Genomic DNA, 111,187 nt, shown 5'->3' with positions numbered 1-111,187 from the left:
TGTATATCTCTAGGAGCGTTAAGTATTTCGTGTGATATGGATCGGGGGAAAAGGTATGCGGCCACACAGAATGAAGTGTCAACAGCAGCCGATTCGAGCATCTCATTTCTGTCGTCAATTATTCAATCCACTTTCTTTCATGCTCGTGAAGATTTCAGTATATCTGTAGCGACGAGTGTGTGATATATCGATTTATCAGCCCGATAGCTACGTAGCCTGTTCCGTTGAGATTCACAATGACGCGGGGGGCTGACGACTGGCGCCGAGTGTTGCACATGGGGACTGCGGTCACGTGGTAAACCGTGCGCGATAGCGATGACATATGCACGTGGGAGCGATTTCTCGTGTCGCGTCATCAACCACGCCGCGTAGTCTTAACGGTGACGTCGAAAACGCCGACGCTCGCTCGGGCGCTTCCGGGGGCCTAAATATTTGCGTAAACTCGCGCGGATCGCGCGACTAGACCGAGCGAGATTTGCTTTTCTGTAACTCATGAGGCATGCGCCGCTTCGAGGAACTGTGTCGCGACGTTATTGTTACGGCATGGGCTTATCGCCATAAATGGCAAAGCCCGTGACATCGCGGGATTCGCGTCGCAACGCGCGGTGACATAATGCGCTTGCGAACATTCGCGTCACTTCCGACTCCCGGGAATTCCGTAGGTCGGTCTTCGCAGCACTTCTCTTTCGCTTCTCGCTGCCCATCGAAAATCCACCGAACGGGGGACCGCGGCTTCAGGCTCCTCCGCTTCACGCCAGGACCCCTTCGCATTCCCGAATACAGTCACAATCGTTTAGCAGTTTACACACACCAACTTACTCGAAATACACGCGGATGTGTGCCTTGTTTACGTGGGCCGACACAACTGTTGATCGCGATACTCGAGATCCCGAGGGTGGGCTGCGTACATTACTAAGGATAAGATAACGCCTCGCTGAGGGAGCACGCAAACGTTATTGCCATTGGGAAGAAAGAAATAACGTTAGATAAAACGTTTAGCAATATCGCCGGTAGAGTTTTTCGATAATGGGATGTGAAGTAGAATATATGAACTGGAAAATGAAGCGTGTCATGATGCACGATTTTAGGACAATGCTTTTTGCGATAAAATAATTATTCACGGTGTACGTTAAGCTTAATTTCACAGATAAAATATCTTGGTGCATCATTTACTGTGAAAATATACAACTTGGAGGACGAATTTATTTTTTTATATTGTTATTTACCCAAGAAATATTCACTAAACAATGGAATGTGTTCAACCTCCTGAATATCTCCTTCAAATATCACAAAAAAAAGTGTCTTTAAGGTAATTTATGCACGAAACGATTTTCTTAAGAAAAAAGACTGACACGCGTATCGAATTTTAAAGAGGGTTCGTCTTATTGGTTATTTAGATAAACGTGTTTAAGTATGGAGGAAAATACACAGGGGACTACGTAACGAATGAACGCTTCTTACGAAGTTTATGAAAAAGTACACAAAAACAATGAAGTACATAACGAAGGTCTGGAAAAAAATCGAGAGAAATGTCTTACTAGTAATAAAAATACGTTCACGATTGAACGCAATTGGTAAAATGAGCACTCGTAATCTCACACTTGCTTATTTCGGCATTTGTTTCTTCTTGGCTTGGCCCATTCCTGTTATAGCCTTCTGTCTTTTTATTAACACTTTTTTCTCGATCCATTTCCGTTTGCGTTTTCCTTTGCGCTCTCCAATGTGATTTTTTACATAAAAGACTATTGTATTTTAGCCAGGGACGAATGAAATTTTGGGTTCGGTGAGTGTGTTGGATCTCCGTTCAATGAATGGCTCGTAATTTCATTCGCCAAAAGATAAGTTAAAAAGGTGTATTTACAATTTTGAATTAATGACTCTGACATGAATTTAAAGTGATTATATCTTTATTTAGGGAGTAATAATCGATCCAATTTAGACACCCATAAAACACGATCCTTCGGGCATAATCTACCTTAAAAAAGTATTCGTCTAATGAAAAATGATTTTACTCCCATCCGAGTTAATAGTTCAGGTTTTTTGCCTTAGAGATGTTGCATGAGCTCTCGATATTCCATAATTTTCTAGAAATTATTCAAATACAATCCGTCCATTGACCGATACCGGGTACTTTGATGACTCATTTACAGGCAACCGAATATCAATGCTACGAAAGATTCGCATCGACTGAATCGACGCGAGTGTAGAATTCTGTCGCGACATTCATCGTGAAACCTGAGTCTATATATGAAGAAGGTGTCGTGATGCACACGAAGCGACTAAGTGCAAATGCAAGATTTGCGAACGGGAGAGATCAAGATTTTAACGATGGTATTTAGATGAGAGTTAATCGTAAAGCCATCTCGAGAAACTCCGGTCATCGAACACACATGCCCACGTGAAAACGAATTCAACTATAAAGTCTTTATAAAAGCGACTCATCAAAGTTTTACGACATCAATAAACCTTCAGTGAGTGCACGAGTTCGCGTTATACAAATTAATTTCGAGCTATGAGTTTATTTTCACTACTAAAGCAAGGTTCTTCGCCACGAGAGCGAAGTAGGTAGTATGTGCTGAACATAACTGCGGCTTATCACGAAAATGGCGAAATTTTCGTATCCCATTCTCGACTTAAAGTGTTGAGTATCTCTCGAATTTCGAGTGGTTCCCCGTTATGTAGTGTATTCAGAAATATTCGTGCGTGTGGCGCGAAGCACGGAAACCAGATACACTCACAGCTTCATATCCAACCGTAAATTCTTTCCACGGAGCGATCCTCTTTTATTTTCATCGTATTTTCTTAACCTCTGTGCAAACTGCAAGGAAGGTGCTGGTTTGCTTTTGTACACACTGCTTTCGAGCGGAATATTGTGATCGACTGTCGAAGATCACGGCTCAGTCGATATTATAACGCGCGTATATAATATGCCAAAGGTTCAAGAATACAACTACATTGCCTCTTTCCCAAATGCATTATGATAATTGTGATATAATGAATTTATAATTTGAGCAAATGACGTATGATCGACGTCGGGCCGAACTGCAAATTACACGGTACGGCAAAACAATTTGTGTGTCTTTCTTTCTTTCTTACTACACCGACGTAAATGTGCTACATCCAGTGGAGCTGCTCACAAGATCACGCGTGCATGCTCTCGTATAGAATGAAGGTGGAATCGACGAAACCAGAAAACTCTTTTATCCTATTTGTTGAAATTATTCTCACGGGAACATCCAGATGCATGTGCATTCGGTCTTACTCGTATCGTATGTGCGCGCGGTCTTCTATCGATTGTTTCTCTGCTCCATAGCCGCGTATGGGAGTGTCGAAACGTTGTCAAAAAAAAAATGAAGAGAAAACTTTATAAATTCTTCGTTTAATGATGTAATTTTAAAAAGCGTGCCCATAAAGTGAAGTCATCTACGAGGCTGACACTGATTTTCTTATCGTTATCAATATTGTCATTCGATTATTTTGACGTTTCAATCACGATTACAGCTTCGCCCAAAAGTTTTGGAGCCTCTCGAAGATCTCAATTCAGAAATTTCGCTATTTTGAGAGGTTCGATAATCCGATTTCGTTGTTTCTTGAACACGCGGAAACCTCAATTTAAAAATAACACGATTCCCATTCAAATGAGGTTGGCTTCCGGCGAAACGGCCTCAGAAAAACGTTTTATTGGACGGTCAAAACAGGCCAGAGATCAATGCGGTGTTTATTCAGGGTCAAGTAGAAGTTTAGGCCCGCAATCCTAACGCCAAGTGTCAAAAAGGTTCCGCGTCGTTTCTTCGCTTCAAGCGCAAACACGAGCATGTTGAATGTTTTCGTATATTTGGGAGTATTCGGTTACGCGTCGAGTGATGTCGTCCCTCATGTTTATTCCACACACTCTTCCACACTCGTTCATACATACTCGCGGTACTCGCTCCTCCGTGTGACGATGGCCGCGCGCGGACCTTCTCTCTTCCTCTCTTTTCGAGGCTCCATACCAAGTAACTACACCACCATACTCGATATACGTATGTTGAGTGTGGGCTGTACTCGAGAGCTCGCAGTAATTATATAGGGCTCGCGGGTTGGCGAGCAACTCCCACTTAAACACTCTTGCCCGGCAGTACTAAATATTAATGCGAATTTAAATAAAATGCCGACCGAACAAAGACGCTCTCGCCTTTTCTTCTTACTCCTCCTAATGCCCGACGTACGTGCGTGTACCTCGTTTCTTCTGTGTGTGCAGGTAAGCACGTATGTTTATTTGTACACAGGCATAGAATTTGAAGCGCCTCTGAGCTAAAGTTCCAACATCAGTTGGCAAAAGCTACTCCGCGAAAGCGCTAACGAGGTCTCCCCAGTCTCGAGGAACCGCGCGCTTCGTGTCGCCGTTTTCCAAGCCAGAGGCTCACTCAACAGAAAAACTTTTGTCCGTTCGCATAAGCGAGATTGAATATGATTGAGAATATGTACAAAATCCATAAACGACGAGTATCTGTTAATAAACGATTTATAAAATTGTAATGAGCGTTAGAGCAATTACCCTCCGGGCGCAAATGTGAGCACAGATCGCGGAGCAAGTGATCGGAACGGACATCAGCGAAATTACTGCGGCACGAGCTCCACGCACAGTATTGAGAGTGACATGGTACCTACGATCGACAACGATATTACGCCTACTCATAGGCCGGAAGCGCCAGAATCTAGTCCTTCAAAAAGGAACGCGGTGTGGTTTTATTCCCTCGTTAGTAATGCTAAACCAATTCGCGTTCGTATCGGGAAAATTCAACGGCGTTACGGTTCGGTGGACGGAGATTTGTTAATAAAATGGGTAAACAAATTAGCTTTATTTATCTCTCCAGGTTCATCTGTTGTTTACAATTATTCTTGATGGGAAAAACAAAAGCTGGAGCCACTCAACTTCGCCTGATACTAAGTTGAATTGAAAAAAATTCATTTGAATTTGTGTTACTTGAAAGTTACTTTTTTCTACCTGTGCTGCCTCCCAAAAATGATGAATATATTCTGATTTTTTCGAGTAAAATCTGTTATGATTGAAGGCTGTGTCAGAGTCGTTAAAAATGATTTTAGTTCCTATGTCGAAATTCTTTGAGAAAATTTTAAATTGTTCATAAAACGGTTACATAATTCTTTTGCAATTCCAAACTTATTCGACACGGAGTAAAAATGTCGCTATCGCCAGGAGCACATCGGAGTAACTGCGGCAATATTACGCTTGAAACATGTCAAATGGTTGAGAATATCACAGCGAAAAGATCATTTTTTTTTTTTTTTAATTGCTTTATAGTTGTGCTGAGGATTCGATAAAGAGAGTTTTCCACTGGGAATCCTGTCACTGGCATTAATGGCTCCGTAAGATTTTTAATACCCCGTGAATAAAAATGGAACGATACGGTTTAAATGTAATTACAAAAAGCCCGTTTACAACGCACAAATGAGAGAAAATGATGGAGCAAAGAAACGATCGTAAAATCGCTCACGTTTCGATCAGATACTCGCTCAAATGTAAATATAATTCGCCATTGAATTTTTCGTATCATTTACTCTCACATAAATATACCTTCATGAGGACAACTCGCGATAATGATCTTACAAACGTGTGACGAAGAAGTCAAAGTATGAAGGAGTAGTGTGCGCGTTGGAACGACGATGATGACGAGTACGACAACAGCAACTCGAGAGAGGCATTAACAAGCTGGCGTGTGCGCGTCGGTGCCGATTAGATCGATCGTACAAGCCGATAAATGTTTATCGAGCAATTAACGCTAATGCATTCGTACCGATAGCCGCTCGACGCGTTATCTCCGGTACATGAGGCAGCTCGAGCCGAGACTCTCTCGGTTTAGCTCACGCAGATGGGGTAAACATCATAAACTCTCATCGTACCTCCAGGCGCATTCGTTCGGAGGAGACTGAGGTGAAAAATGAAAACCGAAAGAGCAAAAAAGTAACGTGGCCAACCTTAGCTCGCAGTGGGAAAAACATTTTTCATTTGTCATTTCACCCTGGATACGCGATACAGAATGAATCTCCGTAGAGAAGAATTAATTGAAAACTACGAGAATTTTTAATTAATTGGAAACTGCGAATCGATCTTAATGAATTTATTATTTCAGGTAAGGCGAAGACATTGTTCGTGGTTGAAAAAAATATCTTTCGAGCCAAGTTGCCATTTCCCGAAGTCGGAAAGCACAGTAGGCTTAAAACTCACCCCTTTCTAAATACGATCAAACCTTGTATCAGGAAAAAAGCAAATAAAAGTTGCTTCAATCCATTTCTTTATAACGCCAAAAATTTGAAAAGAAGTCTCACTTATTGTGAGCATTTCTGGCGTCCAGACAACCGCACTCGTAACAAAACTCCCAAAAATGTATTTAATAATATTAATTGTATTATCAATAGCATTATTCAAGCAGTTTAAAAACTCAAATAATATAGTTGCAGCCACCATTGATCCTGGTGAGCAATGAAAACAAATTGTTCAGAGAAAAACTTCGCCGTATACGTATATCCGTATCTAAATCGACGACACGGATATGATTGAAAGAGTTAATTGGAGCTGTCACGAAACTCCGTAAATAATGATTCAGAGAAAAAAACGATGGGCAAGAAGAGAGAAAGTCAAACGCGTACAAGCGGTAATTAGTGCGGTACACACGATGGAGTAATGGGAGAAAAAAAATTGAGAAATCCATTCCATGTTGGACTGCGATCAGTAAAGAAAATTTTCTGATAATAATCAGTGTATGAGTGCATGTTTCATAAACGTATTTAGCGAACCACCCAGACGGTAATCATAAATAATGTATAATACGAATACTAACCGCCCGATTTGTCCGTAGGTGTTGGCTCAACAATAACGCCTGTATTACAGTATGAAATTTAATACCCAATGCATACGCATATGTCCTGTGCAATTCATTATTAGTTAAAACGTCTCCGCGCGGCGCACTCTAATTTTTTCGTATTGTCTTAATGCTACTTTACGGTGGAGCTTAGCGGAGACATTTCACAAACACATCGCTCCGTCGTTATACGAATATACACAGGATTGTGCGTTTGACACTCCAGCTATGGGCATCGGTAAGGATTAAAGTAGAGACAGTACATCTTTTGCAAAAATTGTGAACGAAATCGAAGGAAAATCATTTGGAACGGGGAGGACATTATTTACCGCGTTGTACAGACAAAGTACCGATCAGATTCCTGGGATGAGCGAAAAGTAATAATCCGCTAAGCTCGCAAAATCGAAATTTCGATAACGCATTGAGTGACAGCCATGAACGTATTTTGTTCTGTGACAAATGCACCTCGGCTTCGGTGCAATGGTGCATGATCATATGGAATCTTCATGAACTTTGACTTTTATCGTTCGCTTCACGTGTGGAGGAACGGGAGAGATGTTTCTGAAGGAAAGAACGTTGTGTCAGTGCTACACGAAAAGACTGGAGAGGGAAAAATTAATGACAGTTGCGAGTACTCATGAATCTACGCTGTGATTGACTTACACGGTGCAATGAATCAAACAATGAGTTCAGCAGCAATAATTTATCGTCAACGATTCGATTGACAATCCAATGTTTCATTCTCGAAGGGTGATTCTATTGATTTGTATAATTGAGTAAAAAATGGTTTGCAGGGATTGACCGACTGATGTTTTAATGTCGGGAGCATTGGTAAAAGTTGATTATTATTTCACGACTGTTAACAATATGAGGACTTACGTCCAATCTCTAAATCTCGATCTCAAGCCGATTGTTTATTCCATCGTATTATTTATCGTCGACGACAGTTACGCGTCCGGTTTGTCCCCGAGGACAAGTTGTCCCAAAGGAGCCAATAAACATTATTTATCTCTCTATCGAAGCTCGGGGCAAGCCGCGCAGCACGCGGTGTATGTGTGTGTGTGTGTGTGTGTGTGTGTGTGTGTGTGTGTGTGTGTCTATATATCGATCGATCTGAGCGCAACTCTCCGCAACATCACATAATAGCGGTCCACGAGTGTGACATATATATCGTGTGAGGAACGAGATTCTTGAACCCGGGCGAGAGCCCACAAGTCTTGCATGTACCACACTCGAGACTAATTGGCTATATCTGCGCGCGTACAACTATTCGCCCTTTTTGATATTCTCACGGGGCTCCTAAGTATGTTCACTCCTCGAGCACCGACTGCTCGCGAGCAACAAACTTGTGAAACTTTCTGTGCACACACGTTAATCCTATTTACATAGAAATTCTATTTATATACTGTGTGCATATATTGGAAAAGACTTTCTGCGATCACCGCTAGCGGCCAATGGAAAATTATTTTACAAAATCCCAAGTCCCATAGTTTATGGTAACTTAGCTTGTCGTCTATTGTTGAACACGCTCGATCCTCATCCCTGCATGCGTTGAAATAATGGCTCTTGCCTGCAGAATCGAATGGCTTTACTTCGTGAATTTTCTTTTCCGTTTTAAATCTACATGGGATTCTTGCCTCTCATGGAATCCCATTTGTATGTATACAAATGGATTCGTTGGGTTACACAATCATCCAAGATCGATGGATCTGATTGAACTTTGTGTTTTCACTTTCCTATTTTTCTCGTATTTAAAATTGATCAGTTACAGCTTCTGTGACGGCAATCAAAAAGCGCGACAACCATGAATATTCATCAGGAAAACGCGATTACAATGGACCGTAGCTGATGGAAAACGGTCGTGCGCTACCCTTCAGGCTTTCCTGCCCCATTTGATTCTCTCACGTCTCCAAGTTGGACGCGAGCGGTGCACACGCTTGTTGCACATCTTCAAACTACGCTCTCGCATAGGAGGCATTCCAAATGCGCATATCTTGCGAAGGAGGTCGTTTAAGAACTGCACACAGGTCGCCGAAGGCAAAGATTCTCGTCTATGCCGAGCCGCAACCAATCGTTGCGCTTTTTTTCTTCTTTCTCGGCAACGCGATATCCGAGAGAGAAAAACTCTCCCGATTACACGCAAACTGTAAACACGACGCTGATTTATTATCTCTGGCCCCTTGTCAACGCGTTTCGATATTTTATTTATATAACGCGCGTGTCTTATATTCGCGTGTATATAGACATATACATGCGTTATTTATCGCGACTTAATTGCATTTAATTCAAGCGGCTCAACTGTAAATCACAGAGGATCGAGCAGGAAAGCTGTTTTGTCTCTCGTAAGAAGTTGCGCGGGTCAGCCACGCCCCCTGTCGATACGGTATGTAATTATATCTATCAACGCCGATTCGTATGTACGTCTGATAAAACGAAAGGGAAAGGGAAGAGATAAATAAGCTGAAGACAACAAAGTACCAATGAAAGAAAACTGCAATTTCTACTTTATAAAGCTCTGAGTAATGACTCAACCACCTAAGAGAATCATTAACGAATGATTTATTTGGAAGCTCGTTATCCAAACCTTTCGAAATGCTGTCCTACCGATTCATAAAGTTTGAAGAGATCAGTGAACGCAATTTTTCATCTCCGACATGCGACGAACGATTCTTCTAACACAATGAAGATATTATTGTATCCACCTCAAAATCCTCCTCTCTTGCGGTCGTTGCTCATTCAAACCCGCGGGATGGTCACGAGGAATATGACACGAAGAAATAAAATCCGCGAGAAGATACGCCCGGCGTGGTCTCCGAGTACGTAGACGTACCGTTGGGCGTACACTTATTAAATTAGCATATCACAATTTATGGCATAACGACTCCAGCATGCATACATCTGTCCCCGATTACAGTGGCCCGGAAAATCAAACGGCTTTATTTTGAAGAAATCCCTGAATGTGATTCATTGCCAAAACTAGCGTTGAAAATCATCGCATTTTAGTGAAATTATAAAATCCCCCGAGTGTAGATCGCTGCACGTTTGTCTCCGGCTGTTAGAATTAATTTTTTTTTTCTATATCTCGGCGTCGAGACGTTCGCGCATCTCCTGATCAATGATACACATTTCATCAGCTGGAACGCCACCAGAATTCGGGACCACGCTCGAACATCCTCATCCATTTAACGATTGTTTCGATGACGCGGGAGTCGAAGAGAGACGCGAGCGAAGGGGAAAGTTGCTACACGAATACACGAGTTAGTCAAGTTTAGGTTTGCCAAATTGATCACAAATACCGCTCCATACCGTTATGGAGTCAAAGCCTAGAAATTCCGATGTAAACTCACGATAAATACGCGGACAAAACGAAGGACAAAAATATTACGCTGCGTGCTTGAGCAAAATTCTCTCGCGTGTCTCGTATCGAAATAAAAAATAAATGAAAAATAATTCGCAGTCTCTTGATCCGTGTCGGACCATTGCAATATAGGCCTTCGCCAATATTACCAGCGAATTATTGCCTCTGCGTACCCTGCTGCCGAGCTCCGACTCCCGCGCACTCCATTCCATACAACGTGTTACGTATATATCCATATACCAGTTCAGCCAGCGGGTTCAGAAAGTTTCTTTATTTATTTTTATTATTTTTTTCATTTATTTTTTGTGCACATCGTTGCGAGGGTCCAGGTTATACACCAAGAATCGCGCGCGCGCGCACTAACTGCCCACCGCCCTGGGCACACACCGGTCATTCGATATTTGTTCCAAGAGAGCAAAATCGAAAGAGGTACTCTCCTCGAGACTTAAGCCCGAAGGACCGACCAGCCGCCCGATCATCCTGAAAAGTAGAAAAGCAACAAGATCGAACGCATTCGCTCACCGTTGACTTATTGTTCAGCTTACTTTCCATCGACAGCTAAATTACTGCGTTCGTTACAATGCGAGCGAATGATAGTCGAGACTCTTCCACCATAAATTTGTCGCTGTTCCAGTCGGTGTTTGACACCCTCAGCAAAATCAAAAACGTTGAGGAAGCTCCTTTCCAGCTTTCCTCGACATTTTCATTTTTTGCAGCTAAATTGTCGTCGATTGATTTCAAAATTTTTCAAAATTTCATGACTTTCGACCAATGAGTAACATGCCATACGGAGCTTTAATTCTCATTGGTATCCAATCGCCACGCTACCCACCGAATACCCCGAATTCATTGTTATCTAACCCTGAATAATACGTGCTTCTGTGTACATGCAGAGGAAAACTTGATCGATTATTTATTACGCTGTAATCTCAAATTCTGGTTTGCGCAATGACAATTGTTAATCTTATTGAGTGATATGATTTCCGAATAATTATTGTGAGCTGTATTCATATCGACATTCTCATATGACGAAGTTGACAAAAAAATTGCAGTCTTTCAGCTCGGAGCATGTGTCATTAAAGCTATCTCGTTAGACTGTAACGGTAAATAACGCGGTAGATTTGCGAGTGTATGTCCTGGAGGGTAATGGAGAACCATTTGCAATTTGATCTTTGTTCTTTTTTCTGCTTGAATTTTTCGACTATTTTTCATTTCGGGAACGCTGAATAGTAGTTTATATGCAGTCCGTAGGATGGTGCAACTCTAAACTGCATCAGGATTTGTTATTGGCTCACTCGTGGCAATGATATCGCCAACATTGTTGCGGGCTTTACCGATATTGTGCGTCTCGATTATGCCCCTCGAACTCACTGTTTGCTTTGACACGCAGTACGATAATAAAAAGGAGGGCAAAGAGAACACGCGAAGGGAAGGATCTTGCGCGACGAAGGCGCGGAGGAGCGCAGAGGAGTCAGAGAACTGAGAAAAGCACACGACTTATCCGATCGGCTTTATCACCGGAAGTCGTAGCGAGGCGCCCGTTTGCCTTGTACCTCCGCGCGTAGCCTCTTGTGCGTACATTTCTCTCTGACGTCTCGAGTTGCAAAGACTATTTGCTTCGATGGATTGCTGCTTCTCAGGACATACATTCATGAATACACATTCGCGCTTATGATATGTTTTGTCATTTACACGCCAGGGATTTTTCCTTGGATGACAACACATTTTTGACACGTCAATTTTTGGGGCATTTCAAAAATTTGTGCCTTTCAAAAGCTCGGGTGCACTCGAGTTTGGGGAAATTCATAAAATCTCTGGTATTGTGAAAAGTTTTAAGAAAAACTTGAATTATTGTTGAGGAAAAATTATTATTTGGAATTTTCTGGAAATAATTGAGTTTTGGAGCGTCAAGATTTTTAAATCAAATCATAGGGATCTCACGGTTGCAGCTCTTGTGCTCAATAGTTGCCAAACTTATTAGAATTTGTGAAGAGTGATTGACTCATTATCGAATAATATAATCATTCATTTTTATGATTACAATTTTGGGTAGAGGCAGTAACCTTGAAATTATCGGTACTATTTTGATTTATGACAGATACAAATTTTCCTAAATTCTTCATTAATCGTCGAGTAAAAAAATTCTATTTCGATTCAGGACGAGCTCATTTCAAAAGATTATTGATTTTTAACAGCACGTTTGGCCGATATTTTTTAATTCGAAAATATTTTTAACTAAGACGAAGATGTGCGCACTTCCATTTTACGACTATTTTACGAGGCCCACCTTTTGGAAACAGAAATCACATTTCGGGAACGGAGACTGTAACATAACTTCGGATTACATTAATATTTCAGTGCTCGCTCGAAAACTACGAGGCTAAATTTTCGTCTTGCCGAAATTGCGAGTTCCGTGGAGTATCTGAGAGCAGACGACTGTGGTTACCGCACACTCGATCTCGCGACCAGCGCGATCGGGATCATTGTCATATTGCATAACGTCACCGGAAGAAACGGTAAGTCGCGACAGGGAACGGTCGATGGAGGAACAAGAGAAGGAAAGTCTCGAGACCATTGTTTCGTCCGCTGCATTTACAATCTCCGTACAATCTGAGTGATCGATCGATGAGTATTAAGTTATGCTCGGTCACTGACACTTGGAAAAAAATGTCGAAGCACTGAGCATAATGGAAAAAATGCAACTTGTTGAATAAAAACAGCCTGGACGCAAATGTTGTATTAGCTTATATTTTTTTCAGTAAATCCTCACAGGTCTCCCAGTACGGCCAGCTTTAGGAGGAGTTTTTTTGTGGAGCACCTGCCGTCTTATCGCTCTGGATAAACCGGAAGTAGATCAGACAACAGCGAGAAGGATTGAGGCCCTCGTGAACCGATTAGGACCGCGAGCAAAGCAAAAATAAATAAGACATTGCAAAAGTTCGAAAGAGTTCCGTTCAAACGAGAAAAAAAGTTCTTTTTTTCATTTGCGGCATTCGCTCGCTGTTAACAGGTGCCAGGGGCTCAAATGTACACGTGAGTGGTGCTCGCGCATAAACACGGATAAATTTACAAATTTCATTAAGACATCTAAATTAATTTGTTTTCTTTTTATCGCGTTTCAAAATGCCCGTTATGGGGCTTTTTTGAGCCGCAATCGGCGAGAAATCTCTCTTTTTCCTTGTGCCAGATTGCCGCTCAAGATTCGAACGTGAACACATTGGTGTACGTTTATTTATATGAAAACATACATACGAAAAAGAAGGAAGGAGAAGAAGCAGGCGGTACGGCTTTAATATGTGTGGTTCGAGGACCTCGTCGCTTCTTTTTTTACCACACCTTAATAGACTCTTTTATTGCACACGGTTTCGTCGACAAACCACTTACGCGGGAGACCGCAGGTAGTCGAGAGTGTAGTCCGTGGGTTCTCGATTCTCACATCGGCACCCATCGGGATCGCAGCGGCTTATACACTTCTCTCGTTTCTCTGGTCATTGGACACACCTCAACGACACACTGTGAGACGAAGAAGAACGAGATAGGAGCTCTCTCGGGCGCAAATATTTTACTCATTTATATTTGCGCTCTTGCCAAGCTCAAATATAAATTAGTCGAGGATAATTATAGACGATTAAGATCGACTGTGAACCTGCTCAACATTCGTTTCGTCATGTACTTCAAACCTCTTGGTGGCGGGTCCCGTAATTAAAAATAGTACCTACCATCATTTTCATACTTTTTTCGAAATTTTGAGGATCCGCCTACAAAGAAAACGAGTTATTATCGATTTGTGAATACGACTGTAGACTAAACTTGTAAATCGAAGTTCAATACAAATAAATATCGGACCCTTTAATCTGCGTACAGCGATATACGGCTCGTGGTCCTGCCCGAAAATTAATAGTTGGTGGCAGAAATCCATTGGATTTTTGTCGTCAGCAGTCGCTCAATCGCAGCCGGCGTTATAAGACCATTATTAAATCTTCGTGCCCGTTTCTGCAAAAGCAGCCCTCGACCATTTACAATTATAAAATTCAAATAATTGTTTCCTACGAAAAGATTCTTCGGTTCTATGCCACTGTGGCATTGTCGCATGTGCCAAAAAGCGTGACATTTCCTTTCGTTTGAGACTAAAATGACGCAGAAAAAATGGCATGAGAAAGTTTCTAGTTTCCCTCCCTACTAAACATTTTTTCCGCAACGAGTATTTTGCGTCAATAAAAAGCAGGCCGAAAGACATTCGATAGCGCTTTCCCGTCGAAATTAAATGAGAGAAAGAGTTCAAGAGCTGTTCACACGAAGGCACCCACATTTCTACGGATAGAAGATCTCGCGTGAGCTGCATGTGCATACAGCGTTGATGGTAAAAGGTGTTTGTGTTGCACCTACATATCTGTGTAGAGACGCGTTGAGAAAGCTAAAAGGGTCGATGACGAGAGAGTTCGGAAATGCGCACGTCCCACGTGGGTGAGTTAGCGCAAAGCCATCCTTCCTCGGAGAGACAAGTAATACCGATACCGCGGAGGAAGACGAAGAAGAAGCGAAGGAAGAAGCTGCTGCGCGCAAATCTTGCCGCTGCAACTGCACTCTTGCAAGACCAACGGGCCGAAATCCTTGTGTCGTGTTGCTACAAGAAGATCACGAAGGGGAAGAAGTAAGAAGAAAATAACAAGTAGAGAAGTGGGGAGTAGGAGCAAAAGGTGGTCACAGTCTCAGGTGTTCCGGTTCTCGTCTCGGTGCGCATAAGTGCGCGGGTCCTACAACAGCATCCAACATTTTCGCGTGACGAAGAGCTGATATGAATAACCCGTTGTCTCGGCAACTCCCCCCTTGAGCACTACTTCCCAAGCACCTAAAACTCCCTCCCTCTCGCTTGCGGATTTTTCCTTCGTGCTCCCATAAATTCACAGTATTTAATTCGTGCCCGTACCAGAGATGGAGTAAATTTAATTTTTATCCGAGTCATAACTTGTTCCTGATAAAAAATTCTCTATTTATTCAATACCGAGTTTCTTAGTAAAATTTATAATAGAGATATTTCACGAGTTTAGGTTAAGAAAACCTTGAGTTGTTAACTGTAATATCGATACACATTTTTTCGTCTTTAATGTACGACAATTCATTTCATACCGAACTGCTGCGCACTTTTCTGTGGTACGTGTGCCCTCGCAGGAGACCCAGTCTCAAAGCTGGCAATAAACGACTCTCTACCTCTCTTTCTAAGATCTTCTTCCCCGGCTTATTCGCTTCCTCTTTTTTGCCCCACTGCTGACTGTGCATCGCTGTCGTCTGCACGCCCACACACATACACACACGCCATCAGAACGCCATCCTTAAACGTTTTTGCACGACACGTTTTTCTCTCCTTTTTAATTCTCACTCTTGGTACAGTATTATCCTATGCATGTATACGATACCTGCGTGTTCCGTTTCGCATTTATATCAAATTCTCCAAGGACATAATTGTTTAGACTTACGATTTTCGGACTTTAATGCTCATGGGGAAACAAAAACTGCGTATATCACGAACTTTACTCGCATTTGGCTTTGGAGATTAAAACTCCTGAAAACCCAGCCGGAAATCGATATTTTTTCAATTCATTCGACGATGTCGATTAGCTGGCTAATCGAGGTCGATTGATTTTTCGTATTTTCGTCCATCGGCTTCCCCCCTTGACTAGTGCGACGTACCCAAAGTTCAATTATTTTATGGGAGCGAAGGCACGAAGACATCAATCCATTCTTTTTGCTCATAAGCTTTTGAATTCTTTTCGACCCTGCACAGGACCAAAAGAACTGAGAATACTCGCAAAGATCCTCCGGACTTTGCTTCTAATGGTGAGAGTCGACTCGAGATCGATGCTCCTTAGCACAGGAACCCGTCCCATATCCAAGAAAAAGTAACGCCATTCCTCCCTGCTATCTCACCTTACAGAGGCACAAAAAGAAGTGAGTGAGAAAGATACACAGAGATAGAGGCAGAGGACAAAAACAGAGACGGACGAAGAGAGGGAGAAAAAAGAGCCATGGCAATCTCGAGGGCGGACGTAGATCTATCGTTTCCCTCGGTCGGAAATCGCCTCGAGTCCATCGGCCGCACTTCCCGTGGGTTCTTCGACCGATGTCTTTCGTGCTTCCCCGCAGAGAAATAGCTTTCTTGAAAATGAATAATTATGACGAAGCTACGAATGAATTTAACTCATCGCTTTCCCAAAAAACTATATTTCCAGTTGACACTGAGATTGCCCTAGATTTTTTCTGAACTCGTCACTTTCCACTTCATATTTGTTCATGGGAAAAACAGATTTTCTCGTGTCGAGAAAAAGTATGGGTGTGAGCGCCCTTCTGCTTATGAAAGTTTGTTCGCTGTCAGAAGATCGAAGAAAATTTGGAATAATTACACTTCACTGACTAACTTTCAACTTTATTGCGCTTCTTTCCATCCTCGGTCCCTTCACAATGTTTTTTTTTTAATTTATAACGTGCAACCACCATAAGAAAGGAAGCCAAACAAATTCCTTCGTACTTAAACTTTATACTTCCTCCCCGTCCAATCGTGACCTCAAAGTAAAAAAAGAAGAGAGTAAAAATAATAAATGTAGCAACTCATTCACATGAGTTCGCTCCAAAAAAAGTTTCTTTGCTGATATCGTGACAACGCACAACTATATTAGTTGCACGTACACTCGAACGAATTAAGATTTCGTATTGTTTCTTTTGATGCGAGATGCAACTCGGGCGCGCAATTGTCAGTGAAGCTGGGAGAGTTTCCGGCTGGTTGTTTGGTGCACACAAGCGCGCGAGCCTGAGGCCACTTTCATGGGCGTCAGACCTGGCCCATATCTCGGGCGCCCACTCGTCTACCGCCCGGCGAACGCATTGTCCTCAGCGAACTTTTGCGCCGGGCCATTAACGCTTCGTACCGCAAATACAGATATACGTCTTCAAAGTCTAATGGAGACTGTCTCTCTTGTGCTTCTTCTGTCACACAGGCGCGTTCCCGTTCTCCGATCTTTCACGAGTTCCCCTATTTTGTCTGCTTTTCGTTCACGTACCATGCGCTGCATATTTATGGAATGGAGACTCAACTTTAGCGGAGAAAGAACAAATGCTTAGCCTTTAGTTACGCGAGAGACTGGAAAATCGTACGAAATACCGACGACTAAAAGTTGGTGTAGCGGCACTGCAGCAGCCAAAAATCATCGCGAGAAAAGCGCCGGTCAAAAACCCAACGGACGCGGATCACGTCGATGCACTCTTCGCGACCCATGAACAAGGGTTCATCGCTTCGCGTGGGTGATCGGGAGACAACACAGAAGTAAAAAACAGCATCTCGTTCGAAGAATTAGTGAGAGTGAAGCTGCGGGGCAAGCAAATAATTCAGGGGTTATGAGACTGATATACCGTATCGATAAAATTCATAATATCCAAATATGTCTGAGCAATACGTTTTTTTTTATTTATCGGCTACTGTTAATATAACAAGGAGTCTGAACGCACGCTCACCTTTCACAGAATCGAACTCCCAAAAACATTGGCATTCGACTTTGCAGAAATTACCAATACTCTTTTGTGCACTGAAAGAAAAATGTGAATTTTGGCATACTGGAATCGAAAAAAAGAACCGTAACGATTATTGTTCGTTAGGTCAATCGCGTTGAGTCATTCCCTCATTTTGGCAATGCCGAAAATTCAGTAAATATTTTCAACTCTTACGAACGCAATTTTATGAGCATGCAAGCATGTCTAAAGTGAACAAAGAATTTTGGACCCAAGTAGCCAATGATCGTGTGAGTCTACATGAACGACGTCAATTGGAAAAATTTGTACTCGATAGCGATCCCGAAATGTGCAGACATGAATGAATCCAAGTTCTGACCGTTCCAATTGACAACTCTGGAAAAGGAGTCAACAGTCTCTCAAGACATTATGATTGACCGATCAAGATATCAGAATACGACAAACGTTACTAAACTTGTAAAATGTTCGGTCCATTTAGATGCTGATAACAGCTCTGCATCAACATGCATTTTCGATCAGTTTGAATACATAAAATAATTTTAAATGGCACGAGGTGGAGCGGTAATTTGTTCACAGTCTTAACAGTGGCAAGAGTGACGTTGGAGAGCACACTCCAAGCTTTCGATTCCGGATTAACGAGCGAATGAATGGGACCGTGTTTTCTACTCATGAATGATTGATGGAAAAACACTTCTCGCAATTGTTGTGTCCATAATATTATGCAAGGGCATACGTCTGCTTCAATACGAGTCTTCGTCACTCAAAGAGTGAAGGATTGATTTATGTATTGCGGATCATCAATTGTCCCTGGGAGATCGTATCATTCAATGAAATACTTATCACTTATCACGCAGCTGTCATTTTTTAACATTTTTAATAAAGATCAACACACACACGTGCTCTGGCATAAAGACGGTAACACGAGAGGTGAATTAATTTCAACAAAGATTGCGGAATTTATCTGGGGAGCCAACTAACAGACCTCGCTCGAATGCCACCTATAAAATTATAACTATATCGCAACAAACAAGTGACAAGTCAATGTCTAGCTCCTTGGACTCTCGCTTTGCAGTTATTCTACTCGATGCTGTAGAGCAGAGGAACGTTAATAACGAGAACGCGTTGAGAGTTGTGCCGCTTGTACCACGCCCTCGCGATAGTAATACACACAGATCTCTTGCTCATGATCTCTCGCTCTATCTCCGTTTTCTCTCGCTCCCTACCCCTCCTTCGATCTCCCCCAATCTCCCTCTCTTTTTCTATCCAGCGTCGCAGTTGCTGAAGTCACATAGTCAGCACTTCCCCTCTCCCCTTCGTTCTGCTCGCCACTGGCTTTGCGAGAAAGAGGCTCGGTAACCTCGATGACGATTATTGTGCAATGAGATTGTGTCGCGGGAGAGGAAAGAGCTCACGCGACAATATCATTCGTCACTAAAAATCTTCTCTCGAGCATCACGCTGCACGAGTCTTTCATATGCGAAAATTGAAGCAGAAGCAACGTGGATTTAGAATTGTTAGAAAAACGCGATAATTTTCGGGTTTTCATCGACTGACAGGTCTAGAAAATTCAACCACTTACGCGATCGATTGATTTTTGTATCTAGGACTAGACTGTGGAGAAATTTTGAAAATACACCAACCGGAACTGTCTGCTACGGCGTTTCAATAGTAGAAATTTTGATAGTAACATTGTTAGCTCGATCATCACTTGAACTATGTTGCCTGGTTGCATTAAATTGTGCCTCAGTTATCTTTCGATCTTTCGCGTGATAGAAATCTAGAACTCGTTTAACGAACGCACGATGTCATCGGACGCCCACTAGCAGCGTATTTCCTAAAGCTACGTTCGAGGCGTTAATGTTGTTCTACAATTTAGTATAGTAACGGCGAAATTGGTCTTGGGGAAAGTTATTTATCTAAAAGAACATTTTCGCGAGATCCTGTTGAAAAACGAACTCGAGTATTTTCACACTTTGTCATCCGCAGATATGAAAGAGCGTTGACCCCTTTCTGGATCTTGACTAATACTCGAGTGCTATGATCGGTTTTGTTTTTCTCCGCTGTGAGAGTTCTGAACCGAGTCAGGCGTGGATTATAAATATACATTAGATATATAACGAGTGTATCAGCTAACTTGTGGGCATGTATTGGATCTGATCTGACCAGACTGACTGGCGGCGAAAGAAGCCGCGACGTGCCACGCTCCGGCAAATAATGGCGTCACTTACGAGCACTCTCACACTACCTAACAAATGAGTCCTGCTTCCACAAGCTGTAGAATCAAGCATCCAAACAGATAGCATGCATACATTTTTTGAATGATTCCACGACCCTTGTATATACAAATGAGTATGCAATTTTTATAGTATCAAGGACTTTGTTCATTTTAAGCTAGTGCTATTTTTTTTAATGACTTATTACACAAATAATGAAGAATTTTGAAAAAATATTTTGGTTGTTCTGACACTATTTATCATACGATTATTATAATCCTGAAATATTTTCAAAAAGGATACTTATTCTTTCTGCATATTTTCCAACGATTTGTACGTGCGGATCGAAACATTCAACTTCTACGTCGATTGTATATCGAAATATCATTGAGAATCACGGTGTACTCTGTATTATTTCTTAATATAGAATGAATTTAAAAACAGAGATCTAAAATGTTGACATTTAACAGCGATTAAAAACGCACGCAAAAACCCATCGTCTTACATGGGAAGGATATCGAAATAGGAATAAAAATATGCGAGTTAATGTTGGAAAGGTGAAAAGAAAAATCTTCCAGCTGTGAAAGCCTATTTGGCCGTGTATGCGTCAAGGGTCACTAGTGTGTGGCTCGAATGTGCCGCAAAACACGTTACGGGTGAGCGTGAATATGCATCCGGAACTTCTTCGCTTCTCTCTCACTGCAGAGTTTTACATGATGCAAATTTAATTGAGAGGCTCCATGCACTGAGTACACGGCGATCTATTTCGCCGGCAGAGATTGAGACGTAGTAATGGCCCGTAATAAGTAATGGAACGTTACGAGGGGCACGCGTGATCTGGTCCCTGACAAGCGATAAAACCTGAATATCCTGCCGGGGATAGTGTACGTGGTTACACATGATTGAGAGTGTACGTACGTATTCTCGATCTTGGGTACCTTTATTATTAGGTGGAACAGTAAAGCCTCTATGAGAGGACGAAAAGTACAACACATGAACAAGAGTAACGCGATCTCCCATTGCAGCCAGGGGCCATTTCGGAAGATTCTTTAAAATTAGAGCTGATCCGAGCCATGAAGAATCAGTGCTCCGCGAAGCTCGAGGGTTCTGGATGCAATCCCGAGCTTAGGTTTACGTATATGCACCTTTGCGTTTCTCCTTCTCACAACATCGTGAATCTTCCAATGTAATCAGTTTCGTTCCATCGACGTTTTCTCATACCACTAGATGATCAGAGAAACGACTATAAGTTTGTGCATAGCATGTGCTCTCGTAAAAATATCCGGATGGTGATTCACGTTGAATGAAAACTACTAAAATAATGTAGGAACGCTCCCGATGACAATAGTGCCTTAAATAACAATTTTATTGTTCTGGAGTGTGGGCACACAATGGCAAACCGTATAATTTTACTGTTTAACTGCATTTTTAAGATTATTGCTAAGCATTAAGCTCGAGAATTCGTTACAAATGTTTTATTGTAAAATAACATTCATTTCGTCCCCACTGAATGGTGAAGCTGATGAAATCCATTTTCGATTGTACTCATTTCAAATATTCCACATATAGAAAGTATATCTGTCGAGACTTTGGGAAGCTGGTATTAATTAATTGGATGACCGTTTGTGAAATGTGTTGGGGTGACGACCATCCATAATCTCGATAAAAATCGTTCCTCCGCAGCGACACATTCACCGCCTCTTCAATCGTCGACGAGCCAACATGCGAGAAACATCATCAAGTGGCAGACGACGTCGTCATCGGCGCAGGTGGTCGTTCGTGATCGCAAGCATATACGCTTTTGCTTTCTTATTCATCGCGGTCTATCGCACTGTCTCTCTCTTTCACAACACACGTCTCACGATCGCGTCACCGACCAAATAAACCTTTACTGTATTCAAGCTCAGCACAAAGTCATGTCCTGCACTAACGTATACATCAAAAAGGCTATGTGGTACCAGGGCTTAAGGAGCATGCTTCGAAGACTCTCTCTACGCTCTACTAACATTGGCAACTGAATGTGTAAGTACGCCATCATCGCCGTTTCTAGCTTTTTTGCGATATTGTATTTCGATATACAGAACCGCCGTACCCCTCAGCACCTGCAAGCGTTTTTTATCTCCGGCTTGCAGCCAGCTTACCCTGCACCCTCTCGCGCATCACGTTGCTTTCTCAAGAGATCACATTTATCACGTAGCTGGCATCGTTTCACCTTGTTTCATACAATAATCTCTGAAACCATTCGTCTCTTCAGTAACCCTGAACTTGACACTTGAATATCACTCCAACAGATGCGGGAGGATCAAACTTTTCAAACTTGCACCATATCCTATGACATATTTTGCGACATAAACGCTCATTTCGTTTCAGATGTTAAAAAAACTTTGGAAATTATCCTCAACTGGAGAGCAATCGTTACGAAAAATAGTGGCATTGCTGTTTTTTAGCATTTTTTCTTTTTTGAGTCTTTTTTTTAGTTTTGATGAAAAGATTTCGACAAGCTAATCAATGAGTTTCAATGATGTATTTCCGAAAAGTTCGTGAAAGAATTTACAGCAAGACGATACACAGTTGAAAAGGAGTTCCCGATCATAACTCGTTTCCTGTTCATTACAAAATTATAAGTACGGTCAGCCCTGCGACGGTGGTTCGTTCGTAATAACGCATTCTCACGGTGCACCCCAGAAAGTCTTCTATCTCGAACCCAGAAGAAGATGAGAGATGACGATGATGATTGAAGGTTCTGTTGGTCCAAGATTGCGAGTGCGAAGTAGAGAAGAGAGGCGCGTGGATAAGGCCCAATGAAAAGTGAACTCAGCGAGCTTCGTCACCCCTCAACGGTGTTCAATTTTCAGCCGGAATCGGACACGCACTCTTATGCGTCCATCCGTTGACATCAGTTGACAGCGAAATCGCTGCGGAAGTAGAAGGAGCGAGCTTTGAAAATATTCAAAAGAAAATAACTTCGATGCAAAGATATTAATTATATTGTTTCTACCTGCGTCATGCATTCCTTCGTTCTCTTTACCGGAGCACGATCCTCCACGAAGATTCTTCATTGGGCACGTTTACTCTCTGTACTTGAGATGCTATAAGTTTCGTGATCGGCGACGTTGTTGATGAAAAGCCACCTGAGACGATCCGTCAGCGTGAGAAGACAGCAGCAACGAGGAGCCGAAGGAGCAGGCACACTCTCGTTTGCATCTCGGGTGCTGCGCTTGAACTTTGTTATTGCGTTTGAGCACCGATTCACTGGAGCTCCGCTGGTCACTGCTTACTCACCAAACATCTTAATATCACTCGTTTCACCGGACGCCGCATACGGAGCTTGGAAGCATTCTTTCACAGTAGAATGCAAACGCGTCCAAAATTAGCGAGCAACGGACAAACTCGACTGCCATTGCCACCGTGTAATCATTGATCATCGTCATAAGAAAAACGTATTCTTAGAGATATCTTTGCCCATGGAATATTCTAGCGAGTTTGTCACCAAAACTGTCAAACAAATCCCACGCATTTGGTGGGTTTCGGTGATAAGAGGTACACGAATATTTCATCAGCAACATCTGAACGTGAAAAAACATGATTCATTGGATCTCTGTATGGGATTCTTTTTGTGAGTTTCTGCCTTGGTCATCCAATGGAACTTTGTCTTTCCATCCCGCTGGACGACATCGGACGATCGAAATAACTGGAATACCAGACAAATCTTTCGTTCGATCAGTTTGAATGGACGACACCAGTCAGTTTTAGGATCGCTTTGACTGGAATAATAGAGTCATAATAAATTTATACCGGTTGTGAATGTATCAATTCATTAAAAATGTCCATTAAAAATCGATTGATCAACTACAAATTTAAAGCTCAGTGTGTAGGTTGGGACCACGCAGAACTCTTGCAATTAACGGCATGACGATCCCCAGCGACAATATTTCATCGGATTCCTTCATTTTATATCCCATTCACAATTTCCATAGTTCTTGAAGATCTTCGGTCTTCTTCCAATATCGAAATCCTTTCGGTAATGGTCATTTTGAATCTGTTAAAGTTCTCTACGAATTAGCAATTAATATTCGCTTGTTCTCTTTCAACTATGTGTTGTTAAAGTTAAAAAAACTTGCAACTTAGCTGTGACTCAAAAATCAGCTGGCAAAAATCATCGAAAAGTTTGAAACTATTCCTCGATTCGCAGTGATGGGGAATGCATTTTTTCGTCACTTTATCTGACCGGATTTTTATGTTATTTGATCAACAGGGAAGAAAAACTAATAGAAGAGGCGTAGTCCCATGTCAAATGATTAGTCGTCCCAGACGTTTGCTTGTTCCACTAGCCGGTGTGTAAAAACCAAACTCATTGAATAAGCGTGAGAGTCTGTAAAGTAAAAGGAGGTGTAAACACAAAAGATTTTTTTCCCTATCCTAAAACTTAACCGCGACGCTTACATAGAAGGTAACTCAATTAGTCATTGGATAGCTATGGCTAGCGGACTAGTGAGTTGATCGTAAATCTATACTTGTCGCTTAAAACACTTAAAACAGTCAAAGCCCAGGTAGCTGAATTGCATTTCTATTTTCAAACAACCCTAACTTAACTTTAATTCGTATACAACTGTTTCAATTGGCTCTTGTACCATTTATTTATCTTCTCAATATTTCATCGCCATTGGTAGATAAGATTGATGTATCAATATAGATCACTAAATGATCCTCAGTCAAGAAAATACTGAGATTGTATAGTATATGAGATAATAAATATAAATATAATATATGGTATCCATAATACTGAGATAGTAGCCCCTTTTTTCAGGTATCTAAGTGCAAAATTTGATTTTACAATGTTTCATCCGGATTTTGAGGATCCACTTCCGAATTGAAGATCACCCGATATACCCGTGCATGTTGATATGATACGTTCGATACTAAGGCGATATCCGTGAATGATTTTCTATGTATTCGTGTATATAAAGCTGACTTGGAAACTCCACATGGTATCGCTGCCCACTCTAACACCGAGATACTCGCGACTGTATGGTCGAGCATGACGTCACTCTTTCTGACTGCACTCACCCATCCCACATTCCGTTTGCGATCTCCCTCATATACTCGATATCCTTTTCTCTCTCCTTTCATGTATCTTATATTCTCTCAGTCTATTCCTTTCGTTTTCATTCCCTTCACTTTTTTTCGCATTCACCATCGGGGCACACCGGTGTATGATTATCAATATAAAAATGCGGACCGAATTTCGTCCCATAAATCTGAGATGATGAGACGGTCCACGATAGGAATACCAATCAGCCGGTTAGACTAGATGTTTGCTCCCGATCTGCATAAGGATCGAGAGAAGACGCTGATCGACGAAGCTACGCAAAATTATGCCGAAAAATCATCCTGCGATTCGCGCCCTCTCAGGATCCTTATATTACGAGAAGCATGCGGTATATTCCAACTCTGTTAACTGCCTTTCATGCTCTCATCTCTCTCCATTTTATAGCTCCCTGCGGTAGCGTGTGCCCTTCGGAAAATAAGAATAAAACTCGGGTGAGATGCCCCGGTAGATCGATTCTCTCTTCTCGCGTTCAGATAGGAATCATGCCGAAAATATCTCGAGACTAAACTAGTTTTTTTGTGTTTTTTTTGGACCTGTGCGCCGGGATTTGGTCAGATTTATTTTAAAAAATCGGTATCTCGTTGAAATAAACTGCGCGCGAAACTGATGAGAACATTTTTTAGAAAGATTGTAACGGTGATTAGTAATGCGATGCATTGAAGTTACTTCGTTGTAAAGCGTATCCTTCGTTCATTGGAAGCAAAAATATTTTAATCGCTGCACTTTGATTTTCTATTTGCTTCTATAATGTACGTTAGCTTCCAGGACGAATCCGATCGCGAATCCTGCAGAGGTTATTAAAATATGAGAAAATAGAAACTTCACTTCACAGTGTGATTCAGGCATAGAGGCGAACGAGTATGAGCTAACTCCAGAGCGGTGAAGCACGAACTCGAGCAGGTTCCATCGATCGACAATAATTATCTAAACGAGTTCGGTGTGCGTGACGAGAGTCAGAGCACCGGCTTATTTGTCACTAACAGACTCCGTCCAGGGAAGTCATTATTGTCATTAAGGAGTTTCGCGTCGGTGGTATGTTTGCTGATTCCCTTTCTCGGTTGATCACCGCATACTTTTGCTGCATGCTGCTGTGTGCAGTCCCAAGAGTTGGCAGAAGAGAGACGCGCTACGGAGGAAAGAAATGAACGCGAAGGGGCACTCGCGGAGGTGGCCAGGCGGACTCGCACGACTCTTTCCGAGATGAACGCGCTGTGGACAGCATATCTAGAGGGGCGGGAGGGGGAGGAGGGAGAGACTATACGAAGACGACTGGAAAAGAGCTAAGAGAACGCGTCTTCGAGCTCGCAAGAGAAGAACGACAAGCACAAAAACGAAACTCGACTTCCCAGAAACCGCGTAAACTCTTCTCTCTTATACTCGTAGTGTCTTGTGGTCTTGGCGTGCGCAGATCTTAGGATGCCGGTGCCGACAATGTACCCGGGATCTCGGTTACCTTATTCCCCGATTCTTAGCTTCTCTTATTCACTGCCCTTCTTAACTCGCTTCTCTTTGGTCACGAAAGAGAACAAATAGCGCGCGAAGCATCAACGAGGGACAAACAATCCAATGATCTACACAGCGAAGCACAAGGCCCCCGCATGTCCCGCTCATCGCCGTCTCTTCTTCATCTCTTTCTATCACTCTCTCTCTCTCTCTCTCTCTCTTTCTCTCTCTGTCTTTTTCTTCACAGATTGTAATTATCTGTTGTGTGTCTATGTCTCTTCGATCGGTAGAGGTTCGTTCCCTTCACATCCTCGGTAGTTTTTATCTTCCCCTCCCCCCCACCCCTCTCTCACTCTCTCTGTCTCTCTCTATTTCTCTCGCTCCCTCTCACTCTCTGCGGCTCACGCTCTCCATTTCCCTTTTTTTCGCTTCTCTTGATTCTGTGAGCGAGGTCTTCTCATCAGTTTGAAAGAATTTTACGAGTCTCTTTCTACTTTGACGGCCGCATTGAAGAAACGATGCTGCTTTCGTCCCTCGCGTGCTAGGACGCTACTTCGCATCCACAGTCTCTTGTTCCCTTCGCGTTTCCGGCGAAATATCCAGTAATTTCCCAGGACTCGGCGTACAGTGATTTGGTTGAATTCGATAATTATCATGTAACTATATATATGTACCGGGGGCGAATGTAGTGTAAATACGACAAGGCAAGGGATAAAGAGGGACGAAAATAATAAAGAACGAAAGCACGGGACGACGAAGGTGGCAAAAAAGGACAAATGGCATTGAGACACAAGGAATCTAAAGGTCGTGGGGAAGGAGTGCAATGAAATTTTTACCATATTGCAGTTCCAATTGCACCATGAATGCACTATTTATCATGCGATCCATGGCTGCAGAGACGACGGCAGTGTTGGGCGGCGTTCTTCCTATATATACAAATGGTAATTGATCATCATTCAATGGAAGCTGCTTTCATCAACGACACTAAACAGACCGAATATACTCATTCTTAAGTTTCTTACAAAGTGTAAGTGGATCAATGGGAATACTCGAAGAAGAGAGAGCAAAAACCCACAACACAGACGCCGAGCAGGACTAGTAGTTGCGGTTAATAATAATGAACTCCCATCCAAAATGCCAGAATGTTCCCTTTCCTATATCAGGGGGCAGGAGGCATAAGAAAAGTGGAGAGCTCGCAAAGTCCAATTTGTAAGTCGTAAAGTAAGATAGCTGGTGTTGCTGTAGGGTGTAATAGCGCGGAGGTCAAAAATACGGATCAAAAATGAAGGTAAGGCAAAAGGTGGGAAGAAGAAGCACGCGCTCAAGAGATCGCGACGATTCACCAAGGATAATGCTGATCAGAAATGATGCGCGTAATAACTGTTTCAGAGACGACAAACATGAAACCGAAATCGGTTTATTGCCGTGATCGCATCTTTCTTGCTTCATATTTGTACGCGCGTGAGAGAAACGCCTAAATAAGGGACTCAAAGAGAAAGAGAGAAGGGGATCAGCGCCGGATGATCCTTCGGCCGGTTTCTTTCGAGTGTGTGCTGCTGCGACTTTTTCGTTGGGTTACACACCGAAAGAATCATCGTCGATCGTTTCCTTTGACCTTAGGGTGGTGCATTCTCTAATTTTCCCCGGATATGTCTGGGTGCGTTTTTCTTACAATGACTTTTCTCACAGATCGTGCACTAAAATATGTCCGTTACGAAAGCAATAACGTGGCTTAGCATTATGCCTCATTGTTGGGCTTGCGAAATCTACGATCGTAACTTGGCATTTCACACGCAATGTACGAAATATCGCTCGCTAGTTCACTTCACATAATCGCACGTATTCACTGTAATGCTTCGACAGAGTTTAAGCGCTTCGCGAATCAGCGAAAGGACTATTTACACGTACGTGTGACCATCCGGTAAACGTATCTCTATAAAATAGCCTGATGGAATTACTTTCGCGTTTATCGGTGAGCCTCAAAGACTTCGAATCAAATGTTTGCTGTGTTCCATTCACGAAATCTAATGCATCGATGCAGCTGATAACTTTATTTCAAAAAGATGCTGTACCCTCGTTTGATAATAAATTATTGAAACTTTTACGGGAAGGTAATGAACGGGCGAGTGGTCATTCTAGATCGCATAAGAAGATCCGTTCGCGATACGCGAGGTTCGATGGATTTTGAAGACGAAAAGTAGGTAAAAATTGAGAAACGGACGAGTAAAGCGAGCCAACGACGGAGATGAGGTGGATGGAGGTAACCGCAAGACGGGTGCGGGATTTCGTGGGTGATCTTGACCAGGACCAAGGACACGGACAAACATGGCGTAGACGGCCACCCATGCTGGTCAGCCCATGAGTCTCTTGGTCTTGGTAGTGTGTTACCTGGACGCGTGTTCCCACGTACGCTGCCCTAGGCTGTGGCCTAGCAAAACCTCGAGCAAAACTCCTTGAGACCCAAATTAAAGCGGTCGCCTCCTACGATGATCCCCGAGCCCGATGCGCCAAAATGCCCCGTCGCCGTGAGTCTTTGCCGATCCACCGGTGACTGCATAATTAAAGGAACGTCTTGTAATTGGCAGTAAGGACTCCCAGACTTGAAGCATACAACTTTAACCACGATAATAAGCCTTCAACGCTTTCCTTTCTTCAACTTGATCTCTCATTTTGTTCTTCGTGCTCCGTTCAATATTCGATTTCAATTCTGAGAGCTGGAACGTACTTCGAAATAGGGATTTAAGGATTTACCTAAGACAACGTTAATAAAACCTGTTGCTGCATGAATAAAGTTTTTTATATTTATTTCTGACTAAGATTTCGTAAAATTTTCTGCGTGCCCAGAAAAATGTATGAAGCGCATGGTAAATTTTCGTCACCCCGGGCGTTCTCCATGAAACGAATACCGATGAATTTTTTGTCGTCTTGCACCGTAATATTTATGAAACGTTGGGCCGAAATTTCCAAACAGATATTCAAACTTTCACTAAAACTACGAAATATTTTAAGTCAGGTCTTCGCAGACATGAAATGAGGGACCGCACTGCATGATTTTACTTCTATCGTGCAATTTTTGGAGTAAAACTCAAAGGAATTCTCAGTCCATTAAAATCGACGAGTAACTGCGTGGGAAAAATGCTACTTTAATCATACAAATATTTATCGTGCTTGGTAACCAAGCAAAACTTCAAAATTAGTCGACGATAGATAAAGCTGTGCCGTCTCTCACTTTTGATAGAGTTCGTTGACTTACTGATAGGTGTGGAAGGTTTTCGTCCCATCCGACATTCCATTAGCAATAGTCCCATAGGTCAATAAGTCGTAAGACTCAGCAGGCGGGTCCCCAGAGCCTGTGGGCCGCGGTATTAAGAACTCGTGTCACTAAAATTTCCACAGAATATAATCGATTTTCAATGGTCTTTATGATGTTCCCCGGCCATCCGCAATCAAACCTCTGAAGGGGCTCGTTTTCCTCTTTCAGGAGAGTGGCCTGCTTCGACGATGGACCGCACTAATGCGCAGAAGACGTAGATGAAGCCAAGAAAATAATCTCACAAATCATATAAAACGTGAAATATATCGGCGTTAAGCAAAACGCATTTTGAGTGCAACCGAAGGGAGGAGGAGGAGGAGGCAAGCGATGTTGAGAATCGGTAGAAGGTTGAATGTAAACGTGGATGTTGTACGATCTCTCGGGATAGTAGTCAATAGAAAGAGGAATCGCTTGAGAGACGAAGGACTAAAGGACACAAAATCCGAATGTAAAGAGGCGGGCAACGGGAAAAAGCCTAGCTAGAGGCGACGGAGATGCCCACTGGGAGAGAAGGATCTCCTAATAATATTTTTATTGGCCGTAAAGTCGCGCGCGCGGGGACTCTCGCGAGGGAGCGAGGATCCCTCGCGCTGTAAGCTGTGACACGGGGGAAATTCACCACGGGAACCTCATATCTCTTGACTCGGAACCCGAAGCCCTCCTTTCCCAAGTTATTTATATTTTTCAAAGGTCTTCGACTCAACATTCCGCTGAATTCTGTTGAAATAATCGTGATACTCATTTGCAGAGTTGCTTCAATTGAAGAGATGATGATTTTTGCCCATTTTATGCAAACTAACCGAGTGCACGGGTTCGTTTGGTGCTCACAGATTTGAAACGTAGACAACGCAAACATTGGAAAAAGTCTGAAATTTTTTAAGAATCGTTTGAACATTTGAAAAATTTAGTTCATAAATTTCTATCAAACGGACGATTAAAAAAGTGGAATTTACCGGACCCGAGATCCTGTTCTCCGATTTTTCATGTCATTAATATATTCTATTAACCGTATCAGTTTATGGCACTGAAACTTTTTCCTCTAAGAAGAGACCAAAATCAACCGCGAAATGGATGACGTACGAGGTATAACTTTTTGGATTCATCGCGGTGTTCGAAGTCTGACAAAGCGCCCCTCGACAGTGAGAAAGGGGTCATAAAATTCTAACACCATGCCAAAACGTCATGCAGCTTTCTCACGATTTATTCCGGTGCTCATTTCAGAGTAGGATATTCTTCAACTCTTCTATTTTTATTTTCCTTTCGCCGTTCTGTAAAATAACGACCGTTCGAAAATCGTCCCTAGAAAGGAAAAAAAAACAACATATTTATATTCATCCGTGTGACTAAAGCTGCGGTATTCCTGAGATAGACTCAAAAGTTTTGTCCACTACGAAATATTAATTCGTCCGAAAACCCATACCACTTCCTGGATATACCTTTGAGTATAAAAAGCAAATTTTTCTGCCTTCCCCAATCGAATGCAAAGCAATGACAAAAAGGTTCTACGTATATCAATGTAGAAGTATAACGAATCAAATAACACGGTCGTATTGCCTTAATGCTAGTTTCTCGCCTGCCCCCACATATACTTTTGTGTCTACACGATTTGTACCAGCATCTGAAAATATAAGTTTTATAAAAACTTTAAGTTGTGGGTTTGTCCTCGTGAACTGTTATCACACGCAATCACGAGAGTTGCATGCTGCTGTGTATTGGAGTACAAGAGTGTATACGTTTGAACGCGACACACGCATTCGTCAGTGGTAACTGTTAGAGATAATGCGACGCAGGTTCAATTGACTGGGTTGATATTCATATGCATCAAGGTCTGGCGTTTCCTTGATGATTGATGACTTTTATCACTTGCTCATGACACATAACTCTCAAGAATTTATCGTGGAAATATTGCATCGCCGATGCATTAAAAATAGTGTTTTAAAACAGCGCAAGTTTTGTTTATAAAATATAAAACGAGATAGTGATTTCGAGATTAGAGTAAAGTGGTGTTTAATATGCCTCCAACCAGAGACAAAAAGCAACGTTCGTTGATGGAAAAATATAGGTGAGTCAACTCCGTATAAACAGAGTACAGCTTTACCGGTCGAACTTCCAGTCAATAGTTTAGCCAGTGAACACGGTGGAGACTGCTGCCTAGGTTATCGCATCTCAAGCTTTCGGACGCAGTCGGTAACCTCTAAAAAATCGTCCAACCATTTCGGTTCTTTTCAAGATCAATCTCTCTTCTCTATCGGCGAATTTTTCGTACATTCCTGGCCAATAAGTCGTGACACTTCAGAATTGCAAATAAATATTGTTTTGTTACGACGTGTGAGATTCGTTGGCCTCGATATGGCCGATGATGAAGATTCATTAAGTTGAAATGTGATTCGAAAGGGAATTTGAGGGGTCAGTTTGAAATTATTTGGAAATTTGAGGAGCAACGTTTACCTGTCGAGCATTCAGCGCCCACGTAACTTTATGCCGTTTTGCTCTGAAGTTACACTGGAAGAAATAATCCAGGAGCCGCCACTGGCTGAGCGATTGTTGGCGACTCCTGGCCGGGGCTGAGCGATCTCCGACGCATCTTTGACGCGGCACGTAGCAGGTGAGATTTTAATCTCTTCGGGGGTTTCACGTCGAAGGCGGTGATTCGTTACCTCCAACTACAAACCACTCTTATAACGAGGTTGGTTACATATAATTTCCTGCGAAATTCCAACCTTATTTTTGTACTTTGATATCATACTAAGAATACAAGTTATAGTGGTGGAAGAATGACTTTTTATTGTGATATGACAGTGGAACTAGGTTCGAATGATATCGAAAAGCAAAATTATTCCTTCACATTTGACTTTTCCAGGTTTTTTGACCTTCCGTCGAAGTAATTCAAAACCTTTGGTTCGGACAATCTTCCACATTTTTAAAACATGTTTGTCAAGCATAATTGATCCATGCCCAAATCAACAGGTGTGAGTCTTAAGTGGTCCTGAATAAAAATGCTTGAACGCGAATGACTTTTCATTGAACCGTCAATGAAAAACTCGCTGCGAAAGGGCACCTCGTTTCAGAAGAATGTTTCGTATCACTTTTATTCACATCAAGTTTGTGACTCGAATATGTAACATTTTAGAGTTGGACACGGTTCGGTCAACACCCTTCTCTATCAAGGGGGACCATCATCTCTGTCAGCTTCTGAGGTCCTGGGGCGTGCGCCTACTCGAGTAGTCAGCGCGGCTGCTTTGTTTTATGCGCAATTACTTGATGAGTCATTTCAGTAATTGGGACATATTTTTCGGGGATTTATCGGGACAACGGTTTAGCCGACGGTCGGTAAGATTTGCATAACCTGAGGATGACGTACGCCGCATTTCACCGGCTGACGTTTTAACGAGCACGAGCTCGCTTCACTTTATTTATAGTGGCTGTTATCGCACGATGCATATACTAACGCTGGATCCGTCCAGCTTTTGCGCTGCTCCCACACGTCCCTCTGACCCCGACCTCCTTGGGAGCGATCTTAGACCCAATTAGAAAACGACAAAAAAAAGTACAACACACCACCTCGTACACACGTACAGCGCGTGGAAATAGTCTCCCGACAACGTAGACGCGGAGTCATGACGAGGAGTACACGCAGACTGGAACTACTAACCAACCTCAAAAGATTGTAAAAAATTTTACGATATATTTCAGGTTTTTTTCATGGGAATCTTGAAACCTTCTCGAGTGCTGTTACAAAGTGCTGTAAACTTTATAACAACTGACAGATAAACTTTTGCATATAAAAAACTAGTTGATTCGTGTAAAACTCAATGAAGCAATGTCACTACTCTCCGGGACCGGTGATTCCCATCGATGTGAGAATCGTTCGAGGATACTCATTCCGAAGCTGCATCTACGAAGCTGCATGTATAAATTCTTATATTTGTATGAGTATAAATACATATTCATGTTTTCCTTTAACTCTCGCCTTTTTAACATATTCGATTCCAATGCATTAGCAGATAAAGTATCTTGAAACGCTGTGCGGTTGTTTGTTGTCTGCGGTCGGTTGTGTGCACGCAGTTCGAAACGCATGCAAGGTTGCTATCTTAATGCAGGACCGCATAAGCCATTTTGTAGGGAGAAAATTCAGCAGCGAAAAAGGTGAAGAAAGGAGCACTAAATGATGTTAGTCTTGCTATGATGTGAGGGATCTCGTCTCCAGCAACATTTTCGTCTCAAAAGAATCGATCAGAGTTTCCGGTGGCGAGAGAGAAACACAAAAAAGGTGGATGACTGAAAAAGTGAATGAGAAGTGGTGGAATTGAGTCGTCGTAATACGCCGGTGGGACCTGCCGAGGGCTCGTAGTTGGTTAGTTATGTTAACAAGTTAGACGATACAGAGATAAGGATCCTGCGCGATCCTTTGTGAACTCGAGGGAAACGTGACACCAGAGACAATATAACGAAGAGGGAAAAAATGCTGCGTCCAGACCGAAAGAGACCAGCCCTCGGCTCTTCTCTGGGTTTTACCTCTTTTCGTTTTCCTAAACTTGGCCAGCCCACTTTTCTGTCCGTCGTTAACTATTTTTCAGCATTGACTCTTCAGCATGAAAACAGGAAAAATTTTACATTTCACTGCTCTCTTGTAGCACTTGATGAATTTTGAAAGCTCGAACAATCAGAGAGCATTATGCTCCAATGATCATGTGGAGTTTCGTATTCTGCATGAAGCACAGCGACCACGCTCTTCCATTAATCTGACCAAGGCAACTTGGTTCGAAAAATTCGTGGACGATTATCATAGGTAAATTCTTTGAAGGATTAGCTAGAAAATCCGTTTGATTTCGTACGTAGACATGACTATGGTATTGAACGGTATGCTTCCAATGACCTCGACTATGTACAGCTCGGAAGAATGATCTCAGTACATAAGGTTCTTAAATTTTTGGTAAGATGCTAAATGCACTTTGACAAATAGTGCGCAGGCTCGTGCCGTCGTCAATTCTTTACTGGCCGACAGCATTTTTTTCGGTCCAGTCTCCATTCTATTAAGCCGTCTCTGTGACTTCCAATATCAAACCCTTGTTCACCTGGGCTAACCCCAGTTTTTCACGAACGACGATCCATGAATGGTCTCTGAATTTTCCGATCTTGAGCGACCATAATTCATAAGCCTTTTTTTCTTCTATGCCCTGATCCTTATTGTAGATCTGAGTTCTCCATGATTCAGCGGAACAAACTGGACCTTTCGTTACGCTCGTTCAAGAACGTCACACTAGCTTTATGCTCTTTCGTTTCCCCAGGGAATAAAGGACGGGCTAGGAGCCATGAAGTGAGTGCAGCATCAGGTCGAGTGCTCCGTCACACCGACGGCCTCACCAGCACGGTGCCGCGGAGCAGCAGACCTACGCATAAGCCGTGAATTTACGAGTCTTGACAGAGAGAAAACATATTACCTCTCTATCGAGCATCGAAGCTTTGCTATGTCCTGCACAAATAGCGTTACAAATGGCACGTTACCAATGGTGAGAAGGAAGGTATCAGCATCGCGGTGATTTCTCTATTAGCTGGGAGTTGGACTCCCGTGGCGCCGGACCGAGCAGCCCAACTGCCGAGCCCCCCGAGGTCTTGCGGGCCACCTTGAAGCTTTTGTGGGTCGCCGCCTCCAGAGATCCTCACACATATGTATCTACCGGGCGTTTTACTTAACTCTACTTTTTTTCCGCCCTGCCACCCTTTTCTGACGGCATCATGATTTTACTGAATTTTTAAACAAGATCAGATAAAACATCCCAAGCTTATCGTCGCAGACTGTTTTTTCAAAGAGATGCACAGAGAAAAAGGTTTAGGATTTGAAGAGTGGCTCTTGTCCGTTCTCAGGCACCCGTTCATCGTTCTTCACCAACATTAACTTGGTTAGCCGGAGATCTCAATGAAACGCCATCGAAAACCATGGGCTGTTTAAAAGTTTAAAAAATCGATGGGAACGTGATTTTCCTTGATAACAGTGCTGTAGTAGTGTGTGATATCGAATATAGAAATAAAAGTTGATACGCAGCCATGTTGAAAAGTGTGTTCTTTCTCATTCTAGGCTACATTCTATGAACAGGGAATAGGAAGAAAAGGTCTGGCGTTATTTATGTTGAGGAAGTGCTCGCACTCTTAATCCATCGCATAACTTCACGTTCAGCTCATAACCTCAAGATTGGGAACTTCCAGACTGACCAACACCCTACACCTTGAGGTAACAAAGAGATTCGAATCTTTATATCAACAGGTACACTGTGGTATTTCCGTTGGGATATTTTCATTTTTTTCATCTTTCCCTCGCTTTTTACACGGATGCTGAACTTCCCGAATTTGTAGTACAAAGTGTTCCCTACGCGCGTGAATCGCACGTCTATAAAAATGTGAACGAGAAATTGATCAATGAATCTTCGTTCACCAGATCTAAGTAGAACTCTTAATTGGCTAATGAAATGTTTGCCAACTCTTGTTCGAATCTTGTAAAACTGCTATTTAATATTTACAAAAGTGTTTTAAGTGGTATAAATGAGTTTGAACTGGGCGGTTTTATGGAAGAAACAAACACATTGGAAAGAAAATAGAGACGGCGAGAACTTGTTCGACACACCGATCGGGCCCCTTGGGCAAAGAACCGCGCGAGCCTATCTTCGGTTCCCTCCTCATCTTCTCATGTTTGTTGGTGCGTTGGTGTTCATCCATGTCCGATCGTGTTTCACGAGGTTTCGGTATTTGTTGTTCATCCTACTCTACGGTTGTAAGCTTGTTGGATGAGTTCCGCGTGCCGACAACTCAATAGTTCCCGTACACAAGCATGCAGTAGTATCTTAGGTCGTTTGAGTATATCCTGATGCAGGCCGACGAACGACATGAAGATGAGCGAGGGTTCAACCTGCGTCGCCTGAGGAAACGTTGTCTGTTCACCATTCTAGCTTTGCCACAACGACCATCGGGGCCTCCAGGTATGCTCGATATGAGAGAGACTGAAAGCATATGCGAGAAGCCATGAGGAGAAATCGGTCCAGAAGAAATCGATTGCGTCATACAGCGATTCCTTGCCAACATTCTCACGCTAATTGGCTGGCAGTTCCTCTCTTGTGATTTCATTAGGGAGGCTCACGCCTTCAGTTACCGCAACCTACTCCTTTGTGGCGTGTCCCCCAGCTCTCGCTCGCTCTCTCACTGCCTGCTGCATGCACCCGAGGACCGTGAATGCTGCGAAAACTTGAATGAATTGAACGAGATCTTGACGCCTCTGGTAGCCTAAATATTTGTCCGCTTTGATGGCTTCGCCGGCTCCTGTGATCAGGAGATCAAGTGAGACGAGGGAACATTGCATGCGACATTTGGCGAAGGATGTCGTATAAGAACCTTTATTGGAAGTTTCGATTCTTAAATGCCGCTCGATGGACCCTCTTCTCCCTCACTGCTCTCTTACACTCGATACGGATCTTGTTCAAGGTCCTACAAGAATGATGATGATTCATTCGAATTATTCGTTGTACCGTGCCATAGAAACTTCCGTTGAAAAAAAAACGTCGGCCTAGACCGATCATGCATCAGCCCACCTGCCACAATATTATTATTATACTAATATGGGTACAACGAGAAATTCACACCCTTCGTTATAACCGGTTGTAAGAGACTCACTTCTGTCTTCGAATCGTCCAACATATTTTCGTTCTCGAATTATGATATAATTACCGTGTTGAATCGAAGCGCAGCGCGATTTTATGCCAAGGAAGCATGACAAGCATGTCGCCAAGTCATAAATGAATGGTCAAAAGTGAAACCTTGCTCACCCTCTCGCTTTTTTTTGCCCAGCATAGTGACAATGTGAAACAGAACCAGCTTTCGAAAAGAGGATTGTGTCTCGTGCGACGTTACAGTCAATATCTATACACAGTATTAAACCGCCCCGCCTTGGTTTCCTTATGCGGGTAAAAAGCATGTCGTAGAAGAAAAAGAAACTAGGCGTCCTATATATCTACTTGGAAAGAAAAGAATCGATTCACGTCAGAGGTACGGATGCTGGGAATGGGTCGAATCTTCGTTCCTCCGGGATCGCCGTGTGGGGCCTTCCACACTGGCTTGCTGGTAGAATACACGTTGTTGGATGCAGTGGCAACCGAACGCGGGGAGTGAATGGTACACGACAATAGAGCAAAGGTCCAGGAAGTATACTCGAGTGATCTACCGATCGTTCTCCAGCACTTTGGGAATGCGTGTGAAATCTATCTTTCTCTATAGTTTGTAGCAAGCCGTAGAGGAGAGCTCTGGATGAGAGACCCCCCGCCCTCGCGTCCTGTCCTTTTTTCATCTCTCAATGTTCTCCAGCACTTTGGCGGCACTTGACTTTGAGCTGTCAGCAACAATGCAGTCGAGTCTCGACAATGCTCTCCGCAATCCGCCTTCCTCAACTGCCAGATGCGATTTTGATGGAGTGCCTTCTTTACATGGACTAGTGACTCCCTACAACAGGACTAACTCAAAGTCTTTAAGTTTCTTCGCCTCAACTCGCACGACATTTTCTGTCTATTGTCAACGAATTACGAAATCTTTCTTCACTAAGCGATTTTCATGGATACACGTGGAAAATCTCTCAGTCAAACAGTTTCGCTCGAAATCTTCATCAATTAAATTGATAAGAAAACGAATGAGATGCTCGACATACTCTGAGGTGAAAACAGCATTGAATTATCAACGCCAAGTATAATTGCAGTGAAAAAATAACACGCGCGTCGATTGCGCTCATGGCGCATAATGTATCTGCCATGTTGGTACCTTAAACCCAAGAAATTATGACTTCCTATCAGAAGAGTGTCGAGACTATGGCTGTTGTCCTCACTCGGAGAGCCAGAGTTCATGTGACTCCTTCACTTATGCCTCTTGCAAGCAATTGTCTCGAGGCGTGCATACAATTAGCCAGCGCTTTTTCACCGATGTTCTTCCACGGTTATTCTTGCGTTCTATGGGGTCCTGGATCGTTCGCTTACACAGTACGTGTGGCCTGAACGTGCCTGAGCATACGATCTGCTTGCTAGTCGACATATTACGGGGGACCATACCACCTCCAAGTTCCTCGGGTATTATTTGTTGTCGTGCTAAGCTTTTCAACTTAGCCAACCACTTTATTTATCCACTTTGTTTACACCGAACACTACAGAGCCTCGACTAATTGATTCTATACTAATTAAGGATTCATAGCGTGCTGAATTCTTTTATGCATTGATGAAGTATAAGGTCGAGACAGCATCCACTGAATGTACATTTTGTCGAAGATCCAGAAAATAACGCAACATTTTTTGATACTTTAAAGTCTAAGAATTCGGGCGTTGCTTAAAAAATGCTCCGTATCCCTATTTAATACCTTAAGATCGAATGATTCCGTTTCCATAATCCATTTGCATAAGTAACGTGAAATAGCTCTCGATGAACTTACAGTTTAGATACGTGCACGCCATTTTGTCAGATTGAGCCGTGAAATCGCTACTTGACCGGAGATTTTGTTAGGAGATTTGCTAGAAACATATAAGAGGCGTGAAACCAGGAAGGCGTGGCGTTACGCCACTGGTCGTCAGCCACGTCACTAAGTACAACGTTTTGATGATGCTGGGTTATTTCACAGCTACTAGTTATGGTTGTCGTACGCTCATCACCGATCCAGCTAAGCGTGACTTATCAGCCATTTCGAAAACATCAATTAATCACTTGAAAGCTGGAAAATGTTTAATTCGACCGTGTTACATGGGGAACAAATAAACTCCTGCTCGTTAAAATACAGTGTTTGGACATGGAATCACGGAAGTGGAGAATGGCATTGGTGTCTTTTAATAAACTATCATCGTTTCAGTAATTAGCATTCGTTGCGATTTAAAAGAACACGAAAAAGTGACACGCACCTCTGAAACGTAATTTTCTACCCGATTCTGTTTTTAATGATGTTTCTAAAAGTTTTGCTGGTTTATCATAACTACCGTGTTGTGATTGAAACTGAATCGGTCTCGTACAGTGAATAACGTGGTGATAATCGGAGAGAATCTTTCACCGGATGCGGCTGGAACTCGGAAGAAAAAATTTCTTCACTTTCACCGACTCTGAGTATTTTCCGCGCGAGTAGTTGATGTCGCGCGGAGAAAATTTCTGGATCAAGATCCCTCAGGATAAGAAAAGTTCTAGAAGTAGTGAGCGGCGGCTGCTTGTATAGAGAGAGCGGACATTTCACGTTCGAATAGAGAGTGAGAGTGCAAGGAAGAAAAAAGAAAACGATACAAAAGGAATGCTCAGGTTTGCCTTTTCATCCACCTATTCGAAAGATAGATGATAGCGCAGGAGAGGCTCGTATATGAGAAAAGGAGGATTCGTAGTGGTTGGGCTTGCGAGAGTGTACGGTCGGGCGCAACGATCTGATGTGGTCTTGGAAAGCGTCGAGCCGATATCTAAATCACAGTCTAAACAAGGCTATTGTTGCGCATTTAGTGTGTGAAGAATGTTGCCAAATCCGAATGGGATGGTCAGGGCTCATATTGGATACGAGGGGGAACCCAAATACACATCGATTGTTGAACTACAAAATAACGTATTTGAGGGGAGTGAAAAGAGAAGATCGAGAAGGTAGAATACTCTTAAGGACAATGAAAAAATTTTCGAAAGTGGGCGCAGAGAAATATGGTCTTCCTCTCTTTTTCGTGGGCGCACAGACACAAGTCTAGTTATGAAGAGAGACGATGAAGAAAGAGAGTGTCATAAGAGAGGGAAGAACTATATGGTGCAGCAGGTATAGAAAAAAGGATAGAACGATAGCCGGGTGAGTTGGACTCGCAGAGGGCCATAGAAGTGGCGCCAGCTTGTCGTGCCGATCTTAACACGCAGGTATTTTTTTTCAGCATGTTATACGAATGCAGCCGATGTAGGAGTATAATAGATACATATATCCATAGTGGCCTGGTGTGTGAACACATACATCGTCAAGCGTGCGAAGATACTATATTACACGTGCGAAACCACCCTGACTACCGGTGGTCTGAAAAAAGGCCCTCAGTTCGAGCGAGGAAACACAGCTCGAGTGTGTAAGTGAGGGAGAAAAAAGAGGAGCGAGAGAGTGAGAGGAATAGATGTCGACGGGGACCCTCAAACCCCACGACCCAGCAGCAATGCCAGACTTTTCTCCTGGTTAAACGCCGTGGAACCTACCAATGGAGCTCGAGATGAGAGCGGCAAAATCTCTTAGTTAAGGGCATTGTGGTGTATTTGTGAATGGAGCCGGTCGGCGGCACTCTGATCCACCTTCAGAATGGGAGAAAGTAAGAGACGGAAAGATAGGTAGAAGGAGCGAGGTATAGAGCCGGCGTCTCCATTGAGGACCTCCGGCGTGCACGAGCTCGCTCGCCAATGGCGTTAGCACTGTGTAGCCAGCTCTCTTATTGAGCCCACAGTTGATATCGTTGTTTTCAGATCGGAACCTCTTTACAGTTCCTCTCCTCTGATTCGCTGTAGAATACAAGACCTTCTCATCGCTCCTCTTCTTTATTTCTATTACTCGTTTTTTGACGATACGACACACAGCCGAGCGAACCTACACGAGAACTCGGAGGCTAACGAGAAAAGAGATTCTCCCGCCACCCAAACTGCTGCAGATTGAGATCGCTACGGTCTCGACTCGCGTTCTCACCATTGTGGTCAAAGTTCACTAAAACATTCTCACCTCTTGAAATGAGAGTGTTCACCACGTCTATCCTCATTCGTAACGACTTCATCACCTTAACGCATGATTATACTACTTTTATATTAATATATTAGCTATTACTCAGTCGATATTTTACACAAATATTTTTCAGGACCATTAAAAAAATTTCTATATTTTCGTATATCACTTTGATTCATGCAAGCTGCTGCTTATCTCCTCTTTGGTGAATCGAACACTACGGCTAGCGCGTCCTTCGTTTCTTCCCATTCAGTTAATATATTATCGCTCGGATGGTGATATATTTGACGCGGGTGTCGGAAAAATTAAAGCAATCTTTCCATGGCTATCGTCGGTGGTCCCGTGTTGTATTTTGGTATAGTGAAATACCGGGCGAAGCTCTACGATGGTGCGGATAATATATTTATATACTCTGTACGATGGCTCGTTGGCCCTGGACGCGTTCACCTCCATCGGCCGCTGCTCTTTCTGTTCTCCGGCTCGTTTTGGTAATCGGAGACCCTGGGATACAAATACGTACGCATTAATAGCGGGTGGACCGGAGAACCCAACAGACCTGACCCTCCATGGATCGGTAAAGAATTTTTTGGCGTGTCCGCGAGAAATTGGATGTGTCGAGAAGAGAATATATTCTCGGTGTTGCTTGATCTGACTCGACGATCAACGTGGCCATAACAAATCAGGCATACTGTGACGGCTTATCATTTCTCCGCTTATTAGCCACGTCGAATAGTAAAAAGAATCAAGAATGCGGTAGACATCGAAACGACATCGATGGTCAAGCATCGAGCGCAGAGAGAGAGAGAGAGAAAGATTGAAAGGAGACTCGAGAAAATGGTAAGTGAGAGAAATGAAAAATATGAAAATAGCACGGCTTTTTGTGTCGCGGAGGCTAACCGTAAAATCGCGCACGTGCGTTTCCACGTGAATTGGGGGAACGTGACGAACCGAGAGGAGTACGCGCAGTAAGCGAGCTTCGAAAACACAAGAGCTCGAAGATGAGAACAAGAACAAAATTTACGGACAGGAAAGAACAGGATTCGGAGACCCCCCACGGTCGTACCTCGCACTTTCCCACGTACGGGTGATCCCGTTTCATCCCGCCGACAAAAACTTTTCGGTTTTTATATCGTCTCCTCTCGCTCCTAACTATACGTGCATGCTATTCTAAATCCCTCGCGTTCGCGTGAATATTCTCGCAAAATACTTATATCTTGAGGATCGTCGGCTACCCGCTGCGACGAGCATCACCCGTCACCCGCTACATTTTTTCCCAGGCTATAATTTCGTCCCTCGAGGATGAACAGCGACGAAGATGAGGTTCGCGTCGTTAGGTAGTCCGACTAACCGGCATCTCCTCTATTCGCTCCCAATCTCGCTATTATACAGTACGAATTTGGACCATGTTCGAACATACACTTTCGGCAAGTGTGCGTTGCTTCCGTCACTACTTCGCCGCGCATTGACATTCGAACAAAAGCGAATTATTATTTTAACACGATCGCGATCGTAACACGCAGATAGCTTTTTCTTGTTAAACACGAGAACCGGCAAAAAAAGGAGACGGAAACAACGTACAGGGAAGCGATGATCGACAAAAAATAAACTACCGGGCATGTTTGAGAACCGGTGTGAGGGTGGAACAGCGGAGGAAGAGGGGCGCGGAGGGGGGCATCCCCGTTTTAATCGGCATCCCATTGAACACGCGGAGAGAAACCGCGTGTTGAGAAACGAGCGCTACATCTCGCGAGTTAAAGCAAGAGAGAGAGAGAGAGAAACGAGTTGAAAACTCGGTGGGCCCCCAGGTTCTAATACGACATGCTCTTTCGGATTCCTGACGGTCGTTTCGTAGATGTTAACAAGGCATCAGCATGAGTCTCGTGCCCCGGCTGCGGTCGGCACCGCTGGAATCGAGCCTGGTCCTATATATGCCGACCAGAAAGGAGAGACAACCGAGTCGGAATACACCGCGAAAACATGCTCCGTATGGAGGAGAGGATGACGATCCTACAAACGACGCCGAGCGTGAAAGACAGAAACGGAGAACGTGGCAAAATAGGGTTTTCATGCATGCGAGGACAAAGAAGGTGAGAGGAGAACGAGCGACGCGCGCGTTATTCGTTGGATAACATCGAAAGACGCGGAGGAGACTCGGGCGGTCCTCGCCTTCCTCAAATCCGCTCTTTCACCCGCGCGCGAGTCGTCTCTCTCGATTCAACGCGTGTTCTCTTTGTGGTTTTGCTTGCGGCTTCTGCCCTATGCCACGGATCCACTTGTATATCGCACATCTGAGCATTTTCATTGGTCTTTCATAAGTACCAACGTACACGCATGCGTTAACCACATATTTTCATGAATCAGCAAACTTGGACTCACGACGATTGAATTCATGTATGTAAGTTGAAATTAGCACGGGTAATTCCTGAATTTTTCGCCTCTCTTTTCGCTTCCATATTTTTGAGAGTATGTACGAGTGACCCGTGCACGCAATACAAGCCGGTCGTGGTGACCCGGTAAATTCCATGTTTCCTCGTCCCGTATCGACGTGAGAACTCTCGTCTCCTGAGACAAAATACATTTACTACTACCAACATGTGTCTTGTACCTAGAACGTGTTCGCCAAGACTTTTAGGCTCTCTGTATTTCTTGTTTTTTTTTTTTTTTTTTTTTTCGGAGTTTTTTTCTCCTTTTGTAGCTGACGCGTGTTACTTTCGACGCGGGATTATTACAGTATACATAAGAGAGAGGAGCGCGTGCTCTGAAAACCGTAGCTCTCGAAATATTGTTGCGGTGTGAGAGACACGGGTGAACCTCTTGAGACGAACAACTCTCGGTGGGCTCTCGAAAAAAATCGCTTTCTGCATCTCTCCTCCCATCAATCTTTCAACTATGAAAAGCATTTCCGCCGCAACGTTTTCAAAAAGAAAACGAGAGTCTTAAGCCTTTCCACCGCAGGCCCCCCGACCTGTATTTTAATCGGGCACGCCGCAACACTAACTTGGTCATTCGAATGTGAGAATTTATAGATTTCCGGTGGAGGAAGACGTGCCCGCGAAGGTGTATACTACTAATTGAATTGATCATGGAATCGTGGGCTGCTATACGTGTGCGACTGAGATATTTTATAAAATCGCCCAATTTCACAGACAGCTTAAAAGTTTTCTAAAAAGGTATGATCTCTCGGGTGAAATCGCGTTATAGTTAGTCCCGAGAGTTTAAATCAAAGAAGATTTTGAGCGCATAATAGGGAACGTAAGTGGTGTATGTGATGAACGCGCACCAGCAAACTCCGGGGCGGCAAGAGATCGACGTTGGTGGTTCTCGAATGGTCCGAATGACAGAGGACCACGGAGAGCATATACGTGTCGTCTCGTAGGTCTGAATCTTTTCCCTCTCTCTTCGAATGCTATTACGAACGACGTCGAACATTATCTTGTAGCACACACCGAAGCACCAGCAGCGGCAAGAGCAAACTCCGACGATCTTCCTCGGGTCCCGACATTCCAAAACAAAGAGCTATATACGAAAGAGAGAAACGGCGCGCGCTTATGCTCAACGGTGGACAATATGTAAATCAGTGGCTGGCGGTGGTCACGATGTCGCGACCTCGTCGCGTTGTTGGCGCTTCTCTCGGGCTCGGGCTAACAAAACCCCTTTTGCGAACACCAGCAAGCGCGCACCAGCACACTCCTCGCCACTTCGCTCATCGTCTTGCAACTCTTCGAGGTTCTACACACTACAACACCTTACACTGTCCTCGTGTTGTAGTACAGCACTTATGTCCTCTTTCCTCATACACATACGATACACATGCAATCAGAAGTTTCTGAAGGTTTGCTGCTCGCAGGCTAGTCTTATTCGCATGGATCGCGATGGTCAACTTGCCAGAGAGGCTTCGCGTAAGGGCCTCTCTTAACTGCAACATCTATAACGATCGTAATGGCGCACGAGCTGGAGAACCACCAGGAGCTATACAGAGCTGTGTACACAACAGGAGAAATAATATACGCGGGCCTGCAACGGAGCTCAGGCTCCTCGAGGCCAGCCGTCTCTAATATTTTTCTTCGAGGACATGCTGTAGGATTAATGCCTCGGATTTTTATGATAGTGCAATTACATTCGGCGATCTCGTATCAACAGAGAAACGTAGAGCATTGCCTAAAAATGAGAAAATAAAACATACAAAAATATAACTACGAACGTGTGAAATGAGAACTGAATGATCTGAAACAAGATTCGCTCCCCGGGACTGGACTATTAAGATTAGAAGTTGCTAATGGCCTCGCGCCGCACTCAGGTTCCCTCCGAACCTATACTTTGACAAGCACACCATGCGTGTGCTGCAGACGCGACCGTGCAGAGGCGTCGATGTAAACCCAGTCGAGATGCTTGCTCTCTTGACGTCTGCGGCATCATTTACGCAACCCCGAAATTTTTATCGCGAATCCAACTCCTTAAATAATAATGGCGAACTCGATATGTCTTATTGGAAAAATTATGTGGCTGAGACAGTAATTTCAAATCTGTTTCACAACTACCAAGTATAAAGGAAACTGGCAAAAGCCCGCGTGAACGTTTCAACTTTACGATTCGCTTCAACTTTCTTCGCCCCCGTAAATCGTTTCGGGCCCTGCAAATAATATGGAATAAAAAATAATTGAAAAAAAGCGTTTGTTTTAGTGCGTCGTATGAAAAATAAAGGGGAGAAGAATCGGTCATGTGACTTCAGTGGGTTCCCATGCATTTTGCGAGGCAAGCGATACCGAGACGTCCGAAGACACTGGATACCAGTTCCTTTTGGTCCTTTCGCATATATGCATCGTCTCGTATTATCTCCTGCAATTAGCCGTTAAAAGTGTTCGTGTGTTTCTTTGCAATCGCGCGCACCCCTGCTTCCTCCGGTGCAGCTCGTTTATCTCGTGACAAAATGCATCTCATTGGCTGTAAACAGCTGTCCGAAAACTAAATCTGTCGCCTCTACTCCAAATGCGATTTTGCATGCGCGCTAATGTAGAGTTATATAAGACATTCTCATTGCGATTGCTAACCGAAGATCTGCTTGTCGCTGCTGTAGACTTCACACTGGAATACGATCACACTTAAAGCATGGCTATTCGATTGTTCAAGACGCGCAGGAATGCCTGCACTGTGAGTTCGAATCTGCACAACCTGATCAAAGTATACATCGCGAATGGCATATCCCCTGCTCAAGCAAATTTCCATATTGCACTCTCCGGCCAAGCGGAAAGAGCATCTCTCGAGGACTTTCATACGAATTGTTTTTTTTTTTCCACTTGCCAGTCGGCAGGGAGATCGAAAAAAGCGAGAGGACCACTATGCGACGCGATGCCGATAGGAACCATGAATCCAAAAAGAAAATGCAGAGCCGCAGAAGCCAGCACCAGGTCTCCAGCGCGGATACCACTTCTGGGAAGTCGCGCCGCGGTTCCCACGAACAGCTTCGCTTTTCTCTGAAGGACGATCCGGTGGAACGAGATTTCTGGTTCGGCACATACAAACGTGTATACCGAGAGACTCATGTGCCGCTCGAGCACTGCCAACTTCTGCCTCATACCCCACGCACTAAACTCGATTACAAAGAGACAAAAACGGGAGATGAAATCTTCAATGGACTGCCGAAAATATTCAAAGTGCTCGCAGAACTTTCTTCGGTTCCCTTCCTCGCATCGTTTGTCCACATTTTCACGGTCTCTCCTCAAATTTTAAGCTTTTCCTCCCCGATCGTTCGTATCGACTGCGCGCCAGTGACCAAATCTTCATCGCCGTTATTAGCTCCAGAAACAAGAGCAAGACCCCTGCCCGGCTACATCGATCTCAACAATTCTTTTCAAATGGCGGGTCTCCACTTGAGAATTCTCGTACACGATGTTACTGGGCAGATATTTATACGATATAGATAGAGATACGAATCTGCGGTTGTTTGAGCTCGTATCTCACTTTCGGTGAGATGGTTAGCGCGCGGCCCATTATGGCCCGTTAAAAGAGCTCTCGTCGAGCCGAGCGACGGTGTGTATGTGAGCTCTCACCCGAAGAGAATCACGCAGGATCGTGTCCAAAGCTCACTCAAAAGACAAACACAAGCTGGCAGCCTGCTGACGCCGCTGTTATACGTACCTTTAGCCCTCTCTCTCTCTCTCCCTCGAGGACTCCAATCCTGTGTCGGCTAACAAGCCAAAATTAGTCGTGAAATAAATCCACGCTGCTTTGAGGAGGGAAAGGTAGGATGGGGTGCACACTCTCCGCCTTCCGAGCGACCATCCTTCGGATGTATACCGGTGTGGCTTCTACCAAGAGTTTAAACTTTAAGTCAACTCGCCTGTATCTGCTGTGTGTGTGAACGCATTGGTGTGTAGTGTACCTTCGAAGACGGTGGTTCGTTTTCAATGAGTCGCTATGTGAGGATGTGATACGCGCTCTCTCGTCTCTGTAGGAACTGTGAACCCGTCGACGCCCCTTAATCAGCGGCAGTTAAGGGCGTCTCGCTGCTCGTGCCACATCCTTCACTCGTCCCCCTCTTGCCTTTATTTCTCTTTCACTTCCGACGAGCCAGATACGTGATGGACCAAAACTCATCTTAGTGATTGCAATGCGATCTTGAAACTCGAGAAAATAGACTCGCAGATACGGCTCGGAGTACAATCGAAAAATCTATCACTTGATAATCGGTTATCTTTACAAATTCAACATGAAATATCAACGTCAGTTAATGTAAAAATAAAAAATCATAACGGATATTCGTGAATGTCGAAATTTTCAGTTCAGCCATTGCAAGTGGCATTCGTAAGTAGTTGCACATACGTATTAGCTCACAGCAAGTACGTAGCGGAGAATTCAGTCGCAATATCTGTTTCACAAAGAATTTCACTGTGCCGCAAGGGAGCAGATACCGAAGAGGTGCGTCACCGCGAGGGCTCTATTGTTCAAGCGCATGCTTCGGTTCCTATGGGCTTTATTCCCAGTTCGTTTTCTTTTCACAGCGGGGGAGGCAGTTGAACACTTTTCTGTGGAATGTAGTGCGAGGACAATCGAGAAGCCTGCGAGGACGGGGGCAGCTCGCGGCCGAAGGATACGAGCGGGTGGTTCGGATTTTATTTTGAAGTTAGCGCGACGATCGGAGGTATGTGAACCGATAGAAATGGATACGTGCCACCGGAAAAGAGTTTCTGAAGCTCCATCATTCCAGGCTCAATGCCCTCGCATAACTCTCACATGAATGATTATAAAACAAAAGAAAATCTTCAAAGCTGTTCAACGCGTATAGAAACGATGCGCGGATTGTGTCCTTTCGCATGCTTTGGCAGTCGATCTCTCGTGTCTTTGCATATGACGGACATTTAGCTCCACATACATATTATAAGATGACGGATGTGTTGCTCAGTTTTGTCATGTTCACGAGAAGCGCGAATCTCATGCGGGCCCACTGTCCTAATTACAACCAAATTTTTTCAGACCAGATCCTCTGTCCGTTCCTTTCATTAGGAACTAAAGAGAGCCGCACATTCGCTCAGGCCCAGGACCTGAATCAATCCTCGCGAGAATGTGTGCATACGCGAGGAATTTCACGATCTTAGTGTTTCTACGCCAAAAAGAATCGCGCGAAAATTGAAGGGCTAGGTAACAGCGTAAGCAGAAGACCAAGCCAAGTAATGACAGATACGACGCAGAAGTGTCGTGGCGTCCTTGGCAACATTCCCCCTACGAATCCGGAGCGTAGTCCCGAAGATTTTCCCGGCGAGAACCATTCACGGGGTTTGCAGTGCTCAGCCCAATTTCGTTTCGTCTTCTCACATCCTCTCAAGCCCGTTGGCTCGAGAAGGTCCATTTGAGCCTTAACCAAGTCAGTAAACCTTCATTACCTTCCTCACGACTCACTCCCACCCATCAGATCCGATCGTTGACTGCGCGTTACCCCCATTTTTGCTTCGTTATTGCCGAAAGATTTTCAATGGAGAGAAATGAAGGAGGTTTGTGTGAGACAACCACCGATACCGACACGGAACATCTCATACCGACGCTGGATCCCTGACGCTGGTTATCGCTTTTCGTGTTTGACAATTAATCCTCACCACCGGACCTGGACCACTCAAGCCTGAGCTCGATAGATGCGTGTTCTTCTTTTGATACGCCGCGCAGACGATAAAATGAGAATCTTCTTCTAATTGAGGAAGATAAGAACGGAACTAATAATCTTAATGGGTACGTAAAACATTGACACCTTCTGGATGACGTTGAAGTGCTCTAGCCAGCTCAAGTCCCGGAGAATATTTATATGGTGAAAAAGAGAAGAAAAATGAAAAGAGTGAGACAGACAGTGTGAGAACGCGAGGAAGAGAGCAGAGGGGGGCGAGCAAAATTTCTATATCTATACATACATTATATACATATACGGCAAGAATGTCAACAGACTTATAGACGACGCATTCCAAGGCATTTTCAAGGCACTAGAGGATGCGATGGTGTGTGCCGGAGAGAAGATATGAGCGCGAGATGAACATTAACGAGAGTCGTACAAGAAGAGCAAGCGGTCGTGTATAGAGAATCGGAGGGCGATGACAACGAGCTAACAGCGTGAGTAAACATGGCGGCTCGGAGCCCAAAGCATCTCTACCTCATGGTTGTCGTTGATCGTGTCACTTTACCCGTTTCCTCTCAAACACTGAGCGAGACCGAGAGCCCCGTGTGCGGGGCTCTCCCGAGCATGTTTTCTTTTATTTTTCTTTATATTTTTTTCTTTTTTCTACAACTCATCCCATCGCACATGATAAAAGTACGAGGAGATGGGAATAAATCGAATGCAAAAATTATGAAAATGAGAAAGGATGGTGGTGAAGGTTGTGAAAAAAAGTTGCAAGAAATTACTGTTTCGATATTGAACGATCTTTGGTTTAATATTATACAACACAGTGGGAATTCTGTGGGACGGGGCCGTTCGATATACACGCTATATGTCAACATATACATATACAATAATTTTTTTCCAACTTTTCATTTTTCATGTTCCACGTATCATCGCAGATTTCTGCTCCTGCTGGTCTATATTTTCTCTTTATGACACATACACACTCTTCTTATATTTCTCATAGAGTTTTATATATATAGATGTCTTGATCAACGGTGTCAGTAGTACATTCGTTTTATTGTCTGTTTTCTTTCATATCGTTATATTTCAATGTAACTCGTATTCATCGGTGCCTTTAATATTGCGTAATAACAGTCACTATTTATCATTCCAACAACAAAGAGTGAAGATACTTTTTGCTTCACATGTTGAACTTTTCAGAGCTGCAATTTTTTAACTATGGAAAGTCCATTGAAAATAGACGTCTGACATTTTCATTGAATTTCCTGTAATCATCGATGATAAACATGATGATGATAATGATGACGAATTTACGAAATCCATCTACGTACACAAATTGTAACGTGATAATCAGTAATTTTTTTTTTTGCATGTTTTTAATAATGTCACACGTTTGTTTGTTTTTTTTTTTTTTTCTTCATGACAAAAATGATGCAATCTGTAGATTTTACTTTTCGTTCAACATATTACGTATACATTAAAATCTCAATCAGCTACCCGATAGGAACATCGTGGCGATCGAGGGTCAGATAGCCGATGGTGTTGCACAAATGATTGGGATACGAAAGAAATGTGTTGTTATATAGAGCACTGAATGATGGTATTTGATAGATTTGAAAGACTGAAGAATTTGACGATTTTATATTACGCTACGGGGTTTCAATATTTAAGAAAGTGTACAGATTACAGCTTTTTTATGGTATTTTATGTTTCCTTTCTTCAAATGATTCTTTGTATAGATCGATGTTGAGTTTTATGAGAGGACGAATTGAAGAGATTTGAATATTAACATGCATATATCACAGACGCGATGATACGATGAAGGACGCTTTGCACGGACGCGTCTAATTGTTGTTTCTGTTGTAACATTTATTTGTTTGAATTATTTTTTCGTATCTTCATCGTTGTATTATTTTTGAAATTTTCATTCGATGTGCGCTACCATGATCTAATGCATTTTAAATTTTATTTATAGACATTTCATTTTATCGACACGAGTTCAATGAACTTTGTTCACTAGTTTTTAAGTTAATTATCTATACAAATAAGCTCGTGGGCTGCCGCTACAGCATTATTTTAAAATTATCTATTTTAATTAGTAATCCGTCGACCGGTTCGAATGCCTTCGTATCAGAGTGAAATATTGGCGATTACGCGATCACTATAGTCCTGTAGAATCATCAGTAACAAAACAAATTCTATAATAAAAAATAAAAAATAAAAATAAAAAACAGACATCAAAGAGAAAACAATTCGTAAAGTTTCGGGTTTTTTTTCAAACCGGTCTCAGAGGATGTCACGGAAATGCTTCGGATTCATCGACAATCTCAAGGGTGCAACAGAGTTTTAATATGAAGACGACGGAAGAATGACAAAAACTATTGACAATAGTCAGTCGTTTATAAAGATTTGCCTACATCTTAACAAACATTCGCTAAATTCGAGATTCGCGAGTTTCGGAAGTCACTCTGAGGTCCCCAATTTTCAATCATCTTGTTCAACAGTAAAAGGGAATGTCAAAATTTGGTGAAATTATATTTTCGTACGGAACTGGTCGTCAAACCCATAAAATAATCGGTGTATGGAATAAAAAAAAATTTTTTTTTTTAATACAAATCGAAAGTCTCCGTTCGTATATAAAAAAGAAATAAAATGAAATGATGTCGACCTCTTTGAGATAATAAGATTATTCTTGAAAAAATAAATTAAGGGAACAATCTCGTTCAGCCGAATGCTCCGATTGATGCCATTGGGGATCATTGCGGTAGTGCGACTTCCGACTAACGTTCGTGAGAGAATTTTTCACTACTATAACATTGTAAGCTTACAAATATGTTTTCAGCATCGCGCTCTTGCGACGTCTGCTCATTCGACTTTCTTCGATGTTTTTTTCCCCATTTTTTATTGTTTATCTCGAACACGTAGATTCAATATAGTCGAGCGTATAAAGCCTTTATAAAAATAAAATAAATAATCTGAATAAATACGGCAATGGTATTAATATTATTTAATAAATATTAATTAGAATAACTAAATTCGTGTCTTCTACCATTCAATGATTTTTCTTTCTTTTCTTTCCTAAATCATTTTCACATCAACTTATTTGTGTATTGCACTCGGAGAGCGATTTTTTTGTCTGCAAAATTTCTCGCATCGGACCAATTGGTCTCGTCTCGTTATTTCTTTCTCTTAAGTGCAAAATACATTGAATTCAAATAGCTTTATGTGTTCGCCTTGTTCCGGTTCAGTAACACGCGTCATTCTGTACGCGTATTTAATACTCAATAAACTTCGAATATAAAAAAAAAAATAAAACCGGGCTCGACCTTTGAAACCTACAAAAACTGCTCTGCTTCGCACAAGCGCGTAGCTAAGTTTTCCTTTTTTTCCACTTTCTCCCATAAAATTACAATTATTTCATCTCGTTACTAAAATTTCAGCGAATATTCTACTTCACGCGACGTTTTCCAATGCGATTGGAAAATATTTCCAACGCATATTAATTTCATGTTAAAAAATTATGATTAAACGGAATTAAAAAAAAAAAAAAAAAAAAAAAAAATTAAAATAAAAACACTGTACATTCATTTAAATTCTAAGGACGTATAATGTTAAAACCTCGAATGCTTATAGTCCCTCCGGCCAAAACTTTCTTCACTCACTTTTGTCCTTCGTTTAACACTCGAGTATTTTGACCACCAATTGTTTTCCAATGCAGAAGAGAGCGCGTTGTTATTTCCTCATGAAAATGGCGACGGTGTACCATCAATTGCGCGACATCAATTTGCATCGGGTATTTAATATTTTTTTCTCATGCATTTGAAACTCTCTTGAAACTCACGCTGAGGAAGCTTCGTGCGTGCAGGATTATCTTTTTCATGTTGGATCGCTGGATTCGGCGTGTGTGCTTCTATCTCTCAACATGTACCTTTACGTGTGTCCATACGTATGGGTATATATATATATATATTCATATTGTATATAGTTAGACCGGCTGTTATAAAAACTTTCCGGCACAGAGAATGACAAAGGCGGCAAAAGCCGGCGGGGCTCCAATCGAACGACTCGACTCGTCTCGTTCCTCTCACTCTTCTCTTTTCCTCCATTCTCCTAGGCTTCTTTTCCCTTTTTATTCTTCAACCATTTACGTCTTTTCCCTGTCAGTCAGTGACGTATACAAATGTGTATGCAAGCGTATACGAATACATTTACGTGAATGTTTATGTCCGTATAAATACAGCCATGAGTGTACGCGTCCGAAGGTATTCGTGTACACTTCCGGTTCCCAGGTCTCCTCGGTCGAAGGAGTCGCGCGCGACATTGGCAATCCCAGCCGCTGTACGCAAGTCGCGTGATAACTTTTGACACATTCGATTTCACCGGTGTGCTGATATTCGCAAAACAAGAATTCTCACTGAAAATCTTTCGCTGATGATTTTCGAGCTGACCAATAAGTATTACGACGCCAACAGCTTCACTGTGCTCACGAAGATTAACGTGCGCACTCGTTCTGATGGAGGAAGTACTCGAAATCTTTCGATTCCTTTCGTCTTTCCGAATCTCACTCACGCTCCAGTCAAAAACGCTCGAAAACTTAGTCAACACGGGAAAAGTGGATCGGTGGCGTGGAAAAACTGGAATAACCAAGTTGGATGTTACGTCGTTGATTCCGGAGGTCCTTCCCGCCTTTCGACAGCTTCGGGAGCGTGTTTGTATCGATGGCGCTCTCGGTGCTACACCTTCTTCGAACTTCGTCGTAATTTTCTATCGTCATACGTTGCCATGCGTACTCAGAAAATTCACTGATTTTCGTCCGAATATTCGATGCACGCTGCGAACCCGTCGAGGAAAAACTTGCTAATTCAACGTTCCCTTTCCACGTCTCCTTATTTGACAGCACCAGATAAGTTTGCAACGACATGTATATACACTATTATATGCCAATGTCAATCATAAACCTGTATGGGTGAGTGTGTGTGTGTGTGTGTGTGTGTTTTCTATGAATGCCTTTGACAGGAGTGCATATCTACGAAAGGAGGGCCTCCAGACGAGGTATCGGTTTTCTAATGAGATGAGTGAGTCGTCGCCTGGTCGCCCGCCGCCGGCCTCCGCCGAGCCATCCTCAGGACTCCAAACTACGTCGGAGATGGTCGAATACTTGTACGATATATTCGAGACCATTCATGTAGTCACGAAATATCAGCCAATCGCGAAGATTTCGGTAAGTTTCTTGGCCGGACATTTCTCTGTATTCGCTGGACATCGCATCACGTGTTATGTCCGGTCGTGGAGTCACACCGCGCTCGACCAACGCCACTTGCAGCTCGCAGAGAACCTGCAACAAGCGAATTACGAAAATCTGATTAAAGAGAGTTCTCGAATTTTTTTTTTATTTTCAGATTCGGCTAATTTTTTAACGAGACTCGCTGGGAGAAAAGGGGAAGCTCACCGTCCGCAGGTTGAATTCGGTATCCTTGAACTGCTTGCGAAACTCCAATCGATGGTCTTCCTGGTCCCAGACTATTTGCTCGAGACCAACCGCGTACCTCTGCATGTATTCGTATGCGTCCAACAGTGCGGTATCAAGCTGTATCCAAGATTAAAAAAAAACGAATCGTAAGTGAAAACGAATAACGAGTAGTCATGATGTCTGAATAGCTGCTCAACCGCGTGTCAAACTCACCAGACGAATTTCAAGCTTTTGAAGATACTCCGAGTCGAGACTTTCGCCGAGGTGTTTCGGTATCTCGTTTAGGCCTGGTAACCAATCGTAGTGATTGTTTTTCCAATTGGTGTGCATGTCCTGCAAGTCCGTGCTGAAGGTTCGTTTTATCTGTTCAACAAAGAAGAAAAAAAGAAAAATTGAAATACATCGCACGATAGAAAACCCTTTTGTTTCATCGTCACTTCATTAACTTTATTAAAAGATGAGAAAAACATGAAAATTTGATGGTCGGAGAAACCAACGGGCTGCAAGACTGTTACGTAAAGGATACATTGCGACTTATTTCGTCACGAATAATAAAGAACCAAAGAAAGCATAAATTAAAAAGAATGAAAAATACGAGTCATGTGATACGTGGCGTCGTTCAGTGTCGTTATTTATTTCGGAGTCGATTGTCCTAGCAACAATTGATGTCTGGCGATGGCGAGAACTTCTGTCGATTTTTTGTTTCTCACTCTCAGCTGCCTTTTCAGTCTTCACAACTACGTTGTACTACTACCGAAAAGCATTTTCAGACTAGCAACGATCGGATATTCATCATACCAGATCCCTCCAGACTTCTCCCCCTTTCACTGTCACTGTCACACACGCAATCAACTAAAAGTCTCGATCGTACACGTGCGAAATTGCTAGAAGCAAAAAGATTTATCGATGCTTGGCAAATGCAAGTTAAAAATTTAAAAATCGATTTTTTTCAAAACGAAAAATTCCTCAAATATGTCCGAAATTCGTAATGTTAATTTTTTTTTAGAATAAACACAGTCGCACGATATTGGTCTAAAAGTGTGTTATGCAGAGAAAGAGTTGACCACGGGTACGATCGTTGTCGAGGCATTTGGTATCCGGTCTGTCCCATTTTAGTATGCAGTCGGAGTGCAGTCGATGTGTGGTACGGGGGGAAACCCGAGGCGGTGCGAGAGCCATGGAGGGGTCGAGACGAAAGCGTTTCCGATTCTGATTTATCGGAATCCTCTTCCGATATTCGCCGATGCTTTTTATCTCGTTTTTTTGCCTTTCGCTTATTTTTGCATTATCATTTTCCCCTCTCAGTGTTCGATTATTCTTCCATATTTCAGGCCATTCTCGCATACGAAGGCACGAATATTGTGTGCATTAAAAAATGGCAGAAATAAAAGTGCAAGCGACATCGCTTCACGTGGTGAATCGCGTTGGTAACGCCTTTTAGTTTGCCAACTGTCCATACGTACATCATCATTCATGAAAGCAATCTTGCATGAAGTACCGTACAACCCGAAGGGCCTCGACTGAATTCCGGCGCGAAACAGTGGCTGTTTACAACCTTGACGAACGCGTGCCAGAATAACTTTATGTCACCTGTAGGAAGCCACGTATCACCGTGGCAGACGCGTGAAGCTATTCTTTTTTTACATTTTCAAAGACCGGTATAGAGTACAAAATGAGCGTGATGGAGCATTTTTTTCATCGGAGGGACAGATCCTACAGTGTAATGGGATAGAGCAAGCGATGCGCCTACTTTTATGTGTCTCCGCAAAGCTTTGACAATGGAACGAAGGAAGAGCTGAGACTATTCGAGTATCGAAGCAAATGAGACTGAAGTTTTTTAGCGCTACGAATCGTACGTTAATGTTTCAGCAAAAAAACTGAAGACCGGAGAACTGAGATTTGGTTAGGGGAAAATAAAAATTGTCTTTCCGAAGTATGAATCTTTCACCGAGGCACACCCGCTTGCTTATCCCACGCTTCAATTTCCGATTTTTCATCGCGAAAGGGTGTCTACATACGAGCTTTTCTTTCTCTACTTTTTCTCGATCTCACCGAGACCCCTAATACCGTCTTCCCACTCTCACGTGTCATCCTCGTATTTCTTACTCAGATCACTCGCCCATCCAGCAAATATTAACCTCATGTATCATTGCACGTGTCATTTCACTGGCCAGCCATCGGTCCGATGCTACGTTGTACGTTTACAAAATATCGAATTATGCGCTGACTTAAAAAACACATTGGCGAGCGATTCTCTCGTTTGGTTGCAGCGATGATGAAATCCGCCTTCGCGTGGCCAAAACGCGCTCGCGAAAGATACCGTGAGAAATAATACGAATCAATAAAATGACCAATTTTGTGGGATGAGGCTGTTTGTTAATTTATATTTAAGGTAGGAATGATCAGTCGCTATCGGATTTTCTCGAACCGTTCGAAGGGGGATTTCGTTAACGGAAGTAAGAGAGTTTTTAGCGTATGGACCAACGTAGAAGTTCGATCCTGCAAGTTGCTATTTTCGTGCGATGTTTTACTTCGTGATGGAAAAACTTTGACAGTCATTCGATCACGGATCGAAATTTTGAGGAATAACGTCGCGCTGAGACTTTATGTCTGCGGCTGCTTTTCTTTTTTTTAGTCAAGAAAAAAGGAGTTTTCATTAAGGCATTCTCATGGCTGGCATAGCCAGTGGCATATGGAAAATGGTATGTGAGGAACGTTGGCGAGTTAAACCTCATATCGCGGCACGTGTTAAAGCTGAGTATAAATATACATGTATACGTTTGAATGGTCTTGGTAAAAGTACAACGTTCTTTCACGTAGGGCGATTCACATCGCGGAAAGACCCCGGCGGATGTAGCGTAATATTTCACGATTATTTAATTTCATCGATCCCCCACCAACTCCTTAACAGAAAATTAACGAGCTTCCGATCCCACCACATTTTTTTCCTTTTTGAACTGCAAAAATTTGTCAATTTATTTTGTAGGAGTAGATACTACGAAGGTGGTGAAACGAAGAGTTTTTATCAGCACACGAAAAGTCTCATCTGAGATTTTCATCGTCGATCGTCCGTTGAACAGATTCAAGAAGAAGAAACAACGGAGATTTGATAAGTGAAATTTCGTTGAAATATTATTCGTAGTAAAGAGCATGGTATGTTCGCTTCAATTTATAGTGTTTGTCGCGACAGAAGCAACAGTAGCCGCAGGGAGAACAAGCTTGCATCATATTTCATGTATAAATGAGCTCTTCGTCGATTGATGGGGACTTGATCTCTTTATTCGGATCTGAGAAATCGATGCTACACGTGGATATACGATCATCGTCGACCGGAAGTAACCTGCCATAAGCGTCTTCCGTCCGGCAGTTCGTCTCGCCTTACCCTGCACAACGTCCAGGTCGAGAAGGTACTGTTTCTCTTTCTTTTTTCATATACGCGGGCCCGTATAATGACATTTTCATGATATCATCGATCGCACGAGGACTTTCTGATCCAACATTAAAATGAAGCTTCGACACAGTGGGACTGATCGAAAAACCGGTGTGAACTTAAAAGACGTCAGAATCTCGTACGTTTATTTATAATTTCGGATGATAACAGCCACGGATAAGTGATTTTTCGTAATGGGGTCACATTATTCGTAGTATAGTGGAATATTGAAGGGATTCGATGATAATTTTGGCAACCGTAGAAATAATATACTCACGTAATCATCGCGAAAGAGCTGTGCGTGATCGAGAGCAGTTTTCGCCTGGACCACAACCTGTCGAAGGAGCTGCTCGTCCCTAAGTTGTACGACGTCCAGATCCCCGGCAAAATCCTCAGCAGCGAGACCGCAAGGGTTCACCCATTTCGGTGGGGAACTCAATCGTCTACTTTCGAGGCTCATCGTCGTTGGAGCGGCCCGCACCGAGACCACGAGTAATGTCACAACTAGTAGTAGGCTGGCTAGCCCTTGAAGAAAAAAACAAGAAAAAAGTGTGTTAGACGGAATCTATTTCTCAAATCGGCGAGAAGAATCGTCGCTGTTCAAATTTGGAGGAAGTCATTTAAAAAAATGGATTTTTGAAATATACAATTTTCGAAAATATCCTCGATGATTGCTTTCCTCGACTATCGTAATGATGTATTTCACAATCTTTCTCGCCACGAGAACCTTGTGATCATCACTCAGGGGCGCATACGCTTATCTGCCGAGTTTCGTGTGAATAAGGACCCGAGTTTTTTTAAAACGCGTGCGGAATCGCATTATATTCGTCAGTTATGAGCCTTAATGAAAGGGCTCGATGAACTCGCATCGAGGCAGACCCAACACTTTTCACGGCAGTGTGACGAGATGTAAAATTATTCAGTTTTTTTCAGTACCGCCGAATGATTTTCATCGATTTAAGTGCTGACATCTCCGCAGCCAAAAATAAATTGGCTGAGCAAAGAGCTGAGGACGAAGACGAACGAGTGGTGACAATAAATGTACATTTCACAGAGCATCAAAAGCGTTATCACGTTGCTACCACTTTACGAGTATCGACGTCGGATATCGCGCATGATTCGATATGGACCGCCGCGAGTAGGAAAATTAGTAAAAGTCGATTAAAACCAAAAAGTCGTTGAATTTAAAAGGAAAAAGAGGAGAAGGTAGATGGGCGAGCATCGTTGGTGGTGGCCGGGCGACCGTTCGAGGCAGCCGTTCGCGACGTTCCAGTGAAATTCCTTAGAAAACTCGCGGCGATGAACCGTGAGAGGATATAAGGGTAGAAAAAAAGTGATGGAAGAGTAGAAAGGGGAAGGGGGATGCACATCATCCTGGAGGCTTACAAGAAGAAGAAGAAGAAGAAGAGAAGGAAAAATGCGGTAATGGTGCACTGTCCTCGCATTGCTGGCGACAATTATACCCCATTACGTTCGACCGGGTGCGACTCCGCCCCTCCTGCCGCTGTGATCTCTCTTGCCTTTTACCACGGACACACGATACTCGGCGTACACTCTTTCTCACTGTGTGCTTTTGTCATGTTCAGATTGACTTCTGGCAAGCGGAAGGGCTGGCTTTTCGCGATATAACGAGTCGCTCTTGTCGCATACGTCGTTCCGTTTCGTAGCTGGTACGATTGCTAACGCGCTTATATACATTCGAGAAAGTTCATTAACGGTAAGCTGCTACCGATCGCTGTGAATGGTCGTATGAAAAATCAGACAGACCAATTCCAATGCGTTCGTACTTTGGAGTCTCCCAGGACTGAATACATTCCAAAAAAATGGTCCAAGTCACCTTATTCAAGACGAAAGAAATAACGAAGATAATCCTCCTCAGTGCAGAATACGGCATCGATACTCTCGTTTCCTAATATATGAAGAAACCGCAAGAATGTGACAAGCACTCGCATTGCGGTAGGTCGCGTTCTCCGGTAGTGACAGAAAAGCATCTCACCGCGACAGACACGCATACTAACGTTAACCGATTTATTGTAGACAGTTTTGCTCTTGAGACCGGTGAGTTTAACCCAGCCAGAGACACCCGCCGTTCGTAAAATGTTCATATATACCGGCCGCGATGCTGCAGCTCGGAGCAATGCGGAGCATCATCCGCGACGCGTTCTTCTACTACGTGCGATCGCAACTCAACGTTCCGGAAGGAGATATATGTTCATGCCGCAACTTCTATCCTGCTACGATTTCTTATTACACTCCCGCTTCTTCTGCTATTAGACTCCGCTTTGACACAGACCGTGCGAGATTCTCTTTCTTTCTTTCTTTCTACCGCGCGCGAGTCTCTTTCGCTCAACGGGATCCGTACGCAACAGGCACGGCGAGCGCGAGCGTCATTTTCGTTGGCATCTTAATAGCGATAAACTTAACGACTCCGCTAAAGGTTACAGCAATGTTTTAAATATGTATACAAGCTACGAACAACGAGAATTCCAACGTGTCCCAATGCCTCATCTTCAACGACCGTTCGCATTCGTTATCCTATTTTCTCAAGTCCCTGCAATACTCCGAAGCTTCAGCTCACATTTTATTGTGTAATCGGTTCACTCGATTTGTACCCGAACTCCAATTTTCTGCGGTAGAAGATAAACGAGGCTGAAATATCGTCGAATTCAATGCTGAACCGACGTTGCAAAAACTTTTGCAAGAAAAAATAAGTTTTCCTCTTTCCAGGAGCTTTGCGTAAAAATCGACGATTCTGACGCTGCTATTTCGAATTAATGAATTTCATCGCATAATTTTATTACTGAATCACTCGAAGGACCTTCGAAATGTCAGTTCGACCCAAAAATGACTCTGGAATCGTTACCCGCAGGTCGATATGCGGACAAACCGAACGAGAAATAGTAGCAGACTCGTCGTGAAAAGGCGTGGAAATGTAGTTACGAATATATATGCGGAACCACCTGTTGGGCTTTGAATCTACGAGCACACGACTTTCACCCCGCTGCAGTTTCATTGGTCCGACGTCGCATTGCTACATGGGCACAGGAAACTGTGAGATGCTTTCGCGTGCGCGCGCGCGCGTTCAACAGGTAGTGTGTGACCCTCTGACAAGCCAAGGTCGTTTTAGCGAGAGGAATCGAGAGAGAGAGAGAGATGGAGCCGTAGGAAAGAGAAAAACGAGCCATGCTGAGTGGTGGTGGAAAGGAACGCGATAAGAATCCACTGAATAATATCGCAGTGCACAATCGATTTATTTTCATTCCGGGTTATCTCGGAGCTTCTGTTGCGATCTTTCGTCAAACAAACACCACCGCATCTCCCACGAATGATAAGTTCGACGGCGTTACTATACCGGAGGATTTGAAACAATGGAATGATAAACATAAATAATGAGATAGACCGGATAAAGGATCATATTTTTCGCGGTGTCGCGTTACTGGATGCGACGACCCCAAAGGTCGAAGAATTATCAACTGCAAGTTTGACGCACGAATTTCTTACTATGTGATTCAATTTTTTAATACGCAACTTTATTATCATTTTTGACGTTTCACTTTTTATGATCGTCGCACGCGTAACTGTTGAGAGTGATTTCATAAAGTTCGGGAAATGTCAAAATGTGATATAAATTTTCAGCGGGAAACAAGAGCGTTGAATACTGAGGCAGCGCTACAAAAATACGCAAATTAATCCGTCTCATTGCGAAGGTAATTTGTTGAATTTTATGGCTCGCCTGAGGAATAGATCGAATAGGAGTGATCGGATTCACGAAAAAGTACGGAACACGGTCGACATGTGAGGACTTGTATTCAATGGGCGAAGAGAGGAGGATGACTAACGCGTTGATCGGCTCGTTTCGAGAACGTGACGTCGAGTTGGAGCGACAGGGCACACGACAGTGACTGAGGAAGGTTTCACGCCGCGAAAACACAAAAAAAGGGAGGCGATGGAAACGTCTTTGAGGACTTTTATATCGTCCTGTTGACTCCGAATCTCATGAATTCATTAAAATATCATTTTTCTTTTTACGTTACGATCCTTTATAATTAACCTCTCGAAAATTTTCGACGAGTAACGGAAATGAAATTACGAAATAGTCACCAGTCCCTGGAATATGAAAAGGCCCACCGACACTCAATTTTTGGACTGAGGAATCGATCCTAACGAATTAAACCACACTACGACTCGCGTTGCTCAAACGCCGAGTATAAATCTTTTCACTACAACGCACAAATCGGTAATCGTATAAAAGGGAGGGGATTTATGGGACCCCTATATTTTCCTCGGCTTTTACCGCGTAAACTCGTCGATAACCGATCCGATGTCACGGCCACGCGCGTACCGGAGTCGTGATAATCCGCGATCCTCGATTCGCCCAATGCTCAATCACGGGATCTGCCAAGACCCGAAATTCATTCAGTTCGTTCTATATGCAGTCGATTTTGTTTAAATGCAAAAGCAGTTATCAATACGCTGTACGAAAACCGTCAAGTCAAGTGGGATTCGTAAGTGCTGAACTTTCGAAGCCAAAGGAAAGAAACAACGAGGCAGAAGCAAAAACCGGAAATGAATCTCGGGCTTTCCGATCCTAAGAATACTCCGATGAAATAGAAACGAAAAAAAGTAGCGAGCGACACACGGATTACAAGGTGTTCGTTAAACGGGGTATGCCGATTTTTCTGAACGCCCTATAGTCGGTATGCTCCCAGCCGCCGGGAGATAAATTAATCGAGGCACGACTCGTCGCTTTTCCGGCCGTTAAAAAGCGCGCCAATCGATTTCCGCCGCGTGTGCTTGTCTCGTACAATCGAGACTTTGTACGCCTGGTAGACGATATGTAATGAATGAGCTATCATGAATGAGGATTCTTAATTGTAAAGGAACAAAAATAGTGAATCATTTTCGCTAAACCCTCATCAATGAAAGATGTAACGCTGCAAACGCCGCCCGGACGTTATTGCTTCATGAATTTATCATAGTAAATGCTACGACACATAAATATTGTTAGCTCTGTACAAAAAGGATTCGGGCACGCCGCATTGTCTTGTCGTTGAACGAATGCGATGTTTCGGCAAACCAAAGGAAGCACGAATCCTTGAAAATCCGCTTGATTGATTATTAATTCGCAAGGAACGCAATCTCCGAATATTAATCAGCGCATCGTATTAATTAATAAGTGGGTCCTAGCTGGAACCGTGATTTATCGACGCTCACCGCGGTGAATGTGACATTGCGACGAGGAATTTATTACAACGAGCCAATAAATCTCAAAAGTCCTTTGAAATTGTGCCATCGACATTGCAATCGGTTTACGAGTGTTTCGAAGTGAAAATTCCGTCTTCGTCAGAACATTTTTCGTTCAAATTCTATCCAAACAGAAGTTTCAATGTCTCCTTTTGAAGTCTCCGAATTGCTAAGAAATTGACAGAACTTTATCGAACAACTTTCCGATCGATAAATTTATCGTTGGCGTTTGCGTGAATCGCAAACGTTACGCGGCTACAAACATATCTATATTTTGATCGATATATTACATATGCAGGCGGGGACTATGCATTCTCTCTTAACTGACGGCTCGACTTACTCAGCCACGTGGTGGAGTTGTTTCTGTGTTGAATCGACGATGAACTTCTCGTGGCAGTGGTACTATCATTGGCATTGCAACATTTATCCGACAGGATTCTGTCGACTTGTATAATATGATTTTGGCAACGAAATAGACAGGGATGTGTATCGCAACACGGGCATTTATCCGGATCGTCAGTCTTGTGTTTACTTGTACTCGTGAATTGTGAGTTACAGCTGATATTTTGCCGGCACGTTATACTCGTTCTCACTGTTTCCTGATTCATCGGTGACGTTGTTGACGAGGCGTCGGTGGTTTTTCTGTTGGTCTCGATGCTACTATTATTCTGGTACGTAGGCAGGCTCCCATTGCAGTTTGAATGTACACCTCGTTCGAGAACACGGTGAGATGTAGTCCTCTGATCGCGTGTCATAATAGCCTCCATCGTCGTTCTTAGATCACGGATTATTGACACTGTATCCAACTCGGTTCGATCGATCATGATCGAATCACACTTTTTATCACTTTTTCCTAATTTAACGCTTAAACCGCGCACGTTTATCATTTCTTGTGGTTATACATATGTGCATATGCGTGCATAAGTATGCGGGGCTAATCAACGGGAAGTTGTGTATACACGAATCGGTGCATATACGTCTGTGAGTAAACGCACGTGCGTATTACGCAGTGGAGTAATTTTATCGCGAAGCCGAGCCCTACTGATCGGAGATGGTAATAAATAAATAGTTTAAGCCCGTGACTGGAACCAGGCCTTTTTATCGTATCCTGTTATTGGAGTAATGCGAATATTTAAGCACCGAATGAGCGCAGGCTCGTCAAGGAGAATAACACGGGACGTTTCGGACGACGAATAATATGTTGAAAATACCGTCGGTGTACCGGTTATCTAATAGAAGCTTGATCCCGTGATTTCCGAATGGCGTTATCACGTACAATATCCTCATAAAATGAGTTGAAACGTCACTTGATTCTTATCAGAGCCAACCCGCACTCTCGTCGACAAATAGTTATAATGTGAAAAAAGATCTATGTCTGCACAGAATCACAATCCGTTTGGCACTGGTCCCGGCACACGCGATGCACTGATTCTTATACGAGGGGGGTGGGAGGAGAGAGAGCGAGGGGGGCGGCAACGACGACGACAGAAAGAGGTTGAGGGAGGAGGGAGTCCGAGCAAGGGAGAGAGGGAGGGTGCCAGTAAACGGTGAGCTAAGGTAGTGGCGGTTGTGGAGGCGGGGGTACCCAAGAAGAGGGCTCTTCCTCTCTCTCTCTTTCTACACTCCAATGCGGGAACGACTCTATGAGAATAGAAATCAGCTCGAACTTAAGGGTGCCCCTGGATTTGCTACCCTTACTCTCCTGCTCGTTTCCCAGCTATTCTCCTCCCTTTCTCCCTCCTCCTTTATTCTTCCGCCGCGGTGTATTTCGTATCGCTGTCCGTTCCTTACAAATCACGACATTTTGGCGGCGGACTTCGGAGGTACTCGATGGGACAAATATATTGGGTTTTTCCGTCTCTCTCATTTACCAAAAGGTAAATCCAGGTTGGAGAGACGGTAATGTACTCGGGGGTCCCTTGTTCCACCACGGAGGTCTTTGTGGTCCTGGGGGGCCCGGTTGAGGTCGTGTGCCCAAGCCGAGTGTCAGAAGGTGACTGAGTCGCGTCTCTACCAGCTTGAAAACCTGGTGCGCACACATATACGGAGCCACACAACCTCACCGACACTAACGTTGAGGTGCGAGCTAACGCGCGTCCTGACGTATATTAGACTGTGTGCTCAAGCTCCGCTTGTGGCAAAGGTGCGTATATGTATAAATACGTTTCCAGGTAGATGTTGAGGCGAATGGCTGAGTTGGTATTGGTGAAGGTATACACATGCCCAAGACGCTGTCACCGCTCTATGTTTCTCGGACTTCCACTGTACTATGCGACAGTACTAAATTCTGAATGTCTATGTTGCTCGTTTCATGGGTGAACGTGTGTGATGAAGCGCGGAGAAGGAGAAATGAAACGGTTCGTCAGACACTACGAACTTTGCTAGAAAGAGATAGCCGATGATCGTTCGTTAACTCGAATCGCGGAACAAGAGGAGTCGAATAGTAGGAGTCCACCTGCCGAAGGCAACGGAGCCTCGGACCCATTGGATTTACTAGAGATCTCGAATCAGTCGCCCAGTCTTCGTTACTGAAACATTGGGACGAATTCGTTCGATTTCTCATGGCTTCTCCTGACTCAGGATCATTTTTTAATGCTTTTTACTGGTTTCACCACAGCTCTCATTTATCTTCCGTCACTCCAGCGATGGCAGTTTGCAATAAGATTAAATTTGAGAATCGATCCTCAAGCGTGTGTTATTTCCATACATATTTTTCTAATTATTCTATAATATTGAATCCTGAAAAATGATAAGCAGCCGATGATAGCACGTGGCTCACGCGGTGGACACTCTCTTTTCAAACCCACGAGTCCTTCGGTCCCTCTCTCTCTTTCCCTCTTTCGATCCCCCTACTCCATTTCTTGTTTCCTTCTCTCCTCCACCCTCTGGTCATAAAGAAGCGTGGCGCGATGAGCTACTCCGATGAAACTATGTGTTAGTCTCCCACCATCAACTAACACCACCAATTCCTACTACTTAGTCTCTCTCTCTCTCTCTCTACGCCAATAATATTCACAAACATACACGTGCGTGTACTCAGACATGCAGACAGTATTTCTTACTCACGGTCTCTTGCACCTCTTATCCTTCATGCTGCCCCCACCACCGGCGAGCCCACGACGATCCGCCACACGGACGTCTCGTTCGCTCGCTTCCACCTATCCCTCTTCCCTAACCAACTCCCGCACCACGCGCTCACTCACCGTCCCGGTTATCCGCGACTCATTCATAACTCCCCGCGATGAGAGCGCACGAGCTCTATCCACTCCCCACCACATCACAAGCATAAACGATACTCCGAAGCTCCGTCTTGGTAAAGCAAGTGCGAGAGCGAGAAAGAAAGAAAAAAATGAACGACCAAGCTAAAGATCTCTGAACCCCACCAACGACTTTAGCGAACGGCGGTTATACCAGACGCGCGCGAGGACCTGCCACTCGTGCTGATTCACATTATCTATCGGACGAGCGAGTATATTACAATGTTTGATTATATCCTCACATCTCCGTCGACTGACGACGTTACATAGGCAAGGAAAAGCACCGAGAACTCTTTTTCTCAACCTCAATAAGATATGCACCGCTCCTCGAGGTGGAATGGCATTTGAATTCATTTTGCATGCCTCTTGCAGTGAATCTTTGGCCTTCCGTCTGCAAGGATAGATTGAACAAAAATGAGCGAACGCGCGCGTGCAATTGAATATCAAACGAACGCCGATCTCGAAATTCAAAGTTCAAAGATCGAGTCCTAAAAAATCAGCTAAGCGACAATGTGAATTGGAAAAAATAATATTCAAAGGCGGACTGTTTGATCGCAATGATTTTCTTCACCGGCTAACTTTCTAGTGGAAACTGCTTGTGGAAAAAAACTTACGAGCACCCAATAATTATTGTGTAATTTCATTGTACCAGCGACTAAAGGTTTCAATGAGAAAAATGTGCAGGTATATTTGACGACATCGATTGGAGCTATTTTTTCATGTTTTTATCTTTGTAAAAGCTGGATGAGTCGAATGTGTAGTCAAGACGTACGTACAGATGTAGATAAATATGAAGTCGGATTGGATCCGTCGCTTGCTGGAAATTGCTGAGATCGATGAGGTTGTAGACAGTCGGTATCGACGAGCCAACGAGGCAATTATATCACGGGGCGATAATTATCCGACAATAGAGCGATGACAAGGCAAGAGATGGAGGACGAATCGAGCGTCGTTTCGAGCGTTGAGTTATTTCTATTTCAAGATTTTATTTTTCTCGTTATCTGCCATACTAAAAACTATGCAAGTCCTGAAATAGCACTTGCGAGTCCGTCATTTCTTTTCGTGCCATCAGTTTGTTTTAAAAAAATCTCGAGAGTGAAAATGATGAGAATCCAAGAAGAGAATCGAATCACTTAGCCGATGAAATGGAAATAAAAATGCGAAAAATTAATTGATTACTGAAAAAAGTCGTCAATATACAATGAAATCATTTGACAGACGAAACAATCGTTCCGGATTGTCAAAACTCGCCAAAAACAAATTGTGAAATTCCCCCCGTTCTTGCCAACGGTATAATCTGGAGCTGGGGCCTCCGATGACGTTTCCCTTTCACTGTCTCTGAAACTTTTTTCACGTCTCACGCGTGCGTAATCTTCCGATCAACAGGCTCACCCATCTCCGGTGATTTTTGCTGCCGGCGAAAGGGCGAGTGAGATGGACTGCTGTATGGTTAAAATTATTGCGAAACATCGAACGCTCCTGCAAAAGAGAAGGGTGTATCCCCAAACTCCGGACCTCCGACGTATGCGAGACACACTCACTCAAAAAAAGGAAGAGAGAGGGTGAGGCCGATGGTTAAAAATAAAGAATCCACCGCTGGAGAAATAAAAGATGACGAAGATGAGACTCCATTACGTATACATCCGGTTGTCTATTGCCACATGCAACACGTTACTTCTTGTCCAGTCCATGGACCCAGAATTCCCGAATGATCCACGCTCAGCGACGCCGATGTCATATTTCGATCCTTGGTAATGACATTGCGAATTCCGACGCAATGTTTGGTTAGTGGGTCAGGACTTTAAAGAATTTCGTACCGGAATTCGTGACCGATGTTTTGCACAGATTCAAGTGCCCCCAGGAAACATCACCGTCCCATTTGAGGATTGCATAGCTCCGGAATACACTCGCCGAAACTTTTCGCAAAATATATTTTTCGAATTAATTGTTCTGTCGACGTATCGATAGTTTATTCTATTTTATAGCATCTTTAGGCGTCAAGTGTCTGAGGGATTCGGGAGCTGTAATTGGAAAAGAATGAATTTTCCCTGGTTCCGGTCATTTTTTATGGTTATAATGCTCATTTAGTCTGGATAAAAGTTACCACGATGCAGAAGTCAAGTGCGTCACAAAGTGTGAAGCCACTGAGGTCAGAGATCCAATAAACGATGTCGACTTGCTGCAGCCACTTTTTATGGCTCCCCTAATTCCACACGAATCCCTAAACACATCGTCGGAATGGAAAAGACAATGATCGCTTTTGAAAAAAGAAGGAAAAGGAGGGTCTTTGCGAATGAGCTGGATTAATTTCTCATTTGCTTTCACAAATAGTTATATACGCTGTTGGGTATGCATGATGTGAAATGAATCTGAACGACATAAACCACAAGATCCTGGAGAATGACTAGCGTGTCTGGTACGTTGCATCTCGCCGAGAAAACCTGACGTCATCGTGCCAGCACACCGTTCGAAAAGCACGTGATACAACGGCGATTCACGAGCGAGCGTTTGCCAGAGATTCCGTGCGCGTGGGTGGAAGACGAACGGGAAATCCCGCCAAAAATCTCGCACGATGGAAGAGCTCCCCATCGCGTTTCCGAGTTTTTGTGCCATCATCGATTGCACGAGCCAGGGGTCGCCTTCATTTTACTACGATGAATCACGTGTCCCTCTCGCGTAACGAAACTTCGAATGTGATCATTCTATTTTATTTGCTTTTCCGCAATATATATATTTTTTTTTACTTCAATTCTCACGAGCAGCAGATACATAAAGAAAGAAAAATAATGACACACGATATTTTGACGTTATGTTATATTGAGGTAGTACCGAAAATAATAATACGAGACTCTTACTAACGCGCAAATCTAGTGACGGCTCCAACAGAGATTATCCGAGAAGTTTTACGATCTCTTAATCCAACGAACCCCTATTTTTATGCAACGAATGCTGTTGAAAATACAAATTCATAAAAGCTGAATCGACAACTTCGATCCTAATTTTCTCTCAATTGAAAAAATCAGTTTATTTCTTATATTTTTCATGGTACAAACAATCGTTTGGGCTTCCAGGAAAAGTGATGGAAAAAGGTACTCCATTTCTTTTGTTATCACAGTGTACCGCGCGCTTTGGAAGTGTTGAAAATAAACTGACGATTTACAACCAGGGATTAAGCGGCCATTTAAAACGCTGTGAATTTCCACAATGCGCGACTCTCTCGCATCGCCGTCTAACTCCATTATCTACGTCGCGTCAAATCTCGTAACCGACTGATGTATTAACACCAGAACAAATGCAAATATGACCTCTCCCGGTTGCCGACTAAAGGGATTTCGAGTCTGTAACCATTCGCGTATTCAAAGCTGCGACCTGTAGGCCATTAAGTTTTGTAGGTCTTTATGGATTTCAAAGTCGAGTTAATCCCACGCATTGATCATCAGGTAAGGAATTAACTCTATGATTGGAAACCAATTTCCGTAACATTGGGAAGACCCAATGTTAAATATTCAAGGGGTTTTGGGTGTCTTGCTAGCCCTTTAAAATATAAATTATTGTACATTCTCAGCTACGCACGTTTTTTCCCATAAAATCCGAATGTATAATTGGATTTTATGGAAAACTGAGAACAAACAATTCAACACAGCCTTAGTGAGCGTTCTATCTTTCATACGATACTGAAACGTTAGTGAAATCTTAAATCGAAAAATTGTATCGATAATAATTCCAATTGTTTGTGCCAGCATACTAACTTTGAAAAAAAAAAAACATTTGCACTTGAGCTTCGAATGCTTCGTTGTGAAAAATTTCATTTCTAATATCGAAGAATGGCCCTACTGGCCCTACTTTTCTGCGTGTAGCTGAACTTTTCTGTTATGAATCTCGGCCTAAGATCGATTTCAAAATTCACGAGGCAGTTAATTGTACACATAAATTCAAAAGTTTGACTCAATATGGCTGCAGGTTAACTCGCCATCGACAGGTTTAGTGCACCAAATAAACACTTTTTGGTGGGGAAACGGCAAACCTCAAGGAAGTACTGATCTGCGGAACGCACATTATACGCATACACAAATAAAAAATGGGACTGATTCTCGCCATTATGATGCGGTCGAGATGCACTGGATCACTTAATCCGTTTGCCAGCTTAGCATATTGTCCGTTCGGTCATGAGCCCTGACTCCAGGATTATGCGGGTCGAGTCAAAAAGGGATCTGCGTGGGGAAGTACGCCTGCTTGGCTGACTCGGAAATATTTATAACTGTGAATACAATGAGACAATCTACGTGAAATACGGGATAGAAATTTATTTCTCGGCCGAAAATCCAATAGTATTCAAACAATTGCTACACATAATTAGCATCAGCGAAAGAAAGGGCTACAAAGACTAGTTCCCATGTTGAGGGAACCCTCTTTACACCTGTTGATTATAAATATTGATTTATTCATCATACTTCCGTTCATTAGCGAGCGAGCAATAGGTGGATACTTGATCATTTGATTGAAATTAATGTATGACGACCTTAAGGATGTTAAAGCGGGTCGTACTAGTCAATGGACAGTCTTTGACCATATTTTTTAAAAGAAATTACTACAGGCAATTATATGTAGCATAATATTATTAAGAAATGTTATAATGATTTTTGAACGGTAAATAATATTCAAGTTCATTTTATCATGGAAAAGATTTTGTGCAGAGTTGTTAATATGACTCGGTAGTGCATTGTGAAAAGTTTACGTCTGACAACGTCGGGCGTTGAGGTACCCATAACCTCAAGTTATTATGTCAACAAAATGATCCGGCATAACACATTCACGCCACTCACGGTGAAGATAAAGGGAAATTTATTTCCAAACGATCGATCCCATACCTTTTGAGGCCTCTCAATAAAAAATCTTACACATATTACCAAGCATTTGATGAAATGAAATTTATTTTACAAAAATATACCATCCCAAATTTTTTTTCCGTGCATTTTTTCATTTTCCGTTTAGTAATGAAAAAAAGAGCCCATCTCAAAAGAATTTTTGTATACACAATGTGCAAACCGCCTTTCTGAGCCAATTGAAATATTTTCTAAACGCAAATTATATACATTTTTTTGCATTAACGTTTAGTTATTTATGAATGCAATCATTTCTTCATAGTTTTTATATCGCTTGAAATGCTGTGTCAAAATATCGTCAATTTTTTCATTTGGAGTGAGCCTCTGACAGTAAAGTTAGGTTATGTACAGATGTATACATATATAGGTTTTGCGGCGTTGCCACAACTTCTCAGGGTTATAAAATCCTCAGATTCCGTGAGCATTTGTCGTCTTTAACTTTATATTTCTAATTCAGATGTCCGTCGACCCCCTTTTTTTAACTAACCGTTAGAATTCCGAGGGTTCAATTCATATAATTGATTTTTTTTATTATCGACATCTGATATAGAATTGCATCAAATTTTGAGTTATACAAGCTTCGAAGCCATTGCGGCTATAGGCGACACGTAAAATTGGGTTCTTTTTAACTAATAATATTTCGATTATATAGTCGATAAGGGACCTTGAAATTTCACACAGATCAAGTATTAAGCTTGGACTACGACGTACAAAAAAATTAGAGTGCCATCTGAAATCGAGTCTAGTGCTCGTACATCCTTAAAATCGACCAGCCTTAAAAAGAGCGTTTGATCGAGGCGTGTTGTATCAATCGTTCGAATTTCATTTCGAGCCTGGTTTTTCATGTACTTGAAAGTAAAAACATCTCTGCAATTTGCGAATTTTGACTCATCACGGTTTTCAATTGATAACGTATTTTTACTGGATTCTTTTCATTGCATCGATTGGTAGAGGTAAAATAAAAAATATAATTGACATCGAATCGATGTCTATTCTCATGATTCAACGAAAAATATTGTTCGTTCATGTATCGTTTTATGCCCCGTTTTTAAATTCCGTATCGATTTGTAACTAAATGGCTTGCATGATAAATTTTGTACGATTGTTTTGTCAATTAATCCCATTCGAACTTCTGTAATTATAGTATGCGCTGACTGTAATAGATTTATATCAATCGTAGAGATAAGCTTTGTATTTTGTCTGGTTGTAATCCGAATCTCTCGTACTTTCGCTCTCTCTCTTTCTTTTCTCCTTCATTCCATTTGTATCCCTCTTGCTTTCTACACTAAAGCGTTTCTGGAATATATATACCTATATATGAAGGATATTCCATGTAAAATTTCAACTAAAAATCACCATCAACTTTACGCGGGTTCAAGAAAATTTGCTTGCTCTCAATTAAAGGTAAAGAATTATAGAATTTCGCCAGCATTTGAAAAAAGGTGCAGGAAAGATTACTACGAATAACATTTTCCTTGACAATTTCTAATATTTTCTTAGTTTTTCAGTCTGAATCGATCGACGAAGAAGAAAATTGCAAGAAATGAAAATTTTCTAAAATTCGGAATGAACCAAGTGAGACGATAACGAGATGCAAATGCATAAAAAAAAAAATTCATGAGAAACAGAGAATTGGAGATTTCGGTCCGAAAATTGCAAACGAAAGGCCTCGTGCATCCGCCGAACCGAGAGGCGCTTTTTATCTATATCAGTTTGCGCTTGTCGTGAGACTGTTTATTCGTAATAATCACCGCACGTCATTGGAGGTCCCTGACGCCTTCACATCGTGAGAATGTCCGAAAGTATTCGTTCGATTAACACTCAGAGCTGAGTGAGGAGAGCGATCAAATCGTTCTAATCGAGATTAGATAGAAGCTTGTATTATTTTCAGGCCTTAAATAAAAAACAGTGAACTTGGTTATACAAGTGAAAGTCCATCCGATGGATGAGTTGCTAGACCTTGGTCAGTTGAACTGACCTAGCCTACTACCCACACGTTTACGAGCGATTGTAAAGCGTGTATCAGTAGATGCATCGGTGATCCTGAACTTGATCAACCGGTTCTGATCAATCGTTCTCTCCGTGCCATATTAATTTGTCACCGCTTCTTCACGATTATGTGTGAAAAAAAAATATTGTTCGTCCAAACACGTTATGGAAATGCCATTTTCATGCTGTGTATTAACGACTCTTCTTGACAGGTGGATCTGTCACTAACCTTTTGCAGGACAACGAGAGCAAAAAAATTGTAAATAAACTCGAAATGATACAACGGAGCATGCGTACAAAGCTGAAAAATAAATTTCACATTCTCCTCTTTTTCAATAACCGACTATTCCAAAGAATCCTCACTGCTGATCTTGTTCCCTTCCATCCAAAAAAACCCCATGCAGACTCCATGAAATCTTCGCTCACCTTTGCTCGTTACAGAACCAAAAAACTGAGCCAAGCACGGTCTTTGTTATCGGTTATTCCCCACGAAGATTGATCACCTTATATGCGCGAGAATAAATGTTACTATGATATACAATGCTTATTAGGTTTTCTGCTAATACAGAGTGGGAAATGCTTCAACAGGGATATTTGAGTAGCGCACGTCGCTGGCCACAATGAGCTATACCGTGGTCTTTTTAAGTGGTGACTTATGTTCCATACCCGGAACGGGAGCTCCCACGTTAACGCACTACTCCCCATGGAACGTGTGAGTGTGTACGTTTATAAGCTACGGTGCTCTCGTGCCGAGAGGACGTAAAAAGACCAACCGCTCTCCTCGCTCCAGCGTGTGGCATAATTAGTGAGTCAATGTGATAATCATTTAGCGAGAAAATGCCCGAGTTTTCTGGCGAAACCACGCAGATGGCTACCGAGGTCATAATCCGAGAACTATATAAAGCTCTATGTATTTTATCTCGACGCGCATATGAGTGCATCTCCGCGGATAATCGCCCACACATTTTCTCATTACAGCACGATCGTGGTACCAATCTATTGATTCATTGACTTTTATTCATAAATGTAGCCCTCTATCGTAACGGGAATTTTTTTATTGAATCGCTCACTCGCTACTGACCGGAGGCTGATGTTCAGCTGCTCTGAATACGCAAGAATATTGAGGGATCATTTCAGAAATGGGTTCAAACTTCAGAGAATGTTGCGCTACAAAGTTCCAAAAAAAAAAAAAACGTTCTAAGCGTTCAACCGACACGGCGATGAATCTTTTATTTGATGCGATGATGAATCGTTTCCTGATCCAATGATATTAAACTGACCATTATGAGCCAAGAAAATAAAACTTTGAAGCAAATCGTTAATCCATTTATATAAAAATACATCGGATACAAAAACCAACAAGGGTTTCCAATTTTACAACTCGGAACTTGTGACGCACTGGGGAATGTCCCGGAGACTAGAAAATAGATTTTTCTTCATACCTCGGTCGAAAGTACGCACTTTCGGCCCCGATTTCAGGGCCGAAAGTTCAACATTCCTGCATTGGTAAAAAAAAAACACGCTCGCTGTGACAGCGGGAGCAAAAATTTTTCTCTGCACACCTTAGTCGAAAGATAACATTTCTGTGCTGTCAAAACTGCATGCGCTTCATTTGTCTCGGCGGGAGCAAAAACTTTTTTCTGCATTCCGAAAGGTTTGACGTAATTATTTTTTTTACTTTTGACGTTTGACGTTTGAACAGATATTGCTTACGTGTTTTTTGAAAGGTTGTGTCTAGTCATCTGCAAACCGTACGAATAAGATTATGTTATTCATTCGGAAATATGTTATGGAAATGCCATATTATTTCCAAGCACTATTATCAAAACAGTACAAATCCGAACGAATAACATACATTTATCCTTCCAGATAAAATCAATGTGAAAGCCAAAAATAAAGTGACCAGGCTGATAAAATGAATATAGTCGTTCGGAATAATGATTTATTTTCAGCTTCATAGGAATGCAAATATTCATATTAATTATCTTTGCTAATATCTTGTTTTTTTGATGCCTGCCCCCCCGACCAGCAGCACTCGCTTCGCTCGTGCAGCAAATGTCGGGGGCAGGCATCAAAACATCTTCTATCGATAGTTGCGTATTTCGGAAGAAACGTACTTTCGACCGGCTATGAAGAAAAATAGTATACACCATACGGGCAGAAGTTTGATAGCCCTGAACTGCGCGTCAAATGCCCTCGGCTTCGCCTCGGGCATTGTGACGCGCAGTGCAGGAATATCAAACTTTCTGCCCTTGTGGTGTAATATACTATTCCTTCGTCACGGGCAAACGGTGTTTCACGCTATTCCAAGAATTTGTTGCTAACTTCAGGATAAACATTTTTCGCAATTATTTTCCTGCTTCTTCCGTAAATGTCTATTACGTCATAGCAATCAATTAAGTTGTCAAGGCAGCAGGAGGAGAAACGGTACGATTGATAACCACGTACCGAGGAGTATGTAGGTCTCGATTTATTTCAATCGGTATCTGTGACCCAACATATATAAAATCCGATGTGATAATAAAACGTTCACTCTGTACGAAGATGTAAAAGGTCATCCAATCTAAAAGATACAAGAAATTTATAAATAAGCTCAACGTCGCTTATTGATTGTTACTTATCAGCACTCCAATTTCGCGACATTCTTAATCATCCCCATCGTTTTTCGTGCAGGGGTGTCGACCTAAAAAAATCTTTAGAGGTCATATAATCTCGCATTACTTCTGAGCAAAACAGTTACTTTGTTATCATTAAGAAAACAGTGAATTTCTTCATCAAGACTCAAATAGTGGGGCACCGAAAATAGCCAACGTATAAAATTTTCTTCGCGTAGCTTCTTCGCTGTGGACGCTCTGAAGGAAATGGTTCGATGAAATATGCCGAGTTTGATATTTCGAATGATGTTTTATTGAAAAAATGATGTTCTATGATTGCTTGTAAGCGTTAAAATGACCACCGCATGTGTCGAGGGCTGACGAGAAGAACTGAGTTGTCGTAAACACGTGAGCGGTGTTGTAGGATCTCATGTAATAAGACGCGAAGACAGGGAACGACGATCGGTTGTACCTTGTCTCTTATGTAGCAGGATAAAAAAGAGATGAAAAGAAGATGGTCAGAAGAGCCACAGAAGAGGCGACAGAAAAGCATTGACAAAAGCAGATATGGCAACCGGTTGTGGATCTTTGTTGTCGACGTCGCTCGCGGAAGAACAGCAAATTCTCAAGGATCGTCGAGCGTCGTAACTAAGAAGAAAGAGAGAAGGAGAGAAATCGAGAGAGAGTGCTGGTGGACAAGCAGCAGAAATCAGCAGCCTTCGTCGCGAGTATCAACCAGAAAAACAGCGTTTAACCGGCCAAAGTGGAAAAGGCGGGAGCAATTTTCGGTGGTAATTATCGATTCGTGTGGTCCACGAATGAGAGTTTGAACAAGAAGCAGATAGAGACATCGGCAACATTCCATGGATGGGAAGGAAGGCATGCGCCCAGCTCGGAAGATCAGCACGAAACTCGCGCGGCGGTCCTTTCTGCTTAACATTTCGACTACCCAGAGACCACCCAGGTTTATAAATCCATGTGATTTTTGGCTTGGCGTGTATATACTACCTACATCGTCACCCATTGCCCATACTGACTAAATACCATCACCGTGAGACAGAGGGAACCACACATTCAGTGCTCGTTTTATCCAACACAAAAAAGGACATGCGCGATCTGATGAAACGAGCATCAGTGGAGAACGCGGAAAGCGAACGAGCCTGCGCGCGAGCGCGGAGTGTTGTAATCGCTAAGAACTAACATCATCTTGACCATCGCATTTCCGCCTTTTTTAAAGCCTACCGCACAGTTTTTCGCCATGAAACTTCGTTTCACATCGGCGCTCCACCTTCGACGTTTCCTCGAACGGGCTAACCGGAAATCCGACATTAATTTGCTTCCCATCCGTCCAAAGATTCCCAAATAATTCATCCTAGTGTAGAAGAATTTAGTGCACTTCGGTGAGGACACAGCCGAGGAAACTCTTGGTCAAACGACTGATACAACATGGGCGACGCCCTCTGATTTTTGTCACATTCGAATATACGTCAATTCACTGCGAGTCACCTTGACCCAGGAATATTCAAGACTACGACAATTGTGCGCGCCTTGACCACACTCTCGAAACATCGCTTTGCCAAGAGTTGAACGAACCTACGAACAGATTATCCAATCCATGTTTCCCCGATGGTGCAAAGAGACTTTGATTTGCATCGAAAATGTGCACGTTTTAAAGCTGCTTGACAAGTCTTCCACGATGTACTACATTGTGTACGGAGATATGCCAAGAAACGACTCCGAGATATGTTGCAGTAAAAAAATCATTTGGAAACTGCAATTAAAACGTCGGCGTTTTAATCATTAACGATTTTTTTTTGCCAATCCTGTTTCGTGTGTTCACTCGTCGTAAATTTCATGTACCCAGAAATGATTGGAGTTTTTTTCTTCAAATGCGTCGTACAATGTTCGAACTACATCTTTCTTTGGTCGGTCTTGGGACCCGTTCAATAAGTTTCCCTTAAGGATCCCTCGAAATTCTTCGTTCATTAGTGAACATCTCGAACATTGCGATCGAAGTAAAGGAAGTGATGAAAGTTCAGTGGTCAAAATTGCACGTGCAACAGATCGAATACCGGTATGAAGTATGAAGTATTTTAATATCTACGAATCGTACGATTATTATGACGAGATCTCAACGGACCAGCTGATGGATTACTCCGAAATTTTTTTTCAACGAAATTAAAAAAAAGTTCCGTCCGATTTGTTTATCTTCGTGTTCACAGGTTCGATCTCACTTGCGCTATGTCAAAAAAGATTCGCATAAAGTTTTAACCTCCCTTTCTCGCTTCATTATCGGGAAATATTTATTGGTTAGAAAGACATTTTTTTCAAAAACCTAAAAAATTGGATTAGTGAGAGCAGTACGGGGATGATAAATTTCGGCTGGAGAGCCTCGTAATTGTTCAAAAAAATTTCTTTAGCTGTACCGGCTTTATCGGAAATCCGAATTGGAGAAATCCATAAGAGTGAATATGCTCACCGTATGACCAGGACGGCATAGAGACAGCCGTGACTCAGGAACTTTTTACCGCGCCAAGTCTCTCGTCATTTATTCTTACTTCCTGTCAACGTTATGGGATGTATTTCGTTTTTCCGCCCGTGCCCTCGCCACTCACACAAATGCACTCTGCATAAGCAGTTTCATAAAAATTCACAAAACTCTCAAAGCGCGCGATAAGTGTTTCACGTCACTACGCTGTGGATTTTTCGCAGCAATTCGAAAAACTTACAAAATACAATAAATAACAATATTTTTTGGCTTAATTTATGATTTTTTTTGTTTGTTTGTAATTTGAATGTTAGAAAACCTCGAAATGAAACGTCAAGTAGACGTTAAAACAAAATCGAGAAGGAAACGTCCAGTTCTGGAGATTCACCACAGAAAACAAGTGCAGCCTGAGTGATCTTGGAAAAACCTCACGTCACTTCACTCGGACATGAACAATATTTGAGTGATAACCAAAGCATACAATTCTTTAAATAATCCACATTTTTTCATTGCTCTCGTGAGTTATTGATCGTGATAAATTTTATGAATTGACCAAAAATTTGGGTGGCTTCCCTGGAAATGCTGACAGACCCAGCCTCACTGAACCAATCCCGGTAGACCATTTAGCGTTCGAACCAACACTTTTACTCTTGCGCATTTCAATAGGAATTTAAAGTCCACTACTCTTTGCCGTTTTTCGACGTTATCTGTTATTCTGTACAGTATTCTGTCAGTAAAGTTATTTCTATCGAATCATTGACAGAAATAGAAATTTAGTCCTGCCCGTTACTGACGAGATTCGACGATGATCTAACGAAAATTTCATCGATTCTATGTAACAGATAATCAGCTGTATTCTTACTGCTCAACGTAGTCGCTCGGAAATTTTATTAGCTTCTACACTCTCGTGTAAATACAATCAGACACGAATTTTGATAACCTTCCATCGAACAAGCCAGTATAATAAAATTTTATTTCAAAATAAAAACGTATTTTGTCCTGATCTCACTGCGTGACATCACAATAATAATACCACTAATTTCATAAATTAATGGCACCGATGTGTCAAATGTTCATTATTTTTCAAAAATCAGACCTGGTGAAGTCAGGTTTTTCGAAAATAACAGAGAAATTTCCCTTCCGGGCAATAGAATTTCTTCATTAGAATTTCTTTCATTCAAAAAAATTATCATTACGAGAATAAATCTATAGCTTATTTTTTATTTCAAAAATCATCGTAGCAAAAACACTTCTTTTTTCGATTACAACGAAGATAAAAAACAGGCTGAACTAATTAATATTGCGACGGATCATAATACATCTTGTGAATAGAGACCTTCCACATCGAAACGTTTTTACGCGTTCAGCGAGCGCATGAAAGTGTTATTTTTGTTTCAAGTAGCACGATATCGAATGGAGTTCCGAGTGGAGGAGGTTGAGGCTCGCTTTGAAAATATACCAGACCGTCTGCCGCATCCGTATAGGCCACCATAGAAAATTAATTTTCACCATTAATTCCGGTGTTTTTATAATCTCCCGAAAATTTTGGCGAGGCCTCATCACTTCGTGGAACTAACGACCACACTTTCGTAAACAACGAATTAGCGTCTACGAGACTGAAGCGTTGAAATCCTAAATCATCAACTTTCGAAAAGTCTTATGGACTCTGGCCCACTGATCGTCGAACGAAAATCATGCACGGAGAGAAAATTTAACTAAAAACTACTGTGGTGCCATAGAAGTAGGGTTCTATATCGGTAATATTTATTAATTCTTACGAACATACATAGTAATCTTTTGTGAAGCGACTCGATGAAAATTGATAAGTGATGTCAAAATAAATACATCGGTACACATGTATACCGGTATATTATCGTACAATCGCGAATGAAATTCTGTTGTTTACCATAGTAAATTTCTAAACACTTGGGCGTATGATCGATGCTTGTGTTCGAGCTCCTCAAATTTTACTCTGTTCAACTGTAAATTTCAGTTGTGTGAAAACAGTACTAAGTATAGCAAAACGGCATAATAATTCTACTTGCTAGTTCATCATCGAGTCAGCATAAATTTTACAACGTTTACTTGGTGAACTATGTTAGGAAAAATAGCACAGTTTAAACCTTTGTCACAGCAAAAGACGCAATTAAAAAATTTTCATTCAGAATTGACTTGGAAATTACAATATTTTTGGTAAAAACCTTGAAAATGGGCGATATAGAACCCCAATACCATGGCAGCATAGTAATTCTTACGATTTTTTTCTCTCCGTGTGACAGACCCCTGAGAAGTGCACCAAAATCTGTTGAGCTTGGGAACTTGTCTCGATCTTATACAAGAAAAGCAGGTATGAGACAATTTTCCTCGGCGTACGTCGAAGATGAAGAAGACAAATAATTGGTGACTGGACAATATATTAGATCATCGTTGCCGCGCGGGCTTGGCTCACTCGCATAGCAATAATATTCAATGTTCTGTCACTGGCGACGCGTCCTTTTATTGAACTATATGCATACATGTATACTGAAATTGTTTATAAATCTCTTCTGAGTCGTTGGAGACTGAATTATTTGTAGGACCGCACCTTTCAACGCTACTCATCGCCATGGCACGCTGACTCGTACGCGTTACGGTACAAAAGTATCGTCTTTTCCTTTATTTCAACGCGAGTGATCATTGCGGATGAAACATTGAATACAAAAGTGCGAATATTCCTCCAGCGTGCTCTTGGCGCTCAGCAATAATTCCTGCAGCTGCCTCGTGCTCCGAGAACTTCCGCTTCCACTTCGCGAGCTACCGTCCGGTGTTGATCTCGCTGACGCTGTACATCCACCGATAAGAAGGACCGGTGCCGAGAATTCAGTCTCCGCCGTCGTGCGTCTCGAGCATGAGTAACCAGATTGATAAATTCTTTGCATTATTCGAGGGAAAAAGGAAGAAGGCTAGCCAACCAATTGAACAATATCGAGCGCGACGTCGCGCCGCGAATGGTAGACGGAAGAGAGAGAAAGAGAAAGAGTCTAGAAGAGTGAAATGCGACGAGTTTACGCCAACGTAAACAAGCTCCACGTCACGGTCACCGCGTCATCGTTCTCATCACCATATTCTAATTCACTGTGATAGAGTCTCTTGGAACTCGAAGGGTCCAGCAGGAACAAACGAACATCCGAGACTCCCACGAAATGTCTCACCGCGGAAACGCGTGTGTTTGAAAATAACGGTACAAGCCACGACCTTTCCTGCTATTTCACGACCATGCGAGTCATCGAGGAATCACCACCGAACTCAGTCCCACCTGATAGTTGAAGTTTGAGTTTTCTATCTGACTTCAACGACCAAAATAGACGTAGTCTGTGTAAATTAGTCGATACGTCGATTCATTACAGTTTAACAGAATCACGTGATTTCTTATTTTTTTATGGATAGTTATTAATACGATACCAAAATCCCATTTATTTGAGTCAATTTTCTGAATCGGTGGGAAAAATATTCAATTAAGAGCATTTCGATATCTTGTGAAAGCCTCATCAAAAGAAGTGACAACGTAAACTTACTCATAAAAATCAACGTTTTTTAAAGTATTGTTTGATGATTTCAGAAATATTGAATGTACGATGGAAAAATGGTTGATGGCGAAAGACATTTTATTGTGAGGGTACAAATAATAATAGTATTATTTTAGATTTATCGAAAAAAAATGCTTACCTTAGTACACGTTTGAAAAGCGACGTATGCGAGGATTCGACCTGCAACAGAAAATCATTCCGTAAGAATTATTTAGCCGATGGAAAAAAGCAATCGATCAGGGTGCATTTAGTCCATGCTCGAGAGCGTGTACATATATCGTGTGACTTTAATCGTCATCGTTACATAGCGCTCGTTTCAACGACCGAGGAGAGCCGACATACGAGTGGCTCCTCTCACTTGTCGTTTCTCGTTCGGTGAGGAAAAACTGGTCATCCTTCGCGAGGATATATACGCTCGGAGTGTATTGTATATTTCTTAACAACAGAAAGAGAGTTGGAAATGTTGTCGCGAGAGATGCGAGCCTCGCAACTGTCGCGCCGCGTCTCTCCGCGATGACACGGAAAGCTCTCCACGTGGGACTTGCAAGGATCGAAGACCGCTAGCCTCGGAGCGTGTAATTAAATTTAATTACGTTAACGTATCTCAGCGATATACACTGGCAATTACATGCATCATAACACAAAGTTTTTATCCTCTCCCTTTTTTCAGTGGATGCATCTGCAAAAGGGAGCGACCCAAGCTGACAAATCAACGTTATTTCTGTACGAACATTAGACTTTGTTTGTCATTATTTTTTATTTTTAAAAACAAACTAGCCAATGATCGTTGAATCCTCAAAATTCGTTACAATTTGTCCGATGTTCACTGACGATCAACGATCGATGGAAACATTTATGCACCGTGTGAATATAATTTTCTCCTTACCAACGATACGAATCATGCTCATTCAGCTTTTTGTAATCATCTAAGATTTATGGACACGCACATTATCCCCACGAATGGATAACTTATGAAAACATTTGTCGAAGTGTCGTGGAAAATCCAAAAAATCCACTCACTAGAAACTCGCAAGTCATGCTAATACGTCAAGCAGTAACAACCAGATAATAACTACCAATGAATCATTCATATAAATAGAAATTTATGTAAATATTTCATTCACTGGCGTTGTCTATGAATAAAACAATTATTATGAATCCGCGCTGATGATTATCCTGGGTGGAATTTTACGCGATTCCATAAACCACTCGCAACTCTATTAACACTGGGAAACGTAGTCTCGTACTTACATGCATAAACCAACAATGTCAGCCATTCATGAAAAATCTGTGTGCATGCGAATATGAATGTGGGACTGGAATATCAATAATTCAAATGAAAATTATTTTATTCGTGCGAGAACGAACTTTAGCTGGAAGTACGTTTGAGCGTAAACACTGATACGTGAAGGTAATTAATTACTTAAAGTGCATTTTTCGAATGGCATTATCAAGTTAATTTTTTATATCAACTCAAAATAGGATCCAGTTACGATTCAGCAGAATGTCAAATTTTCGTGTGCTCCAGACTGACGAATTATCCAAAAACTGAGTGGAAAATGAGCATTTTTAAAATTCGTTCCAACGTCGATTACATTCTTTCTTCATTTGGCCATCGGTTTCTCTGACACTAGCACAAAGCTGGCAAAATAGAAGTGTGAGAAAAAGACCCCTGCACACCGAGAACAATCACTTGCAACAGTTCTCCTTCCGTTTCGTTATACGCTTGCAGCTGATAACGAAACGATCCTCCCACACTCTATCTGCAATGTTTTGTCCAGTGCGACTGGTGCAGGATCTTTACTGAGAAAAACTGAAGCTGTATCATGAGTAGTCCATGCGGAATCTGCTGATGCGTATGCATAAGTGCGGGAGCAAGATTCACACGGGTCTTCGAATGTCATAATAAAGACTCGGGCGCAACACTGCAACCACCACGTGGAAAACTTTCGGAATCTTTGAAGCAACAGTGACTCATCCCGAGCATTGCACTAAGTTCAAGTGTTCGCTGGGATTTTTTATGCTTGCAGAAAAAATTGAGGCTGGACAATTGTTAAGGAAGATCATGCGTCACTTTTGATTCAAAAAAGCAACTGAACTTTTTTGCTCTTTTCATAATCGAAGAAGCGATTAAAATTTATTCTCGCAATTATTAAAATAATGTGTAACTTATTTGTTGAGATCAAGCGAAATGTGACAACAGCCATTTTCTATTAATATGCGTATGCAAATCTATATTTTAAACCAGCTGGCTCATGGCGTTGTCAAACCTTCCACCGTTTATGTCGTTATTACTCGTTAACCTCAAATAAGTGTTTCTCTGTTTCCATTCCCAAGTTATTTTCTTATTCACGTTTTTGGCTCTCTAATGGTGGGAGGATCCTATTTCGTGAAATCCAAACGGTCGTACAGGAAGTGTGCCTGCCATAAGAGCCTAAGTATAACCCTTCAAAAAATGTGATTTTCGTTAATTGTTTTCTCGACAACTAGACGGTAGATCGTATAATAATTCCGGGAATAAATGTACGGTGTATATTTCTAACATGTTTTCGAATTTCAATTCTTAAAATTGGAATTTTTGATTCCCTAGATTCGCGTGAACGTCCTTAACAGAACCTGAGATCAAATGCGAAAGTCGATTGCATAAATCATGAAATGCGTTTTGTGAGAATCGAATTCTAACCTCAAATGTCATCCAGTCTTTTTCCGACTTCCTCCTTCTCCCCAAATCAATGTTTGCTGGCATTTTACTGCGAAATCTTCCGAAGCAAATGCACGAAGGGCGAAAAAATGATAACTGAAATGTTCACTCGTATTTTTGTTTGTTTTTGTTTCTAATCGAGAAGAAAATGTGTGCGGTTAATTCTCGAAAAAAGTCTGAGACTGCGAAGACGCGGGTTCGAAATGTCACACGGTGGATCGCGTTACCGCGACTTCTGGCAGCGCAGGTGCACCTGGTGGAGCGCTGAGAAGATTCTTTTCGCTGTGTGACATCGCGCCACGCATTCTCGAGCTTCTGCCGGGGAACTGCCACACCATCGCTAACGTGTGCCCCACACAATCTGAACGCAACTTCCGCGCTGAGCGAGTGTGTGTGAGTGTTTGCGCGTATTTGTGTCCACGCTCGCGCCTGTTTTATTTGCCTCACCAGTGATAAGATTGCGAGAGAAATGAGGAGCGAGTTCAATATAGTGCTGCAGTAGCATTCGCGCGGCAGCGAAATCCATCATAATCTACTGATACGACTCCTCACAGCGCGCGAGCCCGTAGGCACCCATCGGTATAGTATTTCTTTCGGCCGCAACTCATTCATTCATGAAATCCTCCCGAGTCCATTCAACGGTATTTATAGACTCTGGACGTAATGCATTCGGTATTCAATTTGTTTCCGGACGATGAATCAGCGTTTCGATTCAAACTTTGTAGCTCAATATTCAGTTTACTCGTCAAATATTTCGTGTAAGCTCGATTTACAAACTTTCGTGGTAGTTGCAATTGATAAATATTCATGAGGGACACTTTTCAGTGATCTTTGTCACAAGTAATCAACTGGATTATTGAGATCCATGAATCTGATGAATAGACAAAGATGAAAAATTTGATAATCATACTCGAATTTTGTAAGAGAAAAAAATGTGTTCGATCAATCATCATTTTCCCAAATTAATGATCTGCAGAGCACTTTTTAGTTTATTTTTATTAAAGTAAGGTAAATGATAGTTTAAGGTCTCCTGATAACGATAAGCACAGTTCCGGGGCCTCTTACGGGGCAAAATTTTGAATCATTTCATTTACAATTTTGAGTTTTTAACACGGTACCATATGGGAAAATTCACAATAATATTTTTATTGTGAAAAAGTTGTACGGTGTTCGAGCTTCGGAAAAGTTTATATCGTGAAGAAAATTTATCACAGATTTCGTTTCTTTAAATAAAACATTACCTTACAGGAGTTTTAAGAAGGAAAACATGAAAAAACTTTAGTTTTTGACGTGTCGAAAGCGGATGTCTTTGAACTGCTGGTAACAGCTAATTGAACTTCGGGCAAATTCGAGAATCGTGGAAATTCATCAAATTTATTTTTGAGACTGACTGACGTGCTTTCATTCGTCTAGTAACTCCGCTTTTTTTTAATGAATTGACCATTCCTTTATCCCGGTGTCATTACACCGACATAAACTTTCTTTCGCACAATAAAAATGTTCCCTAGGTTATGTGTATTTAAAGTGTCACCGGTACCGACTCAATCGTGAACTAGTCAAGTTGAAGTATAAATTTCATCTTTTGTGATATTTTTCAAGCATTCTATTATACTATTATGATAAAAATATTGTCAATGTAAGTGTTTATTAATTGTATTAATAATTTAGACTTGAAATTAATGAACATGAAGTAGTTGTAAACTTCACTAGTCATAGAACTTCCGAACTACTTTAATACAGATTTGAGAAAGAATAGGAGTAGGAAATTATGAATTTTCTTCCGAACCTACGACCCTCGGATAGCGTCAATTTTATAGATTCATTTGTTTGTTTTTTTTGCGCATAGTTTGCCTAACATAGACTGTTTGAAAATCTTGAAGTTGACAGTGCGGTGTCGATTACAATGGTGAAAAGTTTCTCGTCCTCGCAATTGAACTCTTCCTTTGGAGTAATAAATCGATCGTCGCGGAAGGGCTTCCGGCAATTCCTGTGACTAGTTTGTTCGATTATTCGCCCACTCTAACATGGAAGCGACTCATTCGCCGGAGATCAGTCACCGCACATCGTGCATGGGATCTTCTGTACAAACTCAGCCATCGCGAATCCAGGTGATTTTAGATCTTATTTTAGAGCTCTCGAATACTTTTTATCTCATCAAATTTATCGATCGACAAAAATTCATCGACGTCACTTTTCTCATTGAAGCAACTTTCCTTTTATGTATTCAGATTCCCGTTAGCAAGTTAAGAAAAGTACACAAATTTAAAATGTAGAAAGCATTTTTTTTGAGAGCCCCGAAATCAACGGACGCGGCAATGTTTCCCCTGAAATAAAGTTCGAATTTTCATTTCCGAGCGTTATATTACGTGTTTTCCATGAATAACTAGCGCGGAATCAAAAACCATTTGAATTCACGTCGAACGACCCCTACACTGGTTAGTGATTTTCGGGTTTCCAACGCCGAATCACGCGGCGCACGCGAGTTCCACGGTTAATGTAAGCGAACCCGCCGGCTTTCTGCCTTTCGTGGTTGAATCATCGTACGCGTGCGTATGGGGTCCAGGGACTTTTCTTGGAAAAACTCTCCATTCAACCGGCCGCGGAGTCTCTCAGCAAGCAGACTTCTCATCCTCTCGCTTGCTCGCCGACTCCTTAAGTACTATTAATATTATATGCGTGTATATTCGTATGGATATTCTTTCCGGAGTAGCTGAAGATGCTTTATCAAGAAGAAAATTTGATGTGCAATCGAGTCAGTGGGGATAATAAGGAAGGAAGAGTGGCAACGCTATTTTCAGACTATTTCAATACTCGATTTAAAAATAACTGTTATGATTAAAATACAGTGACACTAACGGTCGAGGAAGTAACTGAAATCGTTGACGCTACTTCGAGACAACATTGATGATACTACTGATGATCGATCAGTGAGAAAACACGTGTGCTGGAAGACACGCTATGTGATCGAGGATCTAGTCATCGCGTCCCCCTGTTACAACATTCTTTTCGATATTGTGTGAAAGAGTGAAAGTGGGAGAAGGAAAAAGCGCTGGTCCCGTTAAGGGACTGTTTCCTCACCACAAGAACACGTGTTCTCACTGATGTCCATTGTGCATATAAAATAGCTGTTTCGAAGATTTAAATTCTTTGTAGAAATGATGTCGAAAATACATCAAAAATAACGGTGGATTTACTCGCATGAAAAGAATTGCTTGTGCTGTAACTGAGATGTGACTTGTATTGATCCAAGTGAGGCATGAATGAATCTGATGTCGGTGATTCGCGAAATTGGAAGAAAAGTTTCACGATCAATGAAATCGTGACGCGACGCAAATCCCGTAAGTGAAAGTTCGAGAGGTCTATCCGGATCGGGTCGCGGCTCGATCACGATCTACGTCATCTGGACCAGGCAAAAGTATTTCGTGGAATCGCAAGGTGAATTCGTCGAGTGGCGGAGAAAGGGTCGGATGTACAGACGGAACGAACGACAAAAGATGTGAATTCTTTTGAGTTCATTCGAGAAAAAAAAACGAATTGCTGCGTCATCCCATGAAACGTAATAAATTTGCAAGGATTCTTGAAAATCGTTACACTAAATTTGTAGGATCCTACTGACCTCCTTCACTGCTGGGAACTTTGAGTTCCGTTTCGACTGGACCAATGGCTTTCGCTTTTTCCATTCCAAAATTTATCAACACTGCGGCACAAAGACTCCAAACTTTCCTACATTGCTATACGAATTGATTTCGACGAAAAAAAAAATGATTTTGCATCATCAGAATAAATTCGAGATCATACAACCACGCGATATATTTTCCTTCGTTCAATATTCAGCGAGTCGATTGATCATTTCGCATAAATGAATAATCACGAATATCCATAAATGCGTTGTAACGAGCCATCGTCGAGTAGAATCTACGGTTTTCCATAGCATTTCAGCATCTGCAAGATCGTCAAAAATTCATCTCATGCAAACGTTCATTCTCAGAGCGACCATGGTAGCAAGAATGAAAATTCATTGTGAGTAACGTTGCGACTCAATAAAGTCCATATAAATAGGTGCAAATGGAAGGCAACAAGCCTCTTGGGGAATCCTGCTAACGCAACACATGTAGGATACGATCAAGCTGCAGTGGGCAGCTCATACGTGTTCGCGACTAGACAAACGAGCGCCATATAATCTGGTAAATCCCCGGCCTTGCCGTACTATCTATATTCCCTCTCTTACTCGTGAGGTCGTTTTACGAGCAGCTCGTCTGCGCTGAGAAGCGCGCACACAATAAGATGAGTAGACTCACTAAACCTCCGGTGCGTTTCTTGTATCCACGTGTTGAATAATATCGTAGGTTCGATTGCGAGCTCGAGTGCATTACGACATATCAAACGGATTTTATGACGTCAGTGACCGCGAGCCCACGCATGATATTACTGACCTATTCGACATACCAAAACAGCACAGAATCGAGAAAAATTATCTACCATTTTGATTCAATTGTAAATTGTATTTTCTCTTAAATTCAATTTTAAACTGTAAAAAAGAAAAAGAAGAAAATTTTCATCGAATCCTTTGAACGATCTCTCATCGCAACTTATAGTTTCTTTCAAAAGAAGGTGCGAATTTGAGGCCTCTGCACAATCGACCGCCTGACCCAGTTCTAGCTTAAGTGCCATTACGCAGAAGTCGTCGATCGAAGGGAAATTGTTGAGTTCACACGCGATGGCCTCGTTCTGCATAATCCTTTTTGTGGGTGTGTGTATTTTCCTGTGGTCAGAAGAAATTCTACTGCTACCAAATTAAAAGTGAAGAAAATTAATAGAAGGTATTTGATCCATCCATTTCCTAATTAGTGGTTAATAAGACAGCAGTTTCAAAATTAAATCACAAAAAGTCTGCATTTTAAATAAAATTTTCATTGCCACAATAAATAATATATTTCTTCCCAGACGATCCTGAGCAGAAATATAGTCAGCGTCAAGGTTTTTCCCCAAGAAAATAGTAATCGAAGACGCATCAAGAAGAATCGGTGAATAGCTGCAGACTGGGCATTGCATTCCGGCTATAAAAACTATCGGAAAGTTCAAAGTACGAATAAATGGAGCCATTACGAATCGACTGGACGCAAGTGGTTTCTTCAAACGTGTATGATTGAAAAAATTATAACTTTCGAGAGCTTGTGACATTTTCATTGGATTTTTCCGAAACGCCGCTATAAGGAAAGTATTTTTGTACAGATATTGCAGAATCTGAGTATAAATAATCTCATGATCGACGCGAAGTTACACAAAGCAGCAGTGTCTCTGCGGCACGACGTAAGCCTGCGTATGAATCAGTATCCGAGCCCACAGTGTAACGACCGAAGACTGACGTCAAAAAGTTGCACAACTCGATACGCGTGCCGGTAATTCCAATCGCGGATGTCAGAATTCCTCGTAAGAATTCAACACCTGAAATCCTGATTCGAAAGAAAAATTGTGCCACAAAATATTGTCATTATTTTCAATTAATCTCGAGTAGGCAGCGCTTTAATTATAGTTACTGGGTAAAGTAAATTAAAATAAAATACTGAAAAAAAACGAATTTGAAATTTGATTTTTTCGTAAACTGGAAAATATTTTTGATCGATTGTGAAGAGACGCGTTCAGGACTTTTATTCCCGCTTATATTCTAATGATTTCTTAAATTTCGAATAAATCTCCGCACCAATGCGTATTGGAAGCAAGGCAATAATGCAGCAGACAATGATGTCGTTATTATTATTTTGCCAATGAAAATAAACGGAGATGACAAAGTGAAACAAACTGATCAAGGATCTACATTCGTCACCTCGTCATTTCCCGGATTCTTGAATTATTTTACTCTCGTCATGGGTGAATCTCTTTTTTCCATTACGATTTTCCTTCTGGTAAATGCAATGACGTACTTCCATTTGTCAATACAAAGGAAAAACTCTCTGACGCAATTACAAGCGCAGGAAAGTTTGACTTTGAGACTGCCTTTTAACATTCAGCAGATAAAACTTTATTTTGCCCACGGTAACACAGCGTGTAAAAGAAAATGCGAGTGTGATTTGATCGAGAACGTAAAAACCCACCTCGAATAGCGCAAATTTTTCGTATTCAATAGTTTTCCAAATAATCTGCACTATTTTCCTAGTGGAAAATAAAACATTTATAAACAAACGCGAAGGTTTTGCCGGAAGAAACTTATCGAATGACACTCATTTCCGCAATGTTGATGGAGCTTCCGTATATTTACTAGCCGTGCTCTACACACATAAAATAAACGAGACACAGATAATTCGTTGATAGTTTTTCCTCTCATCCGCTATAATCGAAGCAATTTAAAGTTTCTGTAAGTTTTACGATTTTCATACAACCGGAGCCTTGTACTAACGAAATGCTTGCAATTATGAAACATTCGTCATCCACCTGGAATCATTGAAACTGGTAAATCCTAATCTTTGACGAGTGAGGAAATATTAAACGAAAATAGAATGATTCAATTGTATCGACGATGAGTAGCGATTTTCGTAGCGCTAATTTCTTCTAGAATTCTATGTGCATCGTCACTGCAGCACCTCGATCTATATACAGAGAGAGTGAGTACGGAATACGTGCAGCAACTCCCTTACATCCTTTCCGAGGTGGAAACTTTTCTGACGCAAGTATCTACTTCTCTGGAGGCGTCATCGCATCGATGGTTCTGAGGAATCGAATTCGATCGAGCTCCTAGTTTATTTTATGTGAAATATATTATAACTGGAGGCTCCGACCCGACGAGAACGTGTGACAAAGTCACACGAAACAAGAATTAACACTTTCAGAAGAGTTTGCAAAAATGCTGTGCTCCTTATTCATCGTCCTAACTCACGTTGAATAATGCGTATAAAAATAAAGGCGACAACTTTTCCATTCATCAAGGAAAATCGAGGCTATACTTATATCGAACCTTCCAAGCGTCGCCTTTTAGTACTCGCTCGACCTCGACATCGATGAATCATAATCGACCGGAAATTAGTTGGGCTCCAACTAAGCATTTCTAGTAAAGACGACATTCTCACGTTGGCTCTTCCCATCAGATTTTGCAGATCTTTTACAGTATCTGCGATTTTTTAAATTTCGTTTATCAATCGAAACGAGCCAGTATTAGGAACCACGATTTCCCAGGAATATCATCGAAAGCGTCAAAATATTGTGAAAATGGGAACTCGACAAAATGGAAGAAAACTCAAATTTTTCACTCGTCGAATCTGCTCATGTATGCTCTCCGGAAAAGCTTGAACCATTCGTAGAAATAACGAAGACTCCAAAACGGAAGCTTCCAACACTCGCGAAACTTCGACCAGAGCTTCGAGAGCTCGCTATGTATTCACGTCTATACTCCATTTACTAATGATTATTCAGAAACGACATTCCCGCGCGAGCCACTTATTATAGTATCGTTATTCTCGTGGTACATACAGTTATGCAACTACACGTCATCGTGCCTGCAGTACTCCATATGACTACACATATACACAATGAATGTATAAGAGAAACAGCGGTCACTTAAACTCATTCGTATTTGTCTGTTCTATAAAGATCATAGTGGAATAGAGAGAGGCTTCCGAATAATGAGATTGCATTTTTTTTTTACCCCGATGAAGTTTCTTTTTTCGCAAACTCTGACAACTTCAATCGTTACATTGAACTGTAATATTTTTTTAATACCTTCTATTATAGACATCAGCAGTTATCAAAAGGGAGCAACGAGGCGAGATATGACGAAGAAAATTGAGGCACAGTCAGCCGTTCGCCACACTTGAGATTTAAACGTCAATTTCAGGTTGTAAAACGATTATCATAGGTGAAGGGGCGAATAAATTCTATTTCGTAATCTCCTGTGACATTTTCTATGAATTAAAACAAACGAGGATATTGAAATTAAATAAGATGAGAAAAAACGTGTTGATATTCATTGAATCGTGTTTCGCAAAAGCATGCAATTTTCGGTGAGAGAAACAGTAAAAATAATATATTTTGAAATTTAGACTAACTCCGAGGGATCGAACCACACTGTATCGGAAGTTTATTTTTCGGAAGCAATTAAAGAGGTAATTATGGATACACGTGTTCTGGAACCATCCAATCATCGATAAGGAACAAACACGACGAAAATACGTTGAACGACGTCCGATCGTACAGGCCGACGACTCGTAACATGCCCGCGAAGAGGTCGCGGTGTAGTGCCAATAAAGTGTGGTCGAGTGAGTGACAGATAGAGATAGAAATCTTAGCGGCGTGAGGGGAATATGAGTCAGAGCCGCGGTGTACGCAGGATGAGTCATGAGAAAATCGCCGATGGAATCCGCGAAAGCGTGGAATTTGTCTCGTGGTAAGTAAACTCAATCTCGAATCTTGAATTTTGGCCTTATGGACAATGAGTTGAATGATTTAAAATGACAAGCACGTGCTGAACTTCACGAAATCCAGTCTTCTACACAACATTTATTTTGCTATATGAGGCTTTTATCGCTCAAGAGCAGGTCATTTCATGGGAGATGAAAAGGTGCGGAAAGTAACGAAACTGTTGTTATGATGATGATGATGATGATGATGATGATGATGATGATGATGATGATGATGAAGTCATCATTGGCATTTGGATTAAGCAATGAGAATAACCGACTTCCACATACGCAATTAAGCATTTTTATTGATTTCTTTACCTAGCAATTGAAGCGGATAATTTCCGTTTTGTTCAAGGATTAAGTTTTTCCAAACGTCGATGGAAAAGTTACTTCCCCGACCATTGAAACTTATCGGGCTGCGAGAGAAGTCACTGTTTCATATCGTACCGACCGACTCATTGCATCATCATGATTGTGAGCGCAAAAGTTCGAAATTCGTGTTAAAAATCAAGTTTGTCAGTTAGAAAAATGTGCCGACGAGCAGCTACGCAATTCATCCGGTCTCAGTAGAATTTTTTGAATCACTCATTGAGGTTTCTTTTTCGTGTATTTCTATTCAAAAAAAGGTAAAGTCCTCGAGGGTTACATTGACCCGTTGGACGGTGTATGTATGTGTGGTGGCCCCGGTGAGGGCCGGGGTGATAATGTCGTGTGAACAAAACTCATTCGGCCAGTTGTATACGCGGACTCGGAGAGCGGGTAATTTCGGGAAAGACACTCTTGCTGTTTAGGCGGTCGTAACTACGAAATTTGGCGGGCACGTAAACTTGGCGAAAGAAAAATATCTGCGATAAAAACGGCTGTGCGGAGACATGGAGTTTCGGCTTTGTTTCTCAGCCGGCTGCTTGTTAAATGCTTCACCGCAACATTAGAAATTTTAATCTCATAAATCATTTTGGTTTTGACTGAAAATGTCGCTTGGAGTAGAAGAAAAATTTCAATCTCTTGTTGTCAATTAGAACATTTTTTTAACCTGGAATATCGAAAGTGTTTTGAGTCAGGAAAGCGTTGAATTGCGTTCGAAATTTATCAAACGTTTCCCCGGAACCATTGCCTCTGTCAACATCGCGTTGAGGGATTTGGTACGATAACGAAAAAAAAAAAAAAAAAAACACAAATTTTTCAACCCCAATCTTTGATCAAAATTTCCAGAATAAAATATAGATCAACCGCACCACGAAGTACACAAAGTTTTCTAAACCTTTGAATTTGGAAGGATGAGTGTATGGCTTTTTACACAATACACTAGATACTCCGCATGTGCTTATTTGCAGGCTACAGAAGCGTGCAAGAGCAAGGAAGCTGACACATGTAAGTTGCACACAGAAGCATTCCGGCACGTGCAGCTTGCCTTCCGATCACCTGGTCACTGCTTTAAGGCTCTCTTTCCTTCCATTGTCGTTAACTTATAAGCGAAGCATGCTGAGACTTGCACAAAAATTCAGTTCAGTGTCCAGCAGCGTCGGCACCGGAATAGAGGAAGATACGGCGTAGTACGTACAGCGAGATGCATTTGGTACAGCGGGACGACTTCGTGTTGGGTCTCCTAGGGAAAATCTCTGCGGCGGGAACGACGTTCAAACGAACACGCCCGAACAAGCGGCAAATCCAATAGAAATCGATTGTCGAAAAGGTTTTCTAGTTTCACGCCGATCCTGCGGATACGAGAAATTACAAGATGCCGGCTGAGCGCGCGCGCACGAGGAAAAGAGAGACGTTCGAGTTTTCACCACCATTCAATGTATTCATCCTAAATGTACAAAGATGCCGAACGAATTGTGCTTTGGGAAAATAGATCGTGCGGACAATGATGACGTGTGAGAGAAGAGGGTCGTACACGAGGCCAGATGACACAAACTTCCAAAAAAATCTTCATTATTCTCGCAAACGCTGGGCGAGAGCCTTTCATTGTATACCGGAAATATGTTCGGGGATTGTCGAATCGCTGCGGACTCGCATCCGGTGATTTTTCAATTGTTGAGGGCCAATATGAATTTTCCGGATTCTATACGGCTCTTTAGCTCCTTCAAATAGGTCTTCAGGTCCTCGACCGAACCACACGAAATTCTAACATCTATAACGCAATAAATTGACGTGAATCTGGCCCGCCTCATTTAGCTCCGACTTGGATTTCCTTTTTTCGACGTCCCACGCACATCAATTATGGAATACCGTATCCAATCGAAGCTCGTTTCTATTAACAACTACTGCATTGTTTTCCATTGAGATTCTTGAACCTCATTCTTCTCATATGACCACTTAAATTCAATTATTTATCTCCAAGCGTTACATTCCCTCGGGACTCTATGAAAGGCCGATTTCGAGCTATAAGTTAAATATTTTATTGATCCGCGAACGATTGAGTGAGCGCGAGGATAAAAATCTAGCGTTTGAAACTTCGAAGCCCGAATTGCATTCGAATCCCTTTTGTTTTAATAACGAAATAATCGTTCACTAGAAAATTCTTTCTCACGCAAAAGCATGTCGCTCGTTGATCAAGTCACGTGGATATTTTCAAACATTTTAGACTGCTCAGAATCGATGAAAACTTTTGGGCAATCGAGCAAAAAAGAGCACTCAGTGGTCCGCGTCAATCTTTCAAGAGCGAAAGTCTCCTCGGATCACGCTAAAAAAATCATAGCGTATTCCCACCGCGGAGAGGCTGTTGGAGACATCTGTGGACCAAACGTTTAACTCCCATTCTACGAGCAGCACACTCGAGCGTGTCTGCATATGTGATGACTGTACTCAAGAGGATGGAGTCTGTGTCAGTGACGCCAATAGCCTGCACGTGGCTTGCTCTCTCGCTGCCACATTAACATAAATAGCAAGACTTGACTGTATGCGTGGATTCATCGCTCACAGCGAACCTCCTTACCGATCATCGAGGATCTCCTATCGACCGTTGAATAGCGAACGACGAACAATGTGCGGAATATAACTACGACACGAAACGTCACGCGTGTGAGTTATTATTTGAATGCGGCTCCGGGACACTTTGCTGATCCCCTGAACACGCACGTGGGGGCTAATCAGCGACTCAGATCAACACGCCACTATTATCGATTTTCTACATTTTTTTTATAAACACTGTTACCGAAGCAGTTCCAGCCTTTGGATGCACTTGCATGGATGCTATTGCGACGGCTATTTCGAATTTAATTTTAATAATGATTATTAAAGTTTGGGCACGAATGAAGTGCACGAGAGTGCGGAGATTATTATTATTTGTCTGCTATCGTTTGCTCAAATCTCAATGCACAAATGTGAAAAAAACGAGAGAAAATTTATTCTCAAGACCCCGATCCTCGGACCGCTTCTCTCAGCGCTACTCGCACCGGCTCTAATTCTAGTTTTTTTTCTTTATTAAAGAATTGCATTCCGTGTTAGAAACTTCACAAGGTAATTCATGCTTCAATTCCTTATGATTACACAGCATTGCATCACATAGTTAAGGTTTGACCACAACGCGAGCGCGATGACTTATTAAAATTCGCTTAGCGTCGTTCCTCACATGTGCGTCTTACGGGAGTTATCGATCTGCTTCTCGGCGCGTTCACATCGTCGAAAGCCCAAGCTTCATCGCATTGATACGAACACGTGCCAATTCTCATATTCTGCCCTAGCGGATGAAAATACGGATACGCTAATTCAATTATGCTCAATGGTCGGTCCAACGATATTTTGGGGTTCCGGCACTTGGTCATCTGTTTATTTTTATCGTCATCGTCATCGCCGTTTCTAATGAGATTGCATAACTCTACTAAACTCATTTGGTGCTTATGAAAATAATCTTTTTGTCACTAATTGACGGTGAAATATGTTCGAATCACATGAGAATTGAACTGCTGCCAGATCCGAGAAGTGGCAGCACCCCTCTGGCTTTCGCGAAAGAATTTTTTTTGGATTTTCGTATCCAAAGTTATTGAAATAATGTAAATAAATCAGAATAATTATAAAATCGATTTGATGACGAAATAATCGAAGTCAGAAAACGCGAGAGTCATACACGATTATTCTCTGCCTTGCCCGACACCCGCAACATGAATCGAGGAAAAAAGGACATGGGAGAGCACCTGGAGGCTCAATTAATTGTCGCACATCCACGTGTCACCGAACTCATTCATCGAATCATGTGCTCGTATACTCTAGCCCTCTCGTTATTTCAATTATTGGAGCGGAAAAACGACATTTCTAACGTTCATACAGATCTCGATCGCAATAAAAACACTGTTTCATGATAAGAATTACGGAATTGCTTTGTTATCGGACGTTCAAAAAAAGTAGGAAGAAGCTCTTGATCGTGGAAGGCCGATGACAGTCGCGGATGTTTGCGGAAACGACGTGAGGACCAAGCCATTTTTGTCAATTCATGGATAGAAAAGTATTTGAATTGGTTAAAATCGTTCTCATTCCAATACAATAAAAATGATTTTTCTTCTGTGCCTCTTTTAACCACTGGAACATTCTTTTCGAAGCCCCCAATCTACGGCTTCTTCCGCTCATGTGTGCCTTGCTAATCAGGTCACTTTCATTGAAGAAACGAATTCACTTGACATCGTTTCAGAAAGGGCAAGTCTTTGGAATCCACCGAGTAACGTAGAATGTTTCCAGCAAGAGGAAACCGAGAAATATGAATCTTGACTCGCTCTGCCTAGATGTTTTTTTTCAATACTTATGGCGTCAAGACGCTGCCGCGTCTCTAGATACGTCGCAGGATATTCATATTTCTGGATTTTTTTAATTTAAAGTTTCGAGTCATAGTAATTTGAGATGAAGGTACTCCGTGCTTGAACAAATAATGCAGTCAAGAAGTTACGGGCGCATCAACTTGGTGAAACAATCGAAGTGGGAAATACTTTGACTCGCAACCTGTTATCAACTATAGATGTACGTATATAAGACACACGTACAGATGTTGCTTGGTGTTGAAGCGTTCAAGGTCTCCTCGCGCGTGCTTACGTAATATTATGCTTTCAAGATCTATACGAAGCGTGGTGCTCCAAACCTGCCATACCAAAAAACCATTCATCGGCTCTAGGGAGTGGAATTCTGGTTTCCAAGCAGCCTTCTAATATTCGCCCACATAAAATTTTTCAACGTGACTTCATATTTTCCGAAAAACTCGATCTCTTCCTATCCAGCAAGATTGAGTTGGTTAAAAAAGAAAAAGTGCGACAAATTTCTGAGTCGGTGCGGTGTGCGAGGAAGCGAAGAAGACAAAATTCTGTTGTCCTTACCGACCGATGTCCTCGTCCGTTGGAGAGTCGATTGCCGATGGAATCGTCCTGCCGAACACACCTGGGCTCAGTTTGCAATAAGCGATCGACGCATCAGAGATAAATCCAATCGAAGAGCCGAATTTTCGGTAGTTTCACTGTTTTCCACCTTTCGCTGCAACGGCAAACGCGCCCCGATTACTTCCGCATTGGCACTGATACTTCGATCCCAGAATACTTTTACGCTCTACCGCCAACGGTTCGATCTCGCGGAGCGTGCCCCGATCGATTATTCTACTGTCACTTGGAGCAGACTTTTTGGTTGCTTCGTAACGGAAAAGAGGAGGAAACGCGGTGCCTCGGTTAGCGAAAAATAAAAGAAAATCGTTCGCCGTTATCGCGGCGTTGACGAGAAACTTTTGCTACCGGCTTCGTGTGTAGAGAGTACGCGAGTTCTCCTCCACGTCGCACTATGCGAATAGATTTCACATCGCGGCGCGATACGCCGCGTAGTGGGGGCGCTTGCGCGTCTCGTAGACGACCTTTATTTACACAGAAACGGGGATCTGTGGTATGCCATGCTAATGTGTGCGCCTCTCTATAACCGTACGAGCATTTATGTTAATCCACCTACGTGTGTGTCTCCGCGCGCGAGTGTACGTGTGCCGTAACTCTCCGCTGTTTCTATCGATGTGATATAGAAGCATACATTAGACGCTGAACCTCTCGCGTGGCTCGAGACATGTGCTCTCTCGTGCACGACTCGCGACCACGCGGATTTTGAGAGCGCTACGAAATGTGAAAGGGATTGATCGTAAGTGGGAATCATAACGAGCTTCCCCGCTTCGCTGATCCCTCTGATTGATCCATTTCGGATAACGTTTAACGATCAATAAAAGTTCATGGATGAGCAATGGAATTACGACTCGCAGTTGTACCGGCTTTTCCGAGTTGTTTGGAAAAACCGCGTCACTTTGTTAACCATTTCCTTGAAAAATTCAATGTTCCTGCCTCTTTTATTTGGCCTTGAACTACCGAGAGACCTGCGCCAGTTTCAACAAGGAAACTGAAAACGTATCTGATGCTTTTCTAAGTTTAACATTTGGAAGGAGCTTAAGAATGAACTGCGAACTCTGAAACAGAGAAATTCTGTATGCATTGGAATAATCAATGGAAGCCGACTAATCTGAAACGAATCTAAATCGATCTCGATGAGCCAACTCGATCCGAATGTACACGACAGGCAAACCTGGTAACCGACTCCAATGTATATCAGTTACTGATTTCATCGATTGGGTACTTTCGATAAATAACGATTGATCCACTGAAGCAGAGGTCGGATTCAAACGAACTAAATTATCGTTGGGTCAACTGTAATTTTAAAACACGTACAGTGAAAGAAGTCAACGTATAGTGAAGTATCTTCACAGGCTACGAGTGACATTGTTTTAAAGAGAAAAGCAGCACGCTTGAACCTCGTCCGAGAGGCCAAAGAGAGGGAGTAAAACTAGTGTCCAAGTGTTAAAGAGTGACGAGTATACTACCATGAAAATCTTACATACTGGAAACCAAACTTGGCAACGTGACTTCGTTGAATATCTGGCATAATGAGTCATTTTTATTAATAGCGACAAAGTTCCCACTTATAATTATTTTTAAAAAATCATTCCCATATCTTTTCTCAATTTTCTCTGAAAAATTCCATAACACGCCAGCAAAGAAGAAACGTGTCAACATCGTATCGAGCTTCGTGACAAATCATACAATTCTTATGAAAATGCATTTAGAGAACTATCGCGAAATTCAATTTGCTAGTAGAGCTCCAGTTGTGTAGAAACATTCAATACCTCAAAAAGTAAAAATCTTGAAAAAGGCATTAAATAAACGAAAAAAATGTTTCTAGCCGCTGTATCGTCGTCGACCACCAAAATTTGTATTCGAATATCAACGATTGATAAGGAATCATTGATGATTAACTTTCACGAATAGAGTGAAAAGAATTATCAAAGTTGGAACAAAAATCTTCGGTTTTCAATCAAAGTCAACATGATGAAAATTCGTAAAGGTATTATGAAAGTTTCAATAGACTCCTTAATGAATACCGAAGCGTTGATTGTGCACTGTAATCAACACGAATTCACGGCCTAATTAATTATCATTTTTACCTACTAAAGATGTGGCAGCATCTTGACGCCGAGTATTAAAATAAAAAAATTTCGGCGAAGGGAGACGAGATGCAGCGTATCTTTGTTGGAGATTGGTCGATTTATCAATTACCGATTGCCTGCTACTCTCTGACCCCATCGTGCTTTTTCACACCGATGCTCGATTCTACAAAGCTTAGTGACGTAACCACGCCAAGCAAAAAGGGTCAAAGTGAAAGTCGAAGACGGCTCAGCTTTCGTGGCTCAATGCTTTCAGCTTTATGCATTTGAATTTCAAGCTGTGTCATAGGCCCAAGAACCCATTACAAAAAAAATCTAAGTATTCGACCGCATGGATTTGAGGGGGAAAATTGACCCATTAAATTATATGCTGCGACTTTGCCTACCGAACTCGTTCTATCTTATGCTTCATTTTGAGATGATTACATTCTTCAATTTATCGAATAAAGTCTTCTTACTATCTCGCTAGATTAAACCATTCGGAGTAGAGGCTTTGGTTCAACATTTCCGTCGGAAAGATTCTATCATAGATTTTTACATCTGTAAGGATTCTTCAGGACAAAAAAAACTGCACTCCGCTCTGCCGAAAAACGGATCGAGTAATTCTCCTTGGAAATCGATCCATACGAGAATCATGCTGAGTACAGTTTTTCGTAACAGTATAATTTTTCGAATAGTTTTTATCAACTTTAACAATGCTTCAATGAAAGATAACTCAGTAAAACACAATCATTTTTTTGCCAAAGGTAATTTTTTTTCTCACCAAATATTCTACTTTTTATTATTTTTATTATCGATCGCTGGAACCGGTGTGAGTGATTCCACCGTTGAGTTAACTCGAATAAATGGAATAGTGAAATTTGCAGATATGACGCAGATAGGACCATAGTCCGAGACAAATTTAGTTTTGAAGAATTTTGGTTCATCGATTCTTCTAAACGTCGACAAGTAACAATATGGTTTGGGGACAATGTGAGTTCTTATTATTCGTACTGGCATGTATATCTTTTGTTACGAGTACACCCAATGCGGTGAAGCAATTTTCAGGGCACTCCCATTTTCGTTTTGAAAATAAGTTTTTTTTTGTGGTTCACGACTGAAAGATTGCCCGAGTGTCGGCAGCCGTGAAAGAAACCGATAATGACGGTGGGTTGTTCTTATACGTTTACAATGTACAATTATTCTCGCATCATGAATTCTCATTTGAATTAAAATACAAATAATGATGGTGTCTAAAGAGGCTCGACTTCCCTCGCCTACCATTTTCTCATTACACAGTTTAAAAGTCCCGGCGTTAAACGCCGACGGCATCGCGTTTTCGCGAGTTGCAAAACCTCTTCAACATACAATATGAAACACGTTCGAAGCAACTTTTCTTCCATTCGTATTGATTTCTGCATTTGAGATTTCTGCATTTCTTTCGGTTTAGACGAATTCGAACGTTCCAGTCACTCCGCAATTAGAATGGTCCATTAAGGTACTGTTCTGCTTCGAGAAAGGCTGTGGTCATTGTCTTTTCGACGTCTCCTTTGAAGTGACACTAACCGCGATAAATCCAACTGAAACAAAAGTGTCGAAAGGTATTTACAATGAACCCATTGCATTTCTTGTGTTTAATGAGTCACGCCAAATGCTCTACTATTTCACAATAGACTCAATGGTACAACAGGAATTTTCTGTACTCCAAATCGAAGTTGCAATTCGTATGAATACTTTGTGTAGCCCTGTGAGCAGAGACTTCGCAAATAATCTGCTGTAAATAATCTGCATTTTTAATCTGAAGCATATCAAAAGTTTGCAAATAAAGATTTCTTCCAGTGCTTTCAGAGCTCGAAGTGAAAATTTGTTCAACGCTACGAGTCGAATCATCAAAATATGCGAATAAAAAAGGTCGCCTGAAAGTCCAGATGAGCACCAGGTGTTTGTCGCTCCAGCAGTCACAAGTTTCCGTATCAGCGATTTTCAGTTTAAACTCAAAGTAATATCTCATTGAAAAATATTTTGCAAACAAGCGCAGTAAGCAGCATAACTGTCAACAACCTTGCTGAGGAAATTTCTGTCGAGGTATCCCGTTCTTTGAATACACGTATGTATAGTATATGCCTTGCGTTAAGTCGTGCTCAATGGCGGATCGAAGCTGCTGACGCGTGGGGATTCCATGAACACTGATGCAGTAGCAAAACAGGTCGTCTTTTCAATTTATGTGTCTTTTTTAAATTGTCGTTGTGAAAATAGTTTGCTACTTAAAGGACCTGCTCAGCTTTCGTTTAAAAACTTCCAAAACTCTGATAAGCTACTGGGCTAAAGCGATTCGGACGAGATTATTTAGAAGACTTTTGCCCAACGACAGTCCCAACGTCAAAAGATTAGATTGGGAAATGCACAGAGGCAAGCAAAGCAAGTTCAAAATAAGAAAAAAAAAGCATGAGTTATTAAACGCAACAGGAAAATTGGCGACATTCGCTTATTGTACGCCGGAAACGGTTGGAAACTTATGGAAAAAAGTAAAAGACCAATGGTGCACAAGGAAATTTCGAAGGTTGGTATACATCGTCGTTATGCAAAATTTCATATTTGAATGAGCAAATTCTGATTTATTAACTAGCCAAAAGTTTCCATACCTCTAGGAAATGATTGATGTATCGAATGGATAGTCAATGGAGTGTCTCGATCGCCAGACCTCTACGTCGGTCGACAGGAAGTCATTTATGGAGTTGAGAGCGGGCTAATGAATTTGCGTTATCATCTACAGAAAGCACTCTCCGTATTGCTTTATTAATTAGATGATTCCCATTAGTATCTTAGAGTTACATTCATGGTTGTCGAATCACGACGATGATTAATATGCGCGGCCAAAGTGGCTTCCTGCGGAAGTCTCGATGCGGCGATGAAGATGTCGCGATTTTTGGCATTCTGTTATGTGGCTCGAGAACGAAACGGCGTGGTGTCATCCGGCGCCGTTTTGTTTCTTTTTTTATTTGACATTCGAAGAGCCCCAACCGAGGGTTTATATTCACCGTGTATGGCAAATAATTTCTCGGCACTTTTGATCAGCGTTCGGAGCGTTCGGCACGAATATTCGGCTTTTTCAAGCGTTGATGAAAAATTCAAAATTGATAAATAAACATTTTAGATTTCCGAATCTCAAAAGCCTATTTGCCTATGTCAACGCAATAGCTTTTTTGCAAGACTCATTGCTCAATACATAAGGTTGCAACTAGCTAAACTGCCTGCATGTAAATATACATGGTTAGCTCTCCACGTTTATTCGCTCGAAGGCCCGTACGGCTCGGCAATTCGCCGACAAAGTCTGGTGCCTGGTTACTCGTGGTGCATTTTCGATTAACCGCACTCTCTCCACACCCTTCTTCGCCGCGTGGAGACCGATATTTTATACGCACGCGCATCTTCCGTTCATCATTTTTCTCGCTTAAAAGGACGTGCGTCTTGCGGTCTTGTGAACCTATGCACATCGTCGTTTATACAAGAACACCAAAGACACGAAGAAAAGTTCTTGTTACAGATCAGAGTTGCTAAAAAAAATTTTTTTTTCCATTCATCATTGCAATTGTTTCAACGATTTTCCATATTTTTCATTCGTATTCATTGGGAACGATGATTTCCAAAAACTATTACGAACCATACGAGAGCTCATAAGGCCTTTGAATACGAGCGTTGATGCCAATTATCGCAAATCGGAAAGAAAATCTCTCAAACTCTTTGACGAAATCGTGGTTCATAAATTTGCCTTGGTACGCATCTGCCAGTTCGATAATCAAAGCGGAAGACGAATCGATAGCGAAGTAGCATTGAGAGTAACCTGTGAAGTACAAAAATGCCTGTTCTTCTAAACGGGTTTGCAGGCGCAATATATAGCCCATCTCGAGAATCCTCTTCTCGCGTGTAGAGTGGAACGGAGCAACGCGATTCGCGGGTTTACCGATCCCGAACACACCCTATCCCGTGTGTCGGGCGGCTTCCGCCCTTTGCGCGAACGAGCACAGCAACGGCAACAAATTAGAGTACCCTCCACCTCTTTCCGCCCTTACCGCACCTGTAATTGGCAAGCGATGCACTGGGCGTTTTTCTCGTGCTGGCCTCGATACGTAATTGCACGAAGAGCGACCAAGGAGAGACTGGTATATAGTTTGAAAGCAGAAGAGCAAGGAGAGCTTCGTTCGGAAGATCGAGAGGTTGCTTCGAGTATTTCATATACTCTAAGCTGTACCAGGCTGCATGTGCGCAGCTATCGATTTCCTGCGGGCCTCGGGGCATGGGTCGAGTGGACATTTTTATCATGAAAAAATGCGAATTTAGGGGAATCGATAAAACGTTCTCCTTTTCGTAGTTAAACTATCAATCCTCCGTTAATTATGTTGCTCGTAGCTCTTTTATTCAGTCTGCCGCCGTTGAGACGTTCAGTTAAAACTAATCATTTCTTTCCTATTGTTTTCCAAGCTGTAGTGAAATTGCATCTACTGCGCGCGCACGTCCATGCAACTGAATCTTTTACGGTGATAGAAAAAAAAACGCGAGGAAAAAATGAAATTCGAGATGAAGAAATCGTGAGAGTTGGACGAAGATGGCGCGAGAAACCGGAAGTAGCGGTGCTATAAGGCGCTCTTGAGCGCCCTGTCATCTCGGTCGGCTCGTAAAAATTCACCTCCCCGCCTGGCCCTTCCTCGCTCTCTCAGTCTCTCGTCTCTCCTCGTCTGTCTCCCTCCCCCATCTCTCTCACACACCTATTTTATTCTATTCTCTATCCCGATGGCTACTAGACTTGCCAGAGGTTTTTGCTCGGCTCTGATTCGCCGTTCCCTAGAGACACAGGTAGACTTTCGTGGGAGAGATTTGTCGGCGACGCGCCGCTTCATCGGGAGCACCGAGCGCGGTCATTCAGCCAGGTAATTGTCCTTTGCTCCTGATTAACTCCAGTCCGAAAGTATATTTATCTATATCTATACAGTAATCCGCATGGAAAATCGCTACTTTTGTACAACTCCCAAACCTCCCACTTGCCCTCAATACTATTATGACCGCCGCATATACCGCCTACTGTCGCAACATTCACCTGCATCGACTGTACTCAAACACACACTCCACACTCCACCGCGGCGTTATTGCTATTCAATCAAAAAAGTCTCAATGCTAGCAATTATCGTATTTATAGCCTCAATAAAAAACGAAGCGGTGGAACATGAAGACACTCTCTTCGAGACTCAATCGCTAGACAAAGCATATTTTATCGTGACCCAGAATCAACGTGGTGAGTCAACGTTGAATCGAAATTGAAATTCGAAAGTCGAGACTGGGGGGATACGAGATTATTGAAAAATAAGACGCTCCCTGATACGAGTTTTTCGTAAACACTGGAAATCAGATGCGACAGTTTTGAGAGTGATGCATTTCGAGCGGAAAATTAATCAGGACAGAAAAAATCATTATTGGAGGCAGGGCTATATTTATGATGAACTTTCTTTCACACAATTTTATCAACATCGTAGACGCTACCGTTATTCTGGAGTTCCACGTTCCCGCTGTTTGTTTATGTAACCAAGTGCACAGATACACGAAGAGTTTTTCTCCAGATAAGCCGAAGCGCTCCAGCAAAAATGTCCCCCCCCAGAAGGGGAAAAATCAAATGATGGAGAGCGGAAAAACTTTGCAAGGGCTACGTGCAACCGGAGAGGTCGCGTAACTATTCACCTGTGATCTTGGGATGGAACTATTATCGGCCTATAACACCGTCGGGCAATTTTTACTAACGAGCAGAACATAGAAAACGCCTGATTACCGGATGAGTTCTGGGAGTGAGGAAAATCGAATAGAAAATGTTGATCGCGTATAAATGCACGTTCAGTCGCTCAAAATTTCCTGTTTTTCCTTGTTGGATCAAATCGACACTTGGGGACCGCACAAATCGTCGCTATGTCGATCAGGAAAAAAAGCCGACGACAAATAACGCTAAAATTACGATGGTCGTTGCGCTCGGTAAAAGTGTACATGTAGCTTCATCGTGTGCCACAGGAATTAAGCCTCTCTGTAGCATTTGCTAGTTCTGCCACTTCAAATAGCTATTCCTAGTTGCTTGGTCTGCAAAAGAAAAACGAGAGCGTTCAGGAAAACGTGCGTGTCCGGTACCTCTCCGAGTAACATATGTTTTCTAGATTCGTTGAATTCCTTCGTAATTCGTAGTTGTACCCAGCAGTGATTTTCTTTCCGTTGTCAATTTCTTTAAACAACTTTGTATATCTGTAAAGAGAGCTTGATATGAAGTTGTGACATTTTGTTGCGGACCTCTTAAGTCGAGATTCTTGATGATTTCCTGTTGTCAAAGCCATCATTTCCGATACGTTTCTAACAAAATAATTGCAAGTGGATTTGAAGTGGAATAGACTGCCTGGTAAACTGGTTAAACATTCACATTTACTCATGGTGCTTGAACGAAAATTTCAGTGAATAATTGGCAAAATTACCTTTGTTAAACGCTGAAAATATATTTGCATCTGAAAACTTTTATTTCCTAACGAAATTTCGCACATTATTTACGTTGAAACGATTGTTCATTGATATAGCATTGGACTCTTTGAATGGTGAAATAAAAAGCAATGCTACTGATGCTAAGCAAAGAATCAAAAATATTATGGTATGCAGGAGTTAGCAAATCCACATAATCTCGTCTCGCGGCGAGAAACTTTCCGACATCAGCAGAGCACGAAACCTCCCTACCTATTATTATTTATTTATGACTTTGTCGAACAAAAACGTCAAGTCCGGGTCCCACCTTGTCCCAGGCACTGGATCTTAAATGGTCAACTATATCCTGACTTCTTATTATCGCGAACGAGAAATTCTCCCACGGACTCGAGAAAATACGGACTCACAATGTGCAAATAAAACTAGCACTCGAAAGTCTTTTATAAAGGTGTTCGAAAATGAATCTGGTGAGCGAGTAAACGGACGGAGAAACATTTAACAATAATTCCCCTTGAATTCGAAAACATTTTTGAAAAAGCTTTTGATAAATCTTTTGCATTGCAATGAATTTTGCGAGTCCATCAAAATGAAAAACTTGCTTCCATACTTTCATATTGTGAACACATTTACGATGGTTTCGAGTAAAACATAAATGTTCTAAATTCCCTCTCTGTTTCATTCGAGTCCACAAAAAATCATTGATATCCAAAAAAAAAAAAATATTATGACTGAAACAATTTGATCAGTTGCGCTCGAAAGGAAAGTAACCACGAAGAAACCGATGGACATGCAGTTTATACTTTCGTATGCTACTATGCAACTCTAATGAGTTTATAATATGAATTTCTCCAATGTCGAGAAAAACAGTTTCGAACGAGTTAACGATTATTTTCACTTCTCGATCGCAAATGAAAACGTATTGCGTCTGGTATCTCTCGGTGTATCTAATGACTGGATTCGAACGTTGAACGTACAACGTCTGCGGTCACTGACACTTATCGTCGTCGTCATGAAAATATTGTGCAAATGAATGAAATTCAGGGAATCGCAGTAAATAAAAATCAATAATTAAATCAGCCCATTCTGTTTTAAACTAAAAGATGTAAAAAAAAATGTTTGTCGAAGATGTCGCTGTGCAGATATCGTTGGAAGGTGGACTCGGAAAATCTGCCAGTAATTCCGTTCGTTACGAAACTTTTAAAGCAAACACTGCTCAGATAACTATCATTTATTTCATTTTTCCTTGAAAATTTTATTATAAAAATGAGATACTAAAAAATATGAACATCTTAGAGAAAAATGAGCAGAAAAGTTAGATGGTGAGAATACACAGAACACGAACATTGTATCCTGTAGTCGCGTCTCACGACGCTTTGTATATTTATATATATCTGGGTGAAAGAGTCGCATCGCGCGTCATATATCATTAGCAGGTAGCTTGTTAGGTGGTCGGTTTGTGGAAAATGGCGGGCATTACAACACGCGACCGTTATTAACTCCTTTTTGTGATCTTCCTCAACGCTCCTTGTCGGACATGCCCTATCTCTGCTTCTATATCAACGTATATAGACACGAGATGGTGAATAAAAAAACGCGAGATGCCCATACATGCAAACATATCAGTTGTTTCTCTCACGCCCGCCAACAGGATCGTGCAGTCCCGGTAAAAGATATAAATCATTATTCATAATAGCCGCTGGTTCTTCGTCCTTCGATCCCGCCGCGACAACAAAAAATTTTCAACCCGCCAAACCCACAAAGTCTATACCAGATGAGTTATATTACGTTGCTCGCTAAAACTGTCAGACTCTTGTGAGACGCGGGGAATTTGGAGATCGGAAATCCTGGAAAGAACAATCCTATCCAGGGAAATTACTCCCCGCAGAGACTTAATATCTATTTATCTGCTTCACCGATCATTCGGCGTTGAACATTAAAGATAACGTGACTCATTCGTATGTTGGAGAAAGAGTCGTTCGAAAAGCTTATTTCTGATCTCAACAAAGAATTTTTCGGTGACGTGAAATGATTCAGCTTAATAAGAAAAAAGGTCAGGAGAGTTCAAACTTTCATTCGCCAATGACGAGATTCGTAAATTGACGAAGCGAAGTCCACTATTTAACAGCAAAAGCAGGCAATTGACTAGAATTGATGGATCTTCGAAGTAAAAAAAAATGTCACTGATGCAGGAAATTCTAAATATACCGATTAGTGTTTAGAGGCCCGTTGAATTCCGGGCATAGCGATCGATGCAACAACCTCGCTCATGAGTTCCATCCAAAACGCATTTTTCACTCAATCTTTCGAATGGCGGTGATTAAATGTTTTTTCTCTCCGCATATAATGGACTTGTTTTAACAACGTGACGTCGCATTTCGTAATAGCGAGGTTGTAAGAATGACACAAGTTTGCGAGAGAGCAGAGGAGGACTGACCAGAGTGAAGAACATTGGGTTGCGCACGAAATGTACGAAAGAACGAGGAACACGTCTTCATTCAGCGTGCCACGAACACCAGGTGTACTTCTTCTGCGAGAAAAGATTTAAGGCGGCATGGAACCAAGTGGACAGGAGATCGATGCGATGACTTTTTCAGCCTGCGTTTTTGGCGGAACTCGGTATAACATCACGACAAGGCTACATGAAATATATCTTTATATGCATCGGTAGACGTGCATCCACATTACATAAACGTTTGACGACGACCACTGACGCTGTGGAGGAAACGCCGAAAAGTGGGAGGGAATGGCACAAGTTGGCTCTCGTAGGTTCGCTTCTTCAGGGTTCAAGGGTGGGACGAGGCTTCGTGCTTCGTCATTTTGGACCTCAATAGTCTAGATATAAGGTCAACCTATTTCAGATGCCACGTAACCACCTTGGCGTGCCCTTGCTTGAGTTCGCAGTCCCCCCCTGACAACATCCGCCCCGTCAAGCCTAGTAGGGATGCTGGATTAGATGAAATCTGTCTAAAGGAAGGTACCAGTGCATAAGAGTAATCCAAGTAGAAGGTTTCAAGAGAAGTATGGAGACGCAGGCAGAGATCGACGTCCCGGACGTTGCCGTCGTGTGGGTCCAAGCGTGCCGGGCATAACATCGCGTCTCTTCCCTCGATACTCGCCGCCCGGTTTTGCCCCGTTGCGCGACCTGAGTTTTTCACCTCCCGTTTTCTCTCTGGCGGCAAACTCCTACGGCCGCCGAAGTGCATTACAGGCAATTAGACGCCAGGGTGGCCCCAAGGTATGTCCGACAAACGGCTATCCTCCTCTCCTTTTTACCCGTTTTACCTCTTCTACTTCTACTTTATCTCTTGTTCTTCTTCTTCGTGTTACCTGCTTGCTTTCTTTCATACTGCGGGATACACTACTACCATTTTTCCGTACCTTCTCTCCTCCCTCCTCGGCGCCCCCTTCGTTGCCGTTTTCGTCTCTTGGTACGTAACCTGCACCAGCTTCTTTCATGCTGCTTCAACTTCGTGTAATGACACAGAGAAAACAAAAGGATATATTCGAGAGTATCGTCGTTTACTGCCTCTTTACGTCTCTCGATCTCTTGCTGTGTCCCTCTTTCTCTTCTCCCCCCTCCGCCTCCTCCTTCTCTTTCTACCAAGCTTATTTCTTCGTTAAATAC

At 42.2% G+C, this 111,187-nt stretch overlaps 1 protein-coding gene across 2 annotated transcripts; it reads right to left on the bottom strand.

Annotated features, from left to right (window-relative positions):
- Positions 1-50,404: 50,404 nt before the first annotated feature.
- Positions 50,405-99,384, bottom strand: LOC122406372 (uncharacterized). 2 transcript variants are annotated; one of them, XM_043411780.1, is made up of 6 exons: positions 98,942-99,384; positions 82,690-82,730; positions 58,807-59,054; positions 55,313-55,462; positions 55,079-55,216; positions 50,405-54,964 (listed from the first exon to the last, which is right to left on the bottom strand). In XM_043411780.1, the coding sequence occupies exons 3-6, from the start codon at positions 58,987-58,989 to the stop codon at positions 54,752-54,754; spliced, it is 684 nt and encodes a 227-aa protein (XP_043267715.1). In that variant the 5' UTR covers positions 58,990-59,054; positions 82,690-82,730; positions 98,942-99,384; the 3' UTR covers positions 50,405-54,751. The 2 variants fall into 2 exon arrangements, with proteins under 2 accessions (XP_043267715.1, XP_043267714.1); XM_043411779.1 differs by lacking the exons at positions 82,690-82,730; positions 98,942-99,384 and adding an exon at positions 78,976-79,649.
- Positions 99,385-111,187: the final 11,803 nt, after the last annotated feature.

The sequence above is a fragment of the Venturia canescens genome, chromosome 2, assembly GCF_019457755.1.
Source record: "Venturia canescens isolate UGA chromosome 2, ASM1945775v1, whole genome shotgun sequence".
Classification (NCBI taxonomy): Eukaryota; Metazoa; Arthropoda; class Insecta; order Hymenoptera; family Ichneumonidae; genus Venturia; species Venturia canescens.
This window is presented reverse-complemented; position numbering and strand designations above follow the sequence as displayed.

Excerpts from the sequence above, each read along its gene's own strand:
- LOC122406372 (XM_043411779.1), bottom strand. Across the intron at positions 55,217-55,312 it reads AAAAGCTTGAAATTCGTCTG|CTTGATACCGCACTGTTGGA; the intron begins GTGAGTTTGACA and ends TCTTGGATACAG. Across the intron at positions 54,965-55,078 it reads CCGAATTCAACCTGCGGACG|GTTCTCTGCGAGCTGCAAGT; the intron begins GTGAGCTTCCCC and ends CGCTTGTTGCAG.